We start from the raw sequence: 136,818 nt of genomic DNA on the forward strand, positions 1-136,818 counted from the left end.
TTAACATGTAGGGAGGCGTGGCTGGCTCAGTTGGTTAGGCATCCGCCTTAGGCTCAAGTCATGATCCCAGGGTCCTGGGATTGAGTTCCACATCGGGCTCCTTGCTCCGCGGGAAGCCTGCTTCTCTCTCTGCCTCTCCCCCTGCTTGTGCTCTCCCTGTCTCTGACAAATAAATAAATATTTATTTTAAAATGATCATGTATTAATGATCCAGTACAAAAGGGATCATTTACAACACTGACTTATACTCAGGGGTACCTTTCTCCATTAACCTCTGAATAACTGAAGGGGTACAACCAAGTTTGCTCCATTTATATTCCTAGCACCTAGTGCAGTTCCTTATAAATAGCAGGTATTAACAGTTTATTAGAAAAAAAGACTGAATGAATGGCTTCTTTTTGTATGAATTAAAGTTATAGTAGCTGAAAGTAAAAATTCTTAAGTTTTCATTCAAAACTAATTTTTTTTTTAAAGATTTTATTTATTTATATGACAGAGAGAGCGAGAACAGGAACACAAGCAGGGGGAGTGGGAGAGGGAGAAACAGGCTTCCCGCTGAGCAGGGAGCCCGATGTGGGACTCGATCCCAGGACCCTGGGATCATGACCTGAGCCGAAGGCAGATGCCTAATGACTAAGCCACCCAGGCGCCCCAAAACTAATTTTAAGTATATATTTTAAGTACCCAACCTGTCATAATGGAACCTGAATATGCAGGCCTGTTTTAAAAAGCAAAATAGGGGCACCTGGGTGGCTGAGATGGTTGAGCGTCTGCCTTCGGCTCAGGTCATGATCTCCAGGTCCTAGGATCGAGCCCTGCAGCAGACTCCCGGCTTCTCCCTCACCCTCTGCCTCTCCCCCTGTTCATGCTCTCTGTATCTCTCTGTCTCAGATGAATAAATAAAATCTTCTAAAAAAATAATAAAATAAATAAAAAGCAAAATAAATTCACCAGACAATGCAGTAGTGGTGTTCCTGAATAAGAAGAGTAGAAGCATGCAATATATGTTAAGAAAAAAAAAAAAAAGAAGAAGAAGGTAGCAGGAGGGGAAGAATGAAGCGGGGGAAATCGGGGGGGTAGACGAACCATGAGAGACGATGGACTCTGAAAAACAAACTGAGGGTTCTAGAGGGGAGGGGGGTGGGAGGATGGGTTAGCCTGGTTGTGGGTATTGAGGAGGGCACATTCTGCATGGAGCACTGGGTGTTATGCACAAACAATGAATCATGGAACACTACATCTAAAACTAATGATGTAATGTATGGTGATTAACATAAGAATAAAAAATAAAATAAAAAAAGAAGAGTAGAAGCAGCTAACATTAATTAAGCACTTACTATGTGCCAAAAACTCTTCTAAGAGCTTTCCATGGATTTCCAGGATTTCTCATAATCCTGACAAGAACCCTTATGAAATGAACTATTTATATGATCATTTTATAATAAAGAAAGCTGGACACAGAAAAGTCAAGTTACTTCCAATATCATGAAACTACTAAGAGGTAGGGTTAGGATTTTTAAAAAAAGAAAAATATAGCTACATGACTCCAGAGCCCCCCTTTTTAATTTTTATTTAACTAAATAACTTTATTAAAAAAAAAGGGGGGGGGACGCCTGGGTGGGTCACTCGGTTAGGCGTCTGCCTTCGGCTCAGGTCATGATCCCAGGGTCCTGGGATCGAGTCCCACCTCGGGCTCCTTGCTCAGCAGGGAGCCTGCTTCTCCCTCTGCCTACCGCTCCCCCTGCTTGTGCTCTCTCTCTCTCTGATAAATTAAAAAAAAAAAAAAAAAAAAAGATTTTACCAGAACTAGGAGTATTTGCTTCTGATTTTTTTTTTAACAGAACAATAAGTCCTTTAATATGTGCACTAAACACAAATACATGATACAGTCCCTCCCCTTGAAGGCCCTACACACCAATGTGGTGGTATTATTAATAAGTGGTAACATGAGTAAGTAATATCCTAATTTTATTTTATTTTTATTTTTAAAATATTTTATTTATTTATTTGAGAGACAGAGAGACAGAGATAGCAACAAGTAGGGAGGAGAGGGAGAAGGAGGCTCTCTGCTGAGCAGGAAGCCTGAGGCAGGGCTCCATCCCAGGACTCTGGGATCATGACCTAAGCCAAAGGCAGACACTTAACCGACTGAGCCATCCAGGTGTCCCAAAAGTTTAAATTTCTAAAAACACAAATGAAAACACTAGCACTGTGAATTCACAGTACTAAATAAAAGGCTGCTGGTTCCAAGATTTGGTTTGCCAAATTTTTCCCTACAGATAAATGTTCAATACCCACTGAACATTTTACACCACTCCAAGATTAAGAGTCTTCTGCTAATTCTATGAAGAAAAATGAACTCCCAGTTTAGTTTATGTTCCAAGTAGCTGTCCCCAGAGGAACAGATCGGAGCAGGGCAACTTAAGCACAACATTTAAGCTTTATTCAGACCTGGAAAACAAAGAAATCTGACATACTTTCCACATAGAATATGCCTATGGAAAAAAACTATATTATCTATTTTTAAAAAGTATTTATTTTTACTTTTTTTTTAAGATTTTATTTGAGAGAGAGAGAATGAGAGACAGAGAACATGAGAGGGAGGAGGGTCAGAGGGAAAAGCAGACTCCCTGCTGAGCAGGGAGCCTGATGTGGGACTCGATCCCGGGAATCCAGGATCATGACCTGAGCCGAAGGCAGTCACTTAACCAACTGAGCCACCCAGGCGCCCTACTTTTACATTTTTTAAAACTACAATAACTATGCCAATTAGAGTAAGCATAAAAAGGGGAGGAAATCTTTCCAATTACAAATTAATTCCCCCTAGTCAAAACTTAACTCATAAATTCTGTTTATCCGACTAGATATTTAATTTCATCATACCTGAAGATCTTCATCTCTTCCTAGTACCTTTTCAAACATTTTAGACCCACCCACCATCCAATCTCAATTCTGAATGCCATTCAAAAAACAGGTGATCACCTCCTTAATACCCCCTCTTAATATGTGACCATTAACAGCTATTATAATTTCATTTCACCAAAGCCAAGTGTGGTGTGCTACTCACAACTCCAAGTCTGTGTTCCATAGCTCCAAACCATTCTTCTCAAAATGGCAGCACACTATTCTTTTCTATTATATACAAATTCCTTGCTACTCAAAATGTGTTTCACAGGGGCGCCTGGGTGGCTCAGTCGTTAAGTGTCTGCCTTCGCCTCAGGTCATGATTCCAGGTGCTGGGATCGAGCCCCTCCCTGCTCGGCAGGAAGCCTGCTTCTCCCTCTCCCACTCCCCCTGCTTGTATTCCCTCTCTCACTGTGTCTCTTTCTGTCAAATAAATAAAATCTTAAAAAAAAAAAAATGTGTTTCATAAACTGAAAGCATCATCTCAGGTCCTACCTTAGATCTACTGAACAGAATTTACATTTTAACAAGAACTTTAGGTGATTCATACACAGAAAATTTTGAGAGTCACTGTCCTAATTCACTCATTCAGGGTCCTTTTCCTCCTGCTTTACAGTTTCTGAATTACAATCTGGCATATAAGGAATCAGATCCTTTTTCTTTTGAGCATATAAAGACCTACCAAAATGAAGTGAGGAATCTTTAAATAAGATTACAGTTTCTTCACAACCTTCTTTTCATAAAAGATTGTAAGTTCTATGAAGCCAGAGATTTCAATATATTCTCAAGACCAAAACACTGCCAGGTGAATATTTTAGAAGAAATAGAATAGATACCAGATGATTCCTAAAGTCCTCTGACTTTTAAATCTTTGGCTCTTCCATTTCCTATGTAAGCAAAATTCTATCTAAGGAAGGGAAGTTAAAATATGAGATCATCTAAATGTACAAAGTAAAAAATATGTCACTTTAAATGACCTGGTCAAGGTCACTAGGCAGGTTCACTACTAAGTTCATAAGGCTCAAAAACATTTTTCATATCATTATATTATTTTTTTAAAGTTTTAATTTATTTATTCATTTTAAGTAATATTCCACACCCAAAGTGGGGCTCGAACTCATGACCCTGAGATCAAAAGTTCCATGCTCTTTCGACTGAGCCAACCAGGTGCCCCAATATCATATTATTATTACTGTATTTTATTATTATATTTTAGATCAAATGACAATACTTCTTCTATTTATACACTATCATCCAAGTAGCTAGCAAATGCAAATGTCCAGAAAAGTTGTACACTCAGAGCTAAAGGAAGCCTAAAATGTCCACATTGCTGGAAAGAATCTGTACATAAAAACTGAAGATTACATGGTATGATTAGTTTCTTCAAAGCCAGAAGAAATAAGTGCTTCCAAACTTTACTGCGCTTACATTGAAATAGAGGAAAGAAATGAAAGGGAAAGAAAAGAATGAAAGTACAGAAAAGACAAAAAAAAAAAAAATTAGGGACCAAACATGGCAACAAGATAGAGAAAAGAACAGAGGTTAACTAATCAAGTCTCAAAGAATGTGAATTAGGGACTTAGAAAAGGCAAAAGCGGCTACAAAAGCAAAGAGCAGAATACCAATGAAGCAGCATCCATTTCAGAAACTTCCAATGATGACACAATGCAAGAAATTTTGAGGGGCACCTCAAACTAGTGCAGCCACTCTGGAAAACAGTATGGCGATTCCTCAAAAAATTAAAAATAGAACTACCCTACTATACAGCAATCCCACTAGTGGGTATTTACCCAAAGAATACAAGAACACTAATACAAAGGGATATATGTACCCCTATGTTTATGTTTATAGCAGCATTATTTACAACAGCCAAGATATGAAAGCAACCCAAGTGTCCCATCGATTGATGAATGGATAAAGACACACACAGAATATTACTCAGCCATAGAAAAGAATGAAATCTTGCCCTTTGCAACAACATGGATGGAGCTAGAGAGTATAATGCTAAGCGAAATAAGTCAGAGAAAAACAAATACCATATGATTTCACTCATATCTGGAATCTAGGAAACAATACAAAAGAGCAAAGGGGGGAAAAAAAGAGAGAGAGGGCAAACCAAGAAACAGAGTCTTAATTATAGAGAACAAACTGATGGTTTCCAGAGGGGAAGGGAGAGGGGGAAATGGGTTAAATAGGTGATGGGGATTAAGGAGTGCACTTGTCTTTTTTTTTTTTTAATATTTTATTTATTTATTTGACAGGTATTTGACAGACATAGCGATAGAGGGAACACAAGCAGGGGGGAGTGGGAGAGGGAGAAGCAGGCTTCCCACTGAGCAGGGCCCCAGGACCCTGGGACCATGACCTGAGCTGAAGGTAGACACTTAACAACTAAGCCACCCAGGTGCCCCTGGATTGCACTTGTCTTGAGGAGCACATGGAACTGTTGAATCACTATATTGTACACCTGAAACTAATATAACACTGTATGTCACCTGGAATTAAAATAAAAACCTATATAAAAAAATAGTACCAAATGTAAATGTAAATATTCTTCCTCTGAGGTTCAAAGCATAGCTCAGTAAATTACAGTTTGCATACATATTCTAAATAGGCACCAAGTCAGAATTAAAACATGTAGCTTCTGTGTTTTTTACTAATTACTGAAGATGAAAGTCAAATTCCTATGTAAATTAACTCTCATACTCCTCAGCAAAAAAATTCAAGCCATCTAGAATATAGCAAAGTAAAGAACCCAAATAAGAGGAAATATCTCAAATATCTGAATATGGACATCAGAAAGTCACCAGAAAACTGAAGAATAAACTACTGAGATCTGAGCCTTTGAGAATATACAGTTTATAGTCAAAATAAGTAAGAGGAGGAGCCAAGTCTGATATCAAAGTAAACATCAAAAATAGAAAGCTCCAACCAATCCTATCTTGCCCCTCACATCCTCTGAGAATGGTCTGACTCTGGCATAACTCAAATCTGGTTAGGGCATACCTAGGGAATTCATTCCATAAAGGAGCGGCAGGTCCTTAAGGGCTGAACCCAAATTCAGTCCTAGCTGAATCTTTATTGTGCTCAAGAACCAGGTGTTTCCAGGTGTGGGAGCAGTGTTCTACTTAGCAGGTGCACTCTCACCTCATGAGATGCTGCCCTCTGGCACACTCTGTAAGCAAAGGGAAGTCAGGTCAATACACTGCTCTCCACAAGAAACCAAGACAAATGTTTTAAACTGTGAAAACATTTAGGTCACAATTAGCACTCAGAAAGAGAGAAATAAAATGGAAAAGATGAGTGCATCACATATATTAAGGATGAATACTAATCTACTGATCCTCATTTTTCTTTCAACTCTATGCATGTATGGGGGGGTTCACCATCAAAAATGTTTAAAATTTGAGGCACCTGGGTGGCTCAGTCAGTTAAGCAACCGCCTTTGGCTTGGGTCATGATCCCAGGGTCCTGGGATCAAGCCCTGCATGGGGCTTCCTTCTCAGTGGGGAGTCTGCTTGTCCCTCCCCCCTGCTCGTGCTTTCTCTCTCTCTCTAATAAATAAATAGTATCTTGGGGTGCCTGGGTGGCTCAGATGGCTGGGTGTCTGCCTTTGGCTCAGGTCATGATCCCGGCGTCTTGGGATCAAGCTCCACATCGGGCTTCTGGCTCAGGGGGGAGCCTGCTTCTCCCTCTCCCTCTGCTTCTCCCCCTGCTCATGCTCTCTCTCTCTCTTTCTGTATCTCTGTGTCTCAAGTGAATAAATAAAATCTTATAAATAAATAAATGAATAAATAAATAAATAAATAAAAATCTTTTTAAAAATGTTTAAAGGGGTGCCTGGGTGGCTCAGTCGGTTAAGCATCTGCCTTTGGCTCACATCCTGATCTCAAGGGTTTTGGAATCGAGCCCCACATCGGGCTCCCTGCTCAATGGGGAGCCTGCTTCTCCCTCTCTCTCTGCCCTTCCCTCCCTGGCTCATGCTCTCTCTCGCTCTCTCTCAAATAAGTAAATAAAATCTTCAAAAAAATAAAAATTAAAAATAAAACAATGTTTAAAATTCACTGTTGTAGAGAAATGTTTGCACATGTGCACCTGAAGATAAGCAAGAATGTTTGTAATACCAACAAAATGGGGGGAAAAAAAAGTCCATCTTTAGGAGAAAAGACAAATTGTGGTACAGTCATACAACTAATACATATACCTGAGAAAATAAATAATGGTTACACATATTGATATGGGTGAATCTTTTTTTTTTATTTATTTATTTGACAGAGAGAGACACAGCGAGAGAGGGAACACAAGCAGGGGGAGTGGGAGAGGGAGAAGCAGGCTTCCCGCAGAGTGGGGAGCCCGATGCGGGGCGCGATCCCCGGACCCTGGGACCATGACCTGAGCCGAAGGCAGACGCTTAACGACTGAGCCACCCAGGCGCCCTTTGATATGGGTGAATCTTAAAAACATAATATTGATTAGCCAAAGCAAATAAGTACATGTAGTAAAACAAAACAAGAATATATGTGTACTATGATTCCATTTTTATAGCTAAAAAACAAGCAATACTAAATAATAAATTTTTGAAATACATACAAACGTGGTAAACTTAAAGGAAGGAAACAATAAATAAACAAAACAAAACAAAAATTCTGAATAGTTTTATCCCTGGTGGAGAGACAGGTGAATGGAAATCAAGGAAAAACATACCAACAATATTGGTAATGTTCTATTCCTTAACCTGGGTGATCAGTGCACAAGTATTGGTTTTATTATATGCTTCATTACTTACATACACAGCACCATATTCTTGTCTGTGTATCAAATATTTCATAATGGGAAGGGAAAACAGAAAAGGAAAGAGGATACATCTGTAACATAGGTCAATATTAGTGTCCTATCTCTCCCTTGAAAGGCAATGTAGATTCCTATTAAATACAGGCTCCATCCAGAAACTCCTCTAAAACAAAAGATTTTTGTTTCAAGAGCACAAACTGGGGCGCCTGGGTGGCTCAGTCAGTTGAGTGTCTGACTCTCAGCTTAGGTCATGATCTCAGGGTCATGAGATTGAACAATCGAACACCCCCCAGCCGGGCTCCGTACTCAGCTCGGCTCCGTGCTCAGCCTCAGCTCGGAGTCAGCTTGGGATTCTCTCCATCTGCCTCCCTGCCCCTCCGCCTACTCATGAGGCACGTACTCTCCCAATAAATAAATAAAATCTTAAAAAAAACAAAAGCACAGGCGCCTGGGTGGCTCAGTTGGTTAAGTGACTGCCTTTGGCTCAGGTCATGATCCTGGAGTCCCAGGATTGAGTCCCGCATCGGGCTCCCTGCTCAGCCAGGAGTCTGCTTCTCCCTCTGACCCTCCTCCCTCTCGTGCTCTCTCTCATTCTCTCTCGCAAATAAATAAATAAAATCTTTAAAAAAAAAAAAAAAAAGGCACAAACCTGAAATGAGATGTAAGTAGGTAATTTATCTATCCTTAGTTTTCAAAACTTAAGATAATGCCTAATCTAATATAAAAGAAAGAAAAGTAATTTAAAATAATACATTGTAATATTTAAATGCTCAGGTATAACCATCCCAGCATTCATATTATTAAGGAAATTGACACTTGCACGCATATACAGACATGCCATGCACATGACATCTACAAATGTAGACTGACATAAATGAATTGTATTAGAAAATCAGATGGCAAAAGGGTCAGTGCCATTGGTAATATGATTTTCCAAAATAGTTAACAACTCTTGTTAAAGTTCTGAAGAAAACAAAGCATAATCTGCCCTCAGTTTACTAAGTAGTTGCATTCCTGGAAAATTTAGTGTCTATTAAAACTATGCAAAAAACTACTGTGTTTAAATATATAGCAGAATTAGCATCAGATAAGTACAAACAGGTTTTTCACCTACAAGAGCTGGGAAAATGTTCAAAAATCATGCAGAACTGTCTCAGACGTTGTGGAATGTATGGCATTCCTGGCTTCTGCTCATTGAATGCCAATGCTGCACCCACCCCACCCTAATCATTATGGCAACCAAAAGTGCACCTTCAAAGATTCAAAGATTCAAAGGGGTCCTGACCCCACTGAGAGCCAGTGACTTCTAAAAAGTCTAAGTCCCAGAGTGGTTTCACCATAAAACTAAAGGAAATGATAAGGCCTACCCAATTTCTAACTTTGGCAAAGAAGAGTGGCGCCTGGCTGGCTTTGTTCTCGGGGTCATGAGTTTGGGCCCCACGTAGGGTATAGAAATTACTTAAAAAAATAAAACTTAAAAAAAAAGAAGTCCTCGGGCGCCTGGGTGGCTCAGTCGTTAAGCGTCTGCCTTCGGCTCAGGTCATGATCCCAGGCTCCTGGGATCAAGCCCCGCATGAGGCTCCCTGCTCGGAGGGAAGCCTGCTTCTCCCTCTCCCACTCCCCCTGCTTGTGTTCCTGCTCTCGCTATCTCTCTCTCTGTCAAATAAATAAAAATCTTTAAAAAAAAAAGAAGAAGTCCTCATTCAGTGAAGAAATTTATTATTAGAGAAAGTATAAAGGCAGATTAAAACCCAAAATCCTCACCCTAAATGAAAGTGATACATCAAACCAAAGTTTGGCAATTTTTTCACCCATCTAAAGGCAATCTTTGAGGACAGTGTTATTTTACAAAATACAACAAATGTCCCAGCTGAAAAACACTGTAACACTCAAAAAGAATGTTATAGTTTACAAAGCATTATTTAATTTTAATCTTTATAACAATTCTATAAGAAAGATATCATTTTTTTTTTATATTATTTGTAAGGAGAACAATCTCAAAAAAGGTCAAAGTCACAGAGCTGGTAAACTGACAGATACGACTTCAAGCCCTCTGATTTCAAATACTGTGTTCTTTCCATCAAACTATACTGCTTCACAAAGATTCAATATGGCAATACTGATAAAAAGAAACTCATCAGGGGCGTCTGGATGGCTCAGTTGGCTAAGCAGCTGCCTTCAGCTGAGGTCATGATCGCAGGGTCCTGCAACTGAGCCCCGCATCAGGCTCCCTGATCAGTGGGGAGCCTGTTTCTCCCTCTGCCTCTACCACTCCCCCTGCTTGTGTTCTCTCTCTTGCTCACTCTCTCCCTCTCAAATAAATAAATCTTTAAAAAAAAAAAACAACCACCAGTCAATACAAGAGAAGTATTAATGGCAAAAGATCAATATAAAGCCTCTTGATCTATTTTGATATATCAGACAGTTGTACTACCTATAGTAGTTATTTCTCAATATGAGAATTTTTTAAAGATTTTTTTAAGTAATCTCTACACCCAACGTGGGACTCAAACTTACAACCCCAAGATCAAGAGTTGCATGCTCTACAGACTGAGCCAGCCAGGCACCCCAGAAGAAAGGTACAATTTTAGCAATTACCATGACATATAGTATCTAATTACTTTCTAATATCAAAAAGATTCTGGATTATAATTTTAATCAATCTTCTACTTAATCAAACATTCCAGAATCTCACTATAGATTCTGACAGTTAAAAATTAACAAAGTCTTTGGGCGCCTGGGTGGCTCAGTTGGTTAAGCGACTGCCTTCAGCTCAGGTCATGATCCTGGAGTCCCAGGATCGAGTCCCGCATCGGGCTCCCTGCTCGGCGGGGAGTCTGCTTCTCCCTCTGACCCTCCCCCCTCTCATGCTCTCTCTCTCAAATAAATAAATAAAATCTTTAAAAAAAAAAATTAACAGTCTTTTTTTATTTTTTTATTTTTTTAAAGATTTTATTTATTTATTTGACAGAGAGAAACACAGCGAGAGAGGGAACACAAGCAGGGGGAGTGTGAGAGAGAGAAGCAGGCTTCCCGCCGAGCAGGGAGCCTGATGCGGGGCTCGATCCCAGGACCCTGGGATCATGACCTGAGCCGAAGGCAGACGCTTAACGACTGAGCCATCCAGGCACCCCAACAAAGTCTTTTTTTAAAAAAACCTTTCCATTTGGGGGTGCCTGGGTGACTCAGTAGGTTAGGTGACCAACTCTTGATTTCAGCTCAGGTCATGATCTCAGGGTCCTGGGATCCAGTCCTACAGCTGGCTCCACACTCAGCGGGGAGTCTGCTTGAGGATTCTCTCACCCTCTCCCTCTACCCCTCCCCACACCATGTGCTTGCTCTCTCTCTCTCAAATAAATAAATCTTTAAAAAAAAAACAACCTTTCCATTTGGGGAGAAATGCATAACCATTAAGAACTTCATAAAAATCTCAGCTTAACCAACGTGTCTCTAACGTAGTCCCTAGATTAGTCCTCTCAGAAAAAGTTCTCTAAAGTTCATTTGAGAAAAAAATAAAACTAAAAAAAATAAAGTTCATTTGAGAATGACAACATGAAGGGATGGCATACTGAATTAGCTCTCAGTCATGACTGGTAGATTAACTTTAAAACTCTAAATGGTAAAAAAAAAAAAAAAAAAAAAAAACCTCTAAATGGTGGTGTGCTATGCTTCTTAATTGATAATACACTTCCATAGTTCCAAACATCCATATGCACACAACAGTTTATAAGACAAGACAAAAATAAAAGCAAAGGCATACTCAGGGCTTGATGTAAGAGGAAAAGGAAGTAGTATGTCTTATTATTTCAGCTGAAGAAATACGGAAGTAAGATCATTTATTAGCAAGCACAATCTTCTTAGATACATCTCCAAAGGGCAGAATAATATACTAAGGCTTCCCTAAAAAAGAGTGGACAATAATCTACATGACTCATCCCTCCACTAATTTGAACCCAAAACCCAAGAAGAAAGAATAATTTGACATTTCTATTTTAAAAGAAAAAATTTTTTTCATTTATGCTTCTAAATTCATGGGTAAAGTTTGACTGGAGTGAAGACTTTAGGAGTAACATCATGAAAGAATATCAGTTATAAACTACACACACAAGCTGAAAGTCTTATATATTTTTTTAAGATTTTATTTTTAAGTAATCTCTACACCCAACGTGGGGCTCGAGCTCACAAACCTGAAATCAAGAGTTGCATGCTCTACAGACTAAGCCAGTCAGGCACCCCTGTCTTATAATATTTTATCCCTCCTTTTTGTTCCTCTTTCCCAAAGAGGAGCTTTACTCAGTCATAACTACGGTTGTCTAAGCCAAAATCTCTACTTGAAACAAGACCTTATTTTCTCCCTCATGCAGTTACTTCCCTTTTCACTCCATTACAACTTCCATAATCTCTGTGGTATCTATACATAATGCACTGACTTTTTTGATTAGTAGCTAATGGAAAGTATATGCAATAGAGCTTAAAAGAATTATCAATCACCTATTTCTAAAATGTTACCATAAATACAAAGCACTTTATTATATTGAAAAAAATTGCAATTCATCTTGAAAAACCTCCAATTTGAAGTTGTTAAGACATAGATTAAAATTAGATTTAAATATATCACCCAAGGGGCGCCTGGGTGGCTCAGTCGTTAAGCATCTGCCTTCGGCTCAGGTCATGATCCCAGGGTTCTGGGATCGAGCCCCACATTGGGCTCCCTGCTCGGTGGGAGGACTGCTTCTCCCTCTCCCACTCCCCCACTTGTGTTCCTTCTCTCGCTGTGTGTGTCTCTCTCTGTCAAATAAGTAAATAAAATCTTTAAAAATATATATATGTATCACCCAAAAGCCTCAAAACATGCCATAATCCCCAGATACATTTACAGAAATTTCAAATACTGATTGACAAGTGTTTTAGGGTTATTATGTATTATATATATTATAGATAGATCTCTATCTCTATATATATAGATAATATCTGTCTGAACAGAAACCAACAAGGAATTATAGGACTCACTTGAAAATATAACAGCTGACATATATAAAGCCCTTATTATATGCTAGGATTGTTCATAGAATTCAGATACAAGTGTGTATATAACCTCATTTCACCAGCACAAAAAAACAAGAGATAAAGGCTATAATTCCAATTTTAAAGATGAGAAACTGTAACTTTGAAAGATTAAAAAGGCTTCCAGGTGGTACAGTAAATTCATCCAAAAACAATACACAAATGTGTCAAACACATAAATAAACAATATATAACTAGCTCAAAAAATAACATACATATCTCTCAAGCAGTGATAGGGAAAATAAATGCAAAATGGTAAGCAGTGCTGAAGCCAGGAGCCCACTAGGGTCCTAGTCCAAAAACAAGCAGTGGCAGCTGAGAGTTTGGCTTCCCTGGGGAACAGGGACTAAAAGTGTTCCATGTATGTAAGACAGAGGGTTTATCAGAGCTAGGGGTGGGGTAGGGCTCCCTTATAAAGAAAACAACTTGGGGCACCTGGCTGGCTCAGTCAGTGGAGCACGTGACTCTTAACCTCAGGGTTGTGAGCTCAAGCCCCACGCTGGTTTTAGAGATTACTTAAAAATAAGAAATTTAGGAATGCCTGTGTGGCAGAGTTGGTTGAGCATCCAACTCTTGGTTTCAGCTCAGGTCATGACCTCAGGGTCGTGAGAAGGAGCTCTGTGCTCAGGTCAGAGTCAGCTTGAGATGAGTCTCTCTCCTGCTCCCTCTGCCTCTTCCCCACAAGGTGCATTCACTGGCGCGCTCTCATTCTCTCAAAAAAATAAATCTTTAAAAATAAATAAATAAAATCTTAAAAAAAAGAAAACAACTTGCCAACTCTGCCTGGGGCTATGGCTTATAGTAAGTAACTCCCACGAATGTTGCAGGACACAGACACAGCTTCAAAATCAAGAAAGTAACCAGGACACCCGTTAGCCCTGTAACTGGTTCTGCAATAACCACACTATCACCAATATCTCTGAGGGGCAGAGCCTGGTTCTAGAATTGGGGTCCAGAGGCAAGCATAAAAGTTCTAATACAAGGAGGGAGGTGAACATAGAGGGACAGTGAAAGCTGCCTTTGTCTCAATAATATTTGATATATCTGAAAAGGGGTTAATATTCAAAATATATAAAGAATGTATACAACTCAACACCAAAAAGACCTCAAAAGATCTGATTAAAACAGGCAGAGGACCTAAATAGGCATTTTTCCAAAGAAGACATACAAATGGCCAACAGACACACGAAAAGATGATCAACATTACTAATCACCAGAGAAATGCAAACCAAAACCACAATGAGGTATCACCTCACACCAGTCAGAATGGCTAGTATCAAAAAGAAAAGAAATAACAAGTGTTGGTGAGGATGTGGAGAAAAGTGAACCCTCATGCACTGTTGGTAGGAATGTAAATTGGTGCAACCACTGTGGAAAATAGTATGGAGGTTCCTCAAAAATTTAAAAACAGAAATACTATATGATCCAGCAATTCCACTACTGGGTATTCACCGCCCACCCAAAAAAACAAAAACAAAAACAAAAAAACCCTCAATATAATTCAAAAAGCTATATGCACCCGTGTTCAATGCAGCATTATTTACAATAGCCAAGACATGGAAACAACCTCAGTGTCCATCAACAGATGAATGGATTAAGAAGATGTGGTGCACACATACACACACACACACACACACAATTATTACTCAGCCATAAAAAAGAATGAGGTTTTGCCATCTGCAACAACATGGACAGACCCAGAGGGTATTATGCTAAGTGAAATAAATCAGACGTTAAAAGACAATTGCCACATGATTTCACTTACACGTGGAATCTAAAAAACAAAACAAAACAAAACAGAAACAGACCTATAAATACAGAGAACAAACTAGTGGTTGCCAGAAAGGGGGGGGGGGGGGATAGGCAAAATAGGTGAAGGGGATTAAAAGGTACAAACTTCCAGTTATAAAATAAATAAGTCACAGAGATGAAAAATACAGCATAGGGAATGTAGTTAATAACCTTGTATGGTGACAGATGGTGACCACACTTACTGTGATGAGCACTGCATAATGTATAGAATTGTTGAATCACTACACTGTACACCTGAAACTAATATAACATTGTATGTCAACTATACATCAATAACAAAAACTTAAAAGCAGAAAATAAAATTGCACTTTCCATAAAAAAAATATATATATATATATATATATATATATGACAACTAAATCTGCTACTGTATCTGAATGACATTCCATTCTCCATTTCCTAAATGTCTAACTATTAAGCCTTTCTGGTGCTTCCTCACACCCCTGGGTATAAGATAAATCCTCATTCCTTAAGGTAACCAGAAAAAACCTACCACTCCTAAACCTTTCCTACCTTGCCAACAAAACCAATAATCATGATAATCTGAAAAGGTTGGGGTTTTTCTTAAGTTTTTATTTATTTATTTAGTAATCTCTACACCCATCATGGGGCTTGAACTCACAAGCCCGAGATCAAGAGTTGCACACTCCTCTGACTGAGTCAGCCAGGCGCCCCAGCAAAAGGTTGTTTTTTAAATTCAGTAAAGTTACAAAAACCTATTTCTAACTGGTAACCTTCGACAACTCCAAAACTAAGCATCCAGTTTCCCATAGCTAAAGAGAAGTGTCTTTATAATTAAACTTGTTCATTATGTCTAAGCAAACTTTAAGTCATGCAGGATCTTTCAAATTTAGTCCTCCTATTTATCAACTAGACACAGTCCTATTATCAACCAGACACAGAACTTTCCTACCACTAGGAAGGGAGTGGTTTCCAGCTTTAGGATGACACAATTAAAGGGTTCCAAATAGGAATTAAAAATAGTCTCTAGAAGGAATAACTCAAAATAAAAAGTGTCTTTTAGTAAGACAAGCATCAAAATAGTAATCCATCACTTAAATTCTAGACCTCTGCCAGTAACTAGCTGTGTGACTTTAGCTAACCTAATCTAGACTTCAGGTTTTTGTTGTTTTTTTTTTTTAAGATTTTATTTATTTATTTGTCAGAAAGAGAGCACAAGCAGGGGGAGTGGCAGGCAGAAGGAGAAGCAATCTCCCAGCTGAGATAGGAGCCCGATACGGAACTCGATCCCAGTACCCTGGGATCATAACCTGGGCCGAAGACAGACGCCTAACCAACTGAAACACCCAGGTGCCCTCTTTTTCTCTACTAATTCTAACACTGTAACATTCTTTTAAACATATGATAGGAATGTTTGCTACACATAGACAAATTCAGCATTTACATGTTTCTAGAGCTTCAAAGAACTTTATAAATGCTAATGATGCTTGTCTACCACTCTCTCCTCACCAAAAAGTCACATAGGTAAAATCTAAAAACAAACATTTTCTTGAGACAGTTTTCCAAAATACTTTTTAATATGGTAACATACTATATCCTAGAACTTTAATTGAGGTATAATTTATAAACACTGAAATTTACTTTTTCTTTAAAGATATACTGGGAGAGAGCTCACTCATGCTCACCACATGGGGGAGAGAAGCAGAGGGAGAGGGCGGGAGAAACTCAAGCAGACACTGCTGCTAAGCACAGAACCCCACTCGGGACTCAATCTCATGACCCTGAGATCACTACCTGAGCCGAAAGAGTCAGACGCTCAACCAACTGCACCACCCAGGCATCCCTGAAATTCACTTTTAAGTGTACACTTCTGAGTTTGAAAAATACATACAGTCATGTAACCACTACCACAATCAAGATATAGAATACAGGCAATATAGAATACCCCCAAAAAATTCCCTCATGCCCCCCCCCCCCGGCAACCACTAGTCAATTTTCTGTCCTTTTAGTTTCATTTATTCCAAAATAGCATAAAAATGGAATCACAGCATGTGGTCTTTCTTCTGAGTCTGGCTTCTTTCACTTAGCATAATGCATTCACTATCCACCTATGTTGCTGCATGCACTGCCAAATAGTATTCCACTGTATGGAGGTTCACAGTTGCCGTACATCTGAATTTGTCTCCAGTTTGGGGCATTAGCATAGATGAAAAGTTTTCATTTCACTTGAGTAAATACCTATTAGATCTATTAGATCATTACAGTAAGTGTATGTATAACTGTATATGAGAACCTGCCAAACTGTTTTCCAAAAGACTGCACCAATAATAAATAAGTTTTTTAATGGTTTTAAGGAAAAATAAGTTTAGATCTTATGTCACAAATTTCATAGAAATATCCTAACAGAACCAGATATTTTTCAGAGGAAATTATTTTCCTGTGTCCTATATATAGAAAGCAGTTAACAAAGGAAGTTAATTTGATAAATATTCTCATTTATCAAAGATTTTTTAATAGACTTTAAAATGCCTTGTTTGAAATCACACTCATAAGCTCTATAGGTCAGAGAGTGTGTGCGCTTAAATCCATTTGGCTAGAATGTGGATTTAAACTGTCTATTTAAGGGCACCTGGGTGGCTCAGTCGGTTTAGTGACTGACTCTCAGTTCAGTTTCAGCTCAGGCCATGATCTCAGGGTCGTGAGACTGAGGCCCCAGGTAGGGCTTCCTGCTTGGCGGCAATCTCCTCTCCCTCTTCCTCTGCCCCTCTTCCCAGTGCACGAACGTGCGCTCTCTCTCAAATAAGTCTTAAAAAAAAAAATAGACCCAATTTAAAAATTAAAAATAAAAAATAAATTGTCTATTTAGAATGGGAGATTCTACGGGGCGCCTGAGTGGCTCAGTTGGTTAAGCATCTGCCTTTGGCTCAGGTCATGATCTCAGGGTCCTGGGATCGAGCCCCATGTCAGGCTCCCTGCTCAGTGGGGAGTCTGCTTCTCCCTCTCCCTCTGCTGCTCCCCCTGCTTGTGCTCTTTCTCTGACAAATAAATAAATAAAATCTTACAAAAAACAAAAAGTAAAGGACGTATAAGAAGAGGTTAGGGGGGCGCCTGGGTGGCTCAGTCGTTAAGCGTCTGCCTTTGGCTCAGGTCATGATCCCAGGGTCCTGGGATCGAGCCCCGCATCGGGCTCCCTGCTCTGTGGGAAGCCTGCTTCTCCCTCTCCCACTCCCCCTGCTTGTGTTCCCTCTCTCGCTGTGTCTCTCTCTGTCAAATAAATAAATAAAATCTTTAAAAAAAAAAAAAAAAAAAGAGGTTAGGGCGCCTGGGTGGCTCAGTTGGTTAAGCGACTGCCTTCGGCTCAGGTCATGATCCTGGAGTCCCAGGATCGAGTCCCATATCGGGCTCCCTGCTCGGCAGGGAGCCTGCTTCTCCCTCTGACCCTCCCCCCTCTCATGTGCTCTCTCTCTCATTCTCTCTGTCTCAAATAAATAAATAAAATCTTTAAAAAAAAAAAAAGAAGAAGAGGTTAAAAAGATCAAAGCAGCTACGGCACAGAGAAACTATAGAGTTCCACTGAAATCATGTTTGATGATGTTAGGAAACAGAAAACAAAATTTTCAGTGAGTGTGCTATAGAACTCAACCTTACCCACTACAAAATGAAAATATGAAGTACTTTCAAGTAAACAAAAACTAATGTCCTTTCCAGGTCTGAAGTTCAAATGCTGGAGCTCATATACACAACTAGTTTTAAAGTAAAAGTGCTCATTAAAAGCATGTTTCATCAATTTCATGTGGAATTTATCATGACTTTTAAGGTGGTTTTAAACTGTCTAAACAACAATTTTTCAAAAAATCCTACTTCCTCTTTCCAAAATTTTAATCCAAAGGGAGTAGGGAAAGAGGTAGCAGGCAGGGAGGCCAGGGGTAGGACCATAATTTAATATTACACCCAGCCCAAATTTGAAAGTAATTTATTTAAACACTTCCAAAAGAAAAAGGCAAGTTTTTTTGCAATATTCTCAAAAGTCATAATTTTACTGATATTAACTAGTAACACTATTATTCATAAGCCTTTAGAGGGTAACTAGCTGTTGTTCACTATATTCATTCAATAAGAATATACTGATTACCAATCAAATACCCAGAAAGTCTAAGCAGAATACACAAAAATCACAGAATTTTAAAGGTTAACAGAGATTTAGAAGAATAACCAACATAATTTTAAAGAATAACAAAGTGGGGGTATGAGGCCTCACCATACCAGATATCTGAATTTATTACAAAGCTATAGTAAATAAAGACAGGGTAATACTGGCTCTGAGATAGGCAAACAGAGCATAAAAACCGGCCCACATGTAAATAGAAATATAACATATGACTTAAGATCCTTAGAGAAAATCAGTGACAAATAGATACTGCTCTATAAACAGCATTGGCACACTTATTTTCGATATTAAAAAAACTGAATTATTAAAAAAACCCTGAATTGCATTCATTATATTATTCACTATAATTTCAGAAAAATTTGAATATTTCAGTATTAAAAACCTTTAAAGATCATCAAGTCCAATACCATCACCTCATAAAAGAAAAATAAAGACCCAGAGAAGTTAAAACATTTAGCCAAATCACAGAGTGTGGCTACATAGGAATTAAATTCGTATCTTATGACTTCTTTATTCAAAAATTTACAGGGGCGCCTGGGTGGCTCAGTTGGTTAAGCATCTGCCTTCGGCTCAGGATTGAGCCCCATGTTGGGCTCCCTCCTCACAGGGAGCCTCCTTTTCCCTTTCCTCCCTTGTTATATCTCTCTCTCTCTCTCAAATACATTTTTTTAAAAATATTAAAAAAAAAAAATTTACATTCTTGGGATACCTGGCTGACTCGGTCAGAAGAGCATGTGACTCTTGATCCCAGGGTCATGAATTCGAGCCCATGTTGGGTGCAGAGATTACTTAAACTTTTTAAAAATTTTTCTAAAAATTTATTCTCTCATTCAATACACACAAAATGCTTCCCATCTACCCCAATTTCTTTAAGTCACCCATGATACCAACAATGACAAATCAGAAGTGGAAGAAGACAAAAAAGGTGTGGCAAAATAAAAAGCCAATACATGCTTTCATTTCCTTCCGCCCTCAAACCTTCTTTCAAGGAAATTAACCAAAAAATCTATGGGCATCTGGCTGGATCAGTCAGTAGAGCCTGCAACTCTTTATCTCAGGGCTGTGAGTTCGAGTCCCACACTGGGTGTAGAAATTACTTAAAAATAAAATCTTAAAAAAAAAAAAAAATCCAGCCCTACCTTCAAAGATTAATCTTATCTAAATCCAAACTAAAGACAAAGAAGAGTTTCATGGTTTCAGTATGCAGGAGATTCAGGAGGAAAAGAATTTTAAGAACTGTGATTCTTGTGTCAGCGCATCAAAAATATCTATGAATATCATATATTTAGGGAGTGCTGTTATTAGGCCCAACATGTTTCAGGCACAAGCTCCAGCAACCTCGTATCTCACTCAGTTTGTTTCCAGAGGATGTTAAACATTTACATTTAGAGATTTTCACAAAGACCAGTTAAACAAACACGGCTGAAGACTGAAAGTAGTTGCTCCAATTCCAAGGCTCAATTAAGGTACAGACAGAAATGACATCTCTAGGAAAGCACTCAATCTCAGGTTACTAGGGCTGTTCACCATCTGTTAATTCAGATAAAACTTTCCTTCCATAAATCACTCCCCTGGGATACATGACAGGAGTACTGATAGTGAAGTGAGAGAGACTGGTAGAGAACCTATTTGCAAACGTGAACCTATTTGCAAAATTGAAATCCCAATTTAAACTATGACCACCACTACCACAGAAGGATAATATGCTCTATAAAGAACATAAAATTGACTATATTTAATCACTTAAACACTGAAGGGTAAGAATATGACCTCTGGAGCCAGACTACCTATGTCTGAGTCCACCATTTGCTCTATGATTTGGGGCAAATGCTTAACCTCTGTAACTCAAATTTCTCAAAAGGAAAATAAGGATAATTAGGATAGGGGCACCTGGGTGGCTCAGTTGGTTAAGTGTCTGCCTTGGGCTCAGGTCATGATCCCAGGATGGAGCGCCTGCTTCTCCCTCTCCCTCTGCCCCTCCCCCCACAACTTGAGCTCACGCGCGCGCATGCTCTCTCAATAAATAAAATCTTTAATAATAATAATAAAGATAATAATACCTACCCTCACAGGAGTTATTGCGAGAATTAAATTAGTGCATGTAAAGCACTTAGAACAATGCCTGGAATACAGCATCAGCTGCTGCTAGCATTATCACTACTACCTAATCCCATTACTAGACTATCAGTTCTCTCATGTGGCTCAAATACAGGCTAGTTTCCTAGCCAGATCATGCAATTTTAATGTTCCTGAATCAATGATTCAATATACCAAATTCAAAAAACAGCTCTACAAAACACAGCCTCAAGTCTTCCTTTTATTTATTTATTTTTTAAAGATTTTCATTTATTTTTTTGTCAGAGAGAGAGAGAGCACACAGGAGGGGAAGCAGCAGGCAGAGGGAGAAGCAGGCTCACCGCTGAGGAGGGAGCCCAACCCGCGGGGCTTGATCCCAGGACCCTGGGGTCATGACCTAAGCCCAAGGCAGCCACCCAACCGACTGAGCCACCCAGGAGCCCCTCAAGTCTTCCTTTTAAATCATTTACTTATCAGTCAAACAAGATTCTCACAAATATTAATCAACAGCAAAAGTTTACTTATCTCCAAGAAATCTATGAATTATCACTATGATATGGAACTTCTGAAAAATCTTATACTTGAAATAAATCTTTTTCATTTTACTTTTAATTACAAATTAAACTCTGATCTTACAAATAAGATTAATAAGTCTAGATCCATATACAGTAATAAAACATATTGAACCTTTTATTAACATATTTACTATTAATCTGCAAATTTGCCCTTGTAAGGATTTTAACCAAAAAAATAAATAAATGTTCAACATCTTTAGTCATCTGAAAAATGCAAATAAAAACCATTCTAAGACATTTTATATCCACTTGACTGGCTAAAAAAAAAATTAAAGAAATTAACAACCCAGGCGGTGGCAACGATAGGCAGGCTCTCATATACCGCTAGTGGATAACCATTGGCAATTTCTTATAAAGTTAAACAAACATCTACCCTGTGATGTAACAATTCCACTCTTGGGTATTCAACCAAAAGAAATGAAACATATGTTCACAAAAAGACTTGTACAAGAATGTTAATAGCAGCCTTACTCATAACAGGTAAAAGCTGGAAATAACACAAATGTCTATCAACAGGAGAACAGAAAAACAAAGTATGGTATTCATAAAATGGAATACTGTGTGACCTAGGAAGTTATCTATTGTTTACACTAATGATTTGAATTTATTACTTAATGAGGATGTCTTTTTATTTTCTTCAAATTCTGTCTCATCCTTAGTTGAAGACAGTTTTTATTCTGAAAACAACCTTACTTTTTGTTCAGTAACTCGAGTTTTTTTTGCCACAAGGTAAGCTTTTGAGGAATTTTTAAATTGGTGCTTTTAAGTAGCAAAGGACACCTGGCTGGCTCAGTCCACATGGCATGCAAGTCTTGATCTCGCGGACTGAGTTCAAGCCCCACGCTGGGTGCAGACATTGCTTAAAAATAAAAAATCTTGAGGCCGCTGGGTGGCTCAGTCGTTAAGCGTCTGCCTTCGGCTCAGGTCATGATCCCAGAGTCCTGGGATCAAGCCCCACATCGGGCTCCCTGCTCAGCAGGACGCCTGCTTCTCCCTCTCCCACTCCCCCTGCTTGTGTTACCTCTCTCCCTGTGCCTCTGTCAAATAAATAAATAAAATCTAAAAAAATAATAATAATAAATAAAAAATCTTAAAAAAAGAGAGAGGCAAGGGCGCCTGGGTGGCTCAGATGGTTAAGCGTCTGCCTTCGGCTCAGGTCATGATCTCAGGGTCCTGGGATCGAGTCCCGCATCGGGCTTCCTGCTCCTTGGGAGCCTGCTTCTCCCTCTGCCTCTCTCTCTCTGTCTCTGTCTCTCATGAATAAATAAATAAAATCTTTAAAAAAAAAAAAAAAGAGAGAGGCAAATAAATCTCTGGGTTTTATTAAGCAATACTACTTTTATTAAGTGAAACTCTTAAATGTAAGTACACATATTTTTTTTTTCTTATGCATTCTTGGTGCATGTTCCTCCTAAGTGTTCCCTCCAGAAATTATCCATGTATATATAAAAAAGAAAACTCGGTTAAAATGGCTACTTCGATGGAAACGGTGTCTTAGGGAGATACAAGTTGGACTTGAGGTAAATTGAATACTTAAATTGTGGTCTAGGGATGGTTTAAATGGCACTGTATTTAAAAGGGCATACAACTGCTGTAACTTTCTATTTCCTTAACAAAAAAAATAAATATACAAAACAAAATTAATCTCAAAAATATGTTACGGGCGCCTGGGTGGCTTAGTCCTTAAGTGTCTGCCTTCGTCTCAGGTCATGATCCCAGGGTCCTGGGATCCAGCCCCGCATTGGGATCCAGCCCCACAATGGGCTCCCTGCTCATCGGGAAGCCTGCTTCTCCCTCTCCCACTCCCCCTGCTTATGTTCCCTCTCTGTCAAATAAATTTTTTAAAAATCTTAAAAAAAAAATTTTTTTTTTAAATATGTTAAGCACAAGAAACCAGATAAAAAGAGTATATATCCCATTTATATGAAATTCAGTAACAGACAAAATCAGAAAGCAGTTGCTGGGAGGGAGGGCAAAACAAAATTGAAAGGGACATTAATGTTCAGCAGGGAGTCTGCTTCTCTCTCTCTCTCCCCCTCCCTCTGACTCTCCCTACTGCTCCTTCTCTAAAATAAATGAAATCTGAAAAAAAAAAGGGGGACATTAAACTTTTTGCTGATCATTTATGTAAATTAAGTCACAGCTTTGAATATTATCCATCCCTAAATTCCACATAAAAATTAGAGACCACTCAAAAAGAAAAAAAAAGAAGAGGAACATAACTTCACTTAAAGAAAATACTTAAAGGTTAATGATAATATTTAAAATGTTCCACTAGTGATAAAATACAAATTTCAGAAACCAATTACTATTTTCTCCCTATCAAATTAGCAAATATTTTTAAATGATAACACTGCTGGCAAGGGTATATATCTCAAGCTCATATATTGCTAATGGGAATGTAAATTTGTACAGCCTTTCTAGAAAGCAATCATGCAATGTTTTGCTCTCTTGAGAACCCTCAGAAATGTATACCTTGACTTGATAATTCCACTTATAGGAATCTATCTTAACAATATAGAAATGTGGACAAAGGGGGCGCCTGGGTGGCTCAGTTGGTTAAACGACTGCCTTCGGCTCAGGTCATGATCCTGAAGTCCCGGGATCGAGTCCCACATCGGGCTCCCCGCTCAGCGGGGAGCCTGCTTCTCCCTCTGACCCTACCCCCTCTCATGCTCTCTGTCTCTCATTCTCTCTCTCAAATAAATAAATAAAATCTTTAAAAAAAAAAAAAAGAAATGTGGACAAAAATCTGTGTTTAGCAATTATTCAATGAAGTTTTGTTCATAATAATTAGAAATAATCTGAATGTAAAAACTATGGAAATCCATTGTATAAATGATATTTCCTTTAATGGAATATTCCTCAGCTGTTTTAAACTGTTTTCAAATAATTATAATGATATTAAAATGCATGTTAAAAAAACGCAGGTTCCAGGGGTGCCTGGGTGGTTCAGTCAGTTAAGTGACCAACTCTTGGTCTCAGTTTAGGTCTTGGTCTCAGGGTCGTGGGTTCAAGCTCTGCATTGGACTCCATGCCCAGTGTGAAGCCTTAAAAAAAAAAAAAAAAAAAGGGCGCCTGGGTGGCTCAGTCGTTAAGCGTCTGCCTTCAGCTCAGGTCACAATCCCAGGGTCCTGGATCGAGTCCCACATCAGGCTCCCTCCTCGGCGGGAAGCCTGCTCTCCCTCTCCCACCCCCGCTGCTTGTGTTCCTGCTCTCACTATCTCTGTCTCTGTCAAATAAATAAATAAAATCTTTAAAAAAAAAAAAGCAGGTTCCAAAATTATGTGTTCAATAAAAATCTGCATGAGGAAAAAATGGATAATAAATATTAATGTCATTAAAAAAAATAATGAAGGGTCAAAGCACCTGGGTGGCTCAGTGGGTTGAGCACCCAGATCTTGATTTTGGCTCTGGTCATAATCTGGATGGTGGGATCAAGCCCTGCCTTGAGCCCCTCATCAGGCTGCAACCTCAGAGTGGAGTCTACCTGAGATTCTCTCTCTCCCGGCCCTTCCCCCGACTCGCATGCATGCATGAATGCGCAGGAGCGCGTGCATACATGCACACGTGCACACATACACACACACACACACACTCTCAAAATAAGTAAATAAAATCTTTAAAAAAATAATGAAGGGTCAGTATCATAGAAACTATGATTATATTTCAGTGTCTGGGCTTTCTTGTAAAAGCACAAGTGATATCCCACACTAACTAGGTCTACTAGAGGGGGGGAAAAAGACCAAGAGTAAGAACATTCATTGAAGGAACACACCATTAGTATTATTTCAGATACAAATAGCCAACTTATCAAATGAAGTCAAAGTACTTCAAGGTATGTTAACAAATCTGTAAGCAAAAGTTACAGAATTCAAAACAATGCAAATATATACCAATCATGTTTAATTTGAACTAGAGAAAATAATTAGGTGATTTAGTTATTTTCCACAAGACTAAACTCAGCTCTTTTACAAAGCAATGAAAAGGGGAGAGGCACAGCAAGAAGTCAAGCCAGCAACCTGATTTCCCAGGAAATTAGTTCTTACTTGGCAAAGTACTGCCCTCATAGTCTAAAAAAGCAGAACTGTACAAAGAGAAATGAGACACACAAAACTCAAATACCATGTAAAAGATGTATACTTTTCCCTTTGCTCTTAAGATCTCCAAAAAGAAAAAATATTGCATATTAAAACATAGGTAAGGGGCACCTGGGTGGCTCAGTCGTTAAGCATCTGCCTTCAGCTCAGGTCATGATCCCAGGGTCCTGGGATCGAGCCCCGCATCGGGCTCCCTGCTCCGCAGGAAGCCTGCTTCTCCCTCTCCCACTCCCCCTGCTTGTGTTCCCTCTCTCACTGTGTCTCTGTCAAATACATAAATAAAATCTTTAAAAAAAAAAAATAGGTAAAAGGAGCTCAATTTAGAGTTAAATGCTCTTTAAAAAAAAAAATTTACTTGAGAGAGAGAAGGGGGAGGGGTGGGGGAGAGGGAGAATCTCCAGCAGACTCCCCACTGAGCTCAGAGCCCCCACGCAGGGCTGGATCTCACAACCCATGAGATCAGGACCTGAGCGGAAGTCGTTGGTCACTTAACCAACTAAGCCACCCAGAAGCCCCAAGTTAAATGTTCTTTAAACAAAGAATCAGTTTATCTTAAAATGCTAAGTAAATCACACAAACGTAAAAGAATTATATTTTTATTATATTTTAAATGAAAAGGAAAATACCATGCCATTTCTCACCTTCAACTAAGATTACATGGAAAACTATGATATTAATTAATTCTTGATTTTGAATTTACCGAGGTTAATTAAAATCCTTGCAATTTTTCCTCTATAATGTTTTTAATCATCACTATAGAACATCTCCTTGAATTTCCAATTTAAATAATAAGGCCTTAGTATTTGATTTTCCCTCAAAAAAAGGCTATGTGTTTAATTAAAAAGAAGTGTCTTCTTCAGGTAAAAAGGTACTAGGGTAGGTGAGTGAAAGAGGGGAGGGGCGCCAGGGTGGCTCAGTCAGTTAAGCCTCTGACTCTTGGTTTCAGTTCAAGTCCCAATCTCAGGGTACTGGGATCAAGCCCCGTGTGTGTCATGCCGGCCCAGCAGGGAGTGAGCTACAGATAGAGATAATCTCTCTCCCCCTCTGTCCCTACCCCTGCTCATGTGGATGTGCATGCTCACGCACCTGCTTCTCTCTCTCTTAAATAAATCTTGGGATGCCTGGATGACTCAGTTGGTTAAGCTTCTTTCTGCCTTCAGCTCAGGTCATGATCTCAGAGTACTGGGATCGAGACCCAGATGGGGTTCCTTGCTCAGCGGAGAGCCTACTCCTCCCTGTGCCCGCTCTGCCTGTAACATAGCTCTCCCTGCTTGTGTGCGCGTGCGCTCTCTCTCACAAATATTTTTTTAAATAAAATAAATAAATAAATTTTAAAAATAAATAAATAAAATAAATCTTAAGAGAAAACAAAAAAATAAAATAAAGAGAGAGGTAGGGAGAGAGTAGGGGGGAAGGAGGGGAAAAAAGAAGGGGTATAATAGAAACAATTTTTCCCTTAAGTAAGATGTTTAAAAATCTGACCCTGATTTCTTTTTTTTTTTTAAAGATTTTATTTACTTGACAGAGAGAGCACAAGCAGAGGGAGAGGGAGAAGCAGGCTCCCCAATGAGCAGGGAGCCCGATGTGGGACTCGATCCCAGAACACTGGGATCATGACCTGAGCCGAAGGCAGATGCTTAACGACTGAGCCACCCAGGCGTCCCCCCTGATTTTCATTTAAGGTCCAACACTGACGCTTCTATAGAACTATGGACACAAGGCTGCACCATAAGCAGAAAAATGACACCTGAACTTCACTTAATGTTCAAGTATGAAATAATACAAGGATGAAATTATACAATCATACATTTAAATCAGTGGATTCATTTATAACCCATTGTTGCAACTCTAAAATGCTTCCCTTGGCACCATGATCTCAACTGCCACACCAGACCAAAAGGCCAACAAACTGCTACTTGGAAGAATTAGTAACAAAGCAGAATATTTTATTAAACTTTTGTAAGTGCCTGGCTGGCTGGCTGGCAGAGTTGGAAGAGCATGTGACTCTTGATCTTGGGGTCATGAGTTAGAGCCCCATGTTGGGTGTAGAGATTACAAAAAAAAATAAATAAATTTTCAAAGAAAGGAAGGAAGGAAGGAAGGGAGAGGAAGGAATGGAAGAAAGAAAATATTTGCAAATCCAGTATCAATAAGAGACTTGTGTCCAGAATGTATGTGTGTGTGTGTGTGTGTATATAATATATTTACGATTTTATTTATTGGGGGCGCCTGGGTGGCTCAGTTGGTTAAGCAACTGCCTTCAGCTCAGGTCATGATCCCAGGGTCCTGGGATCGAGTCCCGCATCGGGCTCCCTGCTCTGCAGGGAGCCTGCTTCTCCCTCTCCCACTCCCCCTGCTTGTGTTTCCTCTCTCGCTGTGTCTCTCTCTGTCAAGTAAATAAATAAAATCTTTAAAAAAAAAAAAAAAAGATTTTATTTATTTACGTGAGAGAGAGAGGGAGAGAGCACAAGCAGGCGGAGCAGAGGCAGAGGGAGAAGCAGACTCCCCCCTGAGCAGAGAGCCCGAAGCAGGGCTCAATCCCAGGACCCTGGGATCATGACCTGAGCCAAAGGCAGCCACTTAACTGCCTGAGCCACCCAGGCGCCCCCAGAATGTATATTTTTTTACCACTCAAACTCAATAATAAAAAGCAAATAACCCCATTTTTTTAAATGGGAAAGGGATCCAAAAAAACATTTCTCCAAAGAAGATAAACAAATCGCTGATAAACCCATGAAAAATTCTCATCATTAGCCAGCAGGAAAATTCAAAACAATACCACAACGAGTTGCCCCTTCACGTCTACTAGGATAGCTATAATAAAAAACCAAGAGTGATAATAAGTGTTGGTGAGGATGTGGAGAAACTGGAATGCTCATACCCACTCTTGGTGGAAATACAAAATGGTATATATAGCTGCTCTGGAAAACTGAGTTACCATATAAACCAGCAATTCTACTACTACTAGATATATACCAAAGAAATGAAGGGGCATCTGGATGGCTTAGTCAGTTGGGCCACTGACCCTTGGATTCCACCCGGGGTTATGATCTCATGGGTCATGGGATGGAGCCCTGGTCAGGCTCTGCACTCAGTGGGGAGTCTGCTTAGGGTTCTCACCCTCTGCCCCTCCATGTGTGTGAGCTCGCTTGCTCTCTCAAATGAATAAATCTTTAAAAAAAAAAAAAATGAAACCATGTGTCCATACAAAAACTTGTACGGGAATGTTCATAGCAGCTTTGTTTGAATACCCAAAAACTGGAAACAATCCAATGTCTATCAACAAGAGATTTTTTTTTTTAATTGTGATATGACTATATATTGGAGTACTACTCAGCAATAAAAAGGAATAAATTCCTGATGCACAAAATAACATGGATAAATCTCAAATAAATTAGGTAGAGTGAAAGAAGCCAGACCTCCCTATCAAAAAAAGTACATACTACAATTCTTTACATAAAATTCTAGAAAATGCAAAATAATCTATAATGACAGGTAAGTGGTTATCTCTGTGGGTGGAAAGGGAGAGACAGATTACAAACAGGTACAAGGAAATTCTTAGAATGGTTAAGTATGTTCCTTATCTTGATTGTGGTGGATAAATAGGTAAAAACTCATCAAACTAGGGCGCCTGGGTGGCTCAGTTGGTTAAGCGACTGCCTTCGGCTCAGGTCATGATCCTGGAGTCCCTGGATCGAGTCCCGCATCGGGCTCCCTGCTCGGCAGGGAGTCTGCTTCTCCCTCTGACCCTCCTCCCTCTCATGTTCTCTGTCTCAAATAAATAAATAAAATCTTAAAAAAAAAAAAAAAAAAAAAAAACTCATCAAACTATACACTTAAAACATCTGCAATTTCACTGTATGTCAATTATACCTGAATAAAGCCATCCCAAAAAAGAAAAAAAACGCATACACCATGTTGGGGGGAACAGAAGTATACTAGGGTTTCTGAAATGGCACATTTGGGTAAGGAAAGGGTAGAAAAAGTAGGCTGAGAGCTTTTAAGAATGAACCTTTTTAAAAGTCAATATAGTAACTAATCCCTATATGATAACAGCTGAATATTCAACATCCACTGACAGAGCAAAGAGTCAAAACAACCAAAGCTACTATGAATTCAGTCTAACCTTCAAAATAAAAAATTTAATTCATCTCAAAATGAATTAACCTGGGCTTGGGAGGCTCAGATGGTTAAGCGTCTGCCTTCGGCTCAGGTCATGATCCCAGGGTCCTGGGATCGAGTCCCGCATCGGGCTCCCTGCTCCTTGGGAGCCTGCTTCTCCCTCTGCCTCACTCTCTCTCTCTCTGTCTCTCATGAATAAATAAATAAATAAAATCTTTTAAAAAATGTATATAATATAGATAATATATGTAATATATACATATGTATATATGTATGAAAGTATTAAGTTCTTTTTAGTAAGTTCTAAGTATATACATGTTTTAAGTATAATTACATTTTTAGAACTTATACTTTTGTCTATAGATAATATTTGATGAGCAAATGAATTAACTGTACAAAACATCCACCCCTAATTCAAAGAGTTGCAGGTAGCAGATTGAGAACTGCTGACAGGGATATTCAATGCCAAGGAGATTCAATACTTAAATATTAGCTTAAAAAAAATAGAAGTCAGGTCTAATGAAAAATTTATCTAACAGGTTCCATAGCTATACTTCATAACCCAAAAGAATTTAGGTTATTAGTTATAAAATTGCTAATCTGGAGGTAAATAATTAAGAATTTACTGTGACTTAAAGGCAAAAAATATAACTGAATTAAAGAAAGATTCAAATTATTCAACAGATGGGACTAAAAATAAGACAACAGAGTCAAGAAGAATTCAAGTTTGAAGTTTAAGTTTCATTAAGTTACTTAATATTGTATTTCTCTGTGTTGCTGGCTTCTCTGACTTTGCCTTTATTCAGGAGCCAAGCAGTGTTCTACAGCTTTCAATCCTTCTTCCTCCCTGAATAACTGGAAAAAAATCTGATAATCATTTTCCTAATTAACTATATGTACCTTAATATAAGTAAGTTACCACAACTAAGATTTTGCTATCTAATCAGAGAACTCAGGACTTTGACCCTGATTAGAAGAATATAAGGAATCAGCAAGCAAGTGAGGTGAAACAGATTTGGTGGTGAGAGAAGTTCGGGAAGTCACTGAACACTAATTATTAATACATCAGCTCCTTGATAACCCATTTAGGTGACAGGGGGTCTCTTCCCACTGCTTAAACCCAGACTCCACTGGGAAGGACAAGTGGTATGGTTTGGCCTAGTTACAATTGCTATGGACCTATTACCAAGAGCTGCAGAAGCAGAGACAAGTGTCCAGCCTTCTAATTTCACATGGTCCTGCCCAGGCTCCCATCCTCTAGGACTAGCAATTCTCAGTCTATTCACTTGCATTCTGACCTGCTTTCCCGAGTGGAAGATAACAAAGGAAGAGTTATGGCAAGCAGTGGAAACTGCACAGAACAAAAAAATATGTCCATGGGAGAATGCTGCAAATAGGATCATCCTCCTTTACATATGTCACTCTAGGAAAACTGCCAAGAGTGGCTCACTACTCTAGACATACTTCCTACAGATCCTCCAGACTCCTCAAACATATGTCAGTATTCTCCTCATTCTCCCTTAGTTTCAACCCTCCTTTTGCCCCAAGATTTCCAAGTGTGTATATTTTACAATCTCAAAAGTATATAGCAGTATCATAAGGACATCCTACTTATCAGAACCTGTGTCTCACATCTGAACAAACATCCTAAGGCTTTATATAATATTTCTAACTTTAATAATGAAATTTCCAATAGGTTATATTACTGAAACAAATTTTCTTGGCAAATAAAAGGATTTGTTTTAATGCCAAGATAAAAAAATAAGATAGCAAAATTCTTTTTTAATATTTAAGGAGTACAATTGTTTCCTTTCTTCTTAGCCCTATCAAGAAAACATGTATCAGAGTTCAGAAATTGGGAGAATTCAAGAGCCATTCAGTGGAAATCAAAATCTATCAAACACAATAGATGTTTTGGCAAGCCCAAAATAAAATGCTGGTTTTCAAGTACTCTATTAAATAAACAACTTTTTTTTTAAGGTGGTAAGTTTACCAAGGGACCTTTTCTAATAAAAGTACTTCTCTCGGCGAACTTAAAACCAGACATAGGTTTCTGTACCATTACAGAACAAGATTTTCAGGCACGAACATTTCCATTAGGATTTACTGTATAAAGGCTAGAAGCAGAGAGAGCAGATCAGAAACTATTTATAAAAGAGGATAAAATGCTACTGAAATAGAAAATAAACTTAATTAACTAGTGTTAACTGAACTTCTACTTTTTTAAATCACTTACTTGAATTTTCTTTGATATATGAAATTAAGTCTCACTAAATTGTACAGTCAGGAACATACAGTTTCTTTGGGATTTAAAAACCACCATTTATTCAACTACAAGATTAACAAATCTCACTGTAAAGTGTTGAGCAATCAGAGCTATTCATAGATACCTGTGATTAAATTATGAGTGAATAATAAGTCAATTGAATAAAGTCCATTTATTAAAAAGTAATCAAACCAGTCAATGTTCACAATTACAAAGAATGAACTTTCATATTTTCCCACACTCAATTATTAAGATTTTACATTCTTCCATCAGTTAGTAAAAAATGAATTATCTCTACAAATGTGACCACCAACTGCACAGTGACTTACAGAACAACCATTTTGGTGGTAGGAACACTCCATCTAACGCAATGCAAGGAATTCAAAAGCTTTCATCCTTGGAACCTTTATCATAAAAATCAGTAAATTTATTCTGTGAAAAAACTGCTTATGTTTTTCAATTCAAGTATGTAATAATTATATGTTTTGTAGTCTTCCAAACAAAAATAAAATTTTAATGAAATACAAAAATCTGAGAAAAATTATTTTTGAGAGACAAGAAATTATGTAAAAATCCTAACGTGGGGCACCTGGGTGGCTCAGTAGGTTAAGCTTCTGCCAGCCCCAGTTGAGGGTCCTGCGATCTAGCCCCAATTCAAGGTCCTGGGATCCAGCCCCGATTCAGGCTCCCTGCTCAGCCGGAGTCTGCTTCTCCCTCTCCCTTTGCCCCTGTTCATGTGCTCTCTCTCCCTCACTCTCTCACTCAAATAAATAAAATTTACAAAAAATCTTAATGCAAAGCTACACCAAGAGTTTCTTCACAATTTCATAAAATATTAATGAAAGGATTACATAAATCCCCTGGATTAAAGATTTTAAGGAGAACTGCAAGAATCTGTTTTCGATACTGCTTTCTCTGTTCTTATATCCACAAAAACTAATCTAAATCAACTCCTCCTAAATATAAACCATCTAGGTTTTTATAGAAGAAAAATCAAACCAAGAACAGCACAGAAAAAATATTCTTAATATAGCTTTAAAAAGGTACTATAGATTACATTTAAATCACTCAAACAAGTTAAATTTACAATATATGCCACATCCAGTTCATTCTCAAGGGAGAAAAACATCAAAACAAAAGCTCCTGCTTAATATTTACCTTGTACTTAAGCCTCTATCCCAGGTGCATTTTACCCTGGATTATTATCACTTTCTTCGCTCTTCAAAAACCTAAAAATCTAAAATACACAAGTATATCTGATTCCCTTAAAAATGCTTTTATATGCTTTGTATTAGTGTAAGGCCACGAGAAGCTTTAAATAACTTTTACTCTCTTTTAAAAAGGAAACACTCCTTTGCTTTTCTCCTTTGAAATGTATCTTATTTGGGGGGCGCCTGGGTGGCTCAGTTGGTTAAGCGACTGCCTTCAGCTCAGGTCATGATCCCAGGGTCCTGGGATCGAGTCCCACATCGGGCTCCCTGCTCTGCGGGGAGCCTGCTTCTCCCTCTCCCACTCCCCCTGCTTGTGTTCCCTCTCTCGCTGTGTCAAAAAAAAAAAAAAAAAAAGAAATGTATCTTATTTGGTTTATGCTTATTTTCTATATATGAACTGTTCTCAAACCAGTTCATTTCAGCGTTAGTTATTTACTGCCAATATGTCTATGTATACTTAGGTTTTTTACAGACAGTGCTTTACAGTATGGTGGTATAAAAAGAAAGGGTAAACAAGAGGGCACAAGTGAAACAAAAGTGTACCACATCTGAGAAACACCACTCAATTTCATTCCTCTGCCTCAAATTTCCTAAGTCCTTATACCAAAGATTTTCAATATCTAAAAAGAGGCACAACACAATATGTGATAAGGCAAACCTAAGAGAAACCAAATCAGAAGCTGAAGAGATGTAATAGAATGTATCACCACCAGAGAAAAATTACCAGAAAAAGAAAAATAAAGATATAAATAATAAGCCCAATTTAGAAACCCTCTACTGAAGGGTTACTTTTGCTGCACTGCATGGCTCAAAACAGTTTTTGAGTTTCTTTTGACTGTAAGAAATACATTTTCCATTGTGACCTAGTACACACACATGAGAAAACTTTCCCAAACAATACTTTCCTTACCAAGTGCAATTCTGTTCTATTTCATTTTCAATGCTGACGGTAACCCACTAAATTGATTTTATAAATTACTAATAAATCATGATCCACAGTTTGAAAAACACAGGCTTCACAGAGGTATCCCTTATATTTGGATCATTTTTGCAATCTGCCTCTACTTGTCTCTGGCAGGATAGACAGATATTTTAAGGTTGCTACATTATTATTGTTTTCATGGAAGCAAGTGGTTTTTAAAGTGTGATCCTCTGACCAACATAAGCATCACCTGAGATAAATGCTAATTCTCAGGACCCACTCCAAACTTACTGAATTAGAAACTCTGGAGGAGGCCAGCAGTCTGTATTTTACCAAGCCCAAAATGATTCTGGTGCAAGCTAAAGTTTGAGAACCACAGCATAAAAAAAAACCCGGTCTTTTTCCTCTATTTAACAATCCAGTCAGTAAGTACCCAGGGCTTACTCCGTGGCAGTCACTATTCTAAAAGTTCTACAAATATTAACTCCTGTGAAAAAACAGCCCTATGAAATAGAGAGCATTATTATTCCTATTATACAGACGAGGAAACTTGCATAGAGAGGTTAAATTGTCCAAGCCAAGTGGTGGAACTAGAATTCAAATTTTTTTCTGATTTGGCCAGGGTATGTCCATCCTTTCATGACTCCCCTCTTTCTGATCAAGTCCTCCGACCTACTCCCTTAGTTTCAGCTAGTCTTCCCCTTTCCCTTTCAAATTCACCATCCTGTCAATGTCCTCATTTTCTAATACCATCGGTGTCATCCTAAAACAATTTTTTTTTCTAAAGCATTGGAATGCAAGTCACTTATAGTATTATGAAGCCGAAGTTTCTTCTATTTCTGAAGTCCTTAAAATCTACTAATGGCCACTGTTAATTTCTCCTATCTACTGTTCTGGCCCGTTTCCACAAGACCACCACTCTCTTCCTGAGCAACTTTCTCGCTCCCTCCTACTACGCCCTATGAACTACGCGCTTCCTACAAGGAAATTATTTCTCCCCGCCCACCCCTGTGTCATTTTGTTTGACTCCTCTCCAACTGAGACAACTTCTACTCCCCAGTAGACCCCTCACCCTAGTCTCAAATCCGAGCTACTCCTCGAGGATCCCCGGCCCCCTCGGATCCTCAGACCCAGGAGCTCCCAGTCTAGTCTTGGGTATCCCATCCCAGACCAGCAGTGGGGGCAGGGCGCTCCGTTCCACCCCAGCTGTTCAAGGTCTCCACAGGTCCCACCCTCCTAAAACCCGCGGCTCCCACTCCTCCGGAGCCCTCCACCCTCGGACAGCCGCCTTTTTCAAGAGGGTCCCCAGCCCCCCCCCCGCCTTTCCTCGACGTCCTCGCTTGGACCCAGGCCGCTCACTGTCACCCCGAACCCCGATAGCCCTCGGTCTCCCTTCTCCCTCGGACCCCTGCCACTCCCAGTTTCCCGGACCCCCAGCTCTCCCCACTCGGGCCGCTCCTGGGATTCCCGGGGTCCTCTGCTCCCTCGCACCCAAGCTGCCCTGGGTGTGTATTCCCGAGTCACCCGGTCCTCGAACCAGGTCGTTGCCAGTCACCCCGGGTCAACCCCCTCCGGGACCCCGTCCGCTTCCGTCTCCCGAGGGATCTTACCCCTCACACACCGGCCGCCGCTCAGTGCCCCAGACCCAAGCAGTGGGACGTCCCAAGGGACCTCCCTGTCAGAACCGCTCGGGTCCGGCCCCAGCCTATCTTGCCAACGCGAACTCCGCCGCCGGGAATCGGGCCATTCTCCCACCAGCCCAGTCAGCGCGAACTCGCTGCAGCCGCCGCCGCCGCCGCCACCGCCGCCACCCTGGCCCCGGCCAGACCCGGCCCACAGTCCAGGCCCCCTTCCTCTGGCCTCCGCCTCCGGAGCGCCCAGCTGGAGTTTCTGCCCCGCAACGGCCCCCGGACCTCAGGCCCGCGTTACCGGCACTCACCTGCCGCAGCCCCCAACCAACTCCAGCGCCACTGCCTCTACCTCAGCCGCCAGTAGCCACCAAGCGCCACCGCCTCCCCCATGACAACAGGCCCACCCCATTTCATACTTTCTACCTCTCCATTGGATAGTGAGGCGGCGGCTTTCTGCTCTGACTGGCTGAGTTTAGCCGTCCGTCATAGCTTCCTCACCGCCCCTTTTCCTGGACCCGGTATTAGCCCGCGTCCGGACCCGGAGCGCCTAGAACCAAGCTTTAGTTGTCATTGGTTGATGGTTGGGCAGTTCGAAGTTATGATAGGCTGCTAAAAGTGTCTGTTAAGTCAACTGGCAAGGGATGTGATGGCCATGGTTGGTTCAAGCTTGGACACAGTTTGGTTGCGCAGTAGCAAGCAAGGAAGGGGCAGACGCTCACAACCGAGGTTCCCGGGGAAGGGTTAACTCTTTGTTGTAGAGTTCACTCTGTATTCCCATCCCCTTCGCCAGTTCCCTGCCTATAAGGAGTTTATCACTGCTAGTTTATAGAGTAGTACTTACAAAATACCAACATCAGAGATTGTGTTTAAGGAGTGTTTTCCAACTCCTTGGGAGAAAAGCACTTATACAGATAAAAATTTCTTCTTGAAGTCCCAAATGCGCCCAATTTCCTTGAAGTTCTTTCCAGAAGTCTCCACTCTAAAGGGCAAAGCACAGGTGCTTATTTAGCAGAAATCAGTCACTTCTGTTGCAATTATAACGTCGTTAATAAACTGAAGTGGCATGTTGAGCGTTCTCTAGCTTCCAGACTCACCCCTAGCTGGGGGCTGTCAAGTGACCAAGCAGCCATCAGCAAGTTTGGACTAAACGGGCCATATTTACCCTTGCGATGCTCTGGAATTGAGAATTTGGTTCCCCCCACCTTCTCCCAAATTGATTTTTATGTTCAGCAGTTCTTAAATAGCCCTACTAGATGTGTGTCAGATACTTGAAAAGCTTGTCTTTTTTTCCCAACCTCTCCTCTTCCTAGCAGTCTAAATTAGGATGATGGAATGAATTGCAGCCCTTTTCTTACATTGGCACAATGCACAAGAATAAATGATTGCATTTTTTATTCATTTGGTTACAAGTCACAGTACGCATTTTTGAGAAATCTGGTGTTGCTATAAAAACTCTTGTGCTCCTAGAAATATATCCATCATTAGATTTTGCTTTTCTTTCTCATTTCCACCCACTTTCCCTGCTCCTAAATAACAAAATGCTGGCCTGGTTACTCTTTAAATTTCTAAGTCAGATTTAAATGTACCTTCCTCACAACTCTACCTATAAACAAACCCATGGACCATGAAACATACCTAGGGATGGATTGGGACAGGTCAAAGAGGTACCCCCTTACAAGAATTACCTTATGGTTGAAACTTCCTGTGGGACTGAGAATCTGGACTTTAGGAATTTTGTGCTTTGCCCCTTTCTTCTTCCTGCTAACTCTTTGTCCCATATCTCTTCTATTCACTCTTCTGTCCTTTGCAGAGCAAGCTACAGATAGTCTAAAACTGCACTCTTGGTTATCCAAGAAAAAAAAAATTGTCTATTTTCTAGCTTATATTTTAGTCAAGTTTGAATAAAACTACCTATCACCAAACTAAGCGGAAATTATTCCTCCAGTAACTATAACAATAAGGTGTCTTTTCCTAGTTATTTTCCGGAACTTTCCTCCCCCTTCCCTCATCCTCACCTTCCAATTTAGAAATAACCTCCCCTTCAATTCAATGACTCATAAAAAGCCTATAAAAGGAAAGTGGGAAAGACAAAATAACTTCAGAGATGTCTGAATCATTCAGTTGAAGGAAAGATCAGACATTGACCATGGTAAGATGGAAGCCAAGACATAAGGCAAACCTGAGCTAACATCCATAACAAATGAAGTAACATGCAAATGTGAAAATTCCCCAATGAGAAGGAGGTGTCAGGATGTCCTTTACACAGCTTTTTAATATATTACCAGTTTTCTTCTCTCTAGTCTTGGCAGTATGCCCTGCCTACCAATTTTAGAGCAAGTTAGAAGGCAATTAATGTCCTGGCAGATAGGAAACAATAACGTCATAGGAGGGCATGGGCATTATTATGGTACTTTGGGTAATAATGGCTCTTGTACACCCATAGTGACTTGGTGCCATGGAGAACATAGAATTATGCCAGTCTCACTAAGAGGACTCGCCATCAAATTCAGGAACTCAACAAAATTACTATCACAAAACTAGGAATACTGCCACAAAGGTCAGCTATTCATTCTATTCCATACACTGAAAAAAAAAAGGTATTCATAAATGTTTTCACTCATACATACATATTTACACTTCTACCACTACCATTCCTTGTGAAAATCAAATAAGAAATGTAAAATAAACATGTTCAACCCAGTAAGAAGAGGAAAAAAAATCTTAAAGAAGGAAGGCTTTAAGGAACATTCTTTGACCCACCAGAAAGCTATTTATTGTGTTACTAAACCCATGCAGGGGGGTGCTTGGGTGGCTCAGTCAGTTAAGCGTCTGCCTTTAGCTCAGGTCATGATCCCAGGGTCCTGGGATGGAGCCCCGCATCGGGCTCCCTGCTCTGCGGGGAGCCTGCTTCTCCCTCTCCTTCTGCCTCCCTCTCCTTCTGCCTGCCACTCCCCCTGCTTGTGCTCCCTCTCTGTGTCAAAAAAATAAATAAATAAAATCTTTAAAAAATAAATAAAGTCCATGCAGTACTGGGAAGGTTATTGCTCGTACCCCCCATTTTGATTTAGCACGCACGAGGTGACCTTATGACGTAATTAATCCAGTCAGACTCTGTTATCTTTCCTGTGCTATGTCTTCACCACTCTTCAGACCCCATCTTAGAAAGCAAGAACACTGGAGTCAGGGAGTCTGCATCTTTGTATTGTGAGGCTGACCGTGGGGGTGGTGCAGATGATATCTGCTCAGAGCCACTTGAGCAAGACCAGGATAGCAGGTATATTAAAGGCAAAAATAGACTTCATAAATCCTGATTAAGTAGACAATGGAGGACTTGGAGTGATGTCCTGATGTCTGAGGAGCACGGTTTGCTCTGGGCTCCGGTGCGTGCTGACACTGCTTTCTGCTCTCTTTTCATCACATCACTTTTCAAGGGAGCAGAATCCAGGTTTCCTTTCATTGCTCTTTATTTTATTTTATTTTATTTAAGATTTTATTTATTTGAGAGAGAGAGACAGAGACAGTGACAGAGATAGCGAGAGAGAGCACAAGCAGGGAGGAGAGAGAGAAGCAGGCTCCCCCCTGAGTAGGGAGCCCGACACGGGGCTCCATCCCAGGACCCCGGGATCATGACCTGAGCCGAAGGCAGACGCTTAACTGACTGAGCCACCCAGGCGCCCCTCATTGCTCTTTTAGTCCAGGGGGCAATCTCACTAGGGAAAAGCTGCTTTTGGGGGTTTGTTTTTGGATTTTACACACAATTCCAAATGGATTAGAGAAACAAACAACTGGTAGAGAAGAAAAGCATTCAGATAGTAGACAAGAGCCAGAGCTGCCTGCTTCTAGTAGTTGGAAGCAAGCCAAGATATTTGATAAGAGAGAGTTCCCTGAATTAGGGATCCCTGAAGATGGAAACCTACAGGGATGAAGGGATTAGAGAGGAGGGCTTGGGGTGGGGGTTGGGGGGGAAGGCCAGCAGAGAAGAGAGTAAGGAAAGCTAGACAGAGCCAAGAGGCCACGAACTGCTGAGCCAGCTTAGAGTCCTACCCCCATCTCCCTGCTGTGGACTTTATACCAGGTTGCACAATTACACCAACAAAGTGCAGCCTCTGTTACCGCTGAAAGGAGAACCATGTCAGAACTTTACCCTATGGGCTCTTTGCTCTCCTGTCACCTGGAAATCCTCCCTGAGCTCAAAGCCTGCTGCTCTGGCATCAGGGCAAAGCCGACAAGATCCATGTAGCCAGCCAACAAGTATATCTTCATTTGATGTCATAAAGGTGACCACTGGCATGAAGCTCTGGATGAAGAAAGGGAAACTGTCCGGAAGAAGATGTTTTCAGCATCTCAGACTGGGGAGATTCCAACAGAGAAGTGCCAAGCTATGTCCCATGATGGAACAAAGCACTGTGGGTTCAAAGTTCAAGGCTGTCTTCCATCGATGGAAAGACACTTAAAAAAAAAAAAAAAAGAGTGAAAAATGGTGTTCTCTCGGGTAGAACCATTTGCTTTCCAATGCTAGGGCTCGTAAGATTTTTTTTCAAGATTTTTATTTATTTATTTGAGAGAAAGAGAGAGATGGGGGAGGGGCAGAGGGAGTGGGAGAGGGAAAGAATCTCAAGCAGACTCCACACTGAGCACGAGACTGACACAGGACTCAATCTCACAACCCTGCAATCACGACCTGAGCTGAAACCAAGAGTCTGATGTTTAACCGACTGAGCCACCCAGGTGCCCCCAATATGCTTTTTAAATAGCACACCAGACCTCCTCATTATGTAATGCATGCATTTTCATCCTCAAGAAAAATGTGCGTACCCCTTTACCCACCTTGCATTTTATAAATAAGATAGCCTGAGTGCTTGTAAAATGGATGGGCCGCAGCTCTTAGCTCTGCCATTATGCTGTTGAATGGAGCCCCTGGTTACTATCACTAGATCTATGGGTGGACCAGCCACTCTTCCGCAGCAGGGAGTGGGCTTTTGAGCACCATTTAAACTTTTGTCCATCCCTGTTCTACACACAAAGAGTTTCCTGGAAACATGGCTACACTCCAAAGATTTCAGAGAGTAGAATGCCTTCTAGAACTCCACTTTTCCAGTCACTTGGAATCACATAAGAAAGTAGATTTGAACTAAGACTCTTGAACCTAAATGTGTTCAAACCCTGGCTCTGCCATTTACTCTCTGTGTGACTTTGGGAAAGTTGATCCATGTCCCCAAGCTTCAGTTTCTTCATCTACAAAATGGGATGTGTTAGTTATCTTTTGCTGTATAACAAATTACCCCCAAACTTAGTAACTTAAAACAACATTTATTATCTCCATTTCTGTGGGTCGGAAATCCTGATGCAGCTTAACTGAGTCCTTTGGCTCTGAGTCTATCACAAGGCTGCAGTGATCTCAAGGCTCAGTTGGGATGGATTTGCTCTCAGCTCACTCACATCATTGTTGGCAGAACTCAGTAGCTCACAGGATTTAGACTAAGGCCTTAGATCCTCATGAGCTATTAATATGAGGCCTCCCTCAGTGCCTTGCCATGAGGGTCTCTCCATAAAGCATCTCAAAACATGGCAGCTTATGTCATTAGAGTAAGCAAGCGAGAGGACAAGAGGGAGGGCCATTAAAAGAGAGACTGCTCGCAAGACAGAAGTCATTGTCTTTTGTAATCTAATCACAAACCGATATCCCATCACTTTTGCCACATTCTATAGAATGTTAGAAGCAAGACTTTAGGTCCTGCCCACACTCAAGGAGAGGGGATTATACAAGAATATAAATACCAAGAGGGAGATGATTGGAGCCACTTTAGAATTAGCGTACCTTAGGGGCACCTGGGTGGCTCAGTTGGTTAAGTAACTGCCTTCGGCTCAGGTCATGACCTGGAGTCCCGGGATCGAGTCCCGCATCGGGCTCCCTGCTCAGCGAGGGGTCTGCTTCTCCCTCTGACCCTCTCCCCTCTCGTGCTCTCTGTCTCTCATTCTCTCTCAAATAAATAAATAAAATCTTAAAAAAAAAAAAAGAATTAGCATACCTTAGAGGCACCTGGGTGGCTCAGTTGGTTAAGTAACTGACTCCGGATTTCAGCTCAGGTCATGATCTCAAGGTCTGATCTCAGGACTGTGAGATGGAACCCTGTTGTCGGGCTCCCACTGGGTGTGGAGCCTGTTTAGGATTTTCTCTCTCCCTCTGCCCCTCCCCAACCTCTAAAAAAAAGAAGTAGCCTACCTTAGGAAATAATAATACCTCTTTGTAGGTTTCACTTAAAGATTAAATGAGAGGGGCACCTGGGTGGCTCAGCTGGTTAAGCATCTGCTTTCGGCTCTGGTCATGATCCCAGGGCCCTGGGATTGAGCCCCATATCGGGGTCCCTGCTCAGCAGGAAGTCTGCTTCTCCCTCTCCTTCTGCCCCTCCCACCTACTCGTGCGTGCAGTCTCTCTCTCTCTCTCTCTCAAATAAATAAATAAAATCTTAAAAAAAAAAAGATTAAATGAGAGAATGTGTTCAGTTCAGGGCCTGGCATATATTATATAACTGGCATATATAATAACTATTATTACTATAAATGTAATAGTACATATAGTAATATAATAGTACAATAGCAATGGAATGGAATGATTTCTCTCTCTTCTAGCTATTAGAACAAAACCTTTATGAGGAATAAATGAGATAATCTACATGATTCAGGAAGTACTGAACACATAGTATGTACTCAGTAGCCATGAGTTATTATTAGCTTTATATGAGTGTGTGATATCTGGTTTCCTCTCCAAGCTACCGGATATGCTATGACTATGGTAACTTTTCCAGGATGGACTTATTTTCAAATATTTTGTCTCATTTATCTATGCGCACCCTACACTTGCCAGATCATAATGCCGGATTTGGGATTCATAAAATATGGCCAACAAAGCTAAACTCCAGCCTAATTTCCTGCCTGCCCTAAGCTAAGAAATGTATACTCAAAACCAGCAAGATGGGCTAATCATGGCGCGACCTCCTACATGCAGAAATCTGAGCCTGGCTCCATGGAAGTTCCAGAGAGTGGGGAGTGTTCCCAGAATAAGCAGGGACTTGTTTGTGTGGACTTTGTTCCTTTCAAAAAAAAAAAAAAAAAAGCTGGTCACTGTGCAAGTCTGCTAAGTCAGTCCCTAACTGTAGATAAGAGAAAGGGGATCCCATACAGTCTCTGTGGATGGAGAAGGGCCCCCAAGAGGATGTTTCCACACCTGGATTGGGAGCAATAAGAACCAAGAGACTAAAAGAAGTGCAGTTTTGCAGTAAGAAAGTGAGAGGAAGAGGGGCACCTGGCTGGATCAGTTGGAAGAGCGTGCAACGCTTCATCTCAGGGTCGTGAGTTCGAACCCCACGTTGGGTACAGAGATTACTTAAATTTAAGAGAAATTTTTTAAAATAATAATAATAAAAGGAAAGTGGGAAGAAGAGAGTCCAGTTCACAATGTGAAAGAAAGATCAGTAAGAGGTTGGAGTGAGCCAGCAGGGCTGGGTCGAAGCTGGCTTCCTTATAAGGAAGGAGGATATGGAGGCCTGGCCTGTGGCCAGAGAAAACGAGGAACTATAATCAAGGAAACCCCATTATTCTGGCTTTGAGTCACTTCACAGGTTTCACTCATGATTATATGAGAAAAATGGGGGCTCCTAAGGTATAAATAATCTTTAAACCAAAAACACTATAGAAAGACAAAGGTCCAAGTGCACTGCTCATCTGATCTCATCTTTTTAGGCCAGGGGTATCTGTCCCCAGTCTCTCTCTCTCTCTCCCCGCAATCCCCTTCTCCTCCTGCCCGATAAGTGTACACGTTCTTTCCTTCTGTCCGTGTTCCATGAGGAAGAAAAAAAAACAATCCTCACAAGGAAATGCCTTAGGATCCTTTAGACTGGAACTGTTTCTTGATGCAGAATCACCTTCTCAAGCAGTTACTGCTGTGGTGCCGTAACGTTAGGGCTCAATAAATACTCACAGATGATGGCAGTTTACACCTCTGCCTCCAAATCACGTCCCCTGTGTAGCTGTGATTTAAACAGGCCCATGGATTTTCAGAGATACACTAGCCCTGGACCCTTCGCCCCCTGACGTGTCCCCAGACATTACCAGATTTGTGCACGGAAGGTTCAAAGCAGAAGTTGCTGGGAAAGTTCTGTGGAGTTCAAGGAGAGGTGTGTTGCAATATCAAGTTCCTCTTCCTGTGACTGTTGTCTTCTCTCCTTCTAACTCTGTGTTTCCTCTGTGTTTGAGAAAGAGGAGACTTGTAAGTTTCAAGACATTTCAGTAGCCGGAGAAAACCTCTGTCTGTTCCTCCGCAGGATGGCCGATTTTAGAAGGGAAAGAAGGGGTGGGGAGAAGAGGACTTGCCCCCAGGAAGCCTGACTACACAATGGGGATGGTGTATTTATTTACTCAGCCCTTTCCTACAGGCAGCCAGCGCAGCTGCCATTTCATTTTGCACTCAGGAAGTGTATTTAGTGGTAGGCTTGCTTTCTTTTCCTGTTAGTTTCCTGCAAGAGGACATCAGTGTCTTCTCAGGGCAGCAGCTGATAAGAAGGATGTTGTTGTTCAATGGAGACAGACAAACATATTTCCCGTCGCAGACCCGGACCCTTTCGAGGGCACAGAGAATTGGGCTTGGGTGTGGAAATTGAAGAACCTGATGGGCACGCCTATTTCCCTGGTGCCGTCTTCCTCCCTGACGTACTCTCTCTAGTGGGATACAATAATAACATCCTCCACTTGTGTTGAATTTCAGATTTTTCCAGGGTAGCGTCCCACTGTACAGAAGCAGAGTTGGGGGCACTGTATTTGGCTTAGCCTGGGAGTTACCTTGCAGGCCTAATATGAGGAGGCAGCTTTGGGTTTAACATTATGTTCTGGGGAAATTACCCTAAGGTGGATTCTATGACTAGTCCCTACTCATCCTACAGATCTCACCTTCGAAGTTACTACAACAGGGGAGTGTTCTGACACCCCCTCTCCCAGCCACCATTGAATTGGGTGCCCCTCTTATACACACTACACTTCCACATTGGATTCACACATCCCATGGGGATACTTGCTTAGTGCCCGTCCCTCTTGTAGCATGTCAGCATTGTGATACCAAGAACCACATCCATGCTGCTCATTGCTGCTTAGCACAGGGTCTGGCCCACAGTAGTTCTCTAAATATTTAGTGAATGAATGAGTCAGGAGTTGTCTCTAGGAGCAGCCTCGCCACCCTACCCCATCATTTATTCTGGGGTGGTGCTCTGGGAATTATAAAAAAGGCATGTGCTAATTATCATATAATGATCACTAGTGGTTACAGTAATTAGTAGGGTAAAGCACAGTGGCAGAGCATGACTAAATAAAGCCCTCCACCAGTGGATATGGGCCCATCCCTGCACCCTGAATTTGGAATCCCACTGCCTGTCTCTGTTGGACTCCCCTAGCAGAGTTACTCCTTTTGGGGGAAATTCTGTTCAGAGTTGCCAACACTGGGGACAGGGAGAGCTCAGTTTCCTCTGAGTCAGTGAAACCGTTCTGGCTTGGATATTAAATTAAAATACAGGGCCAATGGTGGCCATCAGGCTCTGAGACGGATTTCCCTTTAAGGGTCTGCACTGAGTCATCCCTCCTCCAAATTATATATAACTAACTAACTAAATAGATAGATAGATGGATGGATAGATAGATAGATAAATAAATAAATAAAACCTCTAACTCCCTCAGGATGAGTGATAGAAGCAAAAGTTCTTCCCATTGAGGCCAACGTTCATGGCCTCAGCCCCCTCCCTGGGAACAAGGGGGCAATCTGAGAGGAAAAAAAAAACAAACAACTTTTCCTTCCCATTCCTTCCTCCCTCACAAGCTCTGGGCCTATGGCTTCCTGTTGCTGAGGGGTGGTGAGAACGGAGATAGGGAAGGAGGAAGAGTAAGCTGAGGACATGGTACTTTGATGGCCCCGAGGCTGTGGGGGGAGGTGCAAACTGGGAGGAAGGATGACAAGACATGAAGAATCCCTGTAGCTTCTTCAACACTTCTCGCATCCCAGACAACCGAGGCACAGCCCAGATGCCAGGACACCGGGGAACCAGAAATGCAGCCAGTGGGAGGTAATGACAGCAAAGAAGCAGACAGATCTGATACACAGGCCTGTGGGAGCACCACAAACTACTTAAGACTGAGGGTAGCCCAGAGGAGAAGGCATTGAGTGTGAGACCTTGAATCGGGAGGCCCACACTATTTTCAGCTCAGTCATCAATTTATAGGAGGACCTTAAGTGAAAAATGAATGTCAAAGATGTGGCTTAATCAGCTACTTAGGGTATGGGCAGATGTTTGTGAGATGCCATGAAATCTCTAGATGAAAGAATTACCAGGAAAAGTTATTATGTTGAGTGTCCCATCATATGGAAGCCAGAGTATCTTTGAACTCCTGTATTGGAATCAGAGGCCACAGTGTTTTCATCTTGGGTGGACTAGTCCCTAGTGATCTACTTTCTAACAACCTTAGCTGAGAACAGGGTCATTGTCGAGGTCCATAAGGAATAAAACCAGAAATCTCATCTCTGGAGTATTAGAAATTTCCAACCAAGCTCTAACACTTTTTCTGTGCAGATAGATTCTGGCCAGGCCTCACTTGCCTAGAGGAGTGTACAAGCTATGACCTGATCATGCTTCTCCCTCTCTCTATCTCTCCCAAACTCTCTTTCTCCTCTTTCTCTTTTTTACATGTACTTAGAAACGTTGACTCATCAAGGGACAGTTGGAGATTCCAAAATGATCACCCCAGTTGTGGCTCTCCATTTCCAACCACTCAGCCTTTTTGTTTTAAAGGAAGTGGTTAAATCAGACCCTTTTCCTTTTTATTTGGCAGGTATGTGACCCTGGTATTCTTCTCTATTCAATGCCTTGTACACTTTCCTATAAATACTTCCGCCCCACTCCCTTCTCTGGTTGCTTTCTGCAAACCATCCAGATTGTCATTCCAAAGGGATGTTAGTCATTGAGCAATTCAGTAAAAGTATATCCCCCTTCCTGATCTCTTCAAAGTTAGCAGGCTGTCTAGACTCATAATAAGACTTTAACCCAAATCTACAAGTACTGACTTGTGCTGAATGACCTAAGCAGTAACCACCCCAGGTCACAATCATCACAGGAGCAGGTATTATTTTTCTGCTATTGCACAAAGTGGACAAAGGTTGTCTAGCTAATGCAGAATGGATCCCTTGATAGAGCCAGAGCTGCTTGTAAACAAACAAACAAACAAACAAACAATCACAAGAATGGGCATGTGACTGGTAAAGCATGCTTAGGGGGAAAGCTGAGCCAAACCTACAATATCACAAAGAGCATGGGTAAGATCAACATGGACTCATCTCTGAAATCCCCAAATCCTAGGATTTCAATGTCATTTACAAACTTCCAGTATAAATAAGCTTAGTATTGATAAAAAGGAATATTACTTCACATTATAAATAATAAATGCATGACATTCTTATCCAGGGAGGGAATATAATCAGAATACAGTAAATACATGGATTGCAGAGCCATATATAAGTGAAGCAGCCATTTTTCAACCGTGGTCCTATATCACAATCCCAGGCCCCTCTCTTAGTTGCAGGGATTTCACTTCACTGGGCTGGAGTAGGATCCAGGGATCTGTATGTTATTTTTGCAAAGCTCTCCCAAGTGATTCTGATTCATAACCAGGTTTAAGTTCCACTACTCAGATAACCTTTTCTACAAAGTGAGAGACTATCGAATGGCCTATGGGTTTGACCCAGCCCGGTAGTCCCTATGATTCTAACTGTCAGATGGCTTGGGTAGAGATAGGCACAGCTGGTATCCTTGTGACATGGAACAAACTCCAAAGCAGCCTTCAGACTCTGGATCCACTGATCAAATCCAGTAGTACAACAATCCTCTGGTCCCTGACTCATTTAGAAACTTCTCCAAGATTTGAGACTTTCCCACCATAGGGATGAATCAGTTGGGGCTTTTTAGAACTACCTTTGGAAGGAAATATTCAGATTTGCTTACCAGAGTAAGGTGCAGACTTCTTGAAACATTTCCCTTGTGGCTCTTTCTGCAGTGTTTAGCAGAGTACTGGACATTCATTTATTCATTCAGTAAATGCTCACTGATTAAAAATTAGATATATACTCTATGCTAGTAGTTTGTTAGTGAGGATATCAACAAGTAAATACGACAGTGTTAAAACAGACCAGTTGTGGTCTCCGGCCTCTTTGGTACCTAACGGGCTCTCAACGTTTTTTTATTTTATTACAGTGGCTGAGTACAGTGGAAGAGCCATCCCGGGGAAATTCTACCTAAGGGTCATTCCACCCTCTTAGGAACAAAACGTTTGAGTTCTTCAGAAGATATAGCTAGCCCAACATCAAGAACTGTAACAGAAGATCGCCCATCTTTTCTTTTTAAATGTACATAGAAATGGACTTCCAGAGGATGAATGCCTTATTCACCTTTGGATCTCTAATACCAGATACATACAGTACCTTGCTCATAGTAAGTGGCTTTGAATGAGAACATGAATGAATGAAGCTTGAATCTCAGTTCTGCTACTTACTGTACGTCCTGTACAAGAGACAGAAGTATTCTGACCCTCTGCTTCCTCATGATTGGGACAACAAGCACCTTGCCCACTTGATATAGGATTAGAAATCACACGTTTTAAGAGTCATCAGCACTGTGACTGGCATAAAGGTGGTACTCAACAAATAGTTGTGGTCATGGTACTTAGTCGTTACCCTGACAACAGGTAACCAGAAGCTCCTAAGAACCAATCTGTGTGGTCAAACCGACACCTAGTGGTGCAATCTTAGAACACACACCAGAAGCACATCAATTGCTGGTGTGAAATTTAAACTGGGGAATAACGAGGGACTACGGAGTACCTGCCTCACACAAGCAACATTATTTCATCCTTACCAGTTATTTTCTATCCTGATTGCATATTAGAATGACTCGTGAAGCTTTTAAAATCTACAGATGTCGGGGCGCCTGGGTGGCTCAGTCAGTTAGGCATCTGCCTTCGGCTCAGGTTGTGATCCCAGGGTCCTGGGGTCAAGTCCTGCATGGGACTCCCTGCTCAGCAGGGAGTCTGCTTCTCCCTCTCCCTCTGCCTGATGCTCTGCCTGCTTGTGTGCTCTCTCTCTGTGTCAAATAAATAAATAAAATCTTAAAAAAAAAAAAATCTACGGAGGTCTGGAGTTGACCTTCAGAAATTTTGACTTAATTTGGGGGACGTATGTGCAGCATAAGCTGCGACATTTTTTAAAAAGGAATTTAAATATGCAACCCGGGGCACCTGGGTGGCTCAGTTGGTTAAGCGACTGCTTTCGGCTCAGGTCATGATCCTGGAGTCCCTGGATCGAGTCCCGCATCGGGCTTCCTGCTCGGCAGGGAGCCTGCTTCTCCCTCTGACCCTCCCCCCTCTCATGTGCTCTCTCTCTCTCTCTCTCTCTCTCTCTCTCTCTCTCTCTCTCATTCTCTCTGTCTTAAATAAATAAATAAATAAAAATCTTTAAATATGCAACCCGGTTGAGAATCATAGCAATAGACCTATGAGATAATTATGCTTTCCATGTTACAAATGATCAAAGTAAAGCTCGGAATGGTAAAGTAATCTGCACAGAGTCTCCAACTTAGTAGTAGCAGAAGGAAATTTGAACTCGAGCACACCATTTTTCTACCACATCGCATCACCTTTGCAAAGATTTTTAGAAGTCGGATGTGCTCCGCTTAGCTTTTAGCTGTGAGAGTCTCAAACTTAGGGGCATTGGGGAATTCCGTGACCCTCTGGGGTGAAGTCCCCCAAACAACAGTTTGGTGGTGATGCAGCAGAATGGTCCAATACAGGCACCTATTTCCTGAGTCCTCTCTCTAGACTCTCTCTTCCCAGAGCGTTAAACTCAACTGCTCTGGTGATGGATAAACGAGCAATGTGGTTATTTGATCCTGAAGTGAATAGCTACAAGGTAATTTTAACTTTTTTTCTTTTCTGATATCATGAATATGAAAGAGAATTAACACAGATTAAGTTACACGTCTGTTACTGAGTTTCGGGAAAGAGCTGCTTATACTGTGCTACTGCATACTTACACGTTTGGCCAAAACTGTTGTGATAGATGGCAGCAGGTAAATGAAAACGAAAGGGTCTAAACCCTAACATACAAGACTGTGTCTTTTTTTTTTTTTTTTTTTGATTTTATTTATTTATTTGAGAGAGAGAATGAGACAGAGAGAGCATGAGAGGGTCAGAGGGAGAAGCAGACTCCCCACCGAGCAGGGAGCCCGATGTGGGACTCGATCCTGGGACTCCAGGATCATGACCTGAGCCGAAGGCAGTCGCTTAACCAACTGAGCCACCCAGGCGCCCCATACAAGACTGTGTCTTAAACTGACCTCCCACAGAAGTTCTAAGGGGACAGATGGATGGTCTTTTTTTTTTTTTTAGATTTTATTTTATTTATTTGACAGAGCGAGAGAGAGACAGCTAGAGAGGGAACACAAGCAGGGGGAGTGGGAGAGGGGGAAGCAGGCTCCCCACTGAGGAAGGAGCCCGATGCGGGGCTCGATCCCAGGACCCTGGGATCATGACCCGAGCCGAAGGCAGACTCTTAACGACTGAGCCACCCAGGTGCCCCCAGATGGATGGTCTTGAAAGGCGTACAAAGCAAATCTCTTCCAAACCCATCATGTAGAAAGTGCCAGTTCAGCCCAGGCGTGCAAAATGAATGGCACCTCATTGGATAAGTGAGGAAGGCTGAGGCATCTTATAGAGACGGGATCCAGGCCACTGCCTGGCTCCATGACTTGCTAGGATGATTTCCCTGCATTTTGAGAAATGTTTTTTTGTTTGGTGCTGGGCAGCATATGGGAGCAGGCTGAGAGTGCTAAAGTTCAGCTAACTGGGCAATATTCTAGAAACTCACCATGCGAAAAGCCTACATCAGGGGTCAAAACTGTCAGCCCAAGGACAGAATTTGGTTCACAGATGTGTTTGGCACAGTACTGGTTTATAGTGTTTTCATTTTTTTTTTTTTTTAAGAAAGAGATGGGGGGAGAGGCAGAGGAAGAGGGAGAATCTCAAGCAGGCTCCATGCCCAGATGTGGGGCTCTGTCTCAGGATGCTGAGATCATGACCTGAACAGAAATCAAGAGTCGGACACTTAACCAACTGAGCCACCCAGGTGCACCCCCTTCTTCTTCTTTTTTTTTTTTTGAAAGAGAGAGAGAGCGGGGGGAATATTTTTAAGTTAGTTGTCAATATTTTAACATTGGAGAGATTTCATGTAAAAATCTCAATTTTTTGTGTGAGATGTAATGTAGAGAGCCTTGACTGTCCTGGTCACCTGCCACATCCCCAGTCTAGAACAGTACCTGGAACATAATGACTGTTTAATAAGTATTTTTTAAATAAATGTTATTCAAAAAACAGTTCTCTAAGAGGAATTATTATTTTCATTTTACAGTAAACAAAAGAAATATCAGAGAATTCAAGTAATTCACCTAAAGCCACACAATTGATAAGTAGCAGAATATTTGGACTCAGATGGGCTTGCCTTCCAAACTGGCGTTCTGTCCATTGTGCCACACTGCTCAGCGTCGTACGCTGCTGGGCCTTTCATAATCGTAAAAAAGCTTTTCAATTTAGACTTTTGAAAAACAGCTTTACTGAGATATAATTACATACCATACAACTCACCCATTTAAAGTGTACAATGCAATGGGTTGTGTTTTTTGTATGCAACCATCACCACGATCTAATTTTAGGACGTATTTGTCTCCCCTCAAAGGAACCCCCTTAGCAGTCAATTCCTATTCTCCTCCCCCTCCCCATTCCCATTCTGTCCGTCCAAGCAACCACTAATTTACTTTCTGTCTCTATAAATTTGTCTGTTCTGGAAATTTCATATAAATCATACAGTGTGTGGTTTTTCAAAACTGGCGTCCTTCATTTAGTGTAACATTTTCAAGGTTCAGCCTTGTAGCAGCTTGTACCAGTACCCTCATTTCTTCTTACTGACAAATAATATTTCATTGTACGGATATAGCAACTTTTATTTATCCATCCATCAGTTGATGGACCTTCGCACTGTTTCCACTTCTTGGCTATTATGAATAATGCCGCTGTGAATATCCATGTCAATTTAGATTTTTGATATTTCAAAAGTTAGTCATTGTAATGTTTTGTGTTAAAAGCAATCACTTAAGTGTATACATTAAAAATCTACCACCATTTTTGGGGGCGCCTGGGTGGCTCAGTCGGTTAAGCGGCTGCCTTCGGCTCAGGTCATGATCCCAGGATCCTGGGATCCAGCCCCGCATCGGGCTCCTTCCTCAGCGGGGAGCCTGCTTCTCCCTCTCCCTCTGCCTGCCACTTCACCTGCTTGTGCTCTCCCTCTCTCTATCTCTGTCAAATAAATAAAATCTTTAAAAAAAAAATCTACCACCATTTTTAAAATACAGTTTTGGCACTTTATTTTTTTATTTTTATTTTTTTTTAAGATTTTATTTTATTTATTTGAGAGAGAATGAAAGACAGAGAGCATGAGAGGGAGGAGAGTCAGAGGGAGAAGCAGACTCCCCGCTGAGCAGGGAGCCCGATGCGGGACTCGATCCAGGGACTCCAGGATCATGACCTGAGCCGAAGGCAGTCGCTTAACCAACTGAGCCACCCAGGCGCCCTTGGCACTTTATTTTTTAAAATAGAGCTGGAGTCTCAAAAACGTGGGAGTATCCAGCTCATTTGTTCTTGACCCCTGAGAGGATCTGATGCTGCCTCCAAACAAACAAGCCCATTTTATCCAACTAGAGAAAAAAATTCCTCAAAGTGAGAGAAATGGTCTTACGCTTCCTGGTGTATCCATGATGAGTAAATAACACATACATTTGGTAAGTATTTGCTGACAATACCGTCATCAAGAAATGATGGTAGGGTGATAGGATTAAGTGATAACCAATAGGAGATTGTGGAAGGACAGAAAGTAAATTCTAACACAGATGCTTTCATTTTGACCCACAAGCCCCACTTTGCTGTTGGTCTGGTCAAGAAGCTTACTGTGGATGGTAATTCACTAATGGATACTAACTGAGATGGTATGTGTAAACTAATAAAGATATAAATCTTGGTTGAAAAACGGAAGTTTTCTCTAGATCTCAACGAAGAGAAGGACAGCACGGTGTTTCTCCTACATGCTGGGCCAAACAGAGCTTCCTTTTATTTTATTTTATTTTTTAAAAGATTTTCTTATTTGAGAGACAGAGAGAGAGAGAGAGAGAGTGTGTGCACAAGTGGGGGGAGGGGCAGAGGCAGAAGGAGAAGCAGACTCCACTGAGCAGGGAGCCCCCTACAAGGGGGGGGGGTTCCATCCCAGGACCCTGAGATCATGACCCTTGCTGAAAGCAGACACTTAACCAACTGAGCCACCCAGGCGCCCCCAGAAGCTTCTTTTTGGGACAGGATAGGAAGCTGTCACTTGTTTAATCAACCAGTGGAGTTAATGAATGTTGTGGCAGAAGAAAGGGAGAGGAAAGATGAAAAGAGGAACAAGGAAAAGGAGATAACTGAGAAGAGAGTGTGCTACAGATGTCTCAGTGGGGAGGAACAGGTGAGGGTCTTTATAAAGGAATGTGACACTCCTGGAGTATTTTATCATTATAATATTTTGTTCATATGAACAGATTAGCAAAAGCAGGAGGGTAAGGAGAATGGATGTCCAGCTTCTTTATTGCAAAGTACCAAGTAAACCAATTCAGAAACAGGAGAGGAAAAAGGAGCTGTCATGGGCCCCTACCAAGCTCACTCCTTCTCCAGCCTTTTCGCCTGTCCTTCCGCTCACCTGGAAGGTCTTCCCTCCTCTCCTCGGTACGTTCCGAGTCCTGTGCTCGGTCTGAGAGCCAAGCGAGTTCCTGGGTCTCCATGACTACTCCTGCACCTCCCACCCCCACCCCGACTCCTACAGCACATCCGCTGGGTGCCACACACTTCCTACTAGATTGAGCATATTGTCTGTGAAAGATCCTTATATGTATGCCTTATAGAACCCTTGTAAACCCCTCGAGCACAAGGGCCATTTCTTTGGCGGCTGCTACATCTCCCACAGTTCAGACCTTCTAAGAGACCCTCTGTTTGGCCTTGCTGACTGACTGAAGAGTTCAGTTGGGCTCTCTTGTTCTTGCCAGCAATGCAAAGCTCACAATAAAGGCCTTTCACGAGGAAATGACAAAGTCAAAGCTAGAGGGGCTGAGAAAGTACGCGAACAGAATTCTTTATTGTCTCAAATGCCTCTTGGTAGCCAGATCCCAGAATCCTCTGGTTGAATAGATGTGGAAATAACCTCCATATACACGATGGTGCTTTTTGGATTCCTGTTTCACTTGGATGGAATGTGTAAACTAATAAATAAAAACATGGGTTATGCGGGTCAGGAAAAGGAAAGATTTTCTGTTATGCAGTGAACTGATACTCCCCCAAAGTCCTTTTTTCCCCTGTGTCCCATAACTGCGAGGCATTCATAGTGGAAATTATTGCTTTTTATATTGCTGGTGATGACAGTGCCGCCGGAAGAGGGGATGTGATTAGGGCAAGAAAAAAGGAGCGATTCACATTGCCTGTATTTTCATCTCTAAATTTCCCAAAGCTCTTTAAGGCATAAATAACAATCAATTTTTAAGAAAGAAAGCTGGAGTCACACTACTTTGAATACTGGGTCTCTCCTCTCCCATAGTGATTTTTTTTTTTTTTTTTTGGTATTGTGTTGAGACAAGGAACTTGAAGGGACCCCATGAAAAAAGAGCTGGTTTTATTCTTTGCTCCTTTTCCTGCTTGTCTTCTCACTAGGACCTGTACTCCTGCCCTTGCATCATGGCTTCTAGTACAAATGTATGTCCTCCTTGTAAGGTCAAGGAGCTTATGATTTCTTTGGAGTCTCCCAGCACAATAGTATCTAAGGACTGACCGGGTGGGGTGGTCATGTACGTTTTTCAAGACCACGGGCTCCAGACACCCCTGACTCCAGGGCATGAGTGACTTATGGAGGACATCTGAGCACTCATCCTTGTTTTGACCAGTTCCTGGATGCCAGAAAGGACACGTAGATGAAACTACCATCCTCAGTAAAAACTCCAGACCCCGAGCAAAGACAAGACTCATGCTCCTTTCCCTTCTGGAGTCTCCCAAATGCTCCATCGGTATCTGCTCTCTCTATGCCTTCAATAAATTCTGCTCTCACTTCTTGCTGGCTCAAGTTTGATTTCTATCCTGCGTGAAGCCAAGGACCCTCTTGGTTGGTCCTGCAGGACCCCTCTGGGTCCTTGCCCTGGCCCGCCTACATCAGTATGCTCTGATAGAATGCCATCCAGTGATACATATACAGTCTGCACCTCTTCCATCATGTCTAAATCTTGAAAGCGTGAGGGTATGTTGAGGTTGCTGAGAATTGTCAGTCAGCATTGTGAAACTTCAGTGATGCTTCCAAGGGATCTCAGAGTGTTCATACCCACCTATGTGGTGCGAGGGAGAATGATCGTGCCAGCCTGGTCTTCTTGTAACACTCTTGTAAAGAACTTGCTCTAGAACAAGACTAGAATTGTAGATTAAAAAAAAAAAAATCACCTAAGCTGTCCCTTTCCTAGACAAATGGTATTCTAGTTTGGGTTTCAGAGGGCTCTTCATACAGCTTGCAAAGGATGATGGGTCTTTTAATATTTGTACTCTAGTAAAATTTGGAGCTCTGACCTATAATTAGTATATAACCTTTCTAGAGTATGGAAAAATAGGTTCAATCACCTAATGTGATGTCAATTTTCTTTAACCCTCTGTGTAAATGGTGCACATTAAAAAACCAGGACTACTGTTAGATTTTTCTTTATAAACATAATGACAAAAAGACTGTACAAGATCAATTAAAAAGGCAGAATGGGTCCACTGCTGTCTGTCTTGGAGTAAGAGAAAGGCTCATGCTAGAAATGATCACTTTTCCTTTCAGGGGAAGAGGACATGACCCTGGAAAACATTTCTCTCTGAGTATTTACCCAGCTAGAGATCCGGGTTGTCAGATCCAAATGGTCCCACCATAATCCTTTTTTCCCGGGCAGTGCGCAGATCTTTCACAGATGACAATTGACCTCTGCTTCTTGTGTGTAGGTCCAGGACTGGACTCTGTGACCAGGGATTTGGTGTGCGGGGCCTCACAGGCTGCAGAGAAATATTAATACATGAGTGCCTATGCCGAACACATGGTCTCATGTAAAAGGTAGACCCAAAGAGAAAGCCTCTTCAGCCACGGTTTATCAGAATAGCTCTATGAATTAGTACAATAAATAAGAAAGTAGAATTTAGGACTTCAAGACCTGTCCTTCTTTGACCCCCGTCAGAAGCCTAACGTGGCAAATATGCCTGAATTTCCCTCCCAAGAAGGCTTGGGCATCTGCATGACCTTTGGGGTTAGCCTGCATTTTTAATGTCTTTACTATTATGCAGAAGTAGCAGCAGTGATGGGACGCCCTTGTATCTGTGACTAAAGAGACCTATTCCAGGGACATGCTGAGAAGGTGGATTCACTCAGGGTGAACAGTCCCAGGGGACAGAGCACTGCTCTATCTCAACCCCATAAACCAATGTAGTGCTGGCCAGGGCTGAGCTTGTACCTAGGTTACAGCATCCTCAGGAGTCTAGGTTGTTCTAATATGAATCAAGTTTTCTGCATTACTCCATGGGCTAATAAAAGGGATGTCCTCTGTGGAGAAAAAAGGACCCTCACACATTGTTGGGCTCCCCCGTGAGCAGAGTCTGCTTGAGATTCTCGCTCTCTCTCTCCCTTCGCACCTCCCCCACTCGTGCACACCTCTCTTAAATAATAAAACAGCAACATGTAAATGCTAGAATAAATTAGATCCTTTGCATCTATTTAAACTTAAAATGAAAACACTTTTTTTAAAGATTTTTTTAAAAATTTTTAAGTAATCTCGGGTGCCTGGGTGGCTCAGATGGTTAAGCGGCTGCCTTCGGCTCAGGTCATGATCCCAGGGTCCTGGGATCAAGTCCCACATCGGGCTCCCTGCTCAGCAGGGAGCCTGCTTCTCCCTCTGCCTCTCTCTCTGTCTCTTATGAATAAATAAATAAAATCTTTAAAAAAAAATAAAAATTTTTTTTAAGTAATCTCTACACCCAATATGGGGCTTGAACTCATCACCCCGATATCAAGAGTCACGTGTTCTACTGACTGAGCCAGCCACATGTCCCAAAATGAAAATACTTTGGATGTCAATTTAAAACGTTAAAAAGACGACAAAGCTTTTCACAGTTCTTTTAGAGGGTACGTAAGCAAAAGAGTTGGAAGTTCAACATTCTAGACAGCATTTTTCATGATTTGTATCAGGACTTAGTGGGCTTTTACTATAAAGGGCCAGATAATAAATATCTTAGGTTTTGAGGGGCAGATGGTCTGTCTCAAAACCACTCAACTCTGCTGTTGTAGCATAAAAGTAGCCACAGGCAGTTTGTAATGAATGAGTGTGGCTGTGTTCCAATATAGGTTTACTTGTGGGCACTGCCATTTGAGTTTTGTATACATTTTATGTCACAAAATATTATTCTCCTTCTGATTTTTCAACCATTCAAAAATATAAAAATCATTCCAGTCCACAGAGTGTATAAAAAAACAGGACACAGGCTGGATTTGGTCAGAGGGCCACAATTTGTTGACCCCTGATTTATATTAATTGGGTGAATTAGTCTTTTTTTTTTTTTAATATTTTTATTTATTTGACAGAGAGAGATACAGCGAGAGAGGGAACACAAGCAGGGGGAGTGGGAGAGGGAGAAGCAGGCCTCCCGCCGAGCAGGGAGCCCGATGCGGGGCTCGATCCCAGGACCCTGGGATCATGACCTGAGCCCAAGGCAGACGCTTAACGACTGAGCCACCCAGGCGCCCCAAGTCTTACAAATTAGTAAATCAGTAGTCTCAAAGCTAGACTGTAATCTGTCTCACATTTGCCAAAGCAAAGGCCTAGTCCTTGAGGCCTTAAGCAAAATAAATCAGAAATAGATGAATTAAACATGAAAGTTCTTCTATTGCCAATAATCCCATTCCCAGAGGCAACGTCTGTCTTCAGTTTGGTATTTATCTTTCCAGATATTCAGCTGTGCAGATACACATACATATGCACACAACATATATGTTTTTAAAGAAACTAGGGTGCCTGGCTGGCTCAGTCTGCAGAGCATGTGACTCTATTTATTTGTTTGTTTGTTTGTTTGTTTGTTTGTTTGACACAGAGAGAGAGACAGCTAGAGAGGGAACACAAGCAGGGGGAGTGGGAGAGGGAGAAGCAGGCTCCCGGCTGAGCAGGGAGACCGATGTGGGCCTCGATCCCAGGACTCTGGGATCGTGACCTGAGCCAAAGGCAGACGCTTAACGACTGAGCCACCCAGGCGCCCCGAGCATGTGACTCTTGATCTCAGGGTTGTAAATTCAAGCCCACATTGAGTGTAGAGATTACATAAAATTAAAGGATTTTTCAAAAAATAAGTAAATAAAAAATAAACTATATATATGTATATATAATATATAAATGTATATGAGTTGTGGTTTTTTAAAGATTTTTATTTATTTATTTGACAGAACGAGCGAGCAGATAAGCAGGGGGAGCAGCAGGCAAAGGGAGAAGCAGACTCCCCGCTGAGCAAAGAGCCTGATGCAGGACTTGATCCCAGGACCCCGGGATCATGACCTGAGCCAACGGCAGACGCTTAACCAACCGAGCCACCCAGGTGCCCCATGAGTTATGTTTTTTTAACAAAAAATAAGACAACATATATATTGTTCTGCAATTTGATTTTTCAATTTATTATATATACTTTTTTTTTTAGGTGGAGAGAGGGAGAAAGAGAATCTTAAGCAGGCTCCATACCCAGTGTGGAGCTCAATCTCACAACTCTGAGATCATGACTTGAGCTGAAATCAAGAGTTCGGAACTTAACCAACTGAGCCACCCAGGGGCCCCTCAATTTACAATATATTTTAAACATCTTCCTTGTCATTCTTTTTAACAATTACCAATTAATAGGCATTTGAATCATTTCCAATTTTGAAATTATAAGCAATGAACACCTGTGTATCTTTGTACACATGGGTGAATATTTTCTTTTTTATTTTTTAAAGATTTTCTTTTTTAAAATTTATTTATTTATTTGAGAGAGAGCATGCGAGAGTACTAGCAGTGGGGGAGAGTCAGAGGGAGAGGGAGAAGCAGAAGTTCCGCTGAGCAGGGAGCCTGACGCGGGGCTCCATCCCAGCACCCCGGGATCATGACCTGAGCCAAAGACAGACTCTTAACCGACTGAGCCACCCAGGCGCCCCTAAATATTTTATTTTTAAGTAATCCCTCCACCCATTGTGGGGCTTGAACTTACAACCCCAAGATCAAGAGTTGCATGCTCTACCGACTGAGCCAGCCAGGCGCACATGGGTGAATATTTCAAGAGACAGATTCCTAAAAGTACAATTACTGGGTTTAAAGACATTCAAATTTTTATACTGATGCAATCATCCCAAAGTTTATCCTAGGGTTTCTCAATCTTGATATCATAGACATTTGGTCTTCAGTCTTTGTTGTAGGGCTGTACTGTACATTGTAGAATGTTTGTTAGCATCTCTAGCCTCTACCAGTTATATGTCAGCAACAACCCCCCTGTTGTGACAACCAAAAAAGTGTCTCTAGACAACGCCAAATGTCCCCTGGGGGCAAAATCACTGGGTGGAGAACCATGGCCCTGGACATTTGTTTTCTTTTTTTTCCTTTTATTTCACTTTTTTTCCTATTCCCCTTTCAACAACCTCTTATATTATCCTTCCTTCACGAAGGAAAAGTACTTAAAGGAACTGTGATTCAGTACATACCACTTGTGAGATAATAGAAAAAATATATATTGGTTTCTCCCACCACCCATTTCAGAGTACTGAAACCCTCATAATTTCCTAATAACAAGAACACTAAGAGCACTTCTTGTTCTAATATTTGTCTTTGACCCCTCCCCAGACAGAGGGATCTTAAAACCTTTGTAGATTGGGGCACCTGGGTGGCTCAGTCATTAAGCATCTGCCTTCGGCTCAGGTCATGATCCCGGGGTCCTGGGATTGAGCCCTGCATCAGGCTCCCTGCTCAGCTAGAGGCCTGCTTCTCCCTCTCCCACTCCCCCTGCTTGTGTTCCCTCTCTCGCTATGTATCTCTCTGTCAAATAAATAAATAAAAACTTAAAAAAAAAACCTTCATAAATTCTTAAGTGATAAGAGCACGTGGAGCATCTTTTGGTCTATTGAGGCAACCGTAGACTGGCTTCTGGGTTGGGGTTGGTCACCAGAAAGACCAAGCCATGATTAGACGCTTGGGATTTTCTGCCCACCCCTCATCCTTTAGAGAGGGGAAAGGAGCTAGAAACCAAGTTAATAATTAATCATGCCTGTGTAAGGAAGCCTCCATAAAAATACCAATAGTATGGAGCCCAGAGAGTTTCTGGTTGGTGAAACATCCACACCAGGAGTGTGACATACCCCAACTCCACAGGGACAGAAGCTCCTGCTGTCAGGACCCTCCCAGACCTCCCCCTATGTAGCTCTTGGTCTGGCTGTTCATCTGTCTCCCTTATCATATCCTTTTTTTTTTTTTTTTAAGATTTTATTTATTTATTTGAGAGAGAGCACATGAGAGGGGGGAGGGCCAGAGGGAGAAGCAGACTCCGTGCTGAGCAGGGAGCCCGATGAGGGACTCGATCCCGGGACTCCAGGATCATGACCTGAGCCGAAGGCAGTCACTCAACCAACTGAGCCACCCAGGCGCCCTCCCTTATCATATCCTTAATAAACTGGTCAATGTAAGTGTTTCCAAGTTTTGTGAGCCACCCTCAGAAATTAATAGAACCTGAGGCGGGGGCTGTGGGAACCTCACAACCCCGTTTGTTTTGTAGTCAAATTGGACAGAAGTTGAGGGTAACCTGGGGACCCAGTACTTGTAATTGGCGTCTGAAGTAGGGTGGGAACAGTCTTGTGGGCCTGAGCCCTTAACCTGTGGAATCAGATGCTATCTCCAGGTAGATAGTGTTCGAATTCCTCCAGGTAGATAGTGTTCGAACCCAGCTGGTGTTGCAGAGAACTGCTTGTGGTGGGGGGAAAACCCTCATGTATTTGGTGACCAGAGTGTCAGAAATGAAGTGTTGTGAATGTTCTGTAGGCGAAGGGTAAAGGAGACACATAAGAAAGACACGGGAGGAGGAAAGAACTGGGTTTTTCCTTATACAAGAGGGGAAAATGGTTTTTCAATACAACACCCCTCTGTTATTGAGATAGGGAAACTGAAGGGACCCCATGAAAAAAAGCTGTTTGGGTTTTTTTTTTGTTTTGTTTTTTGTTTGTTTGTTTGTTTGTTTTTGCTCCTTTCCCTGCTTGTCTTCTCACTAGGACCTGTACTCCTGCCCTGCATCATGGCTTCTAGTACAAATGTATGTCCTCCTTGTAAGGTCAAGGAGCTTATGATTTCTTTGGAGTCTCCCAGCACAATAGTATCTAAGGACTGACCGGGTGGGGTGGTCATGTACGTTTTTCAAGACCACGGGCTCCAGACACCACTGACTCCTGATGCCAAGACCCCTGACTCCGGGGCATGAGTGACTTATGGAGGACATCTGAGCACTCATCCTTGTTTTGACTAGTTCCTGGATGCCGGAGAGGACTCGTACACCAGACTACCGTCCTCAATAAAAACTCCAGACCCCAAGCAAAGACGAGACTTACTCTCCTTTCTGAATCTCCCAGACACTCTGTCTGCATCTGCACTCTCTGTCTTCAGTAAACTCTGCTCTCACTTCCTGTCCACTCACATTTGATTTCTGTCCTGCGTGAAGCCAAGGACCCTCTTGGTTGGTGCTGAGGACCCCCTCTGGGTCCTCAGACCCAGGAAGCTGGTGTGATTATGGGCTCAAGTGTGTCCCCTCCCTCCCAAATTCGTATATTGAAGTCCTAACCCCTAGTATCTCAGAATGTGATATTTGGAGATAGTCTTTAGAGGGGTAATTAAGTTAAAATGAGGTCATTTAAAGTGGACCCTAATCCAATATGAACTAAAAGAAGGAAATTTGGACACAGATTTGTACAGAGGAAAGACCACGTGAAAACAGGGAGAAGACAGCCTTCCGCCAAGACAAGGGGCCAGCTCTCAGAAACCAGCTCTGCCAATACCCCAGTCTCAGACTTCCGGTCTCCAGAACTGTGAGAAAAGAAATTTCTTTTGTTTAAGCCATCAAGTCTGTAGTATTTTGTTATGACAGCCCTAGCAAACTCATATACCCTCCCAATGTATTTGAATTTTAAATAAAGAATGAGTAAAAAAGTCAATGACCAATCCAAAGGGATAACTATCTAACAATGGGTTTTGGCAGGGGAGATAATTTGGGGCATTTTCCTGAGAGGCTTCAGATCATTCTATGTAAGCTTAAACATGGAGTTGGCTTTATTCAACTTGTTTTCTATAGTAGCTTCTCTGATGAACAATTATTAACTTCTATAATCTTAATGTCAGGTTCCTTTGATTTATTTAAAGGGGAATTCTACTGATTCAAAAAAACCAGAAGAGCAAGGCAGGCAATGATTCGAGATCACAAAATATGAAATGAGTTTGGGAACGTGAAGTTTGTTGCTTAGAAAGCACTGTATTTTTTTTAAACCAGTTTTTTTTTTTTAGGTTTTATTTATTTATTTGTCAGAGAAAGAGAGAGTGAGAGAGAGAGAGAGAGCACGCACACAAGCAGGGGAAATGGGCAGAGGGAGAAACAGACTCTCCGCTGAGCAAGAAGTCCAGTGAAGAACTCGATCACAGGACCCTGAGGTCATGACCCAAGCCAAGGGCAGACACTTAACAACTGAGCCATCCAGGCACCTGAAAACACTGTATTTTTTAATCACACAAGTGATTTGTCACAGCACTCCAGCTGGTCTGAAGGGTTAACTTGCTTCAAGTTAACACACTCCTTGCTTGCTGACTTAAGGCTCTTCATCTGTAACAGAACTAATTTACTTTCAGGGCGCCTGGGTGGCTCAGCCAATTAAGAGTCTGCCTTCAGCTCAGGTCATGATCCCAGGATCCTGGGATTGAGCCCCGCATCGGCTCCCTGCTCATCGGGGAGCCTGCTTCTCCCTCTCTCACTCCCTCTGCTTGTGTTCCCTCTCCTACTATCTCTCTCTGTCAAATAAATAAATAAAATCTTAAAAAAGAAAAAGAATAATTTACTTTCTTTGAGATTTGCAGGCCACTGGCCTTGGGGAATAAAGGACCACAACGTTCCCAGGCCACCACAGAGGCCAGCAAGTCTGAAGCCCCCTTAGCTTTCTGATTAGCCCAGCAATCTTTTAGCAAAATGTTTTTCATTTTTAAGGTCACACAAAATGACTTCACTGGCCTCCCTTTGCGCATCTGTAGAACTTGCCCTCCTTTGCAGAAAGAACAGAGTATTTACTCTTGCATAACCCCCGGGCACCAAGGAACCAGAATTTACTTACTTACTTATTTTATTTATTTATTTATTTATTTTAAGATTGATTTATTTGAGAGAGAGTGTGAGCGTGGGGCGGGGGGGGGGGGCGCAGGCAGAGGGAGAGGGAGAGAGAGAGAATCTCAAGCAGACTCCCCACTGAGCGTGAAGCCTGATGCAGGGCTCCATCTTACGACCCTGAGATCATGACCTGAGCCAAAATCAAGAGTTGGACTCTTAACCTACTGAGCCACCCAGGTGCCTTGGAACCAGAACTTCTTGCACAACCTCCGAGTACCAAAATAACTCTGTAGCTGGCATCGTCGCACCTATATTCAAGATATGTCACAGACCACTGCACTCTGTTAACTGATTAAACCCCTTTAAAAATCTTGGGCCAGGCAAAAGCCTGGGAGTTGGCCTATTCAGGTGGCCAGCCTCCGGAATAAAGCTCACACTCCTTTCCAAAAAACTTGTCTCTTGAATATTGGCCTTTTGAGTGATGGGCAGCCAAACTTGGGTTTCAGTAATGATGTATGTTTTATGTAGAAAACCCAGAACATACAAACAAGTAAAGAAGAAGAAAATAAAAGTCACCTGAATCCCACCATCCAAAGATAATCGCTGTTAAATATTGTGGCGTAAAGACTCCCCAACTTTCTTGAGTAATATGTATTCTTAGAAAGAAACAACAGGCCCCAGTGGAGTCACTTTTGCTAAACCCCACCAAGCCTCAACACCTAACCTAATTGTACTTCTAGCCATTCCCAGCAGTGGAATTTTATACCAATTACTTTGGAATTTCCAGATCTGCACTAGTGAGGTAAACTGCATGATAAGACCCCTTGCCTTCCCCTAAGGGAAGGTAACCTTACCTGAAATAATCCACTCTTTTAACTTCTTTGTCCCACCCTCTTTCTGCCAGCAAGAAACCTGCCATTTTGTACAACTTGGAGTTCCTTGCTACTTGCTAGATGGGATGCTGCCTGATTCATAAATTGTTGAATAAAGCCAATTAGATCTTCAAATGTATTCAAATTTTGTTTTTTAACAGTATGGATGTATGTATGGATAGACAGGTATACACATACACATTACACATACGTAAATGTCCCCCGAATGGGATCCTACTACAACACTTATTTTGTCTTTTATTTCCCCACCCAGTGATACATTAAGAACATTACTCCATGTCATTCAATTGTATTTCTGAAGATGGTTATTAAAATCTGCTCTTAGAGTGAGAACTAAGTAGCACCACAGGAAAAGTGATGAAATTTAAAATAAGTCAGGCTCCAAAAGATGCCTCTCAGTCACAAGGGAATCTCAAAGACAGACAGCAACAACATTCTTTGAGGAAATCACAAAATGTTGAGAAAAGAAAAAGATGAGGTCACGGGAAGGACTGGGAGGAGGAGATGTTTGTACAGGATGTAGAAAAGATACATTCACAGCCCTCTTCTAGCTGAGTTTATACCCCAGCTTTGTGAGCAGAGGAGCACAGCTCATCCCCCTAGTTCACTGCAGGATGTGTATTGAAAACCACTCCCTCAAAGGCAATTAAAGCTCCCACTGACAAACCAGACCTGCCCTCTTCAACATTTCCCCAAGGGATCTGATATTACGGCCTTGCCAGCACACACAGCCTGTGTGTCAGTTAGGAAGAGGGCTCCCCCTCCTGCTGTCCTTTCTAGACACTGCAGCCCTAAACTAGGGCACAGGAATTGGGAGACTATCATTTGGTATCAGCTCATACTGCTCCCCCCAGCCCACCCTAGCTCATACTTCGATTCCTGGTCTGTTCCTCACACAATGGACTTGTCTGATATGATTTACTTAAACTTCTACAGAACATATGCAAAAATAATCTTAATCTCCACATCCCCACACCCCAAACCAGGCTAGGGACACACAAGCCATCTTACAGGGCTTTGCTCCATAATAATAAATTATTATTACTATAGCTATCATTTTTTAAGTGTTTAGCTCTGTACCAGACCCTGTGCTAAGTGCCTTAGATGCATTATTTTATCCTTACAACAACTCAATGAAGAAGTAGGTTCAGGGGAGCCTGGGTGGCTCAGTCGTTAAACGTCTACCTTCAGCTTGGGTCATGATCCTGGGGTCCTGGGATGGAGCCCCGCATCTGGCTCCCCGGAGAGCCTGCTTCTCCCTCTCCCACTCCCCCTGCTTGTGTTCCCTCTCTTGCTGTCTCTCTCTGTCAAATAAATAAAATCTTTAAAAAAAAAAAGAAGTAGGTTCAATTATTATTCCCATTTTACAGATGAGATTACTGAGACCGAAGAGAGTAACTTGACTCAGCTAATGCCACAGATAATGAGTGAGAAGGAATCAATTCTAGTTGGTCGGCTTCCCGCAAACATTTCCTGTGCACCTCCTGTATGAAAGGCAGTATACTAAACTCAAGAGAAAAAGGCATACAGCAGTCCTTTCTTTGAAATCCCACCATCCTTGAAAGAGTTTACAGTTTAGGAAGGAAAATGACAAGTACATAATATACCAATACAAGGCATAAGGTGCTAAGTTCACGTGAAAGGGTCAAAGTTCTCTTGTGATTAGAGATGCGAGGGCCTTTGAGGAGATGGAATGTGAAATGGGCTTTAATAAGGGTTTTCACAAAAGACGTTTGGAGGACAGCATTTAGGGGAAACAGCATGAGTAAAGAAAGGTATGGCAAATACAGGCAAGGAAGAGCAAATAGTTAAACTTCTAGAAGTAGAGCTTAGGGGAACTGTGACTGATAAAGCTGTAACATTACGTGACTTCAGAACCTAGCTACAGAGCTCGGAATGGTCGACGGAGTATCAGATGGGTTTTGAGAGAGGTAATGGTAAATCTGGGGCCACAACTTGAGAAAATTTTGTTGTCACTACCTGTGTTATAAACTGGCATAGGGAGAAATCAAAGTTAGAGACCAGTTGGGAAACTTATAATAGACCAAAGTTTCTTGGTCTCAGCACTAATGACATTCTGGATCAGATAAATATCTGGAGGGGGAGAGTGTCCTTTGCACTGCAGGTGTTTAACAGCATGTCTGGCCTCTACCCACTGCATATTTTAACATTCCGCCCCATCCCCAGTGTTTCCTGGGAGGCAAAATCGCCTCAGTTGAGGACAACTGTATTAGACCATATTACAGTCAGAAATTTTAAAAGGTGAATGTGACCCGTGGACAGGGTTAAAACATAAAAGCTTTGGCAAGTGTTTGGATAGAAGTGTGACTGAAGAGGATGGAAGGATCAAACAGATGTAGTCTAACATACTCCTAATTGCTTGCAACACTGTAAACTTCAGAAGGGCAATTTGGTAAACCCTTTTGAAGGGAGTTTGGTAAAACCTATTAACAATCACAAAAGCTATCTTGCCCTTTGACCCAGCAATTCCATTCCTGGAAATTTATCTCAAATGATTCAAATGAAGACACAATCTTCATGTACAAAGCAACAGTATTTACAGAGAATAGTGACCTTGCTGTTCTCAACAATTGCACCCTCATGCCTACCACATTTAATAGTGCCTGTTAAATGAGAGGCTCAGATTTAAGAGGTCAATTTAAGATTCAGAGAAAGTGTGATCGAAGATTCTGAGGAGAGAAGTCGTAGCTAAGGAAACAAAACCCCAGATGGGGTGGAAAAGGCAGATATCAAGAACGCAAGTAGAAACTCTTATAACTTATTCCCATATCATAGAGGGCAATGACTCAGATTTTGTATATCCTTGCATTCTTTTTTTTTTTTTTTAAGGTAGGCTCCACCCCCAACGTGGGGCTTGAACTCACAACTCAGATCAAGGATCACACGCTCTGCTCTACATTCTGAGCCAGCCAGGGGCTCCCCCCAACCCCAAAAGACTGAGATTTTTTGTATTGGTCAAAGGAAGGAAGGAAATTAGGGAGTCAATCAGTGACGTCATCTGCTGAGAAAGAAGACCCGGTGGACCCAAGGTTTGAACTTTGCCCGAAGAATCTCGATCTTTGCCCAAGAACATTCCTTGAAAATAGGAATTGTGCGCTTTTCCGTGCAAAGTTGGGGAAGAACACGCTGTTCAGAAATGAGGACGTCCTAGGGAACACCCCAATATACAGAGATTAAAGATGAAGAGTTAATTAAGTAGACAACTTTCTCCCGGAGTCCCCAGCAACTTGGTTTTTAAATTGCCCTGCAAATGTGGAACCCTTGCTAATTCAGCAGGGACACCGCTATTCTGTGAGAAGCTGGGTACTGCCAGCCGGGTGAGCGTGAGGCTCCGGGGGGAAGAATGGCAGGCGTGGCCACCCGGGAGGCGGCTGGAGGCCGCGCCCCCTTCCCAGAGTGCCTCGCTGCGGCTCCCCGCGAGATCCCTTTTCTACCCAGCCCCGCCGGCCTCGGAAGGGGCTCCCGCCATGGACGGGCTGCGGACTAGCACGGGGCTGTTGAGGCGCGGGAGGTTGAGACGCCGGCGCCAGCCGCAGCCACACAGCGGGTCGGTCCTGGCCCTGCCCCTGAGGCCCAGGAAGATCCGAAGGCAGCTTAGGAGAAGCGTGGCGTCCCGCATGGCCGCACTGAGGGCCCAGACGCTGCCCAGCGAGGACTCGGAGGACTCGAGGGTGGAGTCGACGGTCGACGATCCGGGGGACCCGCTGCCTGGTGGGGCGGCGGCCATCCCCGATGCGGCCCGGCGGGAGCCGTATGGCCACCTGGGGCCTGCAGAGCTGCTGGAGGCCTCCCCCGCGGCCCGCTCCCTCCAGACACCCCGCTCCCTGGTGGAGGCGCAGACCCCGCCGGCCCGCCTGGTGGAGGCGCAGACTCCGCCGGCCCGCCTGGTGCCGGCTTCCGCGCCGCCCGCGCGCCTGGTGGAGGTGCCCGCCGCGCCGGCCCGCGTGGTAGAAACCTCGGCCCTGCTATGCAATGCCCAGCACTTGGCGGCCGCCCCTCTGTCCGTAGCTCCCGCCACGCTGTCGGGGCCGCAGGTGGACAGCACGGGCGGGGAGCTGGCCTGGGACTCCCCGCTGCAGCGCGTCCTGGCCGAGCTGAACCGCATCCCCAGCAGCCGGCGGCGGGCAGCGCGCCTCTTCGAGTGGCTCATCTCGCCCATGCCGCCCGACCATTTCTACCGGCGCCTGTGGGAGCGGGAGGCGGTGCTGGTGCGGCGGCAGGACCACGCCTACTACCAGGGGCTTTTCTCCACCGCAGACCTGGACTCCCTGCTGCGCCACGAGGAGGTGCAGTTCGGGCAGCACCTGGACGCCGCTCGCTACGTCAACGGGCGGCGTGAGACCCTGAACCCGCCCGGCCGCGCGCTGCCCGCCGCCGCCTGGTCCCTGTACCAGGCCGGCTGCTCCCTGCGCCTCCTCTGTCCGCAGGCCTTCTCGACCACCGTGTGGCAGTTTTTGGCTGTGCTCCAGGAGCAGTTTGGAAGCATGGCAGGCTCCAACATTTACCTCACGCCCCCCAATTCGCAGGGCTTTGCCCCCCACTACGACGACATCGAGGCTTTTGTGCTGCAGCTGGAAGGTAGGAAACTCTGGCGCGTGTACCGACCCCGGGTCCCGACGGAGGAGCTGGCCCTGACATCCAGTCCCAACTTCAGCCAGGACGACCTCGGTGAGCCGGTGCTGCAGACCGTGCTGGAACCCGGAGATTTGCTCTATTTTCCTCGGGGCTTCATTCACCAAGCCGAATGCCAGGATGGGGTGCACTCTCTGCACCTCACCTTGTCCACGTACCAGCGCAATACCTGGGGCGACTTCCTGGAGGCCGTACTGCCTCTGGCAGTGCAGGCTGCAATGGAAGAAAATGTGGAATTCCGAAGGGGTCTCCCCCGAGACTTCATGGATTACATGGGGGCCCAGCACTCGGATTCTAAGGATCCACGAAGAACGGCTTTTATGGAGAAGGTGCGAGTCCTGGTTGCCCGCTTGGGACACTTTGCTCCTGTCGATGCTGTGGCTGACCAGCGAGCCAAAGACTTCATCCACGATTCTCTGCCCCCTGTGCTGACTGATAGGGAGAGGGCACTAAGTGTTTATGGGCTCCCAATTCGCTGGGAGGCTGGCGAACCTGTGAACGTGGGGGCCCAGTTGACAACGGAAACAGAAGTGCACATGCTGCAGGATGGGATAGCTCGGCTGGTGGGTGAGGGAGGCCATTTGTTTCTCTATTATACAGTGGAGAACTCCCGTGTTTATCATCTGGAAGAGCCCAAGTGCTTGGAGATATACCCTCAGCAAGCTGATGCCATGGAACTCTTGCTGCGCTCCTACCCAGAGTTTGTGAGAGTAGGGGACCTGCCCTGTGACACTGTGGAGGACCAGCTTTCCTTGGCAACCATGTTATATGACAAGGGGCTGCTGCTCACCAAGATGCCTCTAACCTGAACTAGTTTCTTGTTGATTGCTGGAAGCAAGACAGTGGTGATTCTCTTAACTACCATTACCACCTTTTTGGCAGGGGGCTGGGGGATGGGTGGGGGGACTCATGTTCTTACCTTGAGAACCATTTACCTTTATGACTGCTTACATTTACCTTTATGACTGCTTTAATGTCACAAATTTCAGATGGCTTTCTAGGAATCACCACTTCATCTAGGCACAAAAGCAAAAGCAGAAGTTGGAGGTGGAAAAAGGAGCTCTTTCTGCAGAAGTAACTTTGATCCCTGATTATTTCAGAGCACCAGCCTCATCATCACCCCCAGGCTTCAGTGTACTGTGTAGCACTTGCTGTGTGGTTCTGCTTGAGACATCAGATGTTTTTATTTGGGATTTGCATCCTTCATTTGAGTTCTCTTTCCTCAGTTTGGGGGGAGGGTTGGGGTCAGTATCCTGTTTGTTACTGTGAGTTTGTATGTTAGAAAAGTTATTAAAGTGCCAAAGAATGTTTCTCTTTTTTAAGGCTAGATTATTATGTGACGTGTTTGAAGGAATTGGGGGGGGGTAGGGAAAATCTGTAATGGTTGAGGTGAAAGGTAACTTGGGGTGGCTGTAGGATTGGGGCCAATTATATAACTTTGGGGGTAATTTATTTTAATCATGCTACTTGAACCCCAAACATCACAATCCTATTGGAAAAGTTAAGAGTGTATTATGTTTTTGTTCAGTGCTTGCTTGCATCAGTAGCTGGCATTGCTCCCAAAGGACAGCATGTCACCTACTTGTGCCTCAGTCAACCAACTTGTAGCAAGCTGGCCATGAAGGAAAGGAAGGCTGGTGTTCAAGTTACTTTCCACTCTCATTTTTTTCTGGCAGTTGGAGGAATCTTCCCCAAACCTGGCAAGTGACTGTTCTCATGGTTGGTGGAAGAGAGCCTGGTGTACCAGAGAGAGCACGGGACTTGGAGCCAGAAGACCTGGGTTTGGGGTGGTGGCTGGTAGGCCTGAATGAGCTGAGGCTGCTGCTACACCTGGGCACACAGATTTTGTAAGTATATTTTGGTATAGCTTGATGTCTGCACTTCATTTAGGTTGTCTGGAACTTTAAGATCCTATCACCATAACTGACAGGTGCAGTTATATAAGGTTGAGAATTTTATGAAGTTTTTTTTAAGTTGGGAAAGCATGGATATACATAAAGTGATAGCTTTCTCTCCAACCCCACTTTCCAGAGGTAACTACTATTAAAAGTTAAACTTACAAGGCTTTGTTTGGATGCATAATCAAACATAACAGTAGTTTTTGTTTTGTTTTCCTAACCTCTCATTTTTTGACCTAACTTTCAAATCCGTTAAATTAGAACTACCTCATTCTTTTTTTTTTTTTTTTAAGGGACAAAATAGCAAATTAAAAGCCAGGGAGCGGGCAGGAAAAAAATAAAAGGACTGAGAAGATGGTGGCCAAAAACGAAAGGTAGCAGCCTTTCCTGACTCATCCTACAGGGCTAGAAATTAAACTTCCCAAATGTCCAGATCCCGGAAGAGGCTTGTTAAAGGAGTCGAGGCATACGACTCACCCCTTGGAAACCTACCCTGAAAAGTTTCTTGTAGAAAAGTATGGAGTTTCAGTGGTTTTTGCCCCTCCTTGGGTTGCAAGTAAACACGTTTTGTTTCTTCCTTCACTTTTCCTATGACCCTCTCCATCTTGAATATTTTCTCTGTCAGCAAGTCCTTTTGGCTTAGTATTTGAATCTAGATCAGAAGAAATGATGTTGAAAAAAACTGTATTAGGCTGCAAATCATCAAAAACCATTAATAAAGTAACTTACTGCATTGTGCTTAATTGGTATTAGGTTGTACAATCCCTCGGCATTCTTCTGATGTTGGCTGGACATTTTTTACACCCATTAATGAAAAATCTACTTTAGCTTTTTGGGCATGATGAAAGGAACCTGCTAAGAAATGCTTGCTTTGTGTGAAGCTGGTTTTGTGAATTATATGAAGAAAGAATCTTATATTTTTAAAGTCTTTGTCCCTCTATTTCTTTTTTTTTTTTTTTAAGATTTTATTTATTTATATGACAGAGACAGCGAGAACAGGAACACAAGCAGGGGGAGTGGGAGAGGGAGAAGCAGGCTTCCCGCTGAGCAGGGAGCCCGATGTGGGACTTGATCCCAGGACCCTGGGATCATGACCTGAGCCGAAGGCAGATGCTTAACGACTGAGCCACCCAGGCGCCCCTGTCCCTCTATTTCTTCATCTCATCTAACAGCTTTGAAAAATTAGAACCGCCTGTTTAGCTAGAGCATTCCTTTGGTAAAACCCCAGTTTAGGGATTAAGGAAAATTAAAAAGAAAAAAATCAAGGGGGCTAGCTCCAGTCACTCATTCCTTCTCTAGGTCTACTTATAAAAAAGAACAACTTGGGTTTAGTTGATGGTGGGGAGAAAATGGTAAGGGAAGGAAAAACAAGTATTTCAGAAATAATAACCCACTTTGAGGGTTACTTGATAAGGCTGACAGGATTATTGTTTTTACTTTGTCTTTACTAGGATTTTATAATGTGATTTTTGCATAAATGTTTTGTATCTTCAGAAAATATGGTACCTGTGTGGTTGTAGAAAGTATTTCTGTGATGGAGAAAAGGGTCTAAGGAACTCTTGAGAGTCCTGAATTTTCTCTTGAAAACATGGCTTGCACTTAACTTACCCTGTTCTTGATCTTCTGAAGCATTTCTTGGTTTCCTTCATTTTCTAAGTTGAGTATCTTCATTGCCTGATGAATTTCCCTGAAAGATAAAAGGAACTTCTTATTCTTAGATCATTCTTACCTTTTTTTTTTTTTTAATTTAGGAAGTTGGGGGTGGGAAGGGCAGAGGGGGAGAGAGAATTCTAAGCAGGCTCCACACCCTGAGCTGAAATCAAGAATCAGATGCTTAACTAACTGAGCCACCCAGGTGTCCCAGATTGTTCTTACTCTTTTTTCTTTCCTTTTTTTAAAGATTTTATTTATTTTTGAGAGAGAGCTGGAGGGGGGGGGGAAGGGCAGAGGGAGAAGCAGACTCCTTCCTCACTGAGCAGAGAGCCCAATGTGGGGCTCGATCCCAGTACCCTGGGATCGTGACCTAAGCCAAAGGCAGACACTTAACCGACTGAGCCACCCCGGTGCCCCAGGTTGTTCTTATTCTTAAAAAAAAAAAGCATAAGGTAGACAATAGAGGAGTAGGATCAATCAAGAATCCTAAATTCCAATCCCAATCCTAACTGCAGTTTTGCTAAGCTTTATCTGCAAAAATGGTATGATGCTTAGCTTATAAAGATGTTGTATAGTTTTTAAGATGATATATTTGAAGATACTAATGGTACCATTTATTGAACACTTTCATGGTGTATACTAAACATGTCATCTCTTTAATCATCACCACAGACCCATAAGGCAGACAATTACCTGCATTTGATATCTGAAAAAATGAGCTCAGAAAGTTTAAGTAACTACCCATGTTCACATAGCTAGTGTATGCCTGAGCTGGGATTCAAACTCTGGTCTTTTTGGGGCACCTGGGTGGCTCAGTCATTAAGTGTCTGCCTTCGGCTCAGGTCATGATCTCAGGGTCCTGGGATCGAGCCCCGCATCGGGCTCCCTGCTCAGCGGGAGGCCTGCTTCTCCCTCTCCCACTCCCCCTGCTAGTGTTCCCTCTCTTGCTGTGTCTCTCTGTCAAATAAATAAATAAAATCTTTAAAAAAAAACAAAACAAAAAACTCTGGTCTTTTTGACTCTAAAGGCTGTCATCACAGTAGGCACTTGATAAATGTTAGCTGAATAAATGAATCATTTAAAACCACCTGGGGTGGAGAACAGGTATGTGAACTACATAACCTGACTTTCCATTCAATTAGGCCAGTTTTTCTGTTACCCACTTAAGTAGGCAGGTGAATGGCGCAGGTGAGCCTGCACTTACAGCCATTAGGCATCCTGGAAAGGCAGGGATATATTCTGTTAAAAAGGATGGGAGAATTGGTGGTACAAGAGGTCGTGGCAGGATTCAGGTTTAGAGCTTACTTTAGAACAGCCTCATGGTTCTCTAGGAGCAGCACGTCTAGGAAGGTGTCCCTGACCCGGTCCCCTTGAAGATTGAGGGCTAGGATGCTACGGCAAGCTTCTAGTCGTACACCTGGTGACTCTTCATAATGGATGGCCCAGAGCAGGAGGTCTGTCACCTGGGGACTCACTTGGCCAATCTGACCCAAAGCTGCAGAGATTAGAGGGCAGCATGTTCCACTGTCACTTAAGATGGAGTTGGCTGTATCCTAACATCCAGAAATGGCCTTATTAACAAATAACAGTAATAATATATAGACAGCTGCCTGCTAAATTAAGTATTGCAAACATTAAACTATTTTGTTAGTATCTTCTCTTTTGGATGACAATTATCATTAGAATTTTAGGGATGGGTTAGAGTAGGACATCTCCAAAGGATTCCTGTGGGGATGAGGAGGAAGGATCCATCCCATCCTTGCCCATTAGGATGTGAGAATACACTACTTTACTTTCCTTATTTATGTAGGGAATGAGATGTGGGACAGATAACCCAGAAGACCAGCCTAGTCAAGGCAAGATAATGGGGAAAGGAGACACAATTACTTAACAGGTTTACCTAAAGCAGAGATGGTCAACGAGAGCAGGAATGCCAAAAATCCTTAAAAAGAAACTAGGAAAGTTTGAGGTCAGGGTTTTAAATCGGCAGCAGTCTTGAATCGTCTTTTACAGGGTCCTATAGTTGAGGCCTCCAGAGCAAGTGTATCCAATAGCGGATACCTACTTAGAACTTAGTACTAAATCTGTTGGCAGGGACTGTCCTTTTAGCCCTTTGCCATAACAGATTTGACATAAACCTAGATTCAGAATCCTGAACGAAACATTAGAAAGAAGAAAGTAACCTTCAATTACTCAGGCAAGAACTTCTGAGAAGGTGTAACCATCTCTTCCCCTACATTCTACCCCTTCCTAGGGAGAGTCTGGGGATTTATACCAGCATGTGAGAAGGTATTTGAGGTTGAGAAGCTGGGGCCACTCCCATACTACCTTGAATGGCAAATGCCTTGATTTTCCAGTAAGGATCCCTCTGTATCAGATTCAAAAGGCATTCAAGGACCTGGGATGAATAAAAGGGCAGTGTTGAGTGGAGAGAATCAGAGCAAGAATGAACCAGAGACAGGGACCCCTCTCATCTCTAAAACGTGCTATCACTGAAAAATGGGCTTCTATCAATTCTAGTGACAAATGAGCTGGAAGCTGAAGTACTAGCCTGCACACATAGTGTATTAGCTGAATTATCTCCTGTCTAGATTGATTTTCCTCAACCCAGAGTTCTGTGGTCATACAGGCTTCTTTAGAACACCTCCAATCAGGTTTTCCCCTAATAATTAGGGATTATAACTCCATTCACTGGAGTTGATCCTAAAGCCCATAACTGAGAACAGTTAAGTCTTGTGCTCCCTGGGAGCTAAATGTGGTTCTAACTGACTCATTGATGTGGCCAGTCTACCCCCTCACCTTCCTGGTTCTAATCTTTGTTTGATTCTGTGTGTCCACAGAATGGTGAGTGTAGTATGCACAAGGGAAGCTCAGGGTAATGCTCTCTAGAGGTTAATTAGGTAAGATGGGAAAGTGTTTCTTTGACTCACCATCTGATTGCGAATCTGCAGGGCGCCTGCTGCCAAACAGGCTGCCCGCCGAACTGCCATGAAATCATCAGAGAAGCAGCTCAGGAAGCTTGGGAGAAGCCTGACAGTCAGGACCTTGAGCCCACCAATCAGGGAGAGAGCTTCCACACGCTCCTGGAAATTTCCTTGACTCAGCTTGACTCTGGAAGGCATGAGTGCTTTTATTTTCCCACCTTAAACTTTGGCATTCCCACCACTAATGCCCTCAAAATAAAATCCAATGTCTGTAGGCTCTCCATTATCCATTCCCACCCTTTCCTAGTCAGCCTTATGCCCATGAGGTTAAGTTTCACTGGGGACAGACCTCAACTGTCTTACTTATTTCAACCCCTATTACTAGCATATGCTGGGTACAAAACGATGTTGAATGGTTCCATAAAGGAAACTTTCACGTACCTCTTGCTACATACAGTCAAGTTCTCTTCACTGTCCTCACATGTGCCACCCTCATTTTTGTATTTATATTCGGCTCCCAGCCTGGAATGTCTTTCCTTCTCTCTGCCTGTGTAGTCTAATCCATCCTCCGTGAAAGTTGACCTTACAAAGCATTTGTGTATCTTGCCTATATAATCAGAATCATGTCGTACTTTCGAACTCTGAAACATCCAAAACAGTGTCTAACACCTAATGGGCACTCTGATTCTTTCCTTAGCCACATTGTTAGTGTCTATAAGGGCTGGTAATGTTTTATTTTAAAAATAATCCTGCAGTGGGACCCCGTACAATGCTGAGCATACGAAGCAGCTCAACAGATGCTGGCTGGCTGGATCCCAGGCTTCCTGAACACTTAAGAGAAAAGTCTCACTGAGTTCATGTTAACTAGGTTTTACCTGATGGTATTGTACACCTCTTTCCCAAAGCTCATTCGCCCCAGAGCTTGGGCAGCTGCATGTCTTACTTCCTTATTCCAGTCACTCAGCATCATCTGGATCAACTTATGTTTCATATCCTATAAATAGGAGTAATAATTAGCTGCCATTTATTGAATGTCAGTTTTGTGCTTGGTACTGTTTTTTTTTTTTTTTTTAATTTTTATTTATTTATTTGACAGAGACACAGCGAGAGAGGGAACACAAGCAGGGGGAGGGGGAGAGGGAGAAGCAGGCTCCCCGCAGAGCAGGGAGCCCGATGCGGGACTCGATCCCAGGACCCTGGGATCATGACCTGAGCCGAAGGCAGTCGCTTAACCAACTGAGCCACCCAGGCGCCCCTGTGTGGTGTTTTTACCCATCACTTAATCCTCCCAAACAATCCAATGAAGCAGATTACCATTTACAGATGACAAAATGGAGGCTCAGGTTTACTTGCCCAAGATTAACCTGTTGGATGCTAGAGTCAGGACTCAAGACCCAGTCTGTTTTATAAGCTTATGCTTTAAACTGCTATACTATGGGGGCGCCTGGGTGGCTCAGTCGGTTAATCGGCTGCCTTCGGCTCAGGTCATGATCCCGGGGGCCTGGGATCGAGCCCCGCATCCGGCTCCCTGCTCCGCGGGGAGCCTGCTTCTCCCTCTCCCTCTGCCTGCCTCTCTGCCTACTTGTGCTCTCTATCTCTCTGTCAAATAAATAAATAAATCTTTAAAAAAAAAAAAAACAAAAAACTGCTGTACTATGTCAGGACCCACGTTACCTGTACTTGAGGGACTTAACATTTGATGGTTATACACTAATAAGGTGACCCATTCCAGTTTGCCTGGAACTTTTCTGGGATTAGTACTAAAACTCCTATGTCCTGGACAAACCAGGACAGTTGGCCACCCTATATATTAGTACTTCATTCAGAAGGGAAGAGACCAAGATTACTACAGTTGTAGTTCATCACTGTGTTAATGTGCTCAAGCTATTCTCCCTGCCTGAAACATCTCTTTTCCACCTCTACGTGGTGGAATGTTTCCCTACTCTTTTAGGATTTCTCTCAGAAAGCATCTCTGTGAACTCTCCTCTGCCCTCTGTAAGCATAGGAAATTCCCATAATGCTTTACAGCTGCCTCTGTTACAGCTATTTATAACATTTACCAAGAAAAGACAGTATTTTTGCATCCCTAATGCTGGCATAGTGCTGAGCATGTAGGATGTGGTCAGACACTGCTTACTGAATGAGTGAAGGACTGATGGACATGGTGCCTTTCATTCCAGCAACCTGACGTGAAGTTCTCATCTTTGCCAGGTCAGTCCCCTGTCTGCTCTGCATGTCTTTTTATTTTCAGTTGGCAATCCTGAGTGACAAGTGCTAAGGAGGTGAGTGTGCAAATGAATAAGATGTTGTTAAAATGCAGATTCTGACTGAGTGAGCCTGAGGTGAGATTCTGCCCTTCTCACAAGCTCCCAGGTGAAGACTTGGCTGGTGAGGACTTTAGAGGAGGGGTCCCTGGCAACTGGGGCAGAATTAACTCAATTAACTCAAGACTAAAACATCTTCAGATGATGATACTGAACGACCAGATTTTGTGCTTTCCGCTCAAAATGTGAGAGTCCAAGGGTGGAGGGTGTTAACTTCTCATGAGAATGGCAGTGTTCTGGGCCATTTTGGAGGTACTTAGTGTTATAAGGAGAAGATATAGTGGCACATAGGAAGAAGGGGAAGCCCCCATTTGGACAGCTGAAGATGATTTAAAAATAATGGCAAGAAGCAGGTCAAGTGAAAGCTCAAATGATGGTCAGGGTTTCCTCCACCTGGAAGTCCCTCTTCTGTTCTGTCCAAGTCTTGCCCAGCTGTTCCACACTCCTTCCCAGAACTCTGATAGGTTCAGCCTACACTAATGTCTCTCTCTGAAAAGTTATAAGAGCGTACTGTACATTTATCACTTGCCCTTGAATCATTTATGTACGTTAGTATTATTATTCCAACTATAATGTCAGTCTTTTTGAAGTAGGGACTGTGTTTTATACCTTCTCTATGTGCTGAACACTCAGAGCCAACATAGACACTAAGTATGGTTGGGTTGTTGGGTAGTTTAAGTCAGTGCTTCTCAAACTATCTGGTGGAGGACCAGCTTTGGCGGGGGTGGGGGTGGTGGTGAGGAATGTTATTGGCTGGTACTTATACAGTACATTCATGTTAAGGCAATGTCAGAGTACTATAAAAGTTTCTAAATTTTCCTAGGGTTTGTTTTTTGTTTTTGTTTTTTGCTTATTTCATCGTGAGTGGGTTACAACTGGTGAACTGCCACCATGCTAAGAAGCCAGGTGCCTTGAGTCAGAAAGACATGTTGGCATGTGAAGATAATTCTGGGTTAGGACTAAGGTAGCAAGGTAGAGACAAAGATCTGCTCAGTAAGAATGGGATATTAAATAGCAAAAAGTGGAAGGGCTTCCCAACCTCCTTTTGCTTAGACTTTCTGTCCTGGAAACACAGAAGGCTTACCAAACTGACATTCCCGCCGACCTGTGAGAGAACCCGGCAGGCTATGATCCGGTCCTTCCACTGGTAGCTGTTCAGCTCCACAGCAAGCATGGTGTGTATCAGGGTCTGAGGAATGGAAGACTTAGGTGGATATTCCGGATAACTTTCAGAGATGCTGGAGCCTGGAAGAAGTGTTAGAGCCTAACACGGCATTCAGCCTAATGAACGTCACAAGTACATGAGGTGCCCATCCCTGGCCAAGGAAAGAGTGGGTTTACAAGATACGGGGCACTCTTCGATCTGAGCCAACTGACTTTGGAATCCTAAATCAGGGAACAAATACACATTTAGTAACCTGAACAGAAAATTCCCGGGGCCTTCTCTTTATCTTTACTCCTAAGATGATTTGTATATGCCTCAATCTTTGTGAGTTTCACATTTCTACTGAGAGTAAACACACTTGTAGGTCTGTACAGTTTTCAATGGTAACTTTTGGCAGAAGCAAATTCTACATATCACAACTCTTCTTGCCTACACAGAAACCATCTGCAGCCTACTTTTCTCACCTTTGTCTCAGGTGGCTGGTGTCCCTTTTACCTGTACACATACCTCTCTACCCCAGGTCACCCACACATTTAGTCCAGTCTTTTAACTATACTTATAATCTTACTCAGCCACCTGCATTTTCGATTCCTTACATGAACTGACCTCAGACTCAAATGTTCCCCATAACTTGGTTTCTTTCTCTGACCCTGTAATGAACACATACTGTCTTCTCACTGAGATGGCTCAGGAGCATACAAGACTGGTACTCAGTGTCGTCATTCTTCTTACTGAACAGCTGCTGGAGGATCCTCTTAATCACGGGGTATGTGGCAGCACCTTCCAGAGCCAAGCACTGAGCTGCAGCCCAGCTGTCCACGCTATTACCTATCGGGTGGGGTGAAAAAAATAGCTATCTGTTCTCCCCGCAGAGAGAACAGCCTCAGGGTTGGTACCCAAGGCTGTTACCTGCCTGGTATCTTACTCCCCTGTGCCCCGCTCAGTATAGAAGTCAAAGCCTGTATTTAAATGGATCATATCAAGGTTTTAAATATAGACTGAAAATCTTAACCTGAGAAGTCAAATCCTAAAAGGCTCTTTTTTTTTTTTTTTTTAAAGATTTTATTTATTTATTTGACAGAGACACAGCAAGAGAGGGAACACAAGCAGGGGGAGTGGGAGAGGGAGAAGCAGGCTTCCCGCCAAGCAGGGAGCCCAATGTGGGGCTTGATCCTAGGACCCTGGCATCATGACCTGAGCTGAAGGCAGACGCTTAACGACTGAGCCACCCAGGTGCCCCAAATCCTAAAAGGCTCTTGTTGGTTAACAGCAGTAGGCCCTTATGTCCTGGGTGAGAGAGAGAGTTGTTCCTTCCCCTAGAGACTGGGAAGCCTGGAGTGGAGACTCCCTCTCTCTCTCTCTCTCTCTCTTTTTTTTTTTTTTTTTAAGATTTTATTTATTTGAGAGAGAGAAGTCAAGAGAGAGTGCAAGCAGTGCGGGGGGGCAGAGGGAGAAGCAGACTCCCTGAGCAGGGAGCCCAATGTGGAGTTTGATTCAGGACCTGATCTCAGGACCCTGGGATCATGACCTAACCTGAAGGCAGAGGCTTAACTGACTGAGCCACCCAGGTGCCCCTGGAGTGGAGACTTTCTTAAGACAAATGGATTAAGTTGTTGAGGGTCTATATGCAGAAGGTCAAACCAGTCAGCCAGCTGTCCTTGTCTGCCCATCTCCCCAGTGCCCCCAGGACAGGAAGGAACAGGCACTCTTTCAGAGAGCAGTCAGGCACGTTGGGCACCTGACAGCTGTCTTGCTTGTATTACTCCAACAGTGTGTGTGGATGATATCGGTGAGTTAATGTGCAAAGATGGAAGCACAATGTGTTCAAGTGGTGATTTAAGTTTCAGAAAGTATACTTTAATATTGTTATGTCATCTTTTTAAATTAAAAGTAAATCTGTGCATGGGGCACCTGGCTGGCTCAGTGAGAAGAGCATGATCTCGGGGTTGTGATTCTGAGCCCCATGCTGGGTGTAGAGATTACATACATACATATATAAGTAAACAAACTTTTTTTTTTTTTTAAGTAAATTTGTGAGACATCTGGGTGGCTCAGCTGGTCAGGCATCCAACTCTTGATTTCTGCTCAGGTCATGATCTCAGGGTTGTGAGATCAAGCCCCACGTCGGGCTCGGCTCTGGGTGTGGAGTGTGTGTAAGATTCTCCCTCTCCCCCCATCCACTGCCCCCTCCCCCACCTCGCTTTCACATGCTCGCTCGCTCTCTCAAATGAATTTGTGTGAACGGGGAGCATGGTGTCTAGGCAGATGCAGCTGTGAAACACTTAGCCACCCAAGTACCACTAGGTGGAAGTGTACCTATTTTATAAAAGTGCCTAGGAACCACTATCTCTGGGTGTTCATGAATGTAAACCCAAATCCCCCAATACAGTAGACCTCACAAATATGATATTGGAGAAGAAAGGATTAGGAAAAGCTGATAGTGAGGTATCCTGTCTCTACCGCATATTCCCAGGTCACAAGTGACCGGGAGTTACTCACCCTTCATAAGGACACTGTGCATGATGTCCCGGGCGAGGGGATTATGCGACTGTATGACGTACTGGCATAGTGCTGCTGCGATCCGCACATTGGCACTTTTGTCACAAAGAGCAGCCTCCAGAGCGGTCTGTAGAACCTCTGGCAAGTCCTGGACAGATGGGGCTTTCCCAGTCTCCTTGTCTGTGATCAAAAGAGAACCAGGTAAGAGGGTGCTAGCCCCTTTGATTTCCACCAACAGTTTCTTTCCCATAGCCACATAGTGGTTGACCTCAGTCTCAGTTGCTGGTGCTTACTGCTAGTTAATAGAATTAGAGTTATCTGAGCTCCTGCAATGGGCAGGCTTCTATGGCCCACTTCTGTGCTGGGTATGCCTGTTCCCAATCCTTGATCACCCGGCCTCTAAAGAGCTGGATTCAAGCCACAGAAGGTTTCCAGCTAGACTATGGCGACCTTCACCATTAGTTTTACTGATGAAAATCAATGTCTTTATCATATGTATTTTTGTATTTTTTTTTTTTAAGATTTTATATATCTGACAGAGAGAAAGAGCACAGGCAGGGGGAGCAGCAGGGGCAGAGGGAGAGGGAGAAGCAGGCTTCCCGCTCAGCAGGGAGCCCACTGCGGGGCTCGATCCCAGGACCCCAGGATCATGACCCGAACCGAAGGCAGACACTTAACCAAGTGAGCCACCCAGGCACCCCTATATTTTTGTATTTTTAATAATAATAGCAATTATACTTAGAAGGTGCTTTGCCGTTTATAGTGTTTTTGTAGTCATCTCATTCAGTATGGCAGCCCTCACGGAAGTAGGCAAGGCAGGTATTAACTGCAGAGCTCACCTGAAATATGTCATTTCAGGAGTCTTTTTAGATTGGAGCAGTCAGACTCACAAGCCTCACAGACCACACAAAGCACCAATCTTCGAAGGATCTAGGATGGGAGCACGGTTTGCCGACAGGGCAGCACCAGGCATTCCTTCTGGCCAGAGTTCTCCAGGCACTTCGGACAGTGTCCACAGAGTCTTCTGGGGACATGTGCTATGTTCCACAGGAGTGAGTATGTCTTATAACAAGTCCATAGATCTAGTCCCAGGCCCACAAAGGGCCTGCCTATTAGAAGTCACGGCACTCGTGGAAGCCCAAGGGATGGCACCTCCTTAAGGCATTTCTATCTCACTTGCAGTTTTCCCAGTCCAGATGTGATTTGTCAGAGTTCATGTTTACCATAAGTAATGTTGCCTATAAAGATCAGGGCAACAGGTAGGCATTTTAACTAAAGCCCAGATTCTCAAGTAGAAGGGGAAAAGTCCTGTTAAAAAGGGCCTTCTGTCCACAATTATCCTCATTTTAGAGATAAGGAATTTGAAGCTCAGATAGGCTGACTTCCCAGGAAGTGGCAGAGCTGGATCTGTGACTAAGATTTTAGGATTTCTAATTTGTCTGTCTTATTATCACTGCAGGCTGCTATGCCATTTGTTAAGAATAGGCTAGATGGGGGGCGCCTGGATGGCTCAGTCATTGAGCATCTGCCTTCAGCTCAGGTCATGATCCCAGGGTCCTGGGATTGAGCCCCGCATCAGGCTCCCTGCTCAGCGGGAAGCCTGCTTCTCCCTCTCCCACCCACCCTGCTTGTGTTCCCTCTCTTGCTGTGTCTCTCTCTGTCAAATAAATAAATAAAATCTTAAAAAAAAAAAAGAATAGGCTAGATGGGAATAGGTATATTTTACAGGAATACGTAGAAGTCAAATGAGAATTTGAAGAAAGTAATGAGTAAGATAGTTTTCTTTGGGAAGGTATGGGGAAGAAAGAAGACAAAGACAGGTTAAAATCTAGATACCTAGGACATGTGAAAGGGATCACATGAAGGCATAATTCTGGGGGCAGACAAAAGTGTTCTTTGTGGAAGATTTGGGGATAAGAATAATATCTGTGGCTGCCTATTGAAGGTTTTCTCTGTGCCAGGCACTGCAAATATATCATCCATTTAATACCCAAGGAAACAAGCAGTTATAATAAAAAAAAAACGTATATGTGTGTGGGGGGCCACCTGCCTGGCTCAGTTGGAAGAGCATGTAACTCTTGATTTCGGGGTCGTGAGTTCAAGCCCATGTTGGATGTAGAGCTTATATTAAAAAAAAAAAAAAAGTATATGTGTGGAAGCATATAGTAGGGACAATGACCCAAGTCTGGGTGGTAGGGCAGGGAAAACTCCTCAGAGGAGGTGATAGCTGAAAATTAAAGGACAAATATAGACGTTAATCAGGTAAAGAGAAATGAAGAGTTTTCTGGCAGATGGGGCAGCAAATTTGAAAACTTGTAGCAAAAATGCCCATATCTAGAACTCAGCTAGGAAATATGTGAAACTTTAAAAACATGACACTTTTGTAGAAGTAAAATTAGTCCCCGCCATTAAGGAGTTCCTTGTCTGGTAGGAATGGCAGAAAAGTGAATGGACAGTTACGACAGAGTGATACGTATTAGGACAGAATATTATTAGGATGCTACCAGCAGCAGAGAGGAAGAAGCATTAGCGCAGGCTTCACATAAAAGGTATCTGAGGGCATCTGAGAAATAAGTAAGCCAGTTGGTTTTGTGTCCTTCCAGTAGCACTTGATAGTTTCTATCATTTGGGTCCTGTGTCTTGTTAAACTGGCTCCTCAGATTACAATTCTGGCTATTGTAGATGGGAAATTTTCCTTTTTAACTACTTATTGCTAGTAAAGCAAAAAGCTATTGACATTTCTTTTCCAAAAGATTTAAGACCATCGGAAAGAATGGCTCAGTCCTTAATTCATTTTATAAAGCTAGCAAAAACTAAAACTTAACAAAAATAAACTCATTTCACTTATAAATGTAGTAAAACATTCTAAAATATCAACAAATCAAACCCAGTGGAGTAAAAAAAGAATAATATATCATGGATCTGTTAGATTCTAAGAATTTAACAACAGAATTCATCATATCCACAAATTAAAGGAGAGAAAATAGAAAATGGATAGTAAAATTCAACACTCATTTTTATAATAAATAGAAAAGCCTACATGTATGTTGGCATATTATTTCCAAAAGCATCGAGAAAGACGTGAAATGCCAAACTGAACATTGGTTACCCTGGGGAGTGGCATGGGGTGGGACTGGGACTGGGAATTTGGGGGGAAGGGAATGACCTCTTGTATTTCACTGTTGACTGGTGAATACACAAAGAGGGAAGCAGAATCAGTAGAATCTGTTGGTCGTTTGGTTATGGGAAGAGGAAGGGTTTGTCCAGGATGACTCCCAGGGCCCTGGCTCAGAAACTAGATGGATTGTGGTGCTGCTGATTGAGGTTTGGAACTTGGGGAGGGGTCCATGGTGAGGGTGATTAGTTCAGTTTGGGTTTCAGATGTGCTGTCAAAAGAAGGGCTAAAATAGAGTTAGGAGGGCGCCTGGGTGGCTCGGTCGTTAAGTGTCTGCCTTCAGCTCAGGTCATGATCCCAGAGTCCTGGGATTAAGCCCAGCATCAGGCTCCCTGCTCAGCGGGAAGCCTGCTTCTCCCTCTCCCACTGCCTCTGCTTGTGTTCCCTCTCTCGCTGTGTCTCTCTCTGTCAAATAAATAAATAAAATCTTTTAAAAATAAATAAATAAAATAGAGTTAGGAAGGGAAAGTGTGTGTATATACATATACAATGTATATGCATATACACACAAACTATATATAATTTTGGGCTATTACAAATGGGATCTCTCAGGGTGGAACAATGTGAACTTCCTTGAAGCTGCTGAGCAAACAAAATGTGATGAAATGTGTGCCAAAAGCACTGGACCAGAAGTCAGGAATTTTATCTCTTGCTGAGAAGCTGTATATATTCAGGCCAGTCTCTGGGCCTTGGTTTCGTTTGTAAAATGATCTCAGATAAGCTCGAAGGTCCACACCAGTTATCACTGTCTATGGCTGTGTGAGTTGCTTATATTCTCAAGTAGTTAAGTTCTGGCTCTCACCTGAGTCCCCCTGGCTGGTGGCAATCCGGGGCCGTTCCAAAGCAGCCGTGGCACATGTAATGATGGCTTGGATCCGAATGTCATCATGCACATCCACCAAGCCCTGCAGCAGGCCCTCTATTGTTTCATGGTGCCACTCAATGACTATGCCACAGGGAGGGAAATGAAAAGAAAACCATCTGGTGAGGGTTAGATAGAAAGGCTCTCCGCTAGTGACAACCTGGTGAGGTAACCAGATTTGTATGTTTTTACAAGAGAGGGATGGCTTTTCATAGATTGAGAAACACGAGTCCAAGGTAAGAACCTCCTCCCTCTCATGTTTACTGGTATCTCTGGACCCACCCCTGCCCCTTCACTCACTCAGAGCCCAGGCAGTCTTCCATTCCTGCAGCATCCTCTGCAGGACCACCAGTTCCCAAGCCACATCCTCCTTTGGTGATTCCTTCTGCTTCTTCTGTCTCCTGGTCTTAATGGCAACATCCTCCTCACCCACCTGGAGCAGCAGATCTCTGACTGGAGTGGGCAAAGCCGTCCAGCGCGGAGCTCCTTTCATAGGCCTGTAGGCTATGCAGTGTGAGATAGGCTTACCCCCCTGCCCTAGGCCCTGGGTTCCCAGCTACCATTACATCCTGCTCCTGACCAACACCAAGGCAAAACAAAACTCTTGAGAACAAACTTTCCCATGGTTATACAGGGAACTAAGTACAACCCATAGGGAGTTAGGAAAAGTCCTGATGACAGACATGATAAAGCCATGATGGGGGAGACTGAGATATATATAAGCCTTTTTATACATTTAATATATATATATATGATGTGTATATATATATGTAATGTATATATATTAACATATATATATAATCTGTATACATAATATAACAATATAATAAAATTTGTTTATATGTAATAAGGTTTTGCTCAAAATTCAGTATCTGATATATTGCAATTTAGAGTGTAATTGTCCATTCCTAGTTTATTAGGTTTTCTTTCTTTTTTTTTTTTTAAAGATTTTATTTATTTATTTAACAGAGATACAGCGAGAGAGGGAACACAAGCAGGAGGAGTGGGAGAGGGAGAAGCAGGCTTCCCGAGGAGCAGGGAGCCCGATGTGGGGCTTGATCCCAGCACTCTGGGATCATGACCTGAGCCGAAGGCAGACACCCAATGACAAGCCACCCAGGCACCCCTTCTTTTTTTTTTTAAGTTTGTTTATTTATTGGGGTGCCAGTTAAGCGTCTGACTCTTGATTTTGGCTCAGGTCATGATCTCAGTGTCCTGGGGTCGAGCCCCTTGTGGGGCCCCGCGCTCAGCAGGGAGTCGCTTGAGGATTCTCTCTCTCTCTCTGCCCCTACCCCTGCTTGGGCACGCATGCATGCTCTCTCTCTCTCTCAAATCTTTTTTTTTTTTTTTTTAAGTTTATTTGTAAGTGATCTCTACAGCCAACACGGGGTTCGAACTCATGACACCAAGATCAAGAGTCGCATGTTCTGACTGAGCCAGCCAGGTGCTGACTTTTTTATGTTTCTTTTTAATGTTTTTAATTTGGGAAGAGGAATGCTGCTACAACCTGCTAAGTTTGAAAGATTTTAGCATCTCTGAGTTTTTCCTCATTATGACAACAGCTGGAAATTTGAGGACAGAATGTATTATAAAAATACAATTATAGTTGTTATGTTTTCTAGACTTCGTGATCTCCCTGGTGTCAGATTCAGAAAGCCTCTTCCTAAGAAGAGCAGTTGTGTGGAGAACGCAAAAAATATAAAAACATTTCCAGATTACCAAGTTCATGATCTGTGGCATTGCTTATCAGCCTCATGCTCTAATCTGTCACTACCAAAGGTTTGTGTCTCTTCCAAGATTTCATTCTGACTAACATGTTTAGATTTGTTCTAAATCCGTTCTTTCCTTTGAACAAGAAAGGCAATGCCATTTCTTTCTTCTAATGTAAAAAGAGTCTTTGAGACCCCAAGGCAGTTTAGCTCAGATGCTATACAGAGCATACCCTCCAATGGTTCTCCCCCAGCTTGGTCACGCTGGGGGAACTCCGTCACCCTGTTGAGGGCTGGCTTCCTTTGCAGTATAGAGTATGCAGCCAGAGAGATAGAACCACCTCCAGACAGGTCAGCTCCCAGTGAGTCGATACTATGATAACTCCCCCATTTCTCTCCTCTCAGCCTGCTTGAAATCCCTCCCACGGAAGTGAGTAGTGGCCGGATTAGTCTAGTCCCTTTCCTCCTATATCCCCCTGCTCAGGGAGTTAAAAAGGATGTGAGAAAGCCTTGAATCCCTGGTATTTAACCTGTGTGGGAATAAACATGCACAACTGCCAATATTAATTTTACTTCCAGTCCTTTGAGTTCTAGGCAGGTATAAATACATCCACTAGCCACATTCCACATCAAAAGTCCTCTGACACGAGCACACAGACAACCCTTTGGCTTTCTATGGGATAAAAGGCGCAGTATACTTTGTTGGCAGAAACAAATGGTGCCTTTCACTTTGTACCATAAGACCTGTGCTTACTATAGAAGAACTGTAATGATCTGGGTATACTAGAGAGTTTTATATTACAACTTGGGGGAAATTAAGGCTATTGTATCTTGAGAATGTTCATCATTTTAAAGAAATTATCATCTAAGGTTTTCAATTCAATCAAAATGGAGAGTAAAAAAAATCTACCCACGCCTCCTAACTCCAGGAATTTTTTTTTTTCTTTTTTAGGTTCTTTCATTACCTAGTATTTCCTGAATGAGACGATGAATGAAATAGTTATAAGAAGGTGTGTCTATGTTACTCTTCTGACTTTACTTCTCCCAGATCAATTTCAAATATTTTTTTAAAGATTATTTGAGAGAGACAAAGAGCATGAGCAGGGGGGAGGAGCAGGAGAGGGAAAAGCAGACTCCCCACTGAGCAGGGAGCCCGACAGGGGGCTTGATCCTAGGACCCCGAGATCAGACCTGAGCTGAAGTGAGGCACTCAACTGACTGAGCCACCCAAGGTGCCCCTATTTATTAATTTTTTTAAGTAGGCTCCACACCCAACATGGGGCTTGAACTCCCGACCCTGAGATTAAGAATCGCATACTCCCACCAACTGAGCCAGCCAGGCCCCCTCAATTTCAAATACTATTTTAAAAAAGAAGTTTGGGAAAGATTCTACAGCTTCTTTGTTCATTAGATGTTCTATGTTCTGGGGAAAAGAGGGCAGACATCTAGCACAGTCGGGGAAAAGTGTCTGTGAAGCCAGTGAGACAGGTGGTGAGACATCTGAATCCAGCAGGGGGATTTGTGTTTTATAAGAGCTGTGAGGCAGAATTCACATACTATAAAATTCATCCTTTTAAAATGTACCCAATTCAGTGGTTTTTAGTATATTCAGAGTTGTACAACTATCACAATGGATATTTTTATCACCCCAAAAAGAAACCCTCTGCCGATTCCTCCCTTCCCCTATCAACTGCTGGTCAACTGTCTGTCTTTGTGGTTTTGCCTATTCTCAGAGGGGAGGGCGTACACAATACAGTTGCCTTGTGGGGAGAGTAGTATACTAATAATAATTCCTTGAGTTTGAGCACTTAATAGTTTATAAAATGCATTCACAAAGTCACCTAAGTATCAATAAATATCACAAAATGAGTAAGTATTTCCAAAGTGCCTTCCTGTAGGAATGATTAGTGTCTCAGCTCTAATGAAGCCAGTGAAGCCTTAGAAGGGGACTTGCCTAGACCCAATCCTAGGCTTTGCTGGGGTGCTTTCTCCGCTAGTACCATTAGTTTCTGCACACGAGGGGGCTCACCAGAACAGTGGTCCTGCAAAGAAAAGTCAGGGGACATGCATAGTCTCTTGGAGGATGGGCACTTTTTGTTTCATAAGCTCATTTCTTGGCCAACTCCCTTCCTCTCTCTCTCACAGAATTAAGAAAGACATGCTTATGAAACAGAAATATAGAACAGAGGATGACCCTAGTACTTGAGACAGATATGGGCCTGAGAATGGAATGGGAAGGTAGAACCAGCCCAAAGGGACAAGGTAGAGTGCTGGATCGAGGGTTTGATGTAACTTCCTCTGGGAAGAAGATGGGTCCTGCCTCATTGGTAATTTCCGGCCCTAAATCTCTTGGTTACACCTAAGTTTGATCTGATTTCAACTGAATGGATGTTCCACAAAGGCTCTTTCTAGTTACAGTTAGTGTTTTATAATTTTATGAGATAATTTTTAGTTAGTAGGAAGGGACTCCCCTACATACTGGTGATGCCCAGCCTATAAAACAGGGTCCTTAAAGAAACAGCCCCATTTCTGGGGCACCTGGGCGGCTCAGTCAGTTAAGTGTCTGACTCTTGATTTCCGCTCAGATCATGATCTTAGGGTCGTGAGATTGAGCCCCGCTTGGGGCTCTGTGCTCAGCAGGGAGTCTGCTTGAGATCCTCTCCCTCTGCCCCTTCCCCTGGCTTGTGCACACGCTCATGCTTGTGCTCTCTCTCTCTCAAATAAATCTTAAAAAAAAAAAAATAGCGCACTTCCATCATCACCCCTATTACCCACTTCCTGCTTACGTGCTTCAGGAACTGGCTGGGAAGTCCACCTTTCTGGGGTTTCGGGGAAGACTTTAGACAGCTGCTTCTTGTAGCAATTGAGGTTTTCCAGGAAAATGTGGTCTGTCTTCGCACCAATCTGGTGTATGATCTGGACTTGATCTGTGAACACATAAAAGAAATAAGGAGTCCCTAGTACCACCCTCCTTCCTCTCTTGCTGGGTTTTCAGTCACCAGGATCACACCCAATTTCCTTCTGCCTTACTCTTCAGCCCCAAAGACTCATGATTACCATGATGTGGGGGCATCCTTTGAAGGTGACTGTTGCTTGGAAATAGGAGCTAGTAGTCTCATAGAGGCTTGGAAGCCAAGGCGGAACCTACCTTAACTTACAGGCATTGTCCCCTATGAAAAGCTAAGTCCCAATAAAGGGGTATCTAATTCATTGCTTATCAGTCATAAATAACTTCATCTGAATAATTCCATTAAAACACTTTAAGACTTTCAGTTGACAGTTTAGGAACAAGATGGGGGCAAGGAAGAATAAACAGCTTGGAACATACAGACCTAGATCATGTATCTTGGAAGCCCAGGCATTGAAAGGATAGCAAGATGGAAGGGGAAGGTAATGGACATTATTGAGCATTGAGCAAGAAGCATTATAAATGCTTTCCTGTCTATTCTTTACTTAAAGTGTTTTTTTTTTTTTTAAGATTTTATTTATATATTAGAGAGAGAGAGAGATAGTGAGAGACAGCACGAGCAAGGAGAGGGAGAAGTAGGGTTCCTGCGAGCAGGGAGCCTGATATGGGGCTCGATCTCAGGACCCTGAGATCATGACCTGAGCCAAAGGCAAACGCTTAACTGACTGAGCCACCCAGGCTTTAAGTGCATTTTTGTTACTGTCATTTTACAAATAAGGCTCAGAGGGATGATATAATTTGCTAAAGTTAGTAGGGAAGGGCTAAACCAGGATCCTCCAGACTTCAAAGCCTGTGATTTTTTTCTAACATAGCAGCTCAATGGGGGATTATCTCCAAGGGAGAGAAAGGAGAAGAGCAGAGAAGAGGTATTTGTTCTCCAAGCCAAACCTTGTTTGCTTTACAACCCCACACTCCACAACCTTCTTAGTAAGATAAAGGGATAGAGCAAGGAATGGGGTGACAGATTCCTCCCCACCAGATACCTGCCTGCCCCTTGCCAAGACAACCCTCCTGTGCTAGTCACAAGGGGATGTTGGTCTTCGAGGGCCTCTTATCCACATCCATGACTATTTCATTCCCCAGCTGCCTTCCACCTCCCTGCTCCATGCCCACCTCAGCCCCCAGCACAGCACCCCAGCTCTATTACCAAAGTATATCTCCTGTTCAAAGGTGTTGTCTGTGGAGTAAGCAAACTTTCCAGCTCGACGATTCACCTGCCGGAAGTGGCTCTGCTTCGGGGGCTGGCAGATGTTCTTCTTTCCTTTGATATCCTCAGCAGTCTCATTGTTGCCAGGCATAGCTTCAGCTCTCTGCACTTGTGGCAAGTAATTGGGTAATCTTAGCAGGAGGAGAGGGAGGAAAGGGAAAGATAGGAGATGGACCTCCTGCCTTCCATCAGACCCATAGCTCACTCCTCTTTAAGCTCACCTTACATACACATGAGCATCTGGAAAACACCTATGTTTAACTATTGGCCTTGTCCCAAAGTGCCAAATGAATATTCAGGCCCGCCAGAAGGGCCTGTCTGCAGCCACCTTCCTCCTCCTCCAGTGGAGCCACTGGGCAGCATGGTAGAGTGGCCAGGCTCCCAGCAGTACCTTTTTTATCATGGTGCCCTTAGAGGTTACATGGACTTGGGGAAGGAAACCAATTCCTACATTACTTCACTTTATCGTGTGTGTGGCTATTTAAAGACTGTCAACCCCAGTGAACAGATCATAAGCTCCTTAAAGGGTCTCTCGTTTACGTTGTATTCCCAGCACTTTGCAGAGTACCTGGCAAGGAGTAGGAAGGCAGTTTATGTTTGTCCAATAAATGAACAAATAGATGGATTCCCACTTTACTTTTAGTTCACTTTTGGGAATCAGATATTGTAATAGCTCTGGTCTTCCCTCGAGCTATAAGTGAGAAGAAGGCAATCTGAGAAATATGCAGTAATCAACCCTCAGGTTGTTTAGTTCTCTGTCTAGTTGCCAGTCAGTTTTTGCATCAGTGACACAGTGGCTCCTTATTCAAAGTGAGACAGAACCAAACCTCAGAGCCTTGAGATCTCTGCCTTCTCTCTCTCAATATGGATACATTTCTGAGAGCACCTAGACAGCAAAATAGCTCAGTCTGCTAGGAAAGGCCAGGAGCCAATCCCTTTAAAGGCAATGGTTCTCAACTAGGAGTGATTGGGGTCCCTTAAGGGGACATGTGTCAATGTCTGGAGACATCTTTGGTTGTCCCAACTGGAAAATGCTTCTGGCATCCAGTGGGGTGCTACTAAACATCCTACAAGGCACAAGACAGCCCCCCACAACAAAGAATTGTCCAACCCAGGATGTCAGTAGTACCTGGTTGAGCACCTTACTTTAAGGAGATTGTAGAGAACAAGTTGACAGTGGAGAACACAAGAGGTTGGTGGGACAGCATGTTCTGAAATAAGGAATGTGAACCAACCCCGGAGTCCTGGAAGGGGACCCACGGGTTCTCAAAGGTGTGCCTGAGGCCCCAGCCAACATACCTATAATAAACAGGGAGCAGCAGCTCCGGCTTCTCTCTCTCCTGGGTGGGCAAGATAACGCTTTCATCCTCAAATTCTGCTGTTTCTTCTTTCTCTAGCTGTTTCAGTAGCTCCAGATCGCTAGTGGAAGTAAGCTCATCCCGGATGTGGCTCCAGTCGTATTGCTGGCGAAGAAATCTCTGCCACTTGTTGGGGGATACCCCAGGCCTCAGAGGACGTTTGCTCTGGATCCATCGGGTGGTGCGCTTGTTCAGCTTTTCCAGCACGATGGCTTCCCAGGCTCTGGCCTCCTTCTCAGGGGGTGGCAGCCAGGCTTCCCTCTCCTCCAGGTTCATGTCTGGAGAAAGTGACAGACCTGGCATGTCTGGATCCCTGCAGGAATGAGGGATGAGAGGGCAAGATTCTTCCTGGCCCACACTTGCCGGCTTGGATTCCTTTGGCCGCTTCTTAAGATTGGCAGACCTTTCTGTCTTCACAGCCTGGGAGGTGACCCTTGCTGAGGGACCTGAAGAATGCAAGGACTTGAGGCCAGTGGGTTTCTCGCATCGGGCCCTGCTGATCTGGGGAGGCTGGATGATGTGGCCTGCCTTGTAGAGATGGTCAAAGTTATACTGGCTGTAAGGGGTGCTGGGAAGCCCTCGCTGCCATACCACCTCCTGAGAGAAGGTGAGGTTTGTAGCGGCCATTTTCAAATACTGGTTCTTCAGGTGTGCACAGCGATGTGGGCTAAAGTGGAAGACTGGAGGTACACTGGACACCGAGGCACACTCCTCGTGTTCTGGTTTTGAGTGGGAAAAATTCATGCCCCATCCCAGCCGTGGGGGGAGTGACTGATGGAAATGGTGGGAAAGAAGTGTCTTTCCCTGTTGGGTTCTGGTCATTGTTTCCCAGCAAAAGCTTCCTTCCACACTGCCTGGTCCAGATGCAGGGCTGGAGGTATGACCAGATACCTGTTGAGGGGATGGGAGGAACTGCTGAGAGCTCTAGGTCAGTAGAAATCGGTAGCCCATAGCAGTCCAGAAAGGAAATAAATGGGAAGACGGGGGAGCGGGGGGAAGCCACGTGAGTTAAAAGGACAAAAGAGGGGCGCCTGGGTGGCTCAGTCAGTTAAGCGTCTGCCTTCAGCTCAGGTCACGGTCCCAGGGTCCTGGGATCAAGCCCCGTATCGGGCTCCCTGCTCGGCAGGAGGCCTGCTTCTCCCTCTCCCACTCCCCGGCTTGTGTTCCCTCTCTCGCTGTGCCTCTCTCTCTAATAAATAAATAAAATCTTCAAAAAAAAAAAAAGGACAAAAGAAAGAAATGGTGCGATATTCTAAATATTCCTTGTATCAGCCCCTTGCTTCCAATGTTCCCATTTGTCCCCAAAGCTCAGCCCCTCCTCTCCTTATGAGGGATTAGATTACTGCTTTTCAGCAGTATCCATGCTTCTAATTTTTCCTCATATATTGCTTTCTGTGTATTTAAAGGGCTTATAGCATAAAGTTCAGACAACTCAGCCTGGCATTCAGGGTTCTTCATGAGTGTGACCCCGGTTTATGACCTTCTCTGGCTATAACCTCTCAAGTCTCTTAACTCCTCTCTGCATATTCCTCCCTCTACACAGTGGAGCTTCCTTCTGTGCCCTCATCTGCAGTAGCCTTTCCTCCATATTTGACAAATTCTATCCATTCCTCCAGGCCTAGGTCAGTTCCTACCCACTCCAGAACTCTTTCTTGACCTATCCAGGCCTCCATATCCCACACTAATTTATAAATCACTCCTAGTCTGTACCAGTTTTTTTTTTTTTAATTCCAGTATAGTTAACATACAGTGTTAAATTAGTTTCAGGGGTACAATCATGATTGCGTACCAGTACTTTCAACTCTCAATCCTATGACACCTCACACTGTTAATTATTTGGCTAACTATATTGCCCAAGGACCATGTCTTCTGTCTCTGCTGTCCTTCAAAATCACCCAGTATTGCTACATTGCTTTCCATATTGCTACATGGTCTTCATTGTTAAAATGTTTAACAGCTACAGAATATTTTACCAAGTAGGTAAATCACCTTTTCCTTAATTATTGGGCAAGCTGTTTTCAGGTTTTAGCTAGCATGGAAAACACTGTAGAGGGCGCCTGGGTGGCTCAGTCGTTAAGCGTCTGCCTTTGGCTCAGGTCATGATCCCAGGGTCCTGGAATCGAGTCCCACATCGGGCTCTCTGCTCAGGGGAGAGCCTGCTTCTCCCTCTCCCACTCCCCCTGCTTGTGTTCCCTCTCTCACTGTCTCTCTGTCAAATAAATAAAAAAATCTTTAAAAAAAAAAGAAAAGAAAACACTGTAGAGAACAAATGCCTACATTTAGTACTTTTTTTTTAAGATTTTATTTATTTAATTGACACAGAGAGAGACAGCGAGAGAGGGAACACAAGCAGGGGGAGTGGGAGAGGGAGAAGCAGGCTCCCCACTGAGCAGGGAGCCCGATGCAGAAAGGGCTCGATCCCAGGACCCTGGGACCATGACCTGAGCCGGAGGCAGACGCTTAACCAACTGAGCCACCCAGGCGCCCCGGTTTATTTTATTTTAAAGAGACAGTGTGTGCGCGCAAGCAGGGGGAGGCGTAGAGGGAGACGGGGAAAGGGAGAGAGAATCTCCAGCAGACTCCCCTCCGAGTGCGGAGCCTGACATAAGGCTCTGTCCCAAGATCCTGAGATCATGACCTGGGCTGAAACCGAGAGTCAGATGCTTAACCGACTGAGCCACCCAGCGCCCCTACATTTAGTGCTTTTAAAAATAATTTTCCTTCTGGGGTGCCTGGGTGTCTCAGTCGTTAAGCGTCTGCCTTCGGCTCGGGTCATGATCCCAGGGTCCTGGGATCGAGCCCCGCATCGGGCTCCCTGCTCAGCGGGAAGCCTGCTTCTGCCTCTCCCACTCCCCCTGCTTGTGTTCCTGCTCTGTGTCTCTCTCTGTCAAATAAATAAATAAAATCTTTAAAAAAAAAAAAAATAATAATTTTCCTTCTGAAGTCCTTCCTTGGTCTAATAATGATAATTGACAATTAGGAAGTACAAACATACCATAAGAGATATTATGGGTTTGGTTCCAGACCACTGCAATAAAATGAATATCATAATGAAGTGAGTCAAATGAATTTTTTGGTTTCCCAGTGCATGTATAAGTTTGGTTTACACTATACTGTAGTTGACAGAATGTGTGATAGCATTATGTCTAAGAACCAACGTACATCCCTTAATGAAAAAATATTGCTAAAAACTGCTAACCATCGGGCGCCTGGGGGCTCAGTTGGTTAAGCGACTGCCTTCGGCTCAGGTCATGATCCTGGAGTCCCGGGATCGAGTCCCATATCGGGCTCCTTGCTCAGCAGGGAGTCTGCTTCTCCCTCTGACCCTCCTCCCTCTCATGTGCTCTCTCTCTCTCAAATAAATAAATAAAATCTTAAAAAAAAAAATGCTAACCATCATCTGAGCTTTCAGCGAGTTGTGATCGGAGATCACCATGACAAATACAGTGATAATGAGACAGTCTGAACGATTGCAAGAATTACCAAAATGTGACACAGAGACACAAAGTGAGCAAATGCTGTTGGGAACATGGCACCAGTAGACTTGCTTGACAGGGTTGCCACAAACCTTCAATCTGTCAAAAACGGGAGTATCTGTGAAGTGCAATAAAGTGAGGCCCAATAAAATGAGGTATGCCTGCACTTGGTCAAGGGCTTTACATAGGGAAGATACTATAATGTGTATGGGCAGAAGCGGAGGCTCCAGGGGGTAAATGAATTGCTTCAGGTCATACAGGCCATAAGTAGAAGAGCCAGGTTTTAAACCTCGCTGCCAGACTGCAACTCCAGAGCATGTAACCTCTGTGCCACGCTGGCTTTCCAGGACCTTCTCTCTTCAGGACTCAATTTGGTCCACTTTCTTCTGCCTATTAAATCTGACTGGTGGGTATATTTCTTTTTGTTCTCAGCCTGCTCTTATCTAGATGTCACTAGGCCAGAATTGATAACCTCACTCAAATTAAATCATACATGATTATTAGTATGACATCAGTTTTTGCACAGAAAACTCATTTAGTTGTTCCATCTCTTCACAACTTTGAAGGCAACATGGCCATAAGGGCACGGAGTATTTTAAAAGTTAGACCAAAAAAGTTATGGCAAGGGTAGAAGGGGGTCACAAGTGATAATTTTCTGAAACAGTGCCTACTCTCACTGGTTGAAGATGAATTATTAGATGAAAACAATATTCATGTGCTCATGCCTTGTGTATTGCCTAATAGAATATTTTATCACTTTTTTTTAAGAATTTACTTATTTGACAGCACAAGAAGGGGTAGTGGCAGGCAGAGGGAGAGGGGGAAGCAGGCTCCCTGCTGAGCATGGAGCCTGATGCAGGGCTTGATCCGCTTAACCGACTGAGCCACCCAGGTGCCCCACATTTTATCATTTTTAACATATCAGTGTGTCAATTCTTGCTCCTAAGGCAGGGGGCATTTTGATCCCAAACACTTGAAAAACGGATGAGGACTGGTTTCACCCCAAGGTGACTATACAGAATGATTTTGGGTGTCCCCAGATATATATACCCTTTAGCCAGTGGCATACAGAATCTTTGGTTACAATGCCAGCATCCCAGAAAGAATACCGTATTAGCATTATCAGTTATTATAAATTGTCAAGGGATAGTGATTCTCATCTAATATGATGGCTTGTTGAAAAGCGGGAAACTCCCGTGTTTTGAAAAGGAAAGAGGACAGGACAAAATGTCAAAGGGTTTGGTCAAGGGTTTTGTCCTAGATGGACTTAGGGTCAGAAGACAAGTGTAAGGCCAGGTTCTGCACTTCCCAGCCCACCTGGTTTGCCTCAGTGTGCCAGTCTGAAAATAGAGTGTGATACCTGTTGTAATTTAGTGTAGCTATGAAGCTCAAAATTAGGGAACATGTATGAAAGTTTTTTTGCAAGCTTCATAGTATTACACAACTGTGAAGGATTATCATTGATTTAGAGCATGGACTATTGTCCCTAAAGGTAAGTCTCTGGGGTCCCACAGTTAGATGGTGCATTGGACATCTAGGGAACAGGTTAGGAATACTGGGGCCCTTGGCAATTAAAAGAGAAGGTGGATAGAGAGGGAAGAAAAAAACCTATGTATGGAGTTTGGAGCCTCCATATTATCCAAATTTAAATGTTACCTAGACCAACATTGAGGCAAGGTCCTCTCCCAACAAATGGCCCCTTAAGAACCAAAAGCAGGAGGTGCCTGGATGGCTCAGCCAGTTAAGCTGTCTAACTCTTGATCTCAACTCAGGTCTTGATCTCAGGGTCATGAGTTCAAGCCCTGTGTTGGGCTCTGTGCTGGGCATAGAGCCTACTTAAAAATAAATACTTTTTTTTTTTAAAAGCGCCAAAGCAGAGTGGCACATCCCAGGTGCCTTTATGTACGGACACCATAAGAAACTGAGGAGCGCCGGGGTGGCTGTTGGTTGGGTGCTTCCTTTGGGCTCAGGTCATGATCCCGGGGTCCTGGGATCGAGCCCTGCGTCCAGCTCCCTGCTCAGCAGGGAGTCTGCTTCTCCCTCTTTCTCTGCTCTTCTGCTCCTCTCCGCTGCTCATTCTCTCTCTCTCAAATAAATAAAATCTTCGAACAAACAAACAGACATAAAAGAAATCGAATACACAGCATCCTGTAGTCCGTCAAACCTGGCATAACTGCAGACCAGGTAATCTGGTAAACAGCTATCACTAGCATTATCTCTGCACCTCTAGGAATCTGGCTAGACAGGCAGGAGTCAGGTTAGAAGGGTTAGGCCACATGCCTCCACGTAAAGCCTAATAGAAGAATCCAGATTCAAATGAGTGATATCTCAAAGGTTCCAAATTTAGTTCCACCTCTCGGTTCACCTTCCCAGTCCCCTGCCCTGACACCCTGATCTGGGACCTTTATTCTGCAGAAATAATTGAAGTGGGCTGAATAATTCAAGCTAAAAAGAGGAATACCTTGCTTTTTCCTTGTTATTAAAGCAGCAGAAACCACCAGAGGCGGCTAAAAAGCAATAAACCTTATTAGCACAGTATTTCTGAGAGCTTTTAAAAAGTAATAGACTCGGGCGCCTGGGTGGCTCAGTTGGTTAAGCGACTGCCTTCGGCTCAGGTCATGATCCTGGAGTCCCGGGATCGAGTCCCGCATCGGGCTCCCTGCTTGGCGGGGAGTCTGCTTCTCCCTCTGACCCTCCCCCCTCTCATGTGCTCTCTCTCATTCTCTCTCTTTCAAAAAAAAAAAAAAAAAGTAATAGACTCACCTCCACCCACAGATTCTGAAGTTTTAAGGTAGGGCCCAAGAGGGGACAGTCAGCTTCCAGGACAGTATTAATGGTTAAGGACCTTCTGTAACAAGATCATTTGAGGAGCTTGTTAAAATGCAGAATTCTGTGTCCTACATCCCAGAATATTGATTCAGTAGGTGGTAAGTGAAGCCTAGAAATCTGCATTTCAACCAGCTCTCACAGGTGTTTATACACATTAAATTCAGAGAAGCCACAGCCCCAATAGGTATCTGTGGGGGGTATGAAGGAAGCATGATGGTGGGGAGAGCAGGATCAGGGAACACAGCCTCTTAACCTGGTTCGTTTCACATCCCTCCCCGCTGCTGCCTCTTTCTCATCAGAAAGGTCCTTCATTTCTCCCCCCTCTACTTTCTAATTCCTGTTCCTTGCCATGCCCTTACACAGATCTACTACTGTCTTCTGAGATTACTACGGAAACTCTGCCATAAACATGATTCTGTTCTAACTCTTATCGTTCAGATTTCAAAACTGAGGCCTAGAGAGAAGAGATACTATAAAGATCACAGTACTGGTTAATCCCTGAAGCAGTCCTGACCCCTTTGACACCTAATCCAAAATCTTTTCAACTACTTCAGACTGCCTCTCATTCAGCTGATGCTAAAAGCTCTTTTCAGATACTGGTAAAGTAGCAGTGTTTTGAAATTACCTTCAAGACGGCCTCCTGCAACTCAGTCTTCAAGGGGAAGCAAGGTTCTGCATCTTAAACCTTCCTTCGTTTCTTAGGTTCCAAAGCTGTTTATATTGGTTACCAGGCAACCACCTCTTTAGAATTCCATGGGTCTACTGACAGAATTTGCAGGTTCAATCAGTGGTATCCTCAGCTATTTATTTAATTTCCTTTTGTAAACAACTTTGGGAAACTGCATTGTATTTACTGATGGATGGCACAACGGATTTCTTGGTCATTCTTTGAAAATAAACCTCTAAGTCTGTGCAGCTCAATATTTTTTCCCCCTACAAGCATTCATAAGTCCTGCTGAGAAAGAGGAAACACATGAACAGCCCACTCTGGCATGCTTCAGATTACTAGGCTGATAGAACAAATAGTAAAGTAGAATGGGTCTGTCTTTGGGGTCTTTTCCATTCCCCTTTCATCTCCACCTCCACTTAATCTCCTTCAATCACACAGTTTAATTCCATCTCTCCTGCTCCTCAAATCCTGGCTAGATAATCAGGTGGTGACACTGTTTTTACAAGGCAACTCTTCAAATCCCATATTTCTATTAGTAAAATCCCAGGCCTCCAGAATACTGGTCTTTAGGAGTTCCCTTATGAAAAGAATTTGTCCTGACAGCAGAAAAGATTTCTGGGCATGAGGTTCTGTCTGTCTTGTTGACCTGGGGCTGTTCAGGTGGTCGCCGGATCTTGCTGACCAACTTAAACACTCACTTTAGTGCCGGGGCTCAAGCTGTGCTTAGACCCTGGGACCCTTAAATAAAATCTTAAAAAAAAAATACCCTGAAACCCTTACAAAAGGGGGAAAAGACTGAAAGTCTTAAAATTAAACAGAATTACCATGTGATCTAGCAATTCTACTACTTATGAGTATATACCCAAAAGAACTGAAAGCAGGGATTCTTAAACAGGTATTTGTATACCCATGTTTATAGCAGTACATTCACAATGGTCAATGTGGAAACAATCCAAAATCCATCAGTAGATAAACGGATAAACAAAATGTATTGCATACATACAGTAGACGAGCCTTAAAATGGAGGGAAGTTCTGATACATGCTACATATATGGATGGACGTGAAAGACATAACTGAAATAAGTCAGACAGAAAAGGACAAATACTGTATGATTCTACTTATATGAGGTACTTCGAATAGTCAAATTCCTAGAGACCAAAAAAAAATATGGTGGTTTCCAGGGGATGCAAGGGTTTTCAGCTTGGGCGATATAGTTCTGGAGATAGTGGTGATAGCTGCATAACACTGTGAGTGTACTTAACTATACACTTAAAAATGGTTAAAATGATAAGTTTTAGGTTTGTATAATACCACCATTTTTAGAAACCCTATTTAATTGTGAAAGCCATGTTATTTTTTTTCTTTTATCTCTCGCTCTCTTTTTTTTAAGTAGGCTCCATGCCCAGTGTGGAGCCCAAGGCAACCCTAAGATCAAGACCTGAGCTGAAATCAAGGGTCCGATGCTCAACCAACAGAGCCACCCAGGCACCCCAGCCATGTTATTTCTGACAGAAATTCTGGACAAAGAAGAAAATTATAACTATCCAAAATACCCCAAAGCCTAAGAAACAACAGTTTGGGTAATTGTTGACTAGTTTTTTTTTTTTTAAAGGTATCAATACACATTTTTTAAGGTTATATGGATCTCTACCTGCTTTCAATGTCATGAGAGTTTCCTCATCATATTCTGCTATAACATCTTTAATGGCTACATCTCTTCTGTTATATAACTGCATCACAATTAAATTGATTAAACCAAATTTATATTGCTAGTTTGTTTCTCACTTTTCCTCTATTAAAACAACAATATGGGGCGCCTGGGTGGCTCAGTCGTTCGGCTCAGGTCATGATCCCAGGGTTCTGGGATCGAGCCCCGCATGGGGTTCCCTGCTCCACGGGAAGCCTGCTTCTCCCTCTCCCACTCCCCCTGCTTGTGTTCCTTCTCTCGCTGTGTCTCTCTCTGTCAAATAAATAAAACCTTTAAAAAACAAAAACAAAAAAACCAAAAAAACCCCAACAATATGATAAGCATCCTTATAGCCAATATATACATACATTCACAAATACTTACTTAGGAGAAATTCCTAGAAGTGGAATTGTGAGTCAAAGGGAATGTACCTTTTAAATATATATTTTTTAAGGTCATACCAGTTTATGCATCCATCAACCATATATGAATATGTTTTACAAATCTTTAACATAGGACATATCATGTAAGAACAATTAAAGCATAATGGTTCAGAGCACAGACTGGAATCTGATTGCAAAGATATAAATCCCAGTATTTCAGGACACCTGAGTGGCTCAGTCGGTTAAGCATCTGCTTTCTGCTCAGGTCATGATCCCGGGATCCTGGGATCAAGTCCTGCATCAGGCTCCTTGCTCCATGAGGAGCCTGCTTCTCCCTCTGCCTGCCACCCCCGCCTGCTTGTGTGCGCATGCACTCTCTCTCTGACAAATAAAATCCTTAAAAATAAATAAATCCCAGTATTTCTAGTTGTTTGATCTTCAGCAAATCAGTTCCTCTCTTCCTCAAGGCCTTAATTTTCTCGTAAGGTTCTTGTAAGGATTAAGAACTATAATTATTTACTTTCTTTAGTTTCTGTGCACAGAATACACTGAAATATTCCACAGAACCAGTGCAAAACTAATTAGAGCTACAGGGAACTGCATGATTAATAACCAGCAGGACATAAGAACATTTGAAACTAGGTAAAAAGGGTTGGTTGGGAAGGTCCTTGAGGGTGGTCTCATGGGGAGCAGTGGCAAACAGGTGTGGGCTTGAATCGAGCTTAAACAATTTGCAGGTTTCTCTAATAAATATGAAAAAATCAGGAATGTAAAATCAAATACAAGGTCATGGAAAGGGCCTTAAGTTTGATGAAGAACCCACTACTAGGTGGAACCCATCCATAGCTTATGAAGAAGTGGGGAAAAGGTGAGAGGTCCCAGATGAGAGAGAGAACATTTGCCTAAGTACAGCAAACTCGACAAGGCAGTATAATAACTATGATCTCACTCGGCTATTTTTACACCTATAAGGAAGGAAGCTGTGGTCACACAGCTAGTAAAACTCCAGGCCCCTTAAATGTGGGGATGGGGGAGGAAGTTAAGCCTATACACAGGTAATACACAAGCAAAACACCATGATGCACACTTTTAAAGGTCTTATGATAATTAATGACAGTGAATTACTCAACAAACTGATAAAATTCAATTCCTGTCCTTCAGTCCTCTTAGCTGTTAAGAATTTGGCGACCAGGAGTGTGGTCGCGGCTGCTCAACCCCGGACCCCTGCACCACGGCGGAGGAGGGGCTGGAGGCTCTGAGGAAGCAGAGGCCGTCCGGACTGCGGGCGAAGCACGGGGGTCCGGGCGATGCAGCACAATGGGAAGCAAAGCACAGGGAAGCAGAAATGAGAAACAGTATCTTAGCCCAAGCCCTGGATCAGTCAGCCAGGTCCCGCTTCAGTAACTTAGCACTTGTAAAGCCCGAAAAACCTAAAGCAGTAGAGAATTACCTCATACAGATGGCAAGATAGGGACAACTAAGTGGGAAGGTATCAGAACAAGATTTAATAGAAATCCTTGAAAAAGTAAACCAACAAACAGAAAAGAAAACCACAGTTAAATTCAACAGAAGAAAATCATGGACTCTGATGAAGAGGACGATTATTGAAATTTAAGATGTTTAGAGACTGGAACTTAATGGAAGAGTTCTAGGACAGATAATACTGGGTAGAAGTGAAGATCTGATTGTTTACTTTGTTTACTATCTACATACCTTTTTTTTTTTTTTTAAGATTTTATTTATTTATTTGACAGAGAGAGGGAACACAAGCAGGGGGAGTGGGAGAGGGAGAAGCAGGCTTCCCGCGGAGCAGGGAGCCCGATGCGGGGCTCGATGCGGGGCTCGATCCCAGGACCCTGGGACCATGACCTGAGCTGAAGGCAGTCGCTTAACCAACTGAGCCATCCAGGCGCCCCTATCTATCTACATACCTTTTAAAAAAATAAACCTGTTATGCAAAAAAAAAAAAAGAATTTGGCGACTGGAAGGGCGCCTGGGTGGCTCAGTGGTTAAGCTTCTGCCTTCAGCTCAGGCCCTGATCCCAGGGTCCCAACCCCGCATCCGGCTCCCAGCTCAGCGAAGAGCCTGCTTCTCCCTTTTCCTCTGCCGGCCCCCCGCCCCTACTCGTGCTCGTGCTCGATCTCAAACAACTTTTTAAAAAATGATTTAAAAAAAAAAACGGTGGAAAAATAACAAAAACACACTCAAAATTAACTTAAAAATTTTTTTTTGGCGACTGGAGACTTTCCTAACTGCCAGAATCCTTCAGGGCCAGCCCTTATGCGGCAAACTGCACAGGCCAATGAGCTCCTGAGAAGCAGAGCTAGGAAAGTCTTCCCTGACATAAACTGCAGGGTTTTCAGCATGAAGTTCTTTTTGTTTTTTTTTTTAAGATTTTATTTATTTATTTGAGAGAATAAGAGAGAGAGAGAGCATGAGAGGGGGGAGGGTCAGAGGGAGAAGCAGACTCCCCGCCGAGCAGGGAGCCCGATGCGGGACTCGATCCCGAGGCTCCAGGATCATGACCTGAGCCGAAGGCAGTCGCTTAACCAACTGAGCCACCCAGGCGCCCTCAGCATGAAATTCTTGTGTGTCATTTTCGCTCTTGCTTTTAAAGGTAAGCCACTGACCTGGTGGGATAGGAGTCAGTCTGGCCCTCCAAGATCAATTTGGCGGGCTACTCGGCCCCACTGGCGCTTAACATGCGGATGAGGCAGCCCGCCGCTAGAGGCTCTTTGAGCAGTTTCTAACTTTCTTCACTGCCCTGTTCACTTGACACGAGAACTAAAATCAAAAGGCAAAATGGTGTCCTCCACCGGCGTTAACCTGCGAGCTTCCGGACTCGGCCGATGGAGCCACCTGCCGGGCTCTCCAAAGCTGTGGTCTGGCGGCCGGGTCCCATGGGCCCCTGCTCGGAAGACAGCGACCTGGAGCCTGGAGCCCGCGGGCCGCTGCAGCTGGGACGAGCCCGTGCGCATCGCCGTGCGCGGCCTGGCCCCGCGACAGCCCGTCACGCTGCGCGCGTCCCTGCGCGACGAGAAGGGCGCGCTCTTCCGGGCCCACGCGCGGTACCAAGCCGACGCCGGCGGCCTCCTGGACCTGGCGCGCGCGCCCGCGCTGGGCGGCAGCTTCACGGGGCTCGAGCCCATGGGGCTGCTCTGGGCCCTGGAGCCCGAAAAACCCCTGGTGCGGTTGGTGAAGCGGGACGTGCAGACGCCTTTCGCCGTGGAGCTGGAGGTGCTCGACGGCCACGAGCCGGACGCCGGGCGCGTCCTGGGCCGGGCGGTGCACGAGCGCGACTTCCTGCGGCCGGGCGTGCGGCGGGAGCCGGTGCGCGCGGGCCGGGTGCGCGCCACGCTCTTCCTGCCCCCAGGTGAGCGCCCCGGGTCCCAGGCCTGCCTTTCTCTTGTCTCCTGCACTTCTACAGACAGTAAGGAGGTAGCTCCCAACATTACAGAGGTCTGTGGGGGCCTCAAAGTTGGCTCTGGTGGGGAGATGGCTCTGCCTCTCCAAAACTGAGAGGTCAGTTAGAAGACGTAAGGGACAAGACAGCTGTAAGTGAAAACAAAAACATAGGTAGTTCCAAGTTTGTTTTTTTTAAGTTTTATTTATCTGAGAGAGAGAGCACAGAGGAAGACTGGGAAGGAGAAGCCGACTCCCCGCTGAGCAGAGAGCCCCACGGGGGGCTGGATCCCAGGACCCTGAGATCATGACCTGCGCGAAGGCAGCCACTTAACAGACTGAGCCACCCAGGTGCCCCGGTGGTTCAAAGTCGTTTTTTTGTTTGTTTGTTTCTTTTTTTTTAAAGATTTTATTTATTTGACAGAGAGAGACACAGTGAGAGAGGGAACAGAAGCAGGGGGAGTGGGAGAGGGAGAAGCAGACTTCCCACGGAGCAGGGAGCCCGATGTGGGGCTCGATCCCAGGACCCTGGGATCATGACCTGAGCCGAAGGCAGACGCTTAACGACTGAGCCACCCAGGCGCCCCTGAGTCCCATGCTTTCTAAAACTAATGATGTATGATTAACATAACACTAAAAAAATTAAAAAAAAAAAAAAAGAGTCCCATGTTCTACCGACTGAACCAGCCAGGCGGCGCCCCTTTGTCAGAGAGAGAGAGAGAGAGAGAGAGAGGCAGGCAAAGGGAGAAGCGGGCTCCTTGCTGAGAAAGGAGCCCAATGTGGGACTCGATCCTGGGACCCTGGAATCATGACCTGAGCCGAAGGCAGACGCTTAACGACTGAGCCACCCAGGCATCCCTTTAATGATTTTTTAAAAAGATTTTTTATTTCTTTATTTGACAGAGACACAATGAGGGAGGGAACACTGGCAGGGGGAGTGGGAGAGGGAGAAGCAGGCCCTCTGCTGAGCAGGGAGCCCGATGCGGGTCTCGATCCCAGAATCCTGGGATCATGACATGACCTGAGCTGAAGGCAGACGCTTAACGACTGAGCCACCCAGGCGCCCCCCCCCCTTTTAATGATTTTTTTTAATGATTTCTCAGTATAGCAACTTTGCTTCTAACTCTCACAGTATATTAAGGTTTAAGAAAATTAGCATGAAAGGGGCACCTGGGTGGCTTAGTCGGTAGAGCATGGCTGCCTTGGCTCAGGTCGTGATCCCTGCTCAGTGGGAGTCTCTGCTGCTTTTTCTCTCCTCTTTCTCTCTCTCTCCCTGCCCCTCCCCCCCCACTCTGTGTGTGTGTGTGTGTGTGCGCGCGCACACACGCGCGCACGCTCTCTCAAATAAAATCTTTTAAGACAACAACAACAAAACCCAAAAGCAGTTTTATTCATTCAACAGTTGAAGGACGGGTTTCCAGGCTGGGTTTCAAGTCTTTGGAGATGATGAATAAAGTCACTACAAACTTTTGCATACACGTTTTTGTGTGAACACAAATTTTCATTTCTCTTGGGTGAATACCTAGGAATGAGATTGCTAAATCATATGTACGTACGTGTTTAACTTTATAAGACATTGCCCGGCTGTTTTCCCAAGTGGCTGTATCATTTTACATTTCCACCAGCAGTGTACGAGTGTTCCAATTGTTCTACCTGCTCTCTAGCATTTGGCATTGTCAGCTTTGGGGGTGGAGGGGGTAACGATTTTGCTCTTTTCATTGTCTGCTTGTAAATTATTTTTCATTACAAAAGTAAAGCATGCTTTTTGTAAAAAATCTGTGGGGCTTTGGGGCTCTGGGTATAGGAGAAATGTGGATTGAGCCTATGCCACTGTCTGGATCTTTGAAGACCAGAGAGGTCTTCTAGCATTTCTGATTGTCAGTAGAAAACTTTGACATCACCAAGTAGGCAACACAGGGCTTTTGACCCCACTGCAGAGAGTTTGGGAAATAGTTCAGTTTTGTGCTTTGTTTCTTCCAAAGAACCGGGGCCCTTTCCCGGGATTGTGGACATTTATGGAGTTGGAAGTGGCCTTCTGGAACAACGAGCTAGTCTGCTGGCTGGCAAGGGTTTTGCTGTGATGGCTCTGGCTTATCATAACTATGAAGACCTCCCCAAAGGCCTAGAGATCCTCCACCTGGACTACTTTGAAGAAGCTGTGAACTACCTGCTGGATCACCCTCAGGTTGGAACTTCTGAAGGTTTTATGATCTATGTATCGGTGTCTTCATAACTGCTCTTAGTTTTCACAGAACGTGACAAGTTCACCACCGCCACTCCCAGTCCCCAATACACACTACCACTGAGTCGCTTCTCATAGACCGTTTCTATGCAATTTTATGTTCTCGTATTTCCTGCTAGTAAAGATGTTCTTAGTTGGTTTGGAATTTTAAATTCTAGTATTTTACAGGATATCATAATAAGCCCAAACATATTTGAGAACCCTGGCTTTGAAACCGGAAGTAGAGGGAAAGGGGAAGGGGATCACTGTCTCCAGAAGGCCCTACGTTAAATGTTCGTGTATAACAACCCTCTCTTCTTCATGGCTCCTCTGAGAGCACAGTGTTAAGTATTAAAGAAGAACTGGGCAGCCAGAAACCTTGGTACTAGGCAGTGTTTTGAGGGTCATAGGCTCGGGGTATCAGAGGATCAGGAGATAAGCACTGCTTATTTTACGGTTCAGAGCTCAGTGGATGGGAAGCTTTGGAACTCTTAGAAAAGGTGATAGTGTGCAGTGGCACCAGCATGAGATGTGGACAGACAAGAGTTAAATCTAAGTTTTTATTTCACCAATTGCCAACCAGCCCTGTGATCTTGCGGCCTCTCTTTCCTCCTCTGAAAAGTTGGGATGACATAATGTATCATTTCATTTCCTAGTACTTTTCCTCTAGGAGGAATAAATGGTTGAAAAGAGTCGAGGGTGCTGTTGTAGAAGCCAGAAGGAGAAAAGGACTGCTGTTGAGAGGTGAACTGGAGGGCCATTTATAATAGATGTTGGTAACTGTGGCAAGAGCAGTCCTCATGGGATGCTGCAGACCCAAACTACCCTGAGGGGATGGGGTAGAGAAGGGAAGACTGAAAGAACAACTGAGACAATTGGTCCCCGCAAATTTTGCTGTGAAAGAGAGTAGAAAACTAGGGCAGAGTGGATGTGAGGTCAAGGGTTTGTTATGGAAATGTTATGAAAGTAGAGCATTAAGCATGCCCATGGGAATGGGCCAGAGAAGAAAGTGATGAAGAAGGAGAGAGATGATGCAATTGTAGGAGCAAGTTCTGGAGAATGAGAGTGGAGGAGATTCCAAGTGCAGGCAGCAGGGGTCAGCACAGAGGAACTTTGGAAACCAAGGGAAGGCAAGAGAGCTTGAACTCCTGTGGAACTAAGTAGACGCCGCAGGGTGAAAAGAGGCGGAGTCCCTACTGGAGAGCTTTATCTTCTCCACCTGGTGTGAAGAGCTGACAGTGAAAGAGAACAGGGTTAAAGGTTAAGAGGCTTGAGGTTGTAGGAGAGGTATGGCATGGTCTTTTGGGGCAGTGGAAAGCAAACGTAAGTGAAATGTGGAAGGATGGATGGGAAAAACGAATGCTGAGAAAGCAGAGTACCCTCCACATGGTTGCTGAAGTCACCAAGAATGATGATGGAGAAATTGCAGAAAGGAAAATAGAGAGGAAGAATAAGTGAATACCCCAAGGTTGCAAAACTTGGCCAATGGTAGAGCCCAGTCTCAGGCTCAGTTGCACCTATTTTCCAATTCCAGGCACTGCTCATCACACTGCACTGTTCATGGCTTCATTCTCCTTCCTCTGTCGTTTTCTCAGGTAAAGGGTCCGGGAGTCGGGCTGCTTGGCAGTTCCAAAGGAGGTGAACTCTGCCTGTCCATGGCCTCATTCCTGAAGGGTATCACCGCTGCCGTCATAATCAATGGCTCTGTGGCCGTTGTCGGGGGAGCCTTACACTACAAAGATGAGACCTTGCCCCCTCTGGCTATAGACCCAAGTCGAGTGAGGCTGACCAAAGACGGTTTGGCAGACATTTTGCATGTCCTGAACAGCCCTTTGGAAGGAGCTGACCAGAAGAGTTTCATTCCCGTGGAAAGGGCAGAGAGTGCCTTCCTGTTCCTTGTAGGTCAGGATGACCACAATTGGAAGAGTGAATTCTTTGCTAATGAGGCCTCTAAGTGCTTACAGGCCCACGGTAGGGAGAAGCCCCAGATCATCTGTTACCCTGGGACAGGGCACTACATTGAGCCTCCTTACTTCCCCATGTGCCGGGCTTCCCTACACATCTTCGTGGGTGGTCCCGTCATCTGGGGAGGGGAGCCCAGGGCTCATGCCATGGCCCAGGTGGATGCTTGGAAGCAGCTCCAGACTTTCTTCCACAAACACTTGGTGGAGAAAAGTTAGGGGGACTCTCCTGAAAATATAACCCACTATTTGAAGTTTAGGAGGGTGAGACTAATAAATGCTAAGCAGCAACAATTAAAGACAGTTCACCTGCTGTATTAACACTTTTGGGTTTTTATTCCTTTCTTTTTTTTTTTTAAAGATTTTTATTTATTTATTCATGAGAGACAGAGAGAGAGAGAGAGAGAGGCAGAGGGAGAAGCAGGCTCCCAAGGAGCAGAGAGCCCGATGCGGGACTCGATCCCAGGACCCTGGGATCATGACCTGAGCCGAAGGCAGACGCTTAACCATCTGAGCCACCCAGGCGCCCCTATTCCTTTCTTTTTATTTATTTATTTTTATTAAAGATTTTTATTTATTTGACAGAGAGAGACACAGTGAGAGAGGAGACACAAGCAGGGGGAGAGGGAGAGGGAGAAGCAGGCTTCCCGCCGAGCAGGGAACCCGATGCGGGGCTTGTTCCCAGGACCCTGGGATCATGACCTGAGCCGAAGGCAGATGCTTAACAACTGAGCCACCCAGGCGCCCCTATTCCTTTCTCTTTAAATGACATCACCATTAAAAATAGTCTCCATATGGGACACCTGGGTGGCTCAGTCAGTTAAGCGTCTGCCTTTGGCTCAGGTCATGATCCCAGGGTCCTGGGATCAAGTCCCGCGTGGGGCTCCTTGCTCAGCGGGGAGCCTGCTTCTCCCTCTCCCTCTGCTGCTCCCCCTGCTTGTGCTCTCTCTTTCACAAATAAAGAAATAAAAAAAAAATCTTAAAAAAATAGTCTCCATACAAGTTATGTCAGGAATGAAAAGAGAGCCGTAAGTATAAGCAACTTTTGTTAAAGATTAAATATTGGAACATTACAAGTGAAGATGCCGTCTCCTTTCAGTGTTCTTGCCACTGTCACTACTGTCGGGGAGCAAGAATTCCTGTCCCATCGTAGGTCCTTCTAGCTGGCTAAGAATCAAATTGACAAGAGACAGATTAACAGGAGAAAATCAAATCTGATAGCATATGCACAGGAAATCCGTACAGACATGGAGATTCCAAAGACAGGCAAAACAAGGTATGTACGTCATCCTGAACTAAGGAGAAAAGATTAGGGGTCTAGGACTTCGGAGGGAAGGAATGCACTTCACAGGGCAATAAGAAGAGCAGATGTTTGATAATTAGATGTTTACCCGGCCATACAGATGGGTCACTCAGACACAGTTTATCTCTGTTAATAACCCTATTCTGGGAAAGACCCTCAATTTAGATTCTTCCATGTAGTTAAGGGAAGGGCGAAAGTTTCTCTTGAGCCCGCAGGGTCTCAATTGCCTTCAGCTCAAAATAATCTAGCCAAAGTGGCCCATCAATCCCTAGGCTACCATTATCCTCCACAAAATAATCTTTGTGATGATTTTCATGTGTGTCCTTTCACATATCCTGCTTTAACATGGATATATATATACACCAATAAAAAAGGTGTTTTGTTGCATAAATGTCATTTTAAAAATATTGATTTTACAAAACAAGTAAGTGCTGGGAAGAGGCAGCTTTTACTTGACACAAACCTGATGCCACAGCAACACATGGAACTGATGACAGTGGTTTTATTTTAGTCCAGGAAGGGGGAGAGCAGTTGGGAAAGGAAATATGCTTCCAAGGCACCAATTTTATGCCAGTCATTTAATCCTCACAACTCTGGGAGATAAGAGAAAGAATATGTGCAAGCACAGCTCTTGTTCATAACCTTTTTTTTTTTTTTTTTTAAGATTTTATTTATTTGACAGAGAGAGGGAGAGCCCAGCACGGGGAGGGCAGAAGCAGAGGGAGAAGCAGACTCCCTGGCTGAGCTGGAAGCCCGATGTGGGACTTCATCCCAGGACCCTGGGATCATGACCTGAGCCAAATGCAAACGCTTAACCGACTGAGCCACCCAGGCGCCCCTGTTCACATTTTAAAGCAAATGTAATCTGCTAGAGTCAGTGATTGCTGTTAACATTTGTTTAACCAAAAAAAGATGACTGTGATATCAATCTAAAACTCTTCTCCCTAACAAAATTCAGATATTTGCACATTGGGCATTACACACTAGCAAGGTTGTTTCTGGTAATTAATTAGGAAGGCTTGGAAATTGATGGTTACATCCATGGGCCTTAAGATTAAACTTCCAGAGTGGAGACGTCTTCAAGAAAATATTTACAAATAACATTTGGAAACATATTCATAATTATAGAAGAACAGGAAGATTATTAAGATGTAAATATGGCAACTGGATCTTTTCCAGCAGCAACAATTAAATTGTAATTATGTAATTACAGTAATTATGACTTACTTACATTTCCTTTCCACTTCTGTTTTATCATTGAATTTTCTAAATTGCTACATGACAGAGAATCCTGCCTCAGATTCAGACAGCACCTAAATAAATAAAATGCCGTCTTGAAAAAGAGCTCTTGGGGTGCTTGGGTGGCTCAGTCATTAAGCGTCTGCCTTCGGCTCAGGTCATGATTCCAGGGTCCTGGGATCGAGCCCTACATCGGGCTCCCTGCTCAGCAGGGAGCCTGCTTCTCCCTCTCCCACTCCCCCTGCTTGCATTCCCTCTCTCGCTCTGTCTCTCTCTGTCAAATAAATAAAATCTTAATTAAAAAAAAGCTCTTAGTAGGGGTGCTAATTAGAGAGACTTGTGGTCTCTGGCTCTACCAAGCCAGGACTAAACCAGAAGAAAACTGAAAGCCAAAAGAAACAAAAAGGTATGAAAGAGTCGAAGATTGGTTGGTTGTTTTTACATGAAGAAAATGTGGTGCTTATAGTTTCTAATCTCCACTCACCTCAGTGGGCTCAGGGATGCTTCTGCCCATGGCCAAGAAGGTAATAGTGGGGCTGGGGGCTTCTCTTCATACTACCGATTGTGCTTTCTGCATGCTTTCCTCAGCACATGGGCAAGAAAAACTGGACTGGTTTAACTATACTCTCCAAGGTAATTTCTTCACTGTTTATCATGCTGGAATACTTAGTGTCCTCAAAGATTCTGGAGCAGATTCCTGAGAGAGCCTCAGGACAGAAGAAAAGAAGTTAAGAGGTGGATGACCATGTCCCTTGTAGACTAGGCCTTGCAGCAGACACAGGGAGGAGAGGAGCCCCTCTAATCCTTTCTGAAATAAGATGGATGTATAAACAAGTGGGGGAAATAACATTTTAGTGTAGAGATAGAACAGAATAAAAGTGCCATATGGACAGTATTACATAAGGATGGGACAAACCACATCTAACTTGGTGGAAAGGTGGGCAGGACTTAAGAGAAGTGGCATTTCAGATGAAACTTGAAGTATAGGTAGGATTTAAAATTGGTTATGGCTTTTTTTTTCCAGGAAATATACGTTTATTGTAGAAATTTAGAAAATACTGAAAACTTAGAAGTCAAAAGGCAGGCAGCTATACTTAGTTACACTACCAAAGTGTACAGCATGGAAAGGGGGACAGGGAGTAACTCTATAATGAAGAAGCATAACAAACACTACCTTAGCCAGGTAAACATCAGGGATAAATTGTGTTGATATCACGTAACCTTGGTATGACCAGTGTGTTGAAAGTGGCACTTCACCCCTGCAGTCTTCCTCCCAAGAACCCATAACCCTAGTCTCATCATGAGAAAAGCTTCAAGCAAGCCCAAATTAACGGACATTCTACAAAATAGTTATATTTTGTATATATATCTCAAATATATAAAACAGTTAATAACAAACATAAAGGAACTAATCGATAATAATACAATAATCATAGGAGACTTTAACACCCCACTTATATCAATGGACAGATAATTTAAACAGAAAATCAGCAAAGAAACAATGGCTTTGAATGACACACCGGAACACATGAATTTCACAGATATATTAAGAACATTTCATCCTGGGTGCCTGGGTGGCTCAGTTGGTTAAGCGACTGCCTTCGGCTCAGGTCATGATCCTGGAGTCCCGGGATCGAGTCCCGCATCAGGCTCCCTGCTCGGCAGGGAGCCTGCTTCTCCCTCTGCCCCTCCCCCCTCTCATGTGCTCTCTGTCTCTCTCATTCTCTCTGTCTCAAATAAATAAATAAAATCTTAAAAAAAAAAAAAAAAAGAACATTTCATCCTAAAACAGAATACATTTCTTTTCAAGTACACATGGAACATTCTCTAGACTAGATCACATATTAGCTCACAAAACAAGCCTCTACAAGTCCAAGAAGATCAAAGTCACACCATGTATCTTTTCTGACCACATTGCTGTGAAACTAGAAGTCAACCTCAAGAAAATATCTGGAGGGGCGCCTGGGTGGCTCAGATGGTTAAGCGTCTGCCTTCAGCTCAGGTCATGGTCCCAGGGTCCTGGGATCGAGTCCCGCATCAGGCTCCCTGCTCCTTGGGAGCCTGCTTCTCCCTCTGCCTCTCTCTCTCTCTGTCTCTCATGAATAAATAAATAAAATCTTTAAAAAAAGAAAAAAAGAAAAAAAAAGAAAATATCTGGAAAGACCACAAACACATGGGGTTTGAATAATATGCTACTAAACAATGAATAGGTCAACCAGGAAATAAAAGAAGAAATAAAAAATTACATGGAAACAAATGAAAATGAACACAAATGTGCAAAACCTTTGGGATGCAGCAAAAGCAGTTCTAAGAGGGAAGTTTATAGCAAAGCAGGCCTACCTCAAGAAGCAAGGAAAATCTCAAACAACCTAACCTTACACCTAAAGGAGCTAGAAGCAGAATAAACAAAGCCTGAAACCAACAGGAAGGAAATAATAAAGATTAGAGCAGAAATAAATGATATAGAAACTAAAACAAAACAATAGAACAGATCAATGAAACCAGGAGCTGGTTCTTTGAAGAAAATCAATAAAATTGATAAACCTCAAGCCAGAATTATCAAGAAAAAAAGAGAAAGGACCCAAATAAATAAAATCACAAATGAGAGAGGTGAAATAACCAACACCACAGAAATACAAACAATCATAAGAGAATATGAAAAACTATATGCCAACAAATCGGACAACCTACAAGAAATGGATAAATACCGAGAAACATATAACCTTTTAATACCGAAGCAGGAAGAAATAGAATATTTGAACAAACTGATAACCAGGAAAGAAATTGAATCAGTAATCAAAAAACTCTCAAAAAACAAAAGTCCAGGACCAGATGGCTTCACAGGTGAATTTACCAAACATTTAAAGAAGAATAATACCTATTCTTCTCAAACTATTCCAGAAAATAGAACAGGAAGGAAAACTTCCAAATTCATTCTATGAACCAGCATTATCCTGATACCAAAACTGGATAAAGATCACCACTAAAAATGAGAAATACAGGCTGATATTCCTGATTAACATAGATGCAAAAATCCTCAATAAGATACTAGTAAACTGATTCAACAATACATTAAAAAAAATCATTCACCATGATCAAGCAGGATTTATTCCTGGGTCACAAGGGTGGTTCAATATTCACAAATCAATCAGTGTGATACATCACATCAATAAGAGAAAGGATAAGAACTATATGATCATTTCAGTAGACACAGAAGAAGCATTTGACAAAGTACAACATCCATTCATGATAAAAAAAACCCAAACACCTTCAACAAAGTAGGGTTATAGGGAATACACCTCAACATAATAAAGGCCATATATGAATAACCCATAGCTAACATCATCCTCACTAAGGAAAACTGAGCGTTTTCCCCCTAAGGTCAGGAACAAGACAAGGATGTCCACTCTCACCCCTTTCTTCAACACAGTACTGGAAGTCCTAGCCACAGCAATCAGACAACAAAAAAGAAATAAAAGGCATCCAAATCAGTAAGGAAGAAGTAAAACTCACTATTTGCAGATGACATGACACTATATACAGAAAACTCTAAAGTCTGCACCAAAAAACTGCTAGAATTGATAAATTCAGTAAAGTCACAAGATACAAAATCAATGTACAGAAAACTATTGCACTTATATACACCAACAATGAAGCAGCAGAGAAATTAATAATCCCATTTGCAATTGCACCAAAATTAATCAGATACATTGGAATAAACCTAACCAAAAGGTGAAAGACCTGTACTCTGAAAACTATAAAACACTGATGAAAGAAATTGAAGACAACACAAAGAAATGGAAATACAGGGCGCCTGGGTGGCTCAGTCGTTAAGCGTCTGCCTTCGGCTCAGGTCATGATCCCAGAGTCCTGGGATCGAGTCCCACATCGGGCTCCCTGCTCAGTGGGGAGCCTGCTTCTCCCTCTCCCACTCACCCTGCTTGTGTGCTCTCTCTCTCTCTGTCAAATAAATAAATAAAATCTTAAAACAAAAACAAAAACAGAAATGGAAATACATTGTATGCTCATGGGTTGGAAAAACAAATATTGTTAAAATGTCTATCTACCCAAAGCAATCTACACATTTAAAGCAATCTCTATCAGGCGCCTGGGTGGCTCAGTTGGTTAAGCGACTGCCTTTGGCTCAGGTCATGATCCTGGAGTCCCTGGATCGAGTCCCTGGATCGAGTCCCTGGATCGAGTCCTGCATCGGGCTCCCTGCTCTGCAGGGAGTCTGCTTCTCCCTCCGACCCTCCCCCCTCTCATGTGCTCTCTCTCATTCTCTCTCTCTCAAATAAATAAAATCTTTTAAAAAAAAAATTTTTTTAAAGCAATCCCTATCAAAATACCAACAGCATTTTTTCACAGAGCTAGAGTAAACAATCCTAAAATTTGAATGGAACCATAAAAGACCCTGAATAGCCAAAGCAGTCTTGAAAAAGAAAAGCAGGGGCGCCTGGGTGGCTCAGTTGGTTAAGCGGCTGCCTTCAGCTCAGGCCATGATCCCAGGGTCCTGGGATCAAGCCCCACATTGGGCTCCTTGCTCAGCAGAGAGCCTGCTTCTCCCTCTCCCTCTGCCTGCCTGCCGCTCCCCCTGCTTATGCTCTCTGTCTCACTATCTCTGTCTCTGTGTCAAATAAATAAAAATAAATAAAATCTTTTTTTTTTAAGAGCTTTTAAAAAAAAAAGAAAAAAGAAAAGCTGGAGGCATCACAATTCTGGACTTCAAGCTATATTAAAACTGTAGAATCAGAACAGTATGATATTGGCACAAAAATAGACACATAGATCAATGGAATGGAATAGAAAACCCAGAAATGAACCCACAGCTATGTAGTCAATTAATCTTCAACAAAGCAGAAAAGAATATGCAATGGGAAAAAGATAGTCTCTGCAACAAATGGTGTTGAGAAAACTGGACAGCAACATGCAAAAGAATGAAACTAAACCACATTCTTACACCATATATAAAAATAAATTCAAAATGGATTAAAGACCTAAATGTGAGACCTGAAACTATAAAAACCCTAGAAGAGATCACAGGCAGTAACCTCTTTGACATTGGCCATAGCAACCTCTTTCTAGATATGTCTCTTGAGGCAAGGGAAACAGAAGCAAAAATAAACTATTGAGACTACATCAAAATAAAAAGCTTCTGCACAGTGAAGGAAACAATCAACAAAACTAAAAGGCAACTTACAGAATGGGAGGAGATATTTGCAAATGACATATCTGATAAAAGGTTAGTATCCAAAATATAGAAAGAACTTATACAACTCAACACCCAAAAAACAAATAATCTAATTTAAAAATGGGCAGGAGGGGCACCTGGGTGGCTCAGTCGTTAAGCGTCTGCCTTCGGCTCAGGTCATCGAGCCCCACATTGGGCTGCCTGCTCAGCGGGAAGCCTGCTTCTCTCTCTCCTACTCCCCTCTGCTTGTGTTCCCTCTCTCACTGTGTCTCTCTCTGTCAAATAAATAAATAAAATCTTTAAAAAAAATGGGCAGAAAACATGAACAGGCATTTCTCCAAAGACATACACATGGCAAACAGACACATGAAAAAATGTTCATCATCACTTACCATCAGGGAAATGCAAATCAAAACTACAGTGAGATATCACCTCACAGCTGTCAGAATGGCTAAAAACAACACAAGGGACAACAGGTGTTGGCAAGGATGCAGAGAAAGGGGAACCCTCTTGAAGGATTGCTGGGAATGTAAACTGGTGCAGCCACCCTGGAAAACAGTATGGAGGTTCCTCAGAAAATTAAAAATAGAACTACTCTACCATCTAGCAATCACACTACTGGGTATTTACCCAAAGAATAAAAGAACACTAATTCAAAGGGATATGTGTACTCCTATGTTTTTAGCCACATTACTTACAATAGCCAAGAAATGGAAGCCGCCCAAGTGTCCATCGATTGATGAATGGATAAAGAAGATGTGATGTATATATATTCAGTGGAATATTATTTGGCCATAAAAAAGAATGAAATCTTGCCATTTGCAACAACATAGATGGAACTAGAGAGTATAATGCTAAGCGAAATAAGTCAGAGAAAGATAAATACCATATAATTTCACTCATATGTAGAATTTAAGAAACAAATGAGCAGAGGGAAGAGAGAGAGAGAAATAAAAAAACAGACTCTTAACTATGGAGAACAAACTGATGGTTACCAGAGGGGTTGTGGGTGGGGGAATGGGGTAAATAGGTGATGGGGATTAAGGAATGCACTTGTCATGATGAGCACTGGGTGATGCATGGAATTGTAGGATCACTATATTGTACACCTGAAACTACTATAACACTGTATGTTACCTAACTGGAATTAAAATAAAAACTTTTTAAAAATAAGAAAAATAGGGGCACCTGGGTGGCTCAGTTGTTAAGCGTCTACCTTCGGCTCAGGTCATGATCCCAGGGTCCTGGGATCGAGTCCCACATCGGGCTCCCTGCTCAGCGGGAAGCCTGCTTCTCCCTCTCCCACTCCCCCTGCTTGTGTTCCTGCTCTCGCTGTCTCTCTCTGTCAAATAAATAAAATCTTAAAAAAAAAAAAAAAGATTTGGGGCTCCTGGGTGGCTCAGTCATTAAGCGTCTGCCTTTGGCTCAGGTCATGATCCCAGGATCAAGCCCCACATCCGGCTCCCTGCTCCACCAGAAGCCTGCTGCTCCCTCTCCCACTCCCCCTGCTGTGTTCTCTCGCTGTGTCTCTGTCAAATAAATCTTTAAAAAAATAAAATAAAAATAAAATAAAGAAGTTATAACCTCAATTTTAGAATGTAATATATTTAGATCAAAGAAACACATAAAATTAAACTATTTTAAATCAATCATTTTGCATTTCAACATAATCCTTTACTCAAAAGATGAATTCCTAGTTACTACACTAAGTGCCAGCTCTCCATGACAATAGTATTACATTTATTGTGGCAGAGCACTCAAAGAACAGAAAAATTGATTTATACTTAAGATGTGTTATAATTTAAATCACTAGAGCCTTCTAAGTTTCATTCTTATGGGTTTTTTTTTTAAGATTTTATTTATTTATTTTTCAGAGAGAGAGGGAACACAAGCAGGGGGAGTGACAGAGGGAGAAGCAGGCTCCCCACTGCGCAAGGAGCGAATGAGGGACTCGATCCCAGGACCCTGGGACCACGACCTGAGCCAAAGGCAGATGCTTAACGGATTGAGCCACCCAGGCATCCCAGTTTCATTCTTATGGAGATTCAGAAAAAAAAACAAAATTATGTATATCTACAAAAATTGATATGCTGAAACTTTCTGAATAAAGTTTAATGCTCTAATGAATATTTAATAGGTATTAAAGTAATACTAATGATATTGATATATTAATGTTTTCATATTTTCTGATACTCTTAAATGGTTTTGAGAAGCTGAAGATTAATATGATATAAAGTTAATAAATACCTGGGGCGCCTGGGTGGCTCAGTCGTTAAGCATCTGCCTTCGGCTCAGGTCATGATCCCAGGGTCCTGGGATCGAGCCCCGCATCGGGCTCCCTGCTCAGCAGGGAGCCTGCTTCTCCTTCTCCCTCTGTCTACCACTCTGCCTACTTGTGCTCTCTCTCTGTCAAATAAATAAATAAAATCTTTAAAAAAAAAAAAAGTTAATAAATACCTATATTTGTATAAAACTAAACAAAACTGAAGTTCAATCCTAAACCTATCACTTCTTATTTTTTTAAAGATTTTGTTTATTTATTTGAGAGACAGTCAGAGAGAGAGAGAGAGAGAGCATGAGCAGGGGGGAGGGGCAGAGGGAGAGGGAAAAGCAGACTCCCCGCAGAGCAGGGAGCCTGATGCAGGACTTGATCCCAGGATGCCAGGATCATGACCTGAGCTGAAGGCAGATGCTTAACCAACTGAGCCAACCTGTGCTCATACTATCTCTTCTTATAAAGAACTTTCTATAAAGTTAAAAGAGAAAAAATCCACAGTTACCACATAATCTGTGTATAATTGTAGATAGATAAGAGATAATAGACAGACAGACATAAATATTTGTCTCAATGTAAATTAAATTCTCCTAAAACTCTAAATGAAACAATAATAAAGCAGTTGATATTTAAAAAGAATTAGGGGCACCTGGCTGGCTCAGTTGGAAGAATGTGAGCCTCTTGATCTCAGGGTCATGAGTTCAAGCCCTACATTGCATGTAGAGATTACTTAAATGAATAAAACTTAAAAAAAAATAAAAAGAATTATACAACACAACCAAAAGGGATATATCCTAGCTAAGCAAGGCTGGTTCAACATTCAAAAATCTATTAATGGAGTCCAACAGGCGAAAAAAGGAAAACCACATCATCAACAGATGCAGAAAGAAGCATCTGACAAAATCCAACACCCAATTCATGATAAAAATTCTCAGAAAAGTAGGGATAAAGGGGAACTTACTCAAATTGATGAAGAATATCTACAAAAACCCTACAGCTAACATCATACTCAATGGTGAGAAACTAGAAGCTTTCTTACTAAGATCAGGAACAAGGCAAATATGTCCCCTCTTACTACTCCTTTTAAACATCATTCTGGAAATCCAACTTAATGCAATAAGACAAGAAAAGGAAATAAAAAGTATACAGAATGGGAAGGAAAAAACAAACTGTCTTTGTTTATAGATAACATGATCATCTAGTAGACAATACAAAAGAATTGACAAAAAAACTAGAACTAATATGCAATGACAGCAAGGTTGCAGTACACAAGGTTAATATGCAAAATTCAATCACTTTCTTTTTTTTAAGATTTTTTATTTATTTATTTGACAGAGAGAGAGAGCACAAGCAGGCAGAATATCAGGGAGAGGGAGAAGCAGGCTACCTGTTGAGCAAGGAGCCTGATGCGGTGCTCGATCCCAGGACCCTAGGATCATGACCTGAGCCAAAGGCAGTTGTTTAACCAACTGAGCCACGAGGTGCCCCTCAATCATTTTCTTATATACTGGCAATGAGCAAGTGGAAATTGAAATTAAAAACACAATACCGGGGTGCCTGAGTGACTCAGTCGGTTAAGCATCTGCCTTCAGCTCAGGTCATGATCCCAGGGTCCTGGGATTGAGCCCCCTTTGGGCTCCATACCTGCTCAGTGGGCAGTCTGCTTCTCATTCTCCATCTCCCTTTGCCACTCCCCCACTCCCACTTGCGCTCTCACTCTCTCTCTCAAATAAATAAATAAAATCTTTAAAACACACACACATACACACAATACCAGGGGCACCTGGCTGGCTCAGTCAGTGGAGCATGTGACTCTTGACCTTGGGGTCGTGAGTTCAAACCCCACGTTGGGTATAGAGATTACTTAAAAAAATTTTTTTTTAAATTAAAAACCCCACAATACCATTACATCAGCATCCAAAACAATGAAATACTTAGGTACAACTCTAATAAAATATGTACAAGATCTATGAGGAAAATTACAAAACTGATGAATGAAATTAAACAACTAAAAAAATGGAGAGATATTTCATGTTCATGGATAGGAAGACTCAATATTGTCAAGATGTCAGTTCTTCCCAACTTGATCTATAGATTCAACACAATAAAAATCCCAGAAAGTTATTTTGTGGATATTGACAAACTAATCTAAAGTTTATATGGAGAGGCAAAAGACCCAGAATAGTCAACACAGTATTAGATGAGAACAGAGTTGGAAGACTGATAATACCCTATTTCAAGACTTGCAGTGAAGCTACATTAATCAAGACAGTGTGGTTTGGCAAAATAATAGGCAAGTAGATCAATTAAGTAGAATAGAGAGCTGCATAAATGTAGTCAACTTATCTTTGACAAAAGAGCAAAGGCAATGTGATGGAGAAAAGATAGTCTTTTCAACAAATGAACAACTGGATATCCTCATGCAAAAAGATTAATCTAGACACAGGTCTTATATTGTTCCCCCTAAAAATTATCTTCAAATGGGTCATAGACCTAAATGTAAAATGCAAAACTATGAAACTACTAGAAAATAACACAGAAAAACATCTAGATGAACCTGGATATGATAATGATTTTTTAAGTACAAGACCAAAGGCATGATCTGTGAAAGTATTATTGAGGAGTTGACCTTCCTTAAAATTAAAATTTTCTGCTCTGCATAAGACACTGTCAAGAGAATGAGAAGACAAGCCACAGAATGGGAGAAAATATTTGCAAAAGACACATCTGATAAAGGAGTATTATCATAAATATACAAAGAACTCTTAAAACTTAAGAAAACTAACAACTTGATTGAAAAATGGGCAAAAGACGGGTGCCTGGCTGGCTCAGTCGGTTGAGTGTCAGCCTTTGGCCCAGGTCATGATCCTGGAGTCCCTGGATCGAGTCCCACATCGGGCTCCTTGCTCAGCAGGGTGCCTGCTTCTCCCTCAGCCTGCAGCTCCCCCTGCTTGTATATGTTCTCTCTTTCTCTCTCTCTCTAATAAATAAAATCTTTAAAAAAAAAAAAGCAAAAAGCAAAATTACATTGATCCATTACCCAAAGTCCTTAGTTTACATTAAGTTTAACCTTGGGTATTGTACATTCTATGGCTTTGGACAACTGTACAATAACATGAATCCACCATTATAATATACAAAATAGTTCCATTGCCCTAAAAATCCTCTGTGCTTCACCTATTCATTCCTCCCACCCCTGCAACCCCCAGCAACCACTGCTCTTTTTGCCATGTTTGCCTTTTCCAGAATGTCAGAGAGTTGGAATCATACAATATGTAGCATTTTCAGATTGGCTTCTTTCATTTAGTTCCTCCATGTCTTTTCATAGCTTGGTAACTTATTTCTTTTTATTGCTGAATAATATTTCATAGTCTGGAAGTACCAAAGTTTGTTTATCCTTTTACCTACTGAAGGACACCTTGGTTGCTTCAAACTTTGGCAAATTATGCATCAAGCTAGTATAAACATCCATGTGCAGGTTTTTGTATGGATGTAAGTTTTCATCATCTTTGGGTAAATACTAAGGAGGATCATATAGTAAAGTATGTTTAATTTTGTAAGAGACTGCCAAATTGTCTTCCTAGGTATCTATACTACTTTGCATTCCCAGGAGCAATGAATGAGAGTTCCTGTTATTCCACATCCTTGCTAGCATTTGGTGTTGTCTGTGTTCTGCATTTTGGACATTCTAATAGATGTTGTAGGGGACCTGGACAGACCACCCCCAAATGTACCACAATGGCATACTGACTATTTCTAACTAAAACTATTTTATTTTTTTTAAGATTTTCTTTTTATTTATTTACTTGACAGAGAGATCGAGAGCACAAGCAGGGAGAACAGCAGACAGAGGGAGAGGGAGAAGCAGGCTCCCTGCTAAGCAGGGAGCCCTGTGCAGGGCTCAATCCCAGGACCCTGGGATCATGACCTGAGCCAAAGGCAGATGCTTAACTAACTGAGCCACTCAGGCACCCTAAGTAAAACTATTTTAAAAAACAGCCTGTGCAAGGAGGACCCTCAGAACCACCTCTGTCCTCCTGAAAGCAGGAAATAAATCTCCCATGTGAAAGGCACTCTCCCTGTACCAGGAGCTAAAGAGACATCCTTATCATCAGAGATAGGGAATTAGAGCTGAGAAGGCTGTATAAACCAACTGTAGAGGCCACTTTTAGGCAACCAAATTGAGCAATGAAAACCTGAATGAGGTAAAAGGGCCCACAGTGACTACTGGGCTGAATGCAAACAGGCCCAACAGGTGACCCACCTCAAAATATTCATAAGCTCTAACTGACCAATGGGCTACTTACAACCAGGCACAGGTACCAAAAAAGGAAAACTGTATACATTCCCATACCTCCTCAGTCCCCCACCTTAACTACAGCTCCCACCCCCTCCCCCACTGCCTCCTGGCAGTTTCTCTAGGCTGTCCTGCTCTCTGCTCCTTTGCTGTGTATTCAGTAAACTTCTATCTCCTTTGTTCTGTCTTGGGTGAATTCTTTCACCACCGCTCTGCTGGCCTCCACCCAATGAGACTGCCCCACAACAACTTTGTTATCTTTTTCTAATTTACTACCTTAGCCCAAATTCTGTTCAGAACTCCTTACTGATTTAAGCTCCCAAACACAAGTTTTCTTTGTCCTGTCAATTCCTCACAAATGTATTGTCTCTTTGTCAACAATGTATAAAGACTGCTTGCCGTAAAAATAATTTTTTAAAAAAATGCCCACCTTGGTCATTTCTTTGGGTCTCAATTTCATTATTGGGCTTCCATGTGCACATAATAAAACTTTGGGTTTTTTCTCCTGTTAATTTGTCTCATGGCAATTTTTTTTTTTTTAAAGATTTTATTTATTTGACAGAGAGAGAGACAGCGAGAGAGGGAACACAAGCAGGGGGAGTGGGAGAGGGAGAAGCAGGCTTCCCCGCGGAGCAGGGAGCCCGATGATGCGGGGCTCGATGCGGGGCTCGATGCGGGGCTCGATGCGGGGCTCGATGCGGGGCTCGATGCGGGGCTCGATCCCAGGACCCTGGGATCATGACCTGAGCTGAAGGCAGATGCTTAACGACTGAGCCACCCAGGCGCCCCTGTCTCATGGCAATTTAATTCTTAGACCAGCTAGGAGACCTTGAAGGGTAGAGGGAAATAATTTTTCCTCCCCTACAATGTATAATTTCCTTATTTTTTAAAAACCAGTTTGAGTGTGTTTTTGTTACTTACCATCTAAAGAAGCCCAACTACTATAAATTCACTGACATGGCTACAGAATTCTTAAAAAAGACCAACTGGATTCTGGAGGGAATAAAAGTTTAATTGCTAAAAATAAAGCCATACAAGTATAGCATTAGGGAAAAATATGAGAGAAAATGCAATAATAATCATACATAGGAGAAAGTATTCCTTAGCATAACACAAAACCCAAAAACTTATTAAAAAGAAAAGACCAGGCATAAAATGGTGTGGCTGAATCACCAAACCCGGGCTTAATAAATACCTAACCTAACCGCAATTCCAACCTCTCCCAGATACATAGTCTTAACTGGCCATTCGGGAATTTTCTGATCAATGTCAGTGAGAAATCAGTCACAAGGCCCTATCCAAACCCCAAAGGAAGATGAGGTAATCTGCATTATAAGACCCCCTGATCTTCTCCCTAAGGAAGAAGGGTTATCTTGCCTGAAACAAACCTTTTCTTTTCTTTTGCTAAGTATCTTCTTGTACCACCCTCCTTCCTAGAAAAACCTTCCATTTTGTACAACTCCTCTGAGCTCCCCTCTGCTTGATAGATGGGATGCTGCCCAATTCATGAATCATGCTTAATAAAGTCACTTAGATCTTCAAATTTCTGGGGTGCCTGGGTGGCTCAGTCTGTTAAGTGTCTGCCTTCGGCTCAGGTCATGGTCTCAGGGTCCTAGGATGGAGTCCTGCTCAGTGGATACCCAGCTTCTCCCTCTGCCTGCCTGTCCCCCTGCTTGTGCTTGCACATGCATGCTTTCTCTCTCTCTCTCTGACAAATAAAGAAATAAAATTCTTAAAAAAAAAAAAAAAGGGTTTAGATCTTCAAATTTCTTTGGTTGAATTTTGGTTTCTAACACCATAAAGGAAAAGACCAAGAGACTGAACATCATAAAATGTGAATATATGACAAAAAATTTAAAAGATAGTTAGAGAATAGGAGAAAATAGAACACATAATGGACAGGTAATAAATAAAGTCCTTCTACAAACCAATAAGAAATTTGGCCAAAAGATATAAAACGACAGCTCTCAGAAGGTAAAATACAAATTGATAATAAATACAGGAAATAAAAATGGCTCAACCTGATGGACGAAATTCATAACCTGTCTTCTCCCAAATCCCTTTAAAGGAAAGAAAAGATACTTTTTTAAAATGACTTTATTTTTAAATAATCTTTACACCCAATGTGGGGCTCAAATTCAAAACCCTGAGATCAAGGGGCACACACCAGCTACTGAGCCAGCCAGGCACTCCAAGACATATTTTTTAAAAGAATAAATCCAGGGACACCTGGGTGGTGCAGTTGGTTAAGCAACGGACTCTTGGTTTCAGCTCAGGTCATGATCTCAGGGTCGTAAGATTGTCAAGATCCACACTCAGAGCAGAGTCTGCCCGAGATTTTCTCTCCCTCTCCCTCTGTCCCCCCTGCTTGTACTCTCGTGCTCGCTCTAAAATAAATAAATCTTTTAAAAAAATCCATAACAATCTTAGAAAATGAAAAATGAGTGCTATTTAAAGGTCTAGAAAATATGAAGATTTCTTGGTAAAAAGCACAAAAGAAATGGGATAGGTAAGAATGAAGGAAACCATAGGCCAAATATGGGCAGACTACTCAAAAATGAACTGCTCCAAACAAACAAACAACAACCAAAAAAAACTTACTTAAAATGAACAAACACAGGGGAGCCTGGGTGGCCCAGTTGGTTAAGCATCTGCCTTTGGCTCAGGGCATGATCCTGGGGTCCTGGGGTTGAGCCCCATGTTGGGCTCCCTGCTCAGCGGGAAGGCTGCTTCTTCTCCCTCTCCCTCTGCCCCTCCCCCTGCTCATGCTCTCTTTCTCTCAAATAAATAAATAAAATCTTTTTAAAAAAATGAATAAACACAAAGAACAGGAAGGCTCTGTGTACCAACTGCCTTGGGCAGGGCAACTGTGTTATTTAGCTTATGCTAGATTATGCCCTGATGACTGAAATCTCAGTGGCTTAATACAACAAAAGTTTATTTTGTCACTCTCTTCACAATTTGAAGCAAGCTGGGCACCAATCTTCAGTAACTCTTATTCAAGCATTGATTTACAGATCCAGGCTTCTATGATGTAGCCCAGCCATTTGGAACAACTGGGTTGGCTTCCAAAATTGCCATCGGAAGGAAAGAGAATAGGAAGTCATGTTTTAGGACCAGCCCAGGGTGTATCATTTTAGCCCCCACCCAATTAGTAGAACTTAGTCATTCAAACCCAACAAAACTACAGAGGAGGCCAGGATATACTGTCGTACTGTTTTCCAGAAGGAAGAGGAAATTTACCCGTAATGTTAATTAATTTAAAAACTAGTTTCGGGGGCACCTGGGTGGCTCAGTCAGTTAAGCGTCTGCCTTTGGCTCAGGTCGTGATCCCAGGGTCCTGGGATCGAGCCCCACATCAGGCTCCCTGCTCAGTGGGGAAGTCTGCTTCTTCCTCTCCATCTGCCTCTCTACCTGCTCATGCTTTCTCTCACTCTCTATCTCTCAAATAAAAAATAAATTAATTAAATAAATAAAATAAAAACTAGTTTCGGGATGGCTTTGGCACTGGGAACCAGTCAGGCTCTTCTGCAAACACCTGCTGAGCTACAGGCCCTGGGGCAATGAACCTTAGGTTGCACTTGAGATCCATTCAATAAAATGTGAAGAATTGGCCAGGGGAAGGATCTAAGTTATAAATATAGAGGCTTAAAATTTCCACAGTAGACAGAGCAAGGGGCAGAAAAAAGAACAAAGGCACCTCTGCCCGGGGCCGGGGGAGGGGGGCACTATACTGAATACTCTAGAAGAAAAGTAGTAAGTAATAAGGTCCTCTTTTTTTTTGAAAGGAGGGGGAAGTTGTCCCCAACAAGCCAGCCTGTTCAGTGACCTGAAGGTAAACCTGATTAATGACAAACACCCCACATATTTACACAGAGCTTACAGTTACTCCCCATTCAGAAGACAGGCCTGTTGGGAAAAAAGACTTCTACCCCTGCAGGTAGAGCTTACAAATTACCAATACCAATGAGTCTAATTCTTTGCTTATAAATATAAATGGTTCATGAGGACAACCAACAGCATGGATCACAATGACCACATTGAGCAAACAGAACCACGGACTCAAAAGTAAACAGATGATCCACTGAACCACAGATAACTTAGAAACATTCTCAGCATTCTCAGATTTGGTATTTGAGAATATTTCACCTGAAAACAAGAAAAAGTTGCAATGTTAAAAAGGAATCAGAGAAAATTTATTGGAAATGACAAATATGGGGTGCCTGGCTGGCTCAGTTGGTGGAGTGTGCAACTCTTGATCTTGGGGTTGAGTTCCAGCTGCATGTTGGGGGTAGAGATTACTTAAAAATAAAATCTTAAAAAAAAGGGAGGGGGGCCTAGGTGGCTCAGTCGTTAAGCATCTGCCTTTGGCGCAGGTCATGATCCCAGGGTCCTGGAATCGAGCCCTGCATCTGGCTTCCTGCTCTGCGGGAAGCCTGCTTCCCCCCTCTCCCACTCCCCCTGCTTGTGTTCCCTCTCTCGCTGTGTCTCTCTCTGTCAAATAAATAAATAAAATCCTTAAAAATATATATCTTTAAAAAAAATTTTAAGTAAATAAAAAAAAGGGATTACAAATATAATTGCTGAGATAAACAATTCAGTAGGTAAGCTGAAAAACAAAATGGACATGGCTAATAGCCATTGGAAGGAAGAGTTAAGAAAACCTGGGGTGCCTGGGTGGCTCAGTTGGTTAAGCGACTGCCTTCGGCTCAGGTCATGATCCTGGAGTCCCAGGATCGAGGCCGCATCGGGCTCCCTGCTCAGCAGGGAGTCTGCTTCTCCTTCTGACCCTCCCCCCTCTCATGCTCTCTCTCTCCATCTCATTCTCTCTCTCAAATAAATAAATAAATAAAATCTTAAAAAAAAAAAAAGAAAATCGCTCATAATTTTGCTGAAACAAGAGATGGGAAATGTATGAGAAAAAATTAAGGCATGGAAAAATCCCAGTGTAGAGGCCACTTTTAGGCAACCAAACTGAGCAATGAAAACCTGAGCGAGGTAGAAAGGCCCACAGTGATCTCCTGGCTGAATACCAACAGACCCGTCAGGTGACCCACCTCAAAATATCTGTGAGCCCTAGCTGACCAATGGGCTACTTACAACCAGGCACAGGTACCAAAAAAGGAAACTCGCATATATTCCCATACCTCCTCAGTCCCACCCCCCACCTCCCCTGCGCCCTGCAGGCAGTCTCTCCCTTGCTGTCTGGCTCTCTGCTCCCCTGCCGTGAATTCAGTAAACTTCCTTTGTTCTGTGCCTTGGGTGAACTCTTTCACCACCTGCGCCACTGGCCTCCATGCAATAAGACCGCTGCACATCCAGCACACTGTTCTAGCAGCAGTGGTCTCAGCTTTGGATTAAACAAATTTACAAAAGAGAACAGGCTCTTGATCTCTCTCACTCAAACAAATAAAATCTTAAAAAAAAAAAAAAAAAAAGAATTGAGGATAAGAGAAAACACAGCCACAGTATAAAGTCATTCCACACTCAAGATGCACATGGTCACATGACATGAGGCTAATTATATGCAGACAACTTCAGGCTTCAGATTAAAGGCTCTGCACAGAAGTGAGATCTGGCCTTTACCCTAAGCTACTGGAAGGTGATTGTAGGCTCTTAAAACGGTTACCTCTGATAGCAGTATCGTTGCTTAGGGGTCTTGGGTCACACTGGATGATTTAGGGTAGAGGCTGCCCACACCTTAGGGTGGGAACTGGCCATACCAGAAAGACCAACAATGTGATTAGGGTGGGGGCTTTGGGCTTCAGTCCACCTGCAGATTGCAGACTGAATTCAACTGTGTGGACAGTCAAGCAATCACGCCTATGTAATGTAACTCCAATAAAAACTCTGAACACCAGATTTCAGGTGAATTTTCTGGTTATGTAAATATCACACATCAATGTCAGGAGAATAACACATCTTGACCTGACTGGAGAGGACAACACAAACTACATGTTAGAAACTTCCCTGGACATGCCACTCTGTACACATCTTCTCTTGGATGATTTTAAGCTGAATCTTTTCTAGTAATAAATCACAACCATGAATATAATAGCTTTCAGTCTGTTTTCGGGGTTGTTTCAGCATATTATTGACTCTATGGGTGGTTTTGAGGACCACCCCACCCTCCTGACAAACTTGCAGTTGGTATCAGAAGTGAGGGTGATCTCTTATAAGGACTATTTCCTCTAACTTGGTAGTTTGCTCCAAACTCCCTGCACCAATCATAATGAAATGGGTACTTTATCATTTTTTTGGCTGCCTAGCATCTGAAACTTTTTTTCTTTCTTTCTTCATTTCTTTCTTTTTCTTTCTTTCCTCCCTCCCTTCCTGCCTTTCTTCCTTTCTTTTTCTTTCTTTCCTTCTTTCCGAGAGAGCAAGCACAAGCAAGGGGAGGGGCAGAGAGAGAGGGAGAGAAGTAGACGTCTACTGAGCATAGATCTCCACCCAAAGCTTAACCTCAGGACCCCAAGATCACAACCCAAGCCAAACCAAGAGTTGGATGCTCAACTGATCGAGTTACCCAGGCTGCCCCTGAACCTTCTTTCTAAATTAGCATAATTTCCCATTAGTCTTATGCAACTTGCTGAAATAAGAACCCAACTATCACCACAGAAGTTAAAAAGAGCATTTGGTTTAGAGGTGGTTGCTAGTGACAGAAAATCCCCCAAACAGTTAAATAAAGTAAACATTGATTTCTCTCTCACAAATATTCCAGGCAAGTGACACAGTACAAGGATTATTTTCCACACTGTCAGGGCCCCAAACTCTGCTCTCCTCACTAAGTAGCTTCCATATCATGGTAAAAGTGTCATGAGCACACTATGAAGACGCATACACGAGCTGTGTCCTTCCACGATGTCAGCTTTATTCAATCATAGAGCAAACTAAATCATAATTATAAACCAGGTTCAGATTTCAAATTCAATGACATTTCACCACGTGACTGAACCTGGCTTCTTTCAAAGCACACAGAGCAGAACACCAGACAAGCCACACAATAAATAAGATAACAGAAGTTAACAAACCAAACATAAAGTCAGTCTGTGGGCACACGGTTGAGATGAGGCCTCGGTCTGGTCTGGGTCAATTCTCGGCACTTACTGCTTCTTAAGTTTAAGCAGTGAAGGATCTAAGTTCTGTTCAGAGATTAACCGGGCAGGGCCTTTGGTGGCAGCTGCCTTTTTAAAGTGGTCAGACATAGAGGGGTCAGTGTCTGAAGAGTTTGAAGAGTCTGACAGTTTGCTGCAAACATTTTTCAGGGATTTAATGGATCTTGGGCCCCTACAGACCTCCTGTGCTTCTGCTTGTTATCAGCTCTGAGGTGTCAGCTGATGCTGGTCCCAGGGATATCTTGAGGGGCAGTACCTTTAACTGCTTGCGTCATTGCTTGACACAGGACCCTGCTTGACATGAGAGACTCCGTTTTGTTCTCTACGATAAGGAAGGCTAGCTTCTCCAGCTCTAGCTATTATATACAAATCCAGCCAGCAGGAAGAAGACAAGGGCAGGAGAAGGGCATGCTCTCACTTGGGAATACCTTCCTAAGGTTTCACATTCCACTTCTGCCTCTGTACTGTTGGCCAGAACTTTGTTACATGTCCACTCTTTGCTGCAAGGGAGGTGGGGAAATATAGTCTTTATTCTCTGTGGCAAGTATCAATAAGATACACAATCCAGCAAGACAACAGAACAGTCATGTCTATATAGCTATTCAATATAGTTTTGAATACATAAAGCAAACATTTTTTCTTAAAGATTTTATATATTTATTTGAGAGAGAGGACATGAGCGGGGCGGGGGCTTGAAGGGCAGAGAGAGAGGAAGAAGCAGACTCCCCGCTGAGCAGGGAGCCTGATGCGGGACTCATCCCAGGACCCTGAGATCATGACCCGAGCTGAAGGCAGACACTTAACCGACTGAACCACCCAGGTGCCCCTATAAAGCAAACATTTTAGAAATGCAAGAAGAGGGGCACCTGGGTGGCTCAGTTGGTTAAATGACTGCCTTCGGCTCAGGTCATGATCCTGGAGTCCCGGGATCGAGTCCCGCATCGGGCTCTCTGCTCAGCAGGGGGTCTGCTTCTCCCTCTGACCCTCTTCCCTCTCGTGCTCTCTGTCTCTCATTCTCTCTCTCTCAAATAAATAAATAAAATCTTAAAAAAAAAAAAAAAGAAATGCAAGAAGAAACTTATAGACCTCCAGTAATCACTTATGTATTTCAACCATTTAGAAACTAACAGATCTAAGATAAACATAAGTAAAGATATAGAAGATTTAAATTACATAATTAATAAATTTGATTAGTCAGAGAGAGAACTTTGCAACAGATAACACATTTTTTTCAAATACTCTTGGAATATATAAAAGTTGACAATGTGCAGAACATAAAAAAGTTCAATAAAGTCCCAAGAATAGAAATGATGCAGACTATATTTTCTAAACACTATGCAAGGTGTTTAATCAGAAATTAACAAGAAGTTAGTTAACTACTTGGAGCATTAACAGTTTTCTGGGAGACAAGAAAAGTGGAAGGAAGCATTTAGGAAAACATACGGGTTGCTAAAGTCTTTATCTTTAAAAGTTGTAGATTTATGGAACTAGAAATAAAGACTTAAATATATTATTTAAAATTACAAAAGTAAGGCACCTGGGTAGCTCAATCGATTAAGCATCTGCCTTCAGCTCAGGTCATGATCCCAGGGTCCTGCAACCTGAGCCCTGCATCACGTTCCCTGCTCAGTGGGGAGTCTGCTTGTCCCTCTCCCTCTGCTGCTCCCCCTGCTTGTGCTCTCACGCTGTCAAATAAACAAAAAAATAAATAACAAAAATAACCAACATTATAACCAAAAGTAATAATACATCTATCAAACACTGAGAGGGGAAGAAAGAGTAAGTTGAACACTCCTGAGTCAACAGATAATTCTAAAATGCAAAAATCAAGAAAGAGAGGGCTAGGCATAGTATCTAGTATAATGGAGATAACCCTAAAAGCAAGTGAAAATAGAGCCAGTTAAAGAAGTTGCTTTAGGAGTGCCTGGGTGGCTCAGTCAGTTAAGTGTCAGACTCTTGATTTTGGCTCAGGCTGTGATCTCAGGGTCCTGAGATCCACTACCCCCTCCACCGCCCATGGCTCCGTGCTGGGGGTGGAGCCTGCTTAAGATTCTCTCTCTCTCCCTCTGCCCTCCCCGCCCCACCCCCAAAAAAAGGCTGCTTGAAGGAGAGGGAACTTGGTGACAGAAGAGGGGTGGGAAAAAAGACTGCTGATTTCCATTTTAAGCTCTTTCCTACTCTTAGACTTTTACAATGTGGAAATTAGTTGGGGAAAAATTTAAGTTTTCAATTAAAACAAAAGCTCCTTCCAAATAACTCATTAAAAAGGAGCTGTAGAAAGTTAAAAACTATTTAAAAGTTATGATGGGATGTCTGGGTGGCTCAGTTGGTTAAGCGTCTGACTCTTGGTTTCAGCTCAGGTCATGATCTCTGGGTCCTGGGATCAAGTCCTGTGATGGGCTCTGCGTTCAGCAGGGAGTCTGAATAAATAAATATTAAAAAAAATTAGTTATGATGAAACAATAATGAAAACACTCTTCAGAGGAAAAGTACAGTCCTAAATAGACTTATTAGAATATAAGAAAAATAAAAGAACCAATAATTTATCTCAATAAATTAGATAAAAATATAGCCATATAAACACAGGAAAGAAGCACTGATAAAAAAAATCAAAGTAGATATTAAACAGAAACAAAGAGCAACAAACATATGAAAGATGAAAAAGCTGATGACAGTTAAAGTATTCTAAGGTATTTGTCATTTTCTGAGAGAAAAGTAAATATATTAACTCTTCACTTTGTTAATATTTTAACAGTAACCATTAAAACAACAGTTACCTTTTTAAAAATTCAAGAGTAACCACGAAAAAAAAAGAATGTTTGATTTCTGTATAAAGAAAAGAGATAAGAAAAAAAGGGGGGTTTTTTGTTTTTATACTTTTTAACTTTTTTTTTCTGGCCTGCCTGCCTGAGGCCCCTGCTCTCAGTCTCAGGCCCTGGAGAGCGGATGCTGTCTTGTTATGTACAGGAGGACTTTTTTTTTTTTAAATCTTAGAGTTTCTATTTTTTTCTAGTAGTCCCCCTCCCCTAGCCCTCCATTTTTGAAAGGCAAAAGCCAATCAAGCCCCATTTGCCAAAAAAGAAAATTTTATCAGTCCAAAAGAGGGCAAGAAAGAAGTACAAAAGCAGCACAGAGAAAGCACACAATAAAATGATAGAAACATCTGAATATATCAGTAATAAATAATTATTGATGGATCAAACTTGCCTATTAACATAAATGAAATGCCAGGCTTGATTTTTTTTAATTTATTACAGTTATTTCTAGGAGACATACCAAATACTTAAAAATATTAGAAAGAAAAAAAAAAGGAAAAACAGAGAAAAAGATACACATGACAAATACTAACAAAAAAGAAAACTGATGTAGCTGTATTAATCAGTCCACATCAGTTCAAGGGGGAAAAAAAAGTATTACTATAAGTAAAGAAGATAATGATTTTAAAAAAAAAAATTCAATTCACCAAGAAGATATAACACTAAACATGTTGCATTTAATAAGATCACTTCAAAATATAAATGATAATAGTATTTGAAGAAAATATAGGAAGTTATTTTCCTACTCAGAGTATCTATATTTGAGTTTCCTCAAAAGCAGTCCCTAAACTACAAAATATTGTTGGAAGAAAATAAAGAAGATCTAAGTAAATGGAAAGACATCCCATTTCATGGATCAGAAGACTTAATATTAAGTCTTAATTAATTCAGTTTAGTTAAAATGGCACTGTTCCCTGTTATGGACTGAACTGTGGCTTCCCAAAATTCACATGTTGAATTCTAATCCCCAGCACCTCAGAATGTGACTGTATTTGGAGGCAGGGCCTCTAAAGAGGTAATTAAAGTAAATAAGGTCATATGAAGGGGCCCTAATCCAAGATGACTAGTGTCCTTATAAAAAGAGATTAGGACACAAACATGTATGAGAGAAAACCATGTGAAGATACAAGAAGATGGTCATCCATAAGCTAAGAAAGAGGTCTGGAACAGATTCTTCCCTCCTGGTCCCCAGAAGAAAACAACCCTGCTGACACCTTGTGATCTTGAATTTCTATCCTCCAGAACTATAGGAAATTAATTTCTGTTGTTCACACCACCAGTCTCTGGGATTTGTTATGGTCACCTTGGCAGACTACAAATTGACCTACAGATTCAATGCAATCTCCAACAAAATTCCATCTGGCTTCTCGGCATAAATTGACAAGCTGATCCTAAAATTCCTATTGAAATTCAAGGGACCCAGAATCTTGAAAAAGAGTAAAATTGAAGATTCCTATTTCCCAGTTTCAAAACTTACTACAAAGCAACAATCAGACAACATGGCACACACATAAGGACAGACATAAAAATCAACAGAATAGAACTGAGAGTCCAGAAATAAACCCTCACATCTATAGTCAATTGAATTTTGACAAGGATGCCAAGAAAATTCAATGGGGAAAAAAATGATCTTTTCAACAAATGGTGTTGAGACAACTGGATAACCACATGCAAAATAATGAATTTGGATCCTTACCTCAAACCATACATAAACTGACTCAATAAAGACCTACACATAAGAGCTAAAATTACAGCACTCCTAGAGGAAAATACAGGAGTAGGGGCACCTGGATGGCTCAGTTGGTGGAGCATGCAACGCTTGATCTCGGGGTCACAAGTTCAAGCCTCACACTGGGCATGGAGCTTACTTAAAAAAAACAAAGACAAAAGAAGCCTAGGGCGCCTGGGTGGCTCAGTTGGTTAAGCGACTGCCTTTGGCTCAGGTCATGATCCTGGAGTCCCGGGATTGAGTCCCGAATCGGGCTCCCTGCTCAGCAGGGAGTCTGCTTCTCCCTCTGACCTTCCTCCTTCTCATGCTCTCTGTCTCTCATTCTCTCTCTCAAATAAATAAATAAAATCTTAAAAAAAAAAAAAAAAGAAGCCTAAAAACTTCTATGTATCACAGGATACCATTAAAAAATATAGGGGCACCTGGCTGGCTCAAGTCAGTAGAGCATAGGACTCTTAATCTCAGGGTTGTGAGCTCAAGCCCCACATTGGGTATGGAGCCTACTTTAAAAAAAAATTAAAAATTAAAAAAATAATAAAAGGACAACTCACAGAATGGGAGAAAATATTTGTCAATCACATATTTGATAAGGGACTTATATGTAAATATATAAATAACTCTTTTGACTCAATAATAAAAAGACAGCCCAACTTAAAAAAATAGGACAAGGATCTAAATAGACATTTCTCCAAAGACATACAACGGTCAATAAGCACAAGAAAAGATGCTCAACATCATTAGCCACCAAGGAAATGCGAATCAAAACTACAAAGAGACTATTACTAGGATGTCTATAATGAGAAAGACAGATAATAACGAGTGTTGGCAAGGATGTGGATTAATTGCAACTCTCATACACTGCTGTGGGATTTCAAATGCGACTTCGAAAAATGGTCTGGCAGCTCCTCGAAAGGTTTAACATAGATTTGCCATACGACCCATCAATTCTATTCCTGTATATACAGAAAAATGAAAACATAGGTCTGCAAGTTGCAGAACAGTGGATTAGTATGTTTACACTCCCATATGCTTACACACTGCAAACATACAGGAAAAAAATCAAGATGTATGCAACCACCTTTGAGGGAAAAGGGGAACTGGAAAGAGAAGAGATTCTATCATTTCACATTTTAAACTTTTCAGAACTGCTTACATCTGTTTCAAAAAATATGTATTTTTTTCTCTAAAAAAGAATATCTTTATTTTGGTTTTTCTTATAAGAGCAGTTTAGAAAGCCATATGCAAACCTAGGGCAACTATCTGGAGACCATGAGAAATGAAACACATGGGCCCAGTCTCTGGCGATTATGAAATCAAACCTTACGCTTCGCTTCACATACTCTTAAGACTTCACATACACTATATGTTTGATCCTCTATGAGAGACTTTTACTATGTTACAAACAAGAACTCTGAGACCCAGAGAAATAAAAAACTTGTTGGAAGGCTACAAAACTAGTTAATAAAGTCAGAGCTAGGACTCTGATTACACCTCACCACAATGCTGCTGTTACCTTTGAGTTCCATATTTGGAGTTAGTCAAGGCTCTAATTAGATAACTTCAGTGGCTTAATATTCTCCAAGCCTCAAGATCCTCCTCAGCGATATTCTAAAAATACTCCCATTGTTTTGTGAATATGTTGAATTTTGTATGTAAAGCATTTGGATATTGATAAAGAGTAGCTATTACTGTTGTATGTATAAATAAAACACTGGGCATCTCTGAACATTATATCGATATTGCTTCTAGGGTCCCATTCAAAAGGTTGACT

The 136,818-nt window shown here is 42.6% G+C and overlaps 4 protein-coding genes and 1 pseudogene across 34 annotated transcripts in view; 3 read left to right on the plus strand and 2 right to left on the minus strand.

Annotated features, from left to right (window-relative positions):
* NUMB (NUMB endocytic adaptor protein) overlaps positions 1 to 43,919 on the minus strand; it is a 190,642-nt gene extending 146,723 nt beyond the window's left edge. For 6 of the 17 annotated variants that reach the window (XM_064571302.1, XM_064571304.1, XM_064571309.1 and 3 more), the window contains exon 1: positions 35,912 to 36,034. The gene's annotated coding sequence lies outside the window, so the exon portion shown is untranslated. Of the gene's footprint in view, positions 1 to 35,582; positions 35,724 to 35,911; positions 36,035 to 43,712 lie in introns of those variants that run through there. The other 11 variants (XM_045901162.3, XM_064571310.1, XM_045901158.3 and 8 more) reach the window with 5 other exon arrangements.
* A 9,636-nt stretch (positions 43,920 to 53,555) lies between these two features.
* On the minus strand, positions 53,556 to 93,274 carry HEATR4 (HEAT repeat containing 4). Its single transcript, XM_064571311.1, has 17 exons — positions 92,394 to 93,274; positions 91,035 to 91,225; positions 89,706 to 89,846; positions 85,511 to 85,714; positions 85,151 to 85,294; positions 81,174 to 81,353; positions 79,342 to 79,502; positions 78,594 to 78,698; positions 76,061 to 76,179; positions 75,192 to 75,372; positions 74,590 to 74,659; positions 73,567 to 73,756; positions 72,217 to 72,295; positions 71,101 to 71,260; positions 69,668 to 69,726; positions 55,655 to 55,817; positions 53,556 to 55,203 (listed from the first exon to the last, which is right to left on the minus strand). The coding sequence occupies exons 1-16, from the start codon at positions 93,272 to 93,274 to the stop codon at positions 55,659 to 55,661; spliced, it is 3,024 nt and encodes a 1,007-aa protein (XP_064427381.1). The 3' UTR covers positions 53,556 to 55,203; positions 55,655 to 55,658.
* Positions 67,420 to 100,838, plus strand: RIOX1 (ribosomal oxygenase 1). Of its 15 annotated transcripts, XR_010405254.1 has the most exons (7): positions 67,420 to 69,273; positions 70,387 to 70,557; positions 77,397 to 77,467; positions 82,032 to 82,225; positions 86,833 to 86,989; positions 87,872 to 87,929; positions 92,492 to 93,676. XR_010405254.1 is itself a non-coding variant. In XM_064571313.1 (3 exons), exons 1-2 carry the CDS (start codon positions 67,546 to 67,548, stop codon positions 70,519 to 70,521), a joined length of 1,863 nt encoding a protein of 620 aa, XP_064427383.1. In that variant the 5' UTR covers positions 67,420 to 67,545; the 3' UTR covers positions 70,522 to 70,557; positions 100,822 to 100,838. The 15 variants fall into 15 exon arrangements, 4 of the variants coding, with proteins under 4 accessions (XP_064427383.1, XP_045757126.1, XP_045757125.1 ...); XR_010405252.1 differs by lacking the exons at positions 77,397 to 77,467; positions 82,032 to 82,225 and adding an exon at positions 70,902 to 70,982; XR_010405256.1 differs by lacking the exon at positions 82,032 to 82,225.
* On the plus strand, positions 95,887 to 103,192 carry LOC123862207 (programmed cell death protein 5-like; annotated as a pseudogene).
* A 1,108-nt stretch (positions 103,193 to 104,300) lies between these two features.
* Positions 104,301 to 109,830, plus strand: LOC123861764 (acyl-coenzyme A thioesterase 1-like). The gene is made up of 3 exons (XM_045901171.3): positions 104,301 to 104,871; positions 106,883 to 107,085; positions 108,717 to 109,830. Exons 1-3 carry the CDS (start codon positions 104,301 to 104,303, stop codon positions 109,299 to 109,301), a joined length of 1,359 nt encoding a protein of 452 aa, XP_045757127.1. The 3' UTR covers positions 109,302 to 109,830.
* Positions 109,831 to 136,818: the final 26,988 nt, after the last annotated feature.

This window comes from Mirounga angustirostris, unplaced genomic scaffold, assembly GCF_029215605.1.
Source record: "Mirounga angustirostris isolate CCGP_5_RB_7025 unplaced genomic scaffold, mMirAng1.0.hap1 SCAF_9, whole genome shotgun sequence".
In the NCBI taxonomy this organism is placed as follows: Eukaryota; Metazoa; Chordata; class Mammalia; order Carnivora; family Phocidae; genus Mirounga; species Mirounga angustirostris.

What these genes read in the sequence shown, in the direction of transcription:
- RIOX1 (XM_045901167.3), top strand. Translation starts at nt 67,546, where the DNA reads ATGGACGGGCTGCGGACTAGCACGGGGCTGTTGAGGCGCGGGAGGTTG.
- HEATR4 (XM_064571311.1), bottom strand. Translation starts at nt 93,274, where the DNA reads ATGACCAGAACCCAACAGGGAAAGACACTTCTTTCCCACCATTTCCAT. An exon ending in CTGCTCCCTGTTTATTATAG is followed by an intron (nt 91,226 to 92,393) that starts GTATGTTGGCTG and finishes CCTCCTGCTAAG; the next exon opens with ATTACCCAATTACTTGCCAC. An exon ending in TTCAGAAGATCAAGAACAGG is followed by an intron (nt 71,261 to 72,216) that starts GTAAGTTAAGTG and finishes CTTCTGATCTAG; the next exon opens with ATTCAAATACTAAGCCAAAA.
- LOC123861764 (XM_045901171.3), top strand. Translation starts at nt 104,301, where the DNA reads ATGGTGTCCTCCACCGGCGTTAACCTGCGAGCTTCCGGACTCGGCCGA. An exon ending in CACGCTCTTCCTGCCCCCAG is followed by an intron (nt 104,872 to 106,882) that starts GTGAGCGCCCCG and finishes TTTCTTCCAAAG; the next exon opens with AACCGGGGCCCTTTCCCGGG. An exon ending in ACCTGCTGGATCACCCTCAG is followed by an intron (nt 107,086 to 108,716) that starts GTTGGAACTTCT and finishes TCGTTTTCTCAG; the next exon opens with GTAAAGGGTCCGGGAGTCGG.